General features: G+C 40.6%; 5 protein-coding genes across 10 annotated transcripts; 4 read left to right on the forward strand and 1 right to left on the reverse strand.

The window, feature by feature from the left end:
• The first annotated feature begins 24,189 nt into the window (after positions 1–24,189).
• gnl2 (guanine nucleotide binding protein-like 2 (nucleolar)) lies at positions 24,190–34,374 on the forward strand. Its single transcript, XM_038710865.1, has 16 exons — positions 24,190–24,411; positions 24,854–24,938; positions 25,062–25,156; positions 25,977–26,116; positions 27,190–27,374; positions 27,500–27,566; positions 27,673–27,831; positions 27,948–28,061; positions 30,242–30,370; positions 31,460–31,564; positions 31,756–31,914; positions 32,227–32,334; positions 32,457–32,941; positions 33,293–33,375; positions 33,635–33,714; positions 33,885–34,374. Exons 1-16 carry the CDS (start codon positions 24,348–24,350, stop codon positions 34,026–34,028), a joined length of 2,202 nt encoding a protein of 733 aa, XP_038566793.1. The 5' UTR covers positions 24,190–24,347; the 3' UTR covers positions 34,029–34,374.
• On the reverse strand, positions 34,085–36,807 carry dnali1 (dynein, axonemal, light intermediate chain 1). The gene is made up of 6 exons (XM_038710867.1): positions 36,619–36,807; positions 35,667–35,803; positions 35,420–35,589; positions 35,043–35,221; positions 34,617–34,781; positions 34,085–34,505 (listed from the first exon to the last, which is right to left on the reverse strand). The coding sequence occupies exons 1-6, from the start codon at positions 36,697–36,699 to the stop codon at positions 34,470–34,472; spliced, it is 768 nt and encodes a 255-aa protein (XP_038566795.1). The 5' UTR covers positions 36,700–36,807; the 3' UTR covers positions 34,085–34,469.
• Positions 36,808–37,157: 350 nt separating this feature from the next.
• Positions 37,158–40,152, forward strand: snip1 (Smad nuclear interacting protein). The gene is made up of 4 exons (XM_038710866.1): positions 37,158–37,471; positions 37,699–37,834; positions 38,626–39,167; positions 39,281–40,152. Exons 1-4 carry the CDS (start codon positions 37,311–37,313, stop codon positions 39,531–39,533), a joined length of 1,092 nt encoding a protein of 363 aa, XP_038566794.1. The 5' UTR covers positions 37,158–37,310; the 3' UTR covers positions 39,534–40,152.
• Positions 40,153–41,070: 918 nt separating this feature from the next.
• Positions 41,071–66,965, forward strand: si:ch211-1i11.3 (mitogen-activated protein kinase kinase kinase 5). Of its 2 annotated transcripts, XM_038710868.1 has the most exons (28): positions 41,071–41,407; positions 41,510–41,649; positions 41,993–42,180; positions 42,305–42,473; positions 42,946–43,052; positions 43,219–43,389; positions 44,234–44,346; positions 44,600–44,759; positions 44,974–45,124; positions 45,358–45,462; positions 45,776–45,825; positions 46,240–46,335; positions 47,914–47,998; positions 48,325–48,458; positions 49,112–49,239; positions 52,698–52,834; positions 55,272–55,377; positions 55,546–55,703; positions 58,332–58,533; positions 58,750–58,918; positions 59,246–59,411; positions 60,427–60,612; positions 60,742–60,847; positions 64,084–64,333; positions 64,570–64,682; positions 65,851–65,948; positions 66,052–66,128; positions 66,324–66,965. In XM_038710868.1, the coding sequence occupies exons 1-28, from the start codon at positions 41,071–41,073 to the stop codon at positions 66,418–66,420; spliced, it is 3,999 nt and encodes a 1,332-aa protein (XP_038566796.1). In that variant the 3' UTR covers positions 66,421–66,965. The 2 variants fall into 2 exon arrangements, with proteins under 2 accessions (XP_038566796.1, XP_038566797.1); XM_038710869.1 differs by lacking the exons at positions 64,570–64,682; positions 65,851–65,948; positions 66,052–66,128; positions 66,324–66,965 and having other exon boundaries at positions 64,035–64,263.
• Positions 66,966–77,826: 10,861 nt separating this feature from the next.
• map7d1a (MAP7 domain containing 1a) lies at positions 77,827–114,270 on the forward strand. 5 transcript variants are annotated; one of them, XM_038710870.1, is made up of 19 exons: positions 77,827–78,237; positions 91,443–91,649; positions 94,356–94,424; positions 95,215–95,235; positions 98,666–98,829; positions 99,124–99,235; positions 101,253–101,357; positions 102,568–102,690; positions 102,787–102,932; positions 103,211–103,341; positions 104,686–104,924; positions 105,645–105,927; positions 106,736–106,916; positions 107,857–107,961; positions 109,662–109,712; positions 109,797–109,857; positions 110,980–111,061; positions 111,449–111,687; positions 113,320–114,270. In XM_038710870.1, exons 1-19 carry the CDS (start codon positions 78,168–78,170, stop codon positions 113,328–113,330), a joined length of 2,400 nt encoding a protein of 799 aa, XP_038566798.1. In that variant the 5' UTR covers positions 77,827–78,167; the 3' UTR covers positions 113,331–114,270. The 5 variants fall into 5 exon arrangements, with proteins under 5 accessions (XP_038566798.1, XP_038566800.1, XP_038566802.1 ...); XM_038710872.1 differs by having other exon boundaries at positions 111,452–111,687; XM_038710874.1 differs by lacking the exon at positions 101,253–101,357.
• The last annotated feature ends 29,909 nt before the right edge of the window (positions 114,271–144,179 follow it).

Here is a 144,179-nt window from a genome sequence, read left to right on the forward strand (position 1 = left end):
ATACATAGGAGCCCTTTTTTGCTGCCATGAGGTTGCCATTATGTTCTAGTATTTGGACTGGGCATGTGGGCAACGCGTCTGCATACGCAGACCCTCAAATGCATATATAGCATGTGCATGTCCACTGTTCAGGTATAAGTCTGTGTGCGTCAAAGTATGGACAAACCTTTAGTCTTGTTCAACATGGCTTATACATACAGTATAACCACATTTATTCTTCATATAAAAGCCAAAAATTTAGGAAGTTTTCATGATCACTGTCCTGAAGCCTTTCCATGAAAAAAATGCAACTTTTATCATTTCTTTGTCAAGCTTCTAGATCCTCGAAAAGGCTTTGGGCAGAAGGAAAAAGTATAATATTTCTTCATTTGTAACTCAGTTGTTAATCATAGGAAACACTTTGTTGATAATGTAGTGATAAGGAATGAATAATAATGATGTGGAAATGGCTCTGCTCATGAAGCAAAGCGCTTTGCACTTTGTTGAGGGAAGTTTTGCCTCAAACTAAATATATTCTCAGTTACGGGGTGTAAACCTAAATTTGGGTTAAATCGCTCCTCTATTGTGAGGTAATTTTACCCTTCCTGCCTATTCCTTTGTTTTCTGTGCCCACTGATCATCATTGATAGATAACATGCTGATTTCTGGGTTCAAACATGCAAGATGAATAGCATGTGGCATTCCAGTATTTTTCAGTTTCACATTTTTTGAGTCGGTTTAGGACGATGATGTTATTTCATTAGTTCAGTGCTGCCGAACTTCAAACACACACAGTTACAATTATTTATACCAAATAGTACAAATGCCTATTAAACCAGTACAGCATTCTTTACACACCATGATATTATATTTAACCACAATATGTGGTTTATTAACAAAATGTAGTAAGTGCACTGTCACTCAGTTTCAGAATGGAAAACAGTTTCCAGTTCCCATGTTTTCTTTTTGTGGTGAAGCTATGCATTGTAGGACCTCTAATTTGCGATAAAAATACTTTAGTCTCAGTTTGCTATCCAAGTGAAAACATGTTTTTATTCTATGCTTGAAATAGCGATCATCATCATGTATTTGAACAGGTCTAAAGGCAGCGCTATGCAATTTACCTGCATGTTGCATATACTTGACAACTTGCTAGGACTGGAAAGACCATTGAAAACACACTCCAAAATAAACACATTTTTGTAAGTTAAGTCCTTTTTCTTGGTTGAGCCAGGAACAGATGTCCAATCTGGCTGATGAATCGGAACCATCTGAAACAACCCTTTTAGCCTTAGTTCAATAAATATACCTTTCAACACATTTACAGGAAAAACATGTGGAGTCACAACACAGGCTTTGCTTTTGTGGTAGCCTGTACCTGTAACCTGCAGAGTAGATTGCTTGCCTATTCATTAAATATTTCAAATAGTAATAATTGTGTAGCCCTATTTAACTAGCCCTATTGAAACAGTTTGTATTACATGTTCATACTAGTGAAAGACATTTGAAGATCTCCAATGACACCATTACAGAAAACATACTTGTAATAGCCCGCTTACAGGATTTTCTCTCCAACTTTTAAACAGGAACAGAATTTTGAGAGTGGTGGTGGTGTCCCCTTGGGCAATGGAAGGAGAAAAGAGTTATTTTCTTTCTTTTATTTGATGTGGTTCTCCCTCTTTAGAGCTGTTGACTCGTGCATTCTCTGGTGCTGAACAGGTGTCAGACAGGTCAGACATGTTTGTTCACAATGTATATTCAGTGTTGAGTATATGGTATAAAGACTGTGTTTTCAGAGCCAGTGCCATCAGACCATGCAGAGAAATGTTACTGCATGTTTGGAGCCTGACTGATTACTTTTCTTTTCTAATTACCAGTATACTGTATAAGAAGGCAGTCTTAATGAAGAGGATGCAAATGTGTTCCACTAGGACAGCATTAGTATGAATGTGTGTGTGTGTGTGTGCGTGTGTGTGTGTGTGTGTGTGTGTGTGTGTGTGTGTGTGTTTTGAGAAAAAAATAAATCATCCTTATGCAGCAGACTCACTCTTTGAACATGCTCTCACCACTCAAACTATCTTTGGTAGCAGAAGTCATTAATGGGACTTCTTTCCCATCTGTATAAGTATAACATAATGTTGGAACTCTGAATGTGCTAGTGATTTACTATGTCACTGTGCAGTAAACACCATAATACATACACCAGACATATGCACCCCCAATGGCCCTTTAATAAACATGCAACATTTGTCCTAGTAACTCTTAATTTACCCTTAAAGAATGACTTTGATTTGATTTGATTTATATGTGAGTTTGTTAGTACGGGGAAGAAAAGAAAAGAGGAAAATCTCTGAAAAGATTTGGTTTCCCCCAAAGGGCTTAAGGGTCTGTTAAACTGTCTACAAATTGCTCACAGCCCAATAATTGAGCTCAAGTGCTGCAGTAGGAGACAGACCTTATGGAGGATCAAATAACTGATTACTAAGGAAAAGAAAGTGAGGGTGCCAGTGAAGATTTCTTAAGGAACCAAAAGATCAGTTTGTGTAACAAAAGATATGGCACACACTGGAAATTCCTCTAAATCAAATCTTGTGTGTATGAGATTAAAGTTTGGGAGAAGGATGCAGGAAGGATGCCATTGCTGTGGTTGCAAATTCTGTTGCACAACTTCTGTAGAATGATTTAAAGTACAAACGAGTCTTGCTTCTTTAAACAAATACCTTATTGTCAGCTCTTATTTTCTGTCTTTTTCCATAGAAATAATGTGAATCGTGAGTAGGACACTCAAACTACTTCATCAGTTATTTGATGGGAATGTCAGCCATTGTAGACCCTCAGAGAGATGGTCATGACTACATGCAATCCTGCATGACATACTCAATAAGTGGTGTTAACATCTCAATACTGATGACACACTGATCTGCTCTATAGAATGGTTGAGGTGGTTACAGAATGGAACGGTGTTTATCCAAATATGGACTAAAAGTATTTTTGAAAAAGCAACAAGTACACTTTGGTGCGATAACTGGACAGATCAACAATTAACTGAGGAACACAAAGAGCCTTAGACATCAGTGAAATCCCAGACATGCACACAAAAGAACAACAACAAATAAGACACTGATCTGGGTTTCTCGTAAATTTATCCCAGCTGTCTCAAATGGAACAACAATTTTCTTGCTAAGACAACATTTAATATCCTGTACCAAGGGTTTGAAAGACTGCAAAAGCATTCTTACATCTCACATATGTTGCAGACCTTTGACCCTGTGCTTCCTTAAGCATACATGGGAACTGATGTTATCTGTTGGGTTGTCAGTCAGAATTCACTTTTTACTCTGGTCACTAAAATCTCTTCCTCTTTCATGAAAAAATGTCAGCTGTTAAGTTTGAGTTTGGACACCTTGTGATAACTAAATTTCCAATGTGGGGGAAAAAAACATCTGAAATAGCTGTGCTTGGTTAGGGAATTTAGGAACGCGGTGGAATGGATGTTCACTTTTTTCGGCTTCTTTACCTGCAAGTATGAACCCTGCAATACAGTAGGTGTGCGATTTTGATGTTGTGCAGCTTGCCATACTTATTTATATTTTTGTGCACCTTATGACTCCATAATATAATCCACAATGAATTGTAAAGAAAATGATTCTCACTCTCTAAGCTTCAAACTTACACCAAAGTCATATTTCATTCCATATTTCCTACCATGTTTTCCTTGCTTCAAAAATGCCATTATTTTGTTACTGCTATATGTTAAGCTAATTAGCTTCAGACACAGATAAACCTAAAAGTGTTAAATTATGGGAGGCATTGGCTTGTCCATCCCCAGATCATATCTTGTTGGATAGGATTTAGAAATTGTAACTTCATAGAAAAATAAAGGGGTGAGGTTTTGATATACACTGCTCCAAAAAATAAAGGGAACACTTAAACAACACAATGTAACTCCAAGTCAATCACACTCCTGTGAAATCAATCTGTCCACTTAGGAAGCAACACTGATTGACAATCAATTTCACATGCTGTTGTGCAAATGGAATAGACAACAGCTGGAAATTATAGGCAATTAGCAAGACACCCCCAATAAAGGAGTGGTTCTGCAGGTGGTGATCACAGACCACTTCTCAGTTCCTATTCTTCTTGGCTGATGTTTTGGTCACTTTTGAATGCTGGCGGTGCTTTCACTCTAGTGGTAGCATGAGACGGAGTCTACAACCCACACAAGTGGCTCAGGTAGTGCAGCTCATCCAGGATGGCACATCAATGCGAGCTGTGGCAAGAAGGTTTGCTGTGTCTGTCAGCGTAGTGTCCAGAGCATGGAGGCGCTACCAGGAGACAGGCCAGTACATCAGGAGACGTGGAGGAGGCCGTAGGAGGGCAACAGCGCAGCAGCAGGACCGCTACCTCCGCCTTTGTGCAAGGAGGAGCAGGAGGAGCACTGCCAGAGCCCTGCAAAATGACCTCCAGCAGGCCACAAATGTGCATGTGTCTGCTCAAACGGTCAGAAACAGACTCCCTGAGGGTGGTATGAGGGCCCGACGTCCACAGGTGGGAGTTGTGCTTACAGCCCAACACCGTGCAGGATGTTTGGCATTTGCCAGAGAAGACCAAGATTGGCAAATTCGCCACTGGCGGCCCTGTGCTCTTCACAGATGAAAGCAGGTTCACACTGAGCACATGTGACAGACGTGACAGAGTCTGGAGACGCCGTGGAGAACGTTCTGCTGCCTGCAACATCCTCCAGCATGACCAGTTTGGCGGTGTGTCAGTAATGGTGTGGGGTGGCATTTCTTTGGGGGGCCGCACAGCCCTCCATGAGCTCGCCAGAGGTAGCCTGACTGCCATTAGGTACCGAGATGAGATCCTCAGACCCCTTGTGAGACCATATGCTGGTGCAGTTGGCCCTGGGTTCCTCCTAATGCAAGACAATGCTAGACCTCATGTGGCTGGAGTGTGTCAGCAGTTCCTGCAAGAGGAAGGCATTGATGCTATGGACTGGCCCGCCCGTTCCCCAGACCTGAATCCAATTGAGCACATCTGGGACATCATGTCTCGCTCCATCCACCAACGCCACGTTGCACCACAGACTGTCCATGAGTTGGCGGATGCTTTAGTCCAGGTCTGGGAGGAGATCCCTCAGGAGACCATTACCCACCTCATCAGGAGCATGCCCAGGCGTTGTAGGGAGGTCATACAGGCACGTGGAGGCCACGCACACTACTGTGCCTCATTTTGACTTGTTTTAAGGACATTACATCAAAGTTGGTTCGGCCTGTAGTGTGGTTTTCCTCTTTGATTTTGAGTGTGACTCCAAATCCAGACCTCCATGGGTTGATAAATTTGATTTTCATTGATAATTGTTTTGTGATTTTGTTGTCAGCACATTCAACTATGTAAAGAAAGGAGTATTTAATGAGATTATTTCATTCATTCAGATCTAGGATGTGTTATTTTAGTGTTCCCTTTATTTTTTTGAGCAGTGTATATAAAAAATCATCTTTGACTATATTTGACACATAATAATAAAAGCCCCAGACTACACCAAGGGAAACAATATAAGCACATGTAAAAGGCATTTTTCATTTTATGGCACTTTTATCGAATATGTAATATTGTGACGGCATATTAGAACAAAACCGTACAGGAGTACAAGAGTGCGAGAGGAAATGAGGGATGCATGTTCCACAGATTCTCCAGTTCCACATTCCTGCAGTGCAAGGAGGTGTAGTTCACACATCCTATCTGCTCACTCAATTTAAATATTTTGCAGTGTTTTAAGTGCTTCTTAATTTTTCACGGCCTCCAGCCTTTCCAGCTGATCCCTTCCAGATGTGCTTCAAGTGGGAGGTGAGTGAGGAAGCAAAGACAAAGACTCTGCCGGATACACACATAAATGCACACAGTGGTGTAGCACAAAATTCTGGGCTCTATATACAAGCAGTCTCTGTGGGCCCCCTTACTCTCTTGGTCCCTGTCTGTCACACATCTTTCAAAAATGTTGACAAATAATTGAGCTAACAACTGGACACATTTATCTGTGGTGGTGATTAGGTTAGTCACTTATGAACTGATCTTACCACACTTAAACAAGTAATAATAATCTGGGATTTGTGCAATAGGTGTCATTTACACTGGGGACGCTGGGGACATGTCCCCACCACTTTTTGAAAACCTTTTTGAAATGTTCAGAAAAATTGCTTGCAACAACAAATGTTAAATAACAAATAAAAATGCTTTGACATTTATCTGCACAATAAGAAGCCATGCAATCCAATCCAAAAAAGTAAATTGAGCCAAAAAGAAAAAAACAAGCTACTGATTCCTGCATTTTATTATTATTCCATTATGTTTTATATTTTGAATTGTCACTTGTCACCTGAGTTTTGTTTTTCCCTTTACATAAAAAAGACATTTCCACCATAAATTGGTGCAGAAACTTTCTCCAGAATGCAAGACATGAAAGGGGCATTATATAGTTTTCATCGGCCACTAGCGCAGTTCATACAGAAATCCCACAATAAACGCAGGAACACCAGCATGCAGGCTGTGGCTTTTCAATCAAACATGTTCAAGTTCTGTTACATCTACATTCCTGGCTCTGAGGCAACTCAACACCAGCTCCATACCTTTCATTCAGCACAGCGAGACACCGGGGCATATTGGCACAGTAACTTATTCCTGAAAAAAAGGCAGAGTGACATCGGCAATACAGACATACAAACAGGGTGACATCTTCACACAATACGTTAGAAACTTCCACTGCAACATTACAAAAATGTTTTTATCAGCTTGAGGTTGAACTATTCCATGATCATTGTGTTACAGCATTAGCTCGCCTGTCTGCTTTTCAGTAACTATCTTTACTATCTGTGTATCTTTCACTGGAGGCTTAGCAATGTCAGCACAGCTAACTGTACTGGATGAAAAGGAAATGCTTAGTGAGCTGGACTGAATATTATAATGAGATTTTGTCACACTTTATAAGTTAGATCACAGTAAGTAACTTTACTGTAATGTTAGTGTTAGTGGATGGCTCTTCCTCTGCGTTGTTGTTTTCCCGTTTTGCTGCAGTATTGTATATTAAGGGTGTGTTAGTTGGTGAAGTAATGTGGAACGCGACACAACTTTTTACTGGATAACCTTAGCAACTGCTCATCATTAGCCGGCGAGCTAACATGACTCTGTGTTTCTCCAGCTTTTCTAATATTCAGTGGTCTGGTGAGCTTCAGCACTTAAACCTTTATTGTTATTTTGTATCCCTACGTGGAGCCTGTGTTTTGCTGGGAGCCGGTTGTTTTATGGTGTTAGTGGAATTCATGTCGTTAGCAGCCGTGCTGTCGCTGTAGTACGAGAGGCTCGGGAGCACACACAGGGCTGAATCCGACCCGACGTCCCCACATTAAAAGCAGAATCGTGGCTGATGCAAGCAACAAAGAAAACAGTGAGTTTTGAGCCCACTGACACTAAGGCAATGAAAATTTGATTTATTAATAATTAATTTCATAGAAAAACTACATATAGCCCCTTTAAGTATTTATTGCTCAAATCTTTCCCATATCACACTTAGCTACATAACCATTGAATATTCCTTCAAAATAGTGTTAAAATATCTTCTCATCTTACTTTTGTAAACCCACTATTTTGCATGTCACATCTCATCAGCAAAGTGTGTGGTCACACCCCTCATTTCAGCCCTTATGTCCCCACCACTTTTTAACACAAAGTGACGCCTGTGCATCTGCACAGTTTGAAATCTCACCATATTTCAACCCCCTTTTCTCAACACAACATATCCTACAATTACTTTACTATGGTTAAATGAGGTTATGCTTTTTGGCTTTTTCCCTCTCCTTTATTGAGTTATTCTTTTTTGTGCATGTAACAGGTTTGCAAAGTTAAAAAGCCCAAAGTCCAGCCCAAAGGGAGTTCCCATCTCCCACAGAAAGCAATTATCTGAACCGCTTGAAAACAGCTCGTTTGTAGTCCAGTCCTTCACTTCCTTTACTTGTGACGTCACAATGAAAACGTGTCATAAAGCTTGCCAAGCAGCTAGCGGGGTCAGGCACGCCCTCAAACCAAGCTAGTCTGAGCGGAGGCCCTTTGGCTCGACTCGCCTTTGTTTGGGTTTCCATTGTAGAAATGTTGTACCTGTACCTGCTTCCAGGTACTTTTTTTTGTATCACCTCACCTCTGTCGAGGTTCCAGCTGAGGGATACTAAAATGTAACGTGAAAACACGACAGACTGCTGATTGGTAAGAGAGAGTCACTATTCACTGCATCATCATTGCATGAACCAGACAGAGGCCAGCAACAGAAAGTTTTAGATTTTACAGTTTTCGTATTGGAATTTCATCACTAAATCCACTTCTGAGAAGTTTTGAGGTGAGAAATCAACTGTGTAGATTTCGAATATTAAGAGATGGCTGAACAAAAATGTGCTTGAATATTTTCGGAGTTGAGGAGCTCCGCAAGTGGCTGCGGGGGATGCCTGTGCCAACCCGCGGGAGGAGCGTGTGAAGCCGGCCAGCCACCCGCTCACAGAGCCCTCTGCTCCCGCCGTCACACAGACCACTGCAGCAACAACGGCAGAGGAAAACACAGCTGGAAGGTTTTCATACCGCTCATCTGTCTTTACATTCTGAGTAATGTTGAAACGTTTAACTTAAAAAAGAAAGCTGTGTGGATCCCTGGGGTGTGTGTCGCAGCAATGTGCAGTATGAAAAAAATAAGGTGTTTTTTGAAAATTAAACCATGTAAACCTGTTCTGGTACAACCCCTAATTAAGATTTTGAACCTGAAAATGAGCATAATACCACCTCTTTAAGTCTCCTGAACATTGGACCATGAGATCAGAGAAATAGCTCAAAGAAAACTCAGCTATGATTCCTGGGATCTCATGATTCTTCTCAGCCAGCCAGTTTTAACTGCCATTTTTGGTTAACGTTCTTTCTCAAACAGAGAATGGGGGTGTGGTCAATAGTCGGACGTAATACATTACCATGACAACCAAAAACTGACCGGCTGGAGTGTTCACTAACAATATGCTGTGTTAACATCACTACACTGTAAAGTTTAGTAACGTTACACTTTACTGTCTGGCAGGAGTAGCTATTACTTACCCATGTAGAAATTAATGTGTCAGCTGTTATCAATCATACAGTCGATGGTTCTTTTACGCACTGCACACAATAACTCCCACTACGTTTTATGGTGCACTTACTTTACGGCGGGGGTGTGGGGGGTGCCTCCGCCGATGCATTGGTAAAACGGGCGTCAGTAAAATGCATGTTGCAGATTGTATATAAGGCGGTGGCAGATGAAAGTGCGACGCTTTTTCTGTCATCTGTCATCCGCACGCACAAATGCCATAATGAAAATGAACAGCACACTAAACCAAGAGGAGGAAACTAAAAAATAAGACCCTCTGTTAGCTAACTTTCTGCAATAACTACGCTAGCTAACTACACCTGGCTAACTACAACTTAGTTAACTTAGCTAACTAAACTAGAAAGACAAACCGACCATCAGAGAAACATACCTACTGGAAGTTCTAAGTAAATGACATGATAAATTGGTTAGCTAGCTCACAACGATGTTTATCGGTTTGATGCTCTGACTTAACGAGGCATGACAATGCGCCTGTGCAAGCTTGGAGAATGACATATGACTTATGGAATTACTATAGTCATACGTAACAACTAAGCAATTTTTGCAACTTTGAGCACAAAATTAAGCTATTTGTCAAAAAATATTTGGCAAACTATGTGGGTAATCAACATTGTAAGGAAATGACTCAGAAAAATATGAAATATCATAGAAATTTCAAAATACACTGGAGGGGGGCTTTAAGTACATTTACTATGGAATACTTTTATACCTTTTACTTGAATAGAATTTTGACGACTTTAATTGTGGATATGGTATTTCTCCTCTTTTAAGTAAAAGAAAATTGTACTCTATTTATAGACAATCAGTCCTTCACTGTCAATTTTAGCTAGATGGCGCAACGGCAGTGTTGTTGCCCTTTGAACAGCAAGAGCGGGGTTCAAATCCAGCTCAAGAAAAGCCTCCAGCATGGTTCTCTAAGCATAGACAGCAATGTAATACAATCAAGCTCACGAACATCTCCCCAGAGAGCCCTACTGCTTTTTAGGAGCAATAAACAAGACATTAATGAACTCAAAAAGATACAATGATGAGATCTCATCATCAGACTTCCAATCTCCTATTGTAATCTCAATTCAGTTGTTGTGTGTATAATTTCAGTACAGTTCATCTATCTTTGTGTCTGAGCCCACAGTAAGTTGGTGGTTCAAAGGCATGTGGGCCTAAAAGCAAAATAATTAAAACTTTAGAAAGTTTAATTTATGATGCTGATCATAATTTATGTTATAGCCTACTAAGCAAATATGCCTCATTTCCTGCCTTCAATCTAAACTGCTGATATTATCTTAAACCATTCTTTAACTGCTAGTTGTGATTGTGCTCACCTTTCTTTTGAAAGAAGGCAGGTATACAAAGTTCAGTCTCTCAACCGATTTATTCAGCCAATTTTAATTTAGTTATCTGTTTCTACACTTATGTAAAATAGCTTCAGCCCTTTCCTTCACTCTCCATTCCAGGTCAGAAAGATATATTAAACACACAAAAGGACACACACACGAAGGCAAGGGTATGCGGGTCCAATGTCCAATGTTTTCCTCACATTTTGTGGGAATCACAGATTAACTTGTTTTTTAAAAATCACAAAGATGGAAAATGATTCCATCTTCGACCACAAACTCTGCCGCTGGTCCAATTACTGTCACAATGAATGCAGACATGCCATATCTTGATCAATCACAGAAAACCTCCAGGCTTATTCGCTGGAGGGTTCAAAAACATTTAGTTTGAAAAGGTCCTGGATCAAATGAGTTGTGGGATGATCAGCTCGATCAACTCCACAATGAGCTCACAGCCATATAGTCACAAACACAATATCCTTGTTCACAAGAAAAAAATGTTGCTGCCATTTTTGTTTGGATCAACAATCATAACCAGTTTCTTCTAATATTAATTATGTCTAAAATCATATTTTTGTGAGCTCCATAAGAGAAAAATATGATTAACTATCATTCATCCCAGTAAACATTTAGACAGCTTTAGGTTTTGTCCAATTTAATTTATTCTTTTGTCACACATCACACATAACATGTATGGCATGCTCTGAAAAAAATACCAGTCCTCGGTGATTAAGTGTCAAAAAGATTTAAGAGTCAAGTGCTAAGTATTTATCATGCAAGATTTTAGATTTTTCTTTTTATGAGGATTTTAATGGAGGGAATCAGGTAATCCCTGAACACAATAGCAAATGCATCATCGTGCAACTATAACAAGATTTTTACCCAAAAAAACCCCCAATAAAGTGACATATGTTCTGTGTAATTGTTCTGTTTTTTCACATTGCATTGACTGTACTGAACTAAAACCAGAGCCTGCCCGGAAGGTAGGAAATACATCAAATAAATTTTTTCAAAAATCAAGTGTTCGTCATTTGAATGGGATTAATTCCACACCAACAATATGGTCATCTAAATCCCCCTAGGCACTGTAATCATATCTCTAAAACCCTAAAGTTTGTGCTTAATTAAACACATCATTTAACAAGTAATCAACTGCGTAATGTTGACATCAAAGCATTTCTATTCAAGTTTTAGAATTTCCTTATGTTGAAAGATGGTAACATTTTGGGCAGAGTGATCTTTCATAAATTGCAGGAGAAGGCCTGATGTATGTACTGGCTGATTCTGGGGCTTCAGTGTTTGTCATGGCACATCAGTATTAATGTATTCTTTTAACGTATTTATTTATGTTTAATGTATTTAAAACATATAGGACCAGATTTACTAAAGATTTGTGTGAGTAAAAACGTGTGCAAATGTGATATCACCAGCAAATTAACATGTAAGCTGATCTACTAATTGTGTGCACGGAGACTGACGTCTTTCAGAAGTGCAAGATAGCACCTGTTGTTCATTTACTACTTTCGCCTTAATAAATATGCAATTTGGAGCGTTTCAGTTTTATTGTGAAAAGTAATGAGAGGGTAACACGCAAATACATTTATTTATTACATGCAATGTGATCTAACAAGCCTAAAAGCAATTTCATGTGAGTGCAACAGCATCTGTATTTAACAGGCTACTTTTGAAAGGAAGGTGCAAACCGCCAAGTGTTGCGCAGAGATGGCTGCTGTTGGCTCGTTGTGAGAAGGAGGTGTAATAAAAGAAGAGGTACAGAAAGAGTTTTTCCATTTGTGTCAATATTTTTGGCATGACTGAGGAACATCTTTGCAAGATGGAAGAATTTAGAAAGTTGCGTGGCGCTGCAGAGAGCCCCCAGCTGCAGCAGTGCATGGATCATGCGTAAAATTCATCCAACCAGAGGGAACGATCACCAAGTGTTCACAGCGCACCGGTCGTGATAGTGACACAACCCATTGTGGCTTGCTGCTGATTTTACGCATGTATAACGGGGTAGACCTGTATTGGCCTGATTTTGAGTGCAGTGATAGTGTGATGGGTGAGCACCTAGAGTGAGTGTGCAATTGGTGGGTGTGGTTTTCATATGGGTTGGGGGATGGGCTGATGGCAGAAAGGTGTGCTTGGGCGTGACCTCCAGTCTATAGTCATTTAACCAGCCACACACTAAACTCAGAGTTTTCTGCTTGTCTCCTGTGTGCAGGTTCAGAGTTGTGATACGATTGTCTTCTTTCCTGGCTATATATAATGTGTTATGTGGGCTGGTGGCAGTGTCTGTAGTGTGGAATGTTTGTAAATTGCTGTTGTGTAAGGGGTTTTTCTGCTTGTCTCCTGTGTGCAGTGTGTGGGTGTGCTAAGGCTGCTGCTGATATCCCAGATTGTGTGGCACACGGTTGGGTCGCAGTCTAGGGAGTCGCATGCTGCAGAGTCACAGCTACTTAGTGGAGTTACCAGAGGCCCCAAGCAGTGAGGAGGCCATAGCTGACCAGCCTGTGACCAACAGTAGCAGACCCGTCCCTGTCGTGTTGTTTGGCTTTGCCCCACGCAGGGAAACGAAGTTGAGCTCACCCAGCCACAAAGAGCCTGATTCCCTTTTATTTAACTGACCCTGAGGTTTCCCCCATTTGAACTGACTTTTTATCTTTCTTAGCTTCAGCCTTGTTTTAAACCTTTTTCTATTTATTCTATTTAGTCTATTTATTGAAATGCATGAATAAACTTGGAGGCTATATTTTGCACAGCTTGTTGGTGTTGTTGCCCACTTATTTTTAACCACAGGTTGGTCAATTCCGAACCAAATTTCACAAATCATGTTTTTAGGGCAGTTCATGTCTTATTCCCCCTGGCTCCAGTTCGCACCCTGTCCTTGCGTCTGGGTCATTCGAGCATACTGTAACTGTTTCTACTGGGGTTTCCCAAAGCAGTTTTTCAGGTGTGCTGTCCCAAGTACTTAGTGCAATCTTACAGAGGGTGGGCAGGTACATACGATTTCCACATATTCGGGATGCACTGAATGGTAGGGGACCAGGTTTTTACGCAGTGGCTGCTTTCCTTCCGCACTCTCCATGGCGGAAACCATTAAAACACGCAAAACCCTCATTTAAATACTGCCACCTCCATTGAGTTTGCAGCCATTGTCATCTATGCAATAATTCTTAGTTAATCATGCATAACAGGTACTACAATAACACCTGCAATAATTTAGAATGCACACGCACTTTTGTACTCTTTATTCGGGATGTTACTAAATCTGGCCCATTGTATTACCCTCCCATACATGAAAGTGTAGAGGGGTTTTAAAGCCTCTTCAAGAAAACTGACAGATACTTGGAAAGCATGATGTACTACAATGGGTAGAGTATGAGAAAAGTATGTGACTGACAGGCCTTTCAACTACATCCTGCCCTCTCCTGAAAATGCCATCATCTTTGTCCCGGTACTCCCCCAACATGTACTGTATATGCAGTAGATGGACAGCTATATTGACCAGATATGTTTGCCTGCTAACATTCTCTATGACCACAAAGAAGAAATGCAGTCACAAACGTGTCGAAATAGCATCCAGGATTGGGAGACTGGAAAGAGTGATCTAAGGAATCTCACATCCATCTACACCAAACTTAATGGTGCACAAATGATGGAATGTTTTTGAAAGCAGGTGAGGCATGAAAGAGCCCATAAATAGGCTACCAGGCCCAGGATTTGGGAGAGGTTCAATGCAACATTACCCCAGTGCAAAACAACACAGGAGCGAGCACAGTGTCTTCATCTCTCCCCATTCGCCAGACAGACAGATTGAGGGGAAAGGCAGATCGACCTCAGTAACACCAAAACTCAGTGCAAAATTTATGGGACCCTGCACAGCGAGACAGCCAGGGTGATGCCAAATCCCCCGTTTTTGTCTGCCCAGTTAGGAAACACCATTAGATTGCTTCAGTCAATTCATCAAAAAACAGGGGATTTGGGGGAGCTTGTCTAATTTACAGGTCTTCAGGCCCACCATGGAGAGAGTGTTGTGGTTGGCAGGGGATGCCTCAGCGCCAAAACTGCAGCCAATGGTAAATTATTCCTTTCTCTTTAGGTCAGGTCAAACTGAAACCATTAGAGAGGAAGGGCAAGGCAGTGAAAGAACTGAGGTCAAAAGTGTTATTGAGAAATATGGCACTAATGAGCATCTACAGGCCAACATCTTGGAAACTGTTCCCCCCCCCCCCTATCATACCGACACATCAAACCAACACTGCAAATGCTGAGTCATGTAGTTAGTTAGAATCTTTAAAGAGTAGGACCTAATTTTCTCAGCTCAATGGACCCAGGGAGTAGAGTCAGGCACAAAGACCAGAATGGAAAAGGAAAAGGGGGGTTAGAAAGCATAAGAACTACATGGGAACTAATAATCCCTTCACAATAGTCTGTGCGTCTGGGTTCTCATCTGCACCACAGAAACTCTCTATGGTCTGGAACATTCCTTCAGACTCAGGTTTAGTTCCTCCTGGAGACAGACGCAGGTTGGCTCTTTATCCTAACTCCCTTGTCGAAGCCAATATTTCAGATCTCATATCGCTCATGGCAGGGGGCCTTTAGTCTAACTGCTTATCATTTTTAGAACAATTTTATACCACTATTATAAGGAGTTCAACATGGTGACCAAGGCAGTTCATTAAAATTCAAATTAAGTTTTCTCGCCATATGTGAGGGAAACATTAATCCTTCTCCAAGGACCTTCTCTTGAAAGACTGCTTTGCTAATCGGCCTGGGTGCCAAAAAGTTCTTTCTGGCCTCAGGTAGGGAGGCCTTGGCTGAATAAATCATTGTTTTTGCATATTTGTGGATAATACTCTAACCTCCAGCCAAGCATGCCAAATTGTTAAATTGCATGTAATTCCTGACTTACTCTGTAAATAACGGTGGAGTTGTGGCCTCTGAAGAGTAGGAAAAAAACTTAAGCAAGCCCTGCAGTTCGAGTGTCACTTAGCATTTGTACATACAAATTCCCAATGTGACAAAATGTAAATTAAATTTACATTTGTAATTCTTTTGACAGCATTCATTGCTAGTGGATTCAGAAAGCAGGAGACTCTTACCTCTCTGCTCAGAAAACCTCGTGAGCATATCCGTACCCAACATGCAACACCATGAACTGTTGATAGTACTGAAAGGCAAACTCGTTTGTCTTTTCCTTTTGGACTAATTTAATAGAATGCACTTGAAACAGTGCTTATTGACAGGCCTCAGTGTCTTTAAATCTTTTGGACGTTTTATTCAGTCCGAAATTGGTCTTCTATTTGTATCCCAGCCTCTGATAAAGTGTTATGTGTCCAAGAGGACAAGGAGAAGGTCAAAGAGTACCATGCACTTTTGAGGTTGCTAGAGGGTGAAATAAGTCCCTCTTATCCCTAAATCTTGTTATTTGGTCAGCTGGAAGAAGAGCCACAAGAGAAAGGGGCACTTCAGTACAATCACATAAAAAAGGAAGTACTTTTCACAAAAACTGTGTAGGTTGAGTGGATGATTTTGTGTGTTTTTTTAATGATCACCTTTGAATCCAGAATAAATGCATCATGGTTGGCAGGACCATGACAGCACTTTGGTAAACATGCCTCAGAGCTATGTAAAAGGGTGCCAATAAAGCCTTGCTGCTTTTTCTTGTCTTGTCTGGTAGTTGCAGGTTAGATACTGGAATGGTAGGGTGGAAACTTACGCTGATGCTCATTCTAAGCTGCTCTCTCCTTTAAAGGTAACATTTGAACCATAGTGACACTGTATTGTTTGCCAAGGACACATGGTTAGGAAACAATCACCTAGAAATAATGTGGGATACAGATCATTAAAAACCTGAGCTGGTGGAAACAAACATCCCATGTCTGTTTCCTTTGGTAATTCGTGATGATATTAAGCATTTACGTCCGCTGTTATTCAGTAAGCTAAACCTAGTTCGCTATCTACCACAGTGTCATGGATGAATGCAGTGGAAACAGAACAGTCACTTTAGCTTTTACAGAGAGTTTGTGTTGACTGACTTGTTCCTGTAAACAAGTGTGTAACATCTATAGATTAATTAATTTGCCACTACTTTTATTGTAATACTGAAAATACTGAGCATAATAACCCTGCATGCATAGCAACAGACTAAGAAAGTATCAAACCACAATAAGATGCAATCAGTGTTTAACAGTTTGGTATAGCCTTAACAAAGCACACAAAATTTTTCATTGGTGCTGTAATAAAGAATATATATAGCCATGCCTTATGTACAATATATTGCCTGTATTCATGCAATATCAATGTATATGTAGACCACTAGGAACACTTTTTGTATCCAATTCCTTTCTCTCTCTTTTTTCCAATGTGCAACTTCTTTGTGGAGAGTTGAACTCATTCTCCATTTAGAGTCCCACCCTACGATTCAGCACCAAATGTATCCAGCCTTTTCTCTTGCACTGAGCACACATTTGGGTGTGTTTGTCATAGGGTAGAAAGATTGGTAATGTGTCCGCCAAACCACACTACTGGCCCATAGATAGGAATTTAGGAGCTAAATGGTCCAACATTTGACTTACTCTTGTTACGTCCCTCTGTGATTTGCAGTGTTTTTCTTTCACATATTATACTTTCTTCACTTTCACAGCATTAAATGCACTTAGGTGATTTTTTTTTTTTTACTGTTTAGTGCAGATATCTTGAAAATGCAATTATTCTTTCAGAAACGTGGTTAAATCATAGGCACATTTGTAATATTGTTATCTGTGTAATGACTATGTACTTAAATTATCATTGCCTAGCGTAGAAAAAAAAAATTAAACATGAGTTTAAAGCATGACATCATTTCTAATATAATTATACTTATTAGATTAGACATTTGTGAGCTTTGGGACAGTGGTTTCCCAATTTCTCTGACTTTCTTGTGCACTATCTGAGTAATTTATCCTAATTTCATGGGATGCAGGAAGACCTACCAGGATGCTAAGGCCAAAGAGACCAATTGTTTAACTATGGCGACCCACCCTGGAATACTTAGATTTGGTCTACTTATATTGTACCAGAGTAAAGCCAAGGCTATATTATATTTGACTGTGACACTGAATGCTTAGGAAAAAAATCCCATTGGAAGCAAAGGAGGTTCTTCCCTCAAAGAGCCTGTGTTCTCACGAAGATCAGGATGGGAACGAGAGGCATAGAGCTTCTAAGCCTTTTCCCAGAGCCCCTCATCCCTCTACAGGCCAAGTCTATTGCTAAGAGAAGTTCCAGGTGGTCTCCAGGCTGCCTTTGATCTTCACCAACCAAGGTCCCTTGGACAGATCAGTCAGTGTAATCACTTGTGTTTCAGAGTGCTCCGGGGAAACAGTAGTGCTCAATTTCCCTTTCATGGCATTACCTCAGCAGTGGCAACCATAGCCTTGAGGTGACACAGACCTCTGACCAACTATGCTTCTCTGTTGTGCCTATCTAATTAAAAGGGCAGCAGATAAATGTTAGAGACAAGCTGCCTTAGTGAGGCACAGAAAAACAAACAGGAGAGGAGAGAGGGGTGTTGGTGCCCACCTCCGGGGAACACTATTTTGATTCAAGTGGAGAAAATTGTTGGCAAGAAGCACTATGGCACACTGCCCACCTGAAACTTGCCATGCAACACTTACTTTTAGTTGACCCTTCAAGTGTAGATCATAGCGAACCACATCCCAGTTATTGACACTGAAATTGTAGTAAAGGTCCAAACCGTGTTTGCATGAACACCCTGAGTTGGCAAGGGGATGCTGGTGCTGCGGACCAGATGCACAGACATGGTGCAAAGAGGGGCCTGAACTCCATAGCAGCTCATCTTTGGACTTTGGAGTGATTGGAGTGTGTTTGTCTTGGATGAACTAAAGACAGACTTGCTGCCAGCTTCTTTGAGAAGTGCTTGAGCAACAACCAAATGGGTTTGGTACATCAAGATTGCTGGTGAGTGAGCATTCTTGCATTTCACTTAAGATTAGCATTAAGTTCCTGAGAAACTCTTACACATATTTTTCTTATCAGAAGGTCATTTTTGCATTTTGTTCGACATTTCAGGCCACAAGAAAAAGACAAGATTGTTTTAGGCACCAGGAAGAAACACAGGCTTCAACTTTTCTTGCGTCGGTCTTGAAGAGTGTGAGAGAGCTGTTCGTCGGATGCTCCGTTGCCATGGAAACTGTAAGACACAAGTCTGTCTCTGTTAGGTCAGTCATGTGCTGTGGTTTACTGTTTTAGAGGCCCTTAACGTTGTTCCATTAAAATCCCTTCAAATCATGGTTATTAAGACCTTTTAGGCCTACTTCCCTGTAATAGTTCCCACATGTTTCTCAAGAGATATCAATCTTATCAGGCAAAATGCTAACCAAAAGTGAATAAAATTGCTTCAGGTAACCAAACGACTTCTTGTAAAACCCTGTATCTCCATAAACAGCATCCAGTTATTACCTTCACCTGGAGGCCTGGCAGTATGATTGCCAAGCCCTTTTTTTGCAGTTTACTAACATCAGAGGTGGTTCAGAGTTGTGTGTCAGTGATTATGCATGAATTTCCACTTAGTAAGAAATGTCCACATAAAAATTGTGAATGTATTCTCATTTAATTATAGTGTTGAGGTTTCAGTGGCATCAAAAATAGTAAATATTTTGGCTTCACATTTATATTACAACTTAAACTGTAGGTCACTGATTATACAAGTGGAAACTGACCTGTGAGCCAAGTTCAGTGAGTGTACAGCCTGCACTGAATACACTTACAAATACATTTTCAACTTATTGTGGCTTATCGCAACCAAAAATGGTAGTTTACATGCCACAGATTAGCACTCATAACCATCATTCATTTAAGGGCTTAGAGAACGATTTATGTGGTGTGAAACTTGTGGCCATGACAAGCCATGAACTAAATAAGTAGAAGATTTAGGTTTGGTGAAAATAAACAGAATGGCTATTACACATTAGTGAAACTCATGAAAAACAACATAGTCTATCACTTCATCTCCAGCTGGGTTTTTCCAGGATTGTTTTTTCCATTTGTTTCATGATTGATGGTTCTCACTTCTCTTTATTCCCCCTTTTACCCTTATGTCATTTCAAATCTGTCTAATCCCCTCCTGAAACTGGCAATAGTACCTCTATATATAAATGAGGTGTGGGTACGATCTGGAGACAGGAGTTCCTGGCTGCAGTGCGTTGCTTTCTTCAGTGCTTTGATATGGGGAAAGTAGCGCTATGGACACAAGAGTCCAGAATTTGTCTTGATGATAATAATCAACTTTATTTATATAGCACTTAACAATAATACAAAGTGCTTAACAAAAGATATGGCAAAAGAGAGAGATGACATGAAATAAAATAAAAATAGAAATCACAATAAAATATAACAATTAACTGCGAAGGATTTAAGAGAAGATAAACTAGAATAAAAACCTTAACATAAACAGGCAGTTCAGATACAATCAGGATATGCCTTCTGATAAAAGTGGGTTTTTAAATGAAGACACAGAAACTGAAAGCCTAATTTCCGTAGGCAGGTCGATCCTGAGCCTTGGGGCCTTGACAACAAAAACTCTGTCCCCTTTAGTTCTTAACATGTACACAGGAAGAGACAAAAGACCACTGCCTGAAGATCTTAAACTGCGCAGAGGTTCACAAAGAGTTAATATTTGTAAAATATAAGATAGAGCCAGGCCATGGGGAGCCTTAAAAGTAATCAATAATCTTAAAATCAATCCTTAAACAAACAGGGAGCAAGTGCAAAGAAGCTAAAACAGGTGTGATGTGATCTTACCTGGTTCTGGTTAAAAGCCAAGCAGCTTATTAATAAATAACTTAATATTCCCAGATCTGGGTGATCAAGCGATTTAATAGATACTGCTTGCCATCATTTAATCTTTAGTCTCTAATAGTCTAATAATCTCTACATATGGCAGTGTGGGTCTGTTGGTCCATCCACCACTCCAGACTGCAATATTTCAACTAAATGGTTTGCCATGAAATTTTGTACAAACAGTCAGGGTCTCCAGAGGATGAATCCTGACTTTAGTGATTCCCTGGTGCTTCCCTTTAGCTCAAAGCACCATTGTGCTTACGTACTGCCTCACAAAGCTGCTAACATGGCTGTAAATTCTTGTTTCCACTTATAAAGATCTAATGTGTTATGCATTATGACACCCTTATTGTGGTAGTGATTCCCGTTTCGATACATTAAAACTTGAAATGGCTAATTACAAAGCAGTGAACATCTGCCTTCAGCACTTCAGTAGCCCTCGAGTTAAGCCACTTTCAACAGAAATGCTAGCTTTATATTATCATCACAGTGAGGCTATAAGGAGGAGTTTCCTTCAGGCCTTTATCAATTTTTCCTTTTTTGTTTAGTTATGCCAGCTGGGCGCTCTGCTCTGTCATTTAGCTGGTGTTCCAATTTTGACTCAAAGCAGAGGCTCGGCAAGTGAGCCAGGCTGAAATATTATCCATAAATGCACACATTCCTCATGAACAGTTATGGGGAGGTTCAATGCATGGCCGCTGACTTGTGAAGCAGCATCCGTCACATTAACTCCATTTTACTTATTCTTGTCTCACTGTGTATTGTAGATTTTTTAAAAACCTCAAGTGCCTTTACCCACCGAAATGTTCAGCATCTGGTGTTTCTCACCAAGTAAATGGGAAATGTGGGGGTGCAAACGTTTTTAAAGCAAATGTTTATAATTCCTGCCACAGTGTATTATAGTCTTTCCGAGCAACAGTGAGGAAGTAATAGCTTAAATAGCTTAATTGTATTGTTTATGATGAAACTGTGTACTTTTCTGATGCTGTGGTTTTACAACACACTGTAAATTTGTTACTGTTGTAAGCTGTTAGATTTTTACTGTTTTCCATTAAACAAATCTCTTTTAAAACACAGTTTATTGTTTTTTGTATTTTATTCTCTTCTCCTAATTCTTACAAAACTTGCAAGAATTGTTTTATTTCAACTAAAGATGATTAAAGTAATTCCCAAGAAAACATGTCAATAAACCCAAAATGCTTTTATTAAAATAACACCGTGTTCAAGCAGGTTTTATTGTAGGTCTCTTCACAGTTTTAAAGTTAAACATCCTTTATCCTTTTGATGCTTTTTATACCATTGATCAATATGAAAGAAGGTGTCACTTTTTTGTTTTATTTTGGAATGAATCTCTTTAGCTGAATACATAAAATCTGAGAGACACGTGCTGGGACTGAAGTATCAATCTGTGCAAGGTTATGTCATAACCTTATCAAACACAGGTGTTCTAGTGCTAACTGCTGACACCCCACTCCCTAACCCCTGAGCTGTCTGTCACAAACAGGGGAGACTGATTAGCTGAATGAATGTCTGCCTGAAAGATGGATGCTATGATTTCAGTGGTTGGCACTCCACACAGTCAGAAATAAACAAGTACCTACCTTGCTCAACTGCCAGAAGACCAAAGAGTAGAAGTAATGGGGGGAAATTTTCACAACATCTGTCAAGTGTACTCACCCTAGCACTCTGATGGGAGGCCAAAGAACATGAAGATCCTGTGTTTTCAAAGTTTATCCTATTATATGGGCCTATAAAATCTAGTGTGTTACAGAATTGTGGCTGTATTATAAATCTGCTATTTATTGTTGTGGTTTAGTTTAGAGCTGCTTTTTATGTATTTTTATGTCTTGATAAGAAAAGAACAGAGTAGCCAACTGCTGATGCCCTATGAAAAAACCTGCTTGAGTGGTACAGAAGTGATACTGTCCAAGCAGGCAGTATAATGTTGCTAAATTTGCTTTCTACTTACTGGCAAGCATTATAGTATTTGTTTTTTTAGTTTAACCTCTTAAAAGCACTAAACACAGTTTACAGTATGTAGTCTGAGTCATTCTGTCATCAGAATGAATGTAGGGTATATTTTGTCTGTCCTCAGGTCTGTATTCAGCGACTGTGCGTTTTACAGCTGCTGAACCAGGTTGGCTGAACTTCATGTGACCTTGATCTGCATGAAAACGTGTTGTTAGGCATGGCGCTGCCACCACATAAAAAGCCAACTGATTGGACAAGCATTAATCAGCATTTACATGCAGGAATGCAAAAGAACCATCCATCTACCATCTATACAGAGTGAATTTATTATTAATGCCCTCAGCAGTAGGAAAAACACTAGACTTAAGCAAAGATTACAAGCAATTTTACACCAATAAAACTCACAACAGGGTACATGTGCTGCTTAACTGGTGGTGCAGTTTTATGAGGGGAAACTAAATTTCCTCAGAGAAACAAAAAATCATTCTGCTACAAACTGATTAAACCAGTGCTGAGAATAAGGGTTTCATATGCTCTCATAATGTGCTGGATTTGAAGGCACTACATGCAAGGATATTTTTGATTGCTAAAGGCATTTAACAGGGTGCATCAGGTGCAAAAAGACATGGAAAGGCAACTACTGCATGCAGAAATGGCTGTGCATAACTACGTAACTACAGTTTGGGTTGAATTAATTTGGCATGAAATAAAAGGAACTTGACAGTGTTTGTTTATCTACTGTCTGCATAAATATGCTTTGTAAGATTGACTTTTATATTGTAAATGTAAATTTTAAAACAGAAGAAATAGTAAGATTGAACCTAAACAGTTTATTTTTGTTTCTTCGGCTTCAATTTCAGCTTAAAGAGGAAAGAAATTTTACTTTCTGATTTAAAAAATAACTTATTGCAGTGCAACTGCTGATGCAGTCAGTTCCAATTTCATCTGTATGAAAATGAACAGAGAACATTCCTTGGTCTCCCTGCTTTATAAACTGAAAACTGGATGGCGCCTCTCCAGACCGGAGTCTCTACAAACTTGCCTAGGTTGGCACTGAGCCACACTTGTGTAACATACCATACACACTCAACGTCATCACATCCAGACAAACTTGGCCTTTCATACATTATGGTGTTCTGTGTTAATGAAAATCATATTGTACTGGCAGGGGTTTTTTTTTTGTCTTGCAACTCGCCTCATAGTCAGGATGAATCCTTCATTTAAAATTAATATAGAGCAACAACATTACAGTTCATGTAGCTGTTTATTATTGCCAAAGTGTATTTGTAGGACACATCCTTCTTACTTTTAGGACAAGAAGAAGATTCAGAATTTCCCAACTAGAATTGTATTCCTTGAAGTGTGGGGGGGGGGGGGGGGGGGGCTTTGATTCGGCAGTAAGACCATAACAACAACATATGGCCTAAATCCTATGACCCTTATTATTAACTTAAAATTACAGAGAGCAGCCACTCAGGTAATGTTGGAAATTCAGCAGGGTGTGTTGGCATATGGCAATAGCCCTGCCATAAATAGAAACTGTGTTGCACCCTCTTCTGGGAAAAACAGAGTATAGCAATGCAACATTTTCATAGAGTCATAATTGAGCTCTAGATTCTGTTGATTTTTTTTTTGTCTGGGCTTAAATGTGACAGCTGCTTTACTTGATTTATGTGTTATGGAACTACTTTTAGACAACTTTTTGTAATCTATAAATGTATATCGATGTAGATACAGCTAATTTCAGAATGAATCCAAAGATAACCTCTCTAAATGTTAAATGCGTTTTACAGTTATGATTTTTACTGCCTCTCATGCAGCTAAAATTATTTCATCATACCGTCACTCTGGTGCACCGACGTCTGCTCTCTGATTGGTTCTTCTCGGTGTCGCTCCTTCGCTGACGTCCTTCCTGTTTCACCGTAACAGCACGTGTACGGTGTACAGTTTTGAGCTGAAGGGATAACTAGCAGCTAAACTTCAGCTCTTAGTAACCTTCTTGTGGTCTCTAATTTTGATTTGTCTGGGAAGGCTTTGTCGATTAAGCGGTCAAAATGGTGAAACCTCGGTTCAAGGGGAAAAGCTCGATAAACCCCTCGTCGTCCAGCAGCAACCCTGGTGAGCTAACCCCCCATTAGCCACAACGTTTGTTTACAGCTAATGCTAATAATTGCTAGCCTGGTGATATTATACGCAGGAAAAGACATTTGTTAAATGAAACTACTCAATAACAGTGTGTGAGCAGCATGACACAATGAAACACATAATTCGGGTGACTCAACTAAAACTTATCTTACTTCTAAGTGTATAACAAATGCAGTAACGGCAGCTTCAGGCCTTTTAAATTTGACACTGAAGTAATTAACTTTAAGGGAAGGAACTGTATTTAGTGGTGTTTAGAGTAATTGTCATATAGTCTGGAAACAGCTGCTATTATTAGTTGATCATTGTTTGCTGAAGCAGCTTTGGTATCTCTTGAAAAAGCTAATATGTTCTGATAATGGGTGCGTTGTTGCACCGATAAAGTTATATCTTTAAAGCAACTACACGTATTTCACAGATCGAGCGAATGGTGCTGGTGGGAACAATATGAGGGACCGATCCACTATCAAGCGTCTGAATATGTACAGACAAAAGCAGAGATGGTAATTACTGATGCAGATTTGAATTATTCTTGAGGCCCACAGATTGGCACATTTTCTTAAGTGGCAGTGAAATACAACAAAAAAAATGTGACGCATACACTGATGCTGATCTTCTGTTCCCAGTAATAACCGTGGAAAAGTCATCAAACCTTTACAGTACCAGTCCACAGTGGCTCCAGGGACTGTAGCCAGAGTTGAACCCAACATCAAATGGTTTGGTAAGTGTACTTTCTTTGTTAAAGCAGCACCTGCTGTGGTAGCTGTCAGTATATTGTATTTGCACTGAATGTCTTTATGGAGGGAAATTACATTACTAAATGTGACACTTAAGTGCTGCTTTGGCATACTTGCAAGAATAAGAATAACAACCTTGAGAGAGTGTACCACCCTGTTGGACAGTGCAGAGCTTTTGTGAAGTACTTGCCTCTTCATGGATTATAGATGAAAAATGTTTTGTGATATGGATGGATGTTGTTTTATTCATTTACATTACTTCTGCTGCTGCTTCCCAGAGTGATAGGCTTATGTTACTGTAAGGCAGTTTCATTTTGAAAGATTATCTGTTCAGCACACCTCACTAGTTATTGCCATTTTATGTTAGCAAAGTGAATAACACTAACCTAGTGTACTGAAATGGCAATAAGGCGTGCACTGGGCTGTACAGACTGTAGACTTTGCAACTGGGAACACCTCCAGCGAAAATAGACGCCTGAATAGAGGCCTGAACTTTGAATTTGAGGTCATTACAAATCAAATATTCATACTTTGACCGCAAATGAATGCAAAAATCAACTATTCAACTTGTTAACTAATGGCAATTGACTGAATGCATTGGTCATTTATTGTAGTGATGGCAGGTGTTGAAAGAAGGAAGGTCTTTTGATCTCATGTAATATTTATGAGGACCATTTAATCAACATATTTGAGTAGCCTTGCTATAACTCATCAGTGAGTGTGAGGGGAAATTGGCAGCTAATAAGAGAAGGGGTTATAAATGTGTTCAGAAATGGAAAATGCATCTACATTCTTCTATTTCAGCAAATACCCGTGTGATCAAGCAGTCTTCACTCCAGAAGTTCCAGGAAGAGATGGGAGCAGTACAGAAGGATCCATATCGTGTAGTGATGAAACAAAGCAAACTACCCATGTCCCTCTTGCATGATAGAGTGAAAGCCCATGTGAGTGTACAGTGTTTGCCACAGAATGATAGTGTAGCTGCCATTATGCAACCAGGTAAAAACTATTGATGTTTTTAACTGGCTTATATCATGCAACAGAGATGAGAATCATGCCTCTGTGTTCCTCAGTAGCTTGTTTTATGAGGTGGGATGAACATGACGGCTCACTTTAATCCTCATTCAATTCTCTGTCTATCCCATCGTGACCCTGAGTGTCCTGGCACTGTGCTTGACATGGGAGAGTTGCACTCTGCCAGGCTTTAACTTTTCCAACATTAACCAACATGATTAAGAAAAACATGCAGTTCGTCTTTTTCTCTTCCAACGTATCATTGGGTCAGTTTCAGTCTTTTTTATTTTTTAATCTAAATTCAATAGTCCCTCATAGTGAGATATTTCTCTGAGTTTGAATCAGCTAAAGATACTGAATTTTTTTCCCCATGTTAAATTTACATCTAATTATTGATTGACAAGTTTCCAAAAAAGCTCCCTCTTAAATTGCGATCACCATCTTATTCATTTATTATTCATTTCACTCAGGTGATAATATGTGAACAGCAGTATGTCAGGTCAGGGTGCCATTCATGCTTATGAAAAGCACAAGTTCCCCCTCTCGGTGAATACATCTTCATCTAGTATCGGGCTTAAAGCCAATTTATGATGTTTGAAAAATACTTCTGACCGTTGATTAACCAGTATTCCAGAAAGGCAGATCAATTAAACCATGGCAGTTTTGCTGTTATGCCTTGTAATTTAAGATCTTTGGGACACTTGATCAGTCCTGGCACAGGCTTGGCGGTTTCATTGGCTTAGGTGTTACATACTTGGGTGTTCTGTTTACTGTATGCAACCCTCCAGTCACAACAGATCCACCCTGACAATTTCCTCTACACAAATAGTTACCACACTAAAGTTCAGTAAAAAAACGGAATGAAATATCTTTAGAATTCACTTGTGTTTAATAGAAGAAAACATTTTGGACGTTAGACTTTGCTTTTTTATGTCTTACTGTTAATTTAAAAAAACTCAGAAGTGTAAGTCTAATCTTTTACTTTTTGTATCTTCGCCCACAGAACTCCAAGGTGCACATTCTAGACACAGAGGGTTTTGAGATTACATTTGGGCCCAAGGCTCAGAGGAAGAAGCCTAGTCTCATGGTGGAGGATGTGAAGGACCTCGTAGAACAAGCTGAGGCCTCAGCCTTGAGCTACAATGCAGACAATGACAAAGACCTGATGACAGAGGACACAGGGGTCCGGTAAGACCTTCAGAAGATACTTCATCAATCCAATCTACTGGCCACTCTAACTGGGCAGAAGCATGGTTGCTGGATTTTTAAAGGTAGCAAATATAGTCATCTTTTTAATTCTCATTTTGTAACAGAGAGGAAGCACGTGAGGAAATCTTCAAAAAGGGTCAGTCCAAGAGGATCTGGGGAGAACTTTACAAGGTATTGTTTCCATCCTCCTCTCAGTATTGTGCATCATGTTAATGTAGAGTTGGTACACTGAAGTGTTACAGGATCATTCCTATTCCTGACTGTATTCTTGTAATAGGTGATTGACTCATCTGATGTCGTCATCCAAGTGCTGGATGCCCGTGATCCCATGGGAACACGCTCTAAGAGCATAGAGACATACATGAAGAAGGAGAAACCCTGGAAACATCTGATCTTTGTTCTAAACAAGTGTGACCTCATTCCCACCTGGGTCACGGTAAGAAAATTTACAATATGTCCATTTTGGCTCCCCATTTGAGTGGATATGATTGTGTCTTTTCATAGTATTAAATTGTGTCGCTGTCTCTTTGTCTCCACTCAATATTGAACCAGAAACGGTGGGTAGCTGTTTTGTCCCAAGAATACCCCACTCTGGCTTTCCATGCCAGCCTCACCAACTCATTTGGTAAGGGATCCCTCATCCAGCTGCTCAGGCAGTTTGGCAAGGTAAGCACGTGCCTCAAAGTCAAAATATTGAATTATCTTTGATTTGTCGAGAGCCTAAACCATTTACTGATCCAATAACAATTGCAGATTCCACAGCTGTTTGCCTTTATGTGCCTTATCTTATTGTCCAGTCTGTGGAATCATTTTATCTGCAACAGAAATATTGCTTTGACTTTTAATTTAAGGCCTTGGTAGTGTGAGCCTGAGTGTACTGTTTACTCATGTAAAAGATTTATAGATTTACTTACGAAACTAAATCTACTACCTATAATTTAGGATATTAGTGCTTGGGGTTTACTTCTCTTCTGTCTCATACTGTGCAAAATTTGATCACAGTTCCCCAGTAAAGGACATGCTTGTATCAAAACTGAAATCAAATTATTAAAATAATACTCTATTATCAATTATTATATAATTATTATAACTATTCCATCATTTTTCGATGATTCCTCCTCCCCCACACAGAGTGAGACAGAGACAGTGAGAGCGCCCTCAAATGACTGTGACTTGCCTTACCTATGTTACCAGTTCCAGATTTTTGGCCTCGATCCATAGTTGGGCCACACTGGTTCCTCCAAAGTCCACTGAATACGCCTGTGTTGTGTAAGGCTGCACCGTGGTTGCCGGCGCTTATCACGGCCATTCTAGTCAGTGCTTGTCCACCAGATTCAACCGCAACGCGTCCCAGAAGAGTCCCAGATGTGGCTCTCCGCAGAGAATAGGAAGCTAGTCTGTTATTAATGGAAGCCACGTCAAGTAGCACAGAGCAGATCGAACTGGGCAGGAAGTCAGACACAGAATGGCAAGGAGAATCTGGTCAATTTTCAAAATAAAACACCCCCAATAAACACGTTTAAAACAGACAAAAAAAAAACAATTTTACTACGTAGCCCACTTAATCATAATAGAAGTACAAAAATCAGTAATGCGGGGCAGGCTTCAATCTCCGCTGCTGAAATGCTTCTGAGACGCTTCCAGTGGAAGTTGACACTGGACCGAGGACGGAACAAAATCGTGGCGTAGCAGTAAAGTGACGCAGCCAGACTCTGTGGACTTTTCGTGTTAGACTAATTTAGTCTGGCTCGTACCTGGCAACGTATAGCCAGGTCCATCTCCACACTTCGAGCAAGTTGTAAAGTCAAGAATCAAGCTGGTAACTAGCATCCTGGACCACTCTGTTGATGAAGGGTGGCAGCGAGACGCTGTTTTGTCGTATAAACTGTAAACAGGAACTTTATTTCCTCTGCAGCAGCCAACACAAAACACAACCTTAACACTATTAAGCTGTTACATGAGCATCTAGCCCATCACACAGCACTGTTGCCGTACTGAACGTGCCACACACACGTACAGATGCCTGGTAGTGACATGTTATTACCAGGCACTGGTAAAAACAAAGGAAAATAAATCATGACCCATCCCTGCAATTTATATTTATGGCTGTATTAAGCCATTGATAGCAATGCTGATCAGGACTGCTTAATGGTAACATCACAACCACTGTTATGATATATGCATCGATCTGATTATGATAATTCAGTGGAATAGTCAAAAGACATTCCGTTTAGACATTTTTGTCCAAAACTTTGACAACATTATAACATACATCACTAACCCGACATAAAATTACCTAAAAGATTTTGCCTAGATCACACACACCCCTAGACCTGAACATGCAAAGTTGCGTAGTGGCTGTGGAATGGAGTGTGTTTGTGAAAGCGTGGGACTTAAATGATCTGAAAGGCAAAAAATCAAAATGGTTTGATATTCAAATGGAATTTTCTTAAATTTAATATTGTGATTAAAGAGACATTTATGAGAAAGACACAGAAAACGTTCTATGTTTTTTTCCTTTTAAAAGTTTTTCTCTGTTGGACCACAGTCACCAAAGAGTCAGGAGATAACAAGGACAAATAAACTCTTCCAAAACATCCTTCAGAGTTTACCTCCTGGGTTAAAAATAAAAGATATTTATATGTCTTGTTTTAAAAAGTTTAAGATCTCAGCGTGTGTGTACTTTAGTATATGTTTTGAATAAACTTGTAGTTCTGGAGTGATGACAAATTCCCTTTATTTCTGATGGCAATAGATCCCCATCTAAAATTACCTTCATGGAGTGAGGACAGACTGAGGCTGTTGTTTAGGAAACACAACACTGACTTTATTTTTGCCTCCCACAGCTCCACACAGACAAGAAACAGATAAGTGTGGGTTTCATTGGCTACCCTAATGTGGGAAAGAGCTCAGTCATCAACACACTGAGGTCTAAGAAGGTCTGCAATGTGGCTCCCCTTGCCGGGGAAACGAAGGTAAGATTCAACAACAATACAAACTAAATTTAGACCCGTAATATGCAACAGAACAACGTGAGCAATGATTTAAGATTGATTTATTTTATAGAAAATTTTTAGTCTGAACTCTGATGGTTAACCTACATTGTACTTTTACATTGACACAGAAGACGGTGTAAAGGCCTAGAATATAGTGTATGAAAAGAAAAGATCCGACCAGTACTACATAAACACTACTTGGAAAAGAAAAGTAGGAGCAAATAAGGAAATTGTATTTTTTTTAAGTGTGTAGTGTAGAAATGAAAGAGGTGCCTTGAATCAGTAGGGAGGTGAGGTGAAAATATCAATGTTCCTCTTCTTAACTTGGTAATTGTTGATAGCTGCAACAACAAAAGTAGTCGGGTCCGTGTTCTTAACTATATAACTGAAAATCTAAGACAAGACTGGGCCAATAGAAAGAAGAACAACCATTTTTATCCTTAATTTCCTCTCGCTGGGGCTGTTTATCCTGTTTGGAAATGATCAAGAGTCGGAAAACCCAAATGTCCAAAACAGGGTCAAGAGGAAAGAAAGGAACAAATCTTCCCTTTTCCATGCTTGCCAAAGCTGTCAAGCTGGACCACAACAGAGGGGAGATTTGTTTTGCACACCTATCCAATAAATCTGGGCCTGTGGCCTCCGATATTTTTCACCTGGTTTTTGATTCTCACCACGTATTCAACACTACTTGATGACAGCCAGACAAGCTCAAGATCCACAACACTGCTGTGACCCTCATTCCCCCTTTTGTTAGAATGGATGGGTGTTTATATTTCTGTGAAAAGTTGCAGTCCCTCTGTCTCTTGAAGCAATCGTGGAAAGGAGAAGTTGTTGGAAGCATGAGGAGAAAAGAAAGGATGCTGTTGTCACAGTTGTTGACCAAAAGCAGTTTTTGATTTTCTCTTCCAAAAGATAGTTTTAAAAATATATATTTTGCTGCCCCACTCATCATAGTTGACGTGTCTTTTTATATCATTAAGTACAGACAAGGTAAAATATTACACACACCTCATGTGAAACTGAAATGATTTGACCATACAGACAGCATTAATCTCCTTACTTTTTTAGGTGTGGCAGTACATAACTTTGATGAGGCGCATCTTCCTCATTGACTGTCCTGGTGTCGTCTACCCTTCAGAAGACAGTGAATCTGATATTGTCTTGAAAGGAGTGGTAAGTCTTTCTTATTGTTTTTCTATTCTGTACCAAGGTTCTGCCTCGGATACACCTGCTGCCTTGATCAGCTCTGATTCTGATCCTCCAGATGCTAGGTTTCACATGTAGGCCATGCAGGCCCCGTAACTGAAAGGTTGCAGGTTCATATCTTAAACTGCACGCCTATTTCTTCCCCCTTCCTCACAAAGGTTCAAGTGGAGAAGATCAGGAATCCAGAGGAGCACATTGGGGCAGTACTGGAGCGCGCCAAGCCAGAATACATTCAGAAGACCTACCGCATCCCCACTTGGAACTCTGCTGAAGACTTTCTTGAGAAGCTGGCATTTCGCACTGGGAAACTTTTGAAGGTCTGAATGCTCTACAGGACCTTAACAGACTATACTTAAAACTGTTTTTATTCTTTTTATTTCGTCTGCCATAAAGAAGCAGAGAATATAGTTACCAAACAAAACTTCATTAATAGATTGGAGTATATTAACTGTCCATTGTATGTAGTGCTAGAGCAAACCCTACAGCAATAATCTATCTAATCTAATCTATTTTCTACTTGCATACATAATGTGCTGTACTCTTGGCGGCTTTCAATTAAATAGCAAAGTGTATGTGAACCTCTAGTTTTAAATCTTAAGCTTAAGCAATGTATTTTTGGTCTTGTACAGGGCGGTGAACCAGATCTTTCCACGGTCTCCAAAATGGTGCTGAATGATTGGCAGAGAGGACGTATCCCCTTCTTTGTGAAACCCCCTGGACCTGAGGGTGATCACGAGGTAAGAGTTTACTGAATATTCCACCTGTGTATTTTGTTTTTTTCAGTAAATTACTTTTTGTGTGTGTACACTAACCTGTGCCCTATGTGTCAACATGTGTTTTGTCTCTGTAATTGTTCTAGGACAAGGAGCAATTGGCAGTTGGAGGACCCTCAGAGGTTGTTGAGAATGTACAGGAGGAACAGCCAGACAAGCCGGACGCCATCTCAGAGGAACATGAGGAACAGCAGCAGCGTCAGCAGAGACAGAAGGAGCAGGTCCAGAAGATTCTGGCCAATGTGCGACAGAACTTTGGAAAGATCAACGTGGCACCTGAGTTCAGTGAGGAAGACTTGGTTGCTGTGGAGATGCCTGACCTGGATATAGCTGACTTCTCTGGCTCTGATGGCGAGGAAGGCAGTGAGGAAGAGGAGGGTGGAGAGGAAGACGGGACCAGTGTTGATGCAGCTGATGGAGAGACTAAGTCCTCAAAGTCCACAACCTCTCAGACTGGCAAGGCAAACGCTAACAAGAGTTCTCGTGAAGTGATTCGTGAGCTGGATGAGAAGATCTCAAAGTACAAGCAGTTCCTGGACAGAGCCAAATCCAAACGTTTCTCTGCAATCCGGTCTGTATGCTCTCACCCAAACCTCACTTACACATTTCCTTGTTTTGTGTATTTCACTTATTTCTTGCCATGCATTTTAGGTGGTCTGTGCTAAACAGCCTTTAAGCCCCTGTTGACTTAAAGGCTCCTGGGTTTGACTGTGATCAATGGCCTGTTGCCATAACTTTTGCATTGTGTTCTGTAATCAGCATCTCCTCTTGTTGAATTTCAGCCAACCCGTTGAAACCAAAGTCAAAAAGCAGTTGTATAGTTACTGTGTGTACTTTCTTTACTGTTCATGACATCAGAATCCAAAAGGAGTATACTGTTTGCTTTGTTGGGTAGTGATTTACTTTTTTCTTCTTTCGACAGGATACCTAAGGCACTTTCTGACAAAGCGTTCACAGACCTCAAGACTAAACAAGCGGCAGCAGCTAAGCAAGCAGAGGAGAAAGGTAGTGCATCAACAAGTTTGCCGTGACTTTGTATGGTGCTGAATGTAGAAATTATTATGGAAGAAAATCTTACATGGTTCCTCAGAACAAAATATATCTTACTGGTATGATGATGTGTTTTCCCAGGTTTGACACAAAAATACACAAAATCTGATTTGTACAGTATTTATCCGTAGCGATACAAATGATGTAGGTCAGGTTGACACGGAGATCCAGCCAGGTACTGACATCATATTTGTTAATCTTTGTTTGACTTCAGCTGCAAACCAGAGGAGCAAGAAGAGGAAAGTTCAGGGAGACGAGGAGTCCACCCAGCCGCGCAGACTGACATCTAAACAGGTATGCGGTGTTTGTTCTTTCTGACGTCAAACAGATCTGTCTGGGTAGACACGTTAGATTCATGTCTATTCCTCTAACTGATGAAACAGGAATGGAGAAGAAAAGCTCTGGTCTTTTTTAGCGGAAGATTTCATCATTTTTTCTCTGTTCCTCTTTATCCATCTCTACAGAGAAGAGCGATGGACCGTGCCAAGAAAGCTAAGAAAGTTGGTGTACGTTATTACGAAACACACAATGTGAAGAACAAGAACAAGAACAGAAAGGCCCCAGCATCAGCCACAGAAGGCCAAAAGGCCAAAAGATCAAAGCACTAGACTGGAGTCATAAAACAAAACATATGTAACAAATCCTTATTTAAATTAGCCAAAAAATGTCATGTTTTTATTGAAAATGTAAAGTTGACAGAAGGTGGAATGCTAACTACATGTTAAATGGTCTTAATCAAGTGGCCTTATCTTGACTTTCCTTCAGGGAAGTGACTGTTTGTATCTTGCCTTTCCAACTTTATTTTTCCTTCAACCTAGAATTGTTTTTGAATGATATTTCATTCATCATTTACAGGTGTAATGCTCTCTTGATGTTCAAGAGAAATGTACAGTAATTGTTAGAACTGTACTTGTCATGTCATGCTGTTTGGAAAAATAAAATGGTTGCTAATAACACTCTGTTAAGTTTACATTAATTGATATTATTTAGAAACAAATTCAGTAGCATTCTGTGCTGGGATACGGCAACTCAGTTCTTGTTTGTCGTAGTTACTTCTTTGGTGTAATGATTCCTTCCAGCTGGGTCTGATAAGAATTAAAAAAATAAAAGACAAACAACACAGCTATTATTGGTGCTAAATATATATAAAATATATATAAGAAATATTTATTTGGTATGTAATTAAGAAACATCACCTTGAGCTGCTGGTTGGTTCTCTTCAAGAACTGAATCTCTTCAGCGTGCTTCTTTTCCTCCACCAATCGCCTTTCATTTTCTCTTTTTTCAATTGCATCACATTTAGCTTTCTGTTCGTTCAGTTGCTTCTTCAGGTCTTGTTTCTCATTCTCCAGATCAGAAATCTAGATACGTAATAAGACAAGCTTACATTACAGATAATTATGTTCCAGATGCAGGATCAATTATGTTGAGAGCACTGTCGCCATCCTATACAGGGACTCTTAAAGTGAAATGATGCTCTCTGCTGGATACCTAGCTGAAGAACAGTCTGTAACTGTATTCCCATAGCTTTAGATGAGTAGCAAATTAAAGCCAATTGTTGCAAACATTTGGCCTCTGTATGCCAATGGTTGTAAGTCAAACAAATAACTAAATGTCCTTACTTCTTTCTCCATGTCAGCTTTGCCCTGCTCAGCCTGCAGTGCTTTCCTCATACCGAAAGCCACACTGCTTTCATACAGTGTCTGGTAGGCAGCAATAGTCATTTGAATCTCATCTCTAACCCGCAACAGCAGAAGACCCCTCTCGGCACAATTGATGGTCACCTGTCTTATCAGTTCATCTTGAAGAAATAGAAAATTTATATTAAGGTTATATTGATGTGGTTCCGTCAGAAGAAAGATATAAAAAATCCAGCTGTATCAAACACAAAACTAGCTATAGTGCATGTCCTTTCGCTCCTTTTATAAAGCAGTGTGTTCATCCATCACTGTAACACAATAAGTGGCCTCAGTGCAAACCAGCATCTCAGCCTACTTACCAAAGCACTGTGAATAGAGCTCCCTGCGGACAGGGCAGATTCCTGTTTCTCTGGCCTGCCTTTGCTGCAGCTTTGTGTCCAGCAGTTCCTCTAGGTGAATAACATCTGTTCTTGTACAAGGTGCACTGGACACTTGCTGCACCCACAGCTGATTTCCTTCCATCCATTCCCTGCATTGGCAGAAGTTCAGATAAATGACAGCATGGTTTGAACTTGTTGCACAACATATAGATGGGAAGAGCTATACCTGGGTGGAAGGATGGCGTTCAGGATCTCCTCATTTTCCTGCTTGGTGGACTCAGAAGAGGTGGATTTTGATTTAGGAGGTGGTGGAACAGGGGTAGAGATAGCAGGCTGCTGAGGGCTTACTTTCAACGGGCGTCCCTGTAGTAAAAAGTATTTTATGAAACACATTGTATATTGCATGTATTTAATCTTACCTATCCTAATTTAATTATATTTTTAAAATACCTGAAACCTTTCAACAAATATATATCATATCTTCACCTTATGGAACTGCCTTGTATCTCTCACTGGCAGACCTGTTCCACACCCAAGCTATTCCATGTATGAGAAACAACAGTAAGGACATCTGCAAGACTGGATCTGCAGATGTTTCCAAACACAAAGTAGCTACAGCAATTTTAGGTGCTTGCACCATCTGCAGGTAATGGATGCTACAACAAGTACCTGTTTGTATAGATCATTGTTTATTACTTAATATATGACAATATAAAGCTTTTATTGGCGCTGGTTATTCAGACAAGTCCAAGTGTCACTTTTCACATGTCCAGAACAAGTAGGCCTATACCAAATAAGAGCATACTTGTCAAGGGTTTCCATAACACACAAGTTTAGCAGGACATGTAGGTCGTTAGTGTGACTACTACAGAAATTATAGTCCAGAAAACTCTTTGGAGACTGCAAAGTTTTAACCTCATATTAATTTAACAAAACACAAACAGCAGCTAAATAAAGGGGAGGAAACTAGCGTTAAAGTTGTAACATTTTGAGGTCACAGATCAGCATGTGCACACCGGTTTGTAAACAATATATTATATTATTTTATGTATTTCCAGTGTTTGTCTTTACTGCCATGCACCACTTAAATCCTCCACCCAACGTTGCTACTTAATCCAGGTAATTTAACGTTAGTGTTAACTGTGGCGGTGACGTTAAGGCCTAATTTACTAACTCACCTTTGGTGATTTTCTGTCTGTGCTTTTGCTGACCAAAACTGGATTGTCGTATTTCAGGAGAGACTCGGCTGGTGGAATCATTGTGTTTTACTGTGAAAATAATAAGCTATGCACTTGGCTGGTGTGGGGCTTCAGCCACAAGATTATCGGCGTTGTTGACAAAAACTTCGTGCTCAGTTTGCGTTGTCATGGCAACAGTGTCCCGGCGTTCCATTTTATTTTGATCGAGTGCAATCAGAGGTTCGGTTCGTATATGTTGGTTTTTAGTGACCCTTGCATTAAATACATTTTAATCAATACAACAAAAGAAACACCTGAAGCACTGCTGTTTTTTCATTTGGTGTGATTTTAGTTTGCGTCATTTTTACGCATTTCAATGTGTCTTGAAGTTTTTAAGGTAATTGTTCATTAGAAAAAATGTCATTTTTATTAAGGATACCCTAATTGCGAAACCTTTCTTATATACAGTGCGAAACGTAGTCATGGTAGAACCAAAGTAAAAGGTGCGCCGCGACCCTGCGGACACACATTTTCGACGTACCACGGGAACCGGAAGTGCGTGTTCTGAGCTTAACAGTCGAAGTTTGTGATCACTACAGTTTTGAGTTGAGTCTTTGTTTGTTTATATGAGGTGTGCGGACGACGATGTTTGTTTAGTCACACAACGGTATAATTAGTTTATATATTTTAGAATGACCAAAGAAAAGCGACACAAGAGAAGGGAATCTCCGGAGCGGGAGTCCAAAGTTAAGGTAAAGCAGGAGACACTGAGCCCTGTTAGGCCACAGACATCACGCCGCTCCAAGTCGAGATCCAGCGGCAACTCAAGTCCACAGAGGAGAAGAACGAGCAGGTATTTTCGATGTCTTGTAATATCACTTCGCTTTTATTTTATTTTATTTTTTACCTTCATAGACGTTTGGCTAGTGAGTGCTTAGCGAAAAAACGTGTTTTGCCTGCTAGCCTTTAACAAACGCAGCTACAGCCCACGTTAGTTGCATTTAAACGGCAATATTTTGGAAGTTTGTAATGTCTTTTGAAAGTAATTTAAGAACCTGATTTTGTGTTTTCTACGTGTAGGTCACCCGCCAGGACGAGGGACCGCTCACCAGCTAGAAGAGAGTCATCTCCCGCCAGGCGAGGCAGCAGATCACCCAGAAACAGGAGGAGTCGCAGTCCCAATCCCATTCGTGGGGCTGATGCCAAAATAAAGCGGGTGATTAGGTTCTAAATAATTAACAAGATGCAATAACTTTACAGCGTTATAAGAAGCAACTGCAGTCCTTAGATCGAACAGTGGATATAGGGTAATTCAGTTTCAGTAACATGTCGTTTTACCACTTTTTCCTGGCACAACGTTAAACCACCGTTTATCAGACACCACTTTCCCACCCGTGCAGTGATTCTTACAGGCATATGACACTTTTTATCGTTTGTACCATACCATGCTGCTGCTGGACTGGCATATGGTACTTGTGTTCTATTGACAGTTCCCACTTCTTACTGGTACACACCAGTTGTACACTGGTATTATATTGCCTATTGACATCTAATGTTCAAACCAGTGGTGTGTTGTGCGTTAAAAATTGTTGGTACCATAACATGCCATTTAACACCTTTGTAAAACAAAATACATTTAGATGTAATGGTTGCTGGCGGAGCCCGACAGGCTGTACTTGCTATGTACAGAGCATAGACTGTATAAAAGGTACAGAAACATTATTTGGCCCAGATCGCCTAGCAATCTGCCACAAAGGTATCAGCATGTGACAGCTGCCTACAAGAGGTAATTATCTGCAAGTATAATACTTTGACAATTACCATGTTTTAAATGGTGTATGGTCATTAGTCATATGGTCATTAGTGTCATATGCCAGATAAGTACATATGCACAATATAACCTCTAGAATGGTAATGCTTGTACAAAACTGCAACTGTGCGAGTTTGTCCTGTGCAAATAAGCTTTTTTTTTTTTCTTTTACTGTCTTCTTACCAAATATCTCACAGGAGCGGGAGGAGCATCGGGCTAGTGGTGATGAGCGGAGGAGAAGAAATGAACATCCAGAGGAGAGGCGGAGCAGGTGGGAATCAGACAGGCCGCGGGAGAGGGACAGAGGCGAAAACAGGCACAGAGAACGAGGCGCGCTTGCCTCCCAACAAGCTGAGAGACAGCAGCACAATGAGCGGCGCAGGGAAAACCGTCAGCGGCGTGAAGAAAACCAAGAGCGGGATTTTGAACCATCTGAAGGAGACAGTGAAGACGCCAATGCCCCTCCTGTTGATAAAGAGAAGCCCAACTTTGAACTCTCAGGGGCACTAACAGAAGATACAAACACATTCCGGGGGGTGGTGATCAAGTACAACGAGCCACCCGAGGCTCGCATTCCCAAGCGCAGATGGCGATTGTACCCTTTCAAGAATGATGAACCCCTTCCAGTAATGTACATTCACAGACAGAGTGCCTATTTATTGGGGCGGCAGAGAAAAATTGCTGATATCCCCATTGACCACCCTTCCTGCTCCAAGCAACATGCAGTATTCCAGTATAGGTATGTAGCTATGTTGTGTATAGTTTAAACAACCTTGATTCCGTGTTGCATAACACCTGATTTTGTTGCTGTATGATTAAAGCCTGTCTACCTTTCTGACTGTATTTCTGTAGACTGGTGGAGTTTACACGTGCAGACGGCACCGCCGGCCGCAGGGTAAAGCCTTACATCATTGACCTGGGTTCCGGCAACGGCACCTACCTGAACAACCAGCGCATCGAACCCCAGCGCTATTACGAGCTCAAAGAAAAAGACGTTATCAAGTTTGGCTTCAGCAGCCGCGAGTATGTCCTCCTGCACGAGTTCTCAGACACAAGCGAAGTGGACGTCAGGGAGGAGGAGGAAGACGAGGGCCTAGACGAGTAAATCGTTCCCATAAACTGTATTGCCCAAGTTCATTCAGGTTAGATAACAGCATCATCATCAATGTTTATCAAAAAGCTGTTTCTGCAGGGAATGGAACAATTAATTGAACAGAACATTTGGGAATTTATTAAAATAATGGAACAATGCTGGGTTGTATATTCTGTAATAACTGAACTACTGCTTAAACCTGCCACAACTGTCTCAAAGAAGACTTCCTTTTCTCAGGTTGTTTGTGTAATGATGCATGACTGATCTCACATCTGACAGCGCTCCCAATAAAATGTGCTTGGTGCCAAGTACAATGGCTAATTATATATTTTTGGATCACAGCACTATGTCTGGGCTTTATATGTACATGATACGTGGAATGTGAACTCTACATTCACTTTTAATAAGCATAGCTTATCTTCAGAGTCAAACATTACAGACCTACAGTTTGTAATTATATTGCCTTTTTCGCTTTGTAGTGCAGGGATAATAGTTGATGCAGTTGTGTTTTCCTTGCACCAATGCTGTGTGTATTTAGAATTCCCCTTTTTCATTTTCATCTATTCTGAAGCCCACAGCATTCATAGTAAGTTTCCTTGTATGTACTGTAAATAAAGACAGAAAAAATGTGGATTGTCTCAAGAGTTTTAATGTAGATGCCTCATCAAAGCTGTGTACGTTACATTTACTCATTTGGCAGACGCATTTATCCAAAGTGACTTACATTTAAGGAACATATAATCATCAACAGCATCAAATATAGCACGAGATCTACAACTGACAATACATATTAATAAAAGCAGCAATAAGTACTAGTAAGCGCTAATGGCACATATCACATCAATGGGGTAAATACTTTTTTGGGGGAAGAAGTTGGTTAACAAAAAGTGCAATCAATACAAGATAATTGTAGGGGATAGAAGAAGAGCACATGAAGTGCATGTTAGGAGTTAGAGGTGTTATAAGAGGAAGCGTTCTAGGAAGAGATGAGTTTTCAAGAGCTTCTTGAAGTTAGAGAGGGACGCCCCTGCTCTGATGGCATGTGGCAGCTCACCATCGTGGTGTATTATGTGTGTGTGTGTGGTGATTTTAATTTTTTCTACTACAAATGATCAGACATTGAAATTAAAAAGCATGTGTGCATTGAAAGTAATCCTTTATTGTACTCTTTCCTTTAAACATGTTATTTTCTGTATGTCTACTTTTTGTTTCTTTGTCCTCCTCATGCAGGAAGACAGAATTCCACAGAACAAACAAAGGGGATTTACCACGTCAGTTTTTTCTGGAAATGTAATCGCTAAATAACAGTTTTCCACAGCAGAGGTCACGCGAGAGTCGAGGCTGTGTGGCAAGCAGTTTCACTCTGAAAATGTCAGCGGGCGGGGCAGTGGAGGGGAGGAGGGCGGGTGGACAGGAGTATCGGGAATGTTGGTGAATATGTGGTGTGGGCGGAGACGGCGACACACCTGGGGAATCGTAAGCAACCACGCGGTTGCTTCGAAGGACATGCATCGAGTTTCAGCAGCGGAATAAATAAAGCAGACAGAAAATGTACACGACAGAGCGCAGGCGAATGAGCCTGCACGGACTGAAGAGGAAAGACCCAGTTTGGGTGTCCGTTGAAAGTTTGTGGCAGGACTCTTTGCCAACAGACCTGAGCGCCAGCGGCTCCGGTAAACAGATCGTTTCTCCGCGGAGTCGGACCAGAGCGCTATCCGTGGCATACGTAGTCAACGGGGACGCATCAGTGCCACAGACTGAGGAGAACGTATCCCTGAAATGTCTGAACGAAGCCTGCGCGGACGCACACGCCGTTTTCAAAACCATTTCGTTTGAGAGAGTAGCCTTAGGCGCCACAGATATCCTGGATAGTTTCTACAACGCAGGCAAGTGCAGACATGCTGACCGAGGAGTAATTTCGATGGCACATAGGCTACACGCAGTTATAGTTACGCAAACTGACCCGCCCTGTTAAATTTCCCTTACAGATGTAGCAGTGGTGGAGATGAGTGATTCTTTCTGCCAGCCTTCACTTTTCTATCACCTTGGAGTGAGAGAAAGCTTCAGCATGACCAATAACATAATCCTATACTGTTACAAGCAAGACAGTGATCTACAGGCTGTCAAGGTAACACACACCCCTGCTTATTAGTATTAATGTGATAGTTAAATAAGGTCTTGGGTATATTTTCATTATCAATTAATCTACTGATTATTTTGTTGACTAATCAATTGGTCTAAATGCCCATCACTATTTCCCAGAACCAAAGGTATTATGCTAAAGGGAAGAGGTAATTTTAAATCTGGAGCAAACCAATTGTATTTTTCCAAGATTTTAACTGAAATTAAACATTAAGTTGTAAAAGCAAAACACTGCCAACTGGCAGGTGATGTCTCAGGTGCATTGAGGCCATTCAAGATCTCCCATTGTGAATTTGTCCCTGTATGCCTCATGCATTGTCTTCCTTCAGGAGCAGTGTGGAAGTTACACGTTCATCCCTTACGTGGTGTCACCTCAGGGCAAAGCGTTTGCCTGTGATGCTGCAATGATGGCTGGTATCAAGGAGCTGATGCAGCCTAGTTTCCAGCTGGAGCCCCTGTTGACTCTGCTAGTGGAGAGACTGGTGCATCTGCTGAACAATGTACACATTCAGTCCAGGTCAGGCATACGCTGCAGGGCTGTTTTCACCATCTCATCTTTTGCCAAAAACATTATCATCATCTCAGATTACAAGTGCATTTGCTAATGCTGTAACCCCCCCCCCTCTTTGTTATGCTAACAGTGAGTACTTCCGGGAGTCAATCAGGCATGAGATTCGTATGGCACGGGAGCGGTTCAGCGGCCAAGCCCTGAGTGAGGAGTTGGGCCGCATCCAGAAACGCCTGGACAGTGTAGAGCTGCTCACCCCTGACATAGTCATGAACCTGCTGTTGTCCTACAGGGACATTCAGGTTTGTGTTGATGCATTTGTGTGCAAGTGAGTAAATGCCTTTACAAGCAGTGTATAAAAGGTTATATGCTACAGCCAATGATAATTTTCTTTATTCATCTTTCAGTGATCTTTCATATTATGAAATTGATTGGTTGCAGAGCATAACATGTAATTTTCTGTTTGAGCAAAAAGAATAAAATAAAAGTTTATAGAAATAAACTTGCAAATCTTGACTTTGCCAGAACTTAAAAATGTTGCGTTTTTGTTTTGTTGTTATGTTTTATTTAAAAAAGGCCTTTGGATCTACATGAAAATGTTTCATTATGAAAGCAGACAAAGGTATTTCATGTGGTTGTAAATAGTAACAAAAACAACCATTATGGTTTAAATGAGTATTAGTTCTAAATGTTGTAAAAGAAAAAAGGGATTAAATGTCATCAGATGAGAGTATGGTAAATAATACGTTGTATTTCTGCATCCTCTTTTCTCAGGACTACGATGCCATAATCAAACTGGTGGAGACTCTGGACGACCTGCCCACGTGTTTGGTAGCAGGACATCACAATATCAAGTTTCATTATATATTTGCTCTAAACAGGTACCCAGATGTTTTTACACGTAAACGTAATTAAACTAATTTGCAATGTATTGTCTAGTTTCAGTTATTGTTTTTGTGCCATTCTCCACATGTGGCCATTTATTTGCCTTGTGTGTAGACAAAATATAAAGGGTTTTGTTAAAGCTCATCAATCTTCCCATATCAGGAGGAATAACCCTGGAGATCGCATTAGGGCCTTGGAGAAAATTCTACCTATGGTGGAGTCGGGGAGCGAGGTGGCGTCCGATGTCTACTGCCTGTGTGGACGGATCTACAAAGACATGTTCATGAGCTCTGGGTTCACTGATGAGCACAGCAGAGACCAGGCCTGCTATTGGTATGGGGGTAGGGGCTTGTGATGGCACCGTGGAGACAGAGACATGCACAGATCTTTCAGGAGAGGAAGAATGTCTCTGAATTATTTGACTACATGCACGTAGGCGGAGTTGGACAGCGCAGGCATAGTGTTTGTCAGCGAAATGGTGAGGGACGTCATCTGACTTTACGCAGCATTACGTTTTCAGCTAAATCGAAGGTTGTGGTGACGCTTTCCATTTTGGCCTGTCACAACCATCAATAAGCTGAATTGTCATGGAAAAAATTATGGCACTTACAGCTCCACACATTGTCACGCGTTTCATCAACTTCCCAACAAGTAATCCGACAGAAGCAAACACAATTCATTAAAAAAAACAGCTTCCCGGGAGTAGTAGGTGCAACTGATGACACTCATAAAGATCAACTTTTTTATCTTTCATTTCCAATGTTTCCATAACCTATGTACATAATGTATTCTCTTAAAAATTCTTAATTATCAAATTTGTGTTGAATGTAAACACCTCTTAGGAATTTCAGCATTCGATGTGAATTTATCTAAGAATATTCTTAAATAAGGAAATCTATTCAGTGATTGGTCCTTGCCTATCTGGTCATCCAAAATCTCGTTTGCGGCACAGCAAAGTGTCGTGAATCAGCACTAAGACTGACACTTAGGATATAGTCCTACACACTGAAATTAGGACTATGATGCTTGATAACTAACTTTTAAGCAGTTTAATAATTACCTTCTTTTTTGATTGTTGCTGCTTGTATGTGTTTGCTTGTACGTGTTTGCAGCATCATTATTATTCTGATTCTACTATTATAACTCATCAGTGTTGTTTTTCTATGTTATTTGAAAGGTATGGAAAAGCTTTTGAGACAGAGCCAACTCTTCACTCAGGCATCAACAACGTGGTCCTCCTGATGGCAGCTGGCCATGAATTTGAAACTTCTATTGAGCTGCGCAAAATTGGTGCTTAATGCTTTCTTTATCAGAGAGAATCAATTCCAAATACCTTCTTTGATCATTTGGATACAATATACAAGTTTATGATGTACCAGTGAGCTGCAGCACCCTGGAAGAATAATGAGCTTATAGCTATGCATAGGACCATCATATATCGATGCATCGATTAGCCTATTAGTTTGAAAATACAGCAGTGATTTTTTTTTATGTGAATTTGTTAATGAATTGTTTTGTTCTGTGTTATTATGTTGGTGTTTAGGTGTGACTCTAAGCACCCTACTAGGTAGAAAGGGAAGTTTGGAGAAGATGAAGGATTACTGGGATGTCGGCTTCTACCTTGGAGCAAACATCCTCGCTAACGAACATAGGAAAGTCATCGAGGCCTCTGACAAACTCTACAGGCTCAAGGCCCCTACCTGGTGAGGCTTAAGCCCCAGTTCTTGATTATTTGTAATATTGCAAATCAGAGTGTGTGATCATCAAGCTTCAGATTGTAGGGCTTATTAGTTTAATTTGATTGGTTTGTTAAAAAACATCTTAAACCCCTGTGGATTAGATAGCATTTAGAGGGTTTAAAGGCTTATTTCCATATTAATTTAATGTGGATTAATGATTTTAGTGTGTTTCTTTCAGGTTTATGTCGTCCATCATGGAGACGTACATCCTGTACCGTCAAGTTGCCAAGCCACCTGAGGTGAAATCTCCTAAACAGGACACAGTGGATTTCTGGATGGAGCTACTTTTGCAGAGCTGTAAACCCACTGACTGTACAAGCCGCTGCCCAGTAAGACGACACTGACAACATTAACACTAACAGTAACTCTGGACGTTAGTATCCATTAACTGGGACCAAGCTCTGTCCATTATAATTTTAAGGTTAACATGCAATATTGTAATACTGTTCAAATTTGGAGGGATATTGTCAGGAAATGATGAACAACCATTTTCACCCCTATGATAAATAAAAGTGGCTATTATAAAATATTAGTAATTGAATTTTGAATTGCTACTTTTCAGGTACTCATTCTGGAGCCCAGTAAAGTCCTCCAACCAGCCATTGTGAGTGTGAGCGAGGAGGACGAAAGTCGCACTGTCCAGTTGAAACACATTGTACCCTTAACGGTAAGAAGACCCTCAATCCCCCCCAACCCAGAGCTACCTTCTTATCTGAATACATGTTTCTGAGTAACTGTCATGCATACAGAATGCAGATTTGCGTAATACAAAGAAGAACCAACTTTTCTAACACTGATATATAATCTGGTGAATGTTTAATCAGGTGAGTGTGTGGGTGTGTTCTTTGAGTGTCATACCTCAGGTACTGACTTTCTCTCTCTTGCATTTATACACGCATGCAAATGAAAGCTTCTCTCCCGTGTGTAATGCACTGCGTATTAGTAATAATAGTGTTTTAACTTCATTCTTCATTCTACAGAAAGGCTTACACCAGTGGACTTTCCCAGCGTCTGAAATTCGGGGAGTGAGGTAAAGTGGAGTACAACATGTGCTAACATCTCTCAAATAGCTGCTCTCGCTTGCGGGCGTGATCAAGCCTGCAGAAAAGAGAGAGGGCCCAAAACATACAGTTTGCCTGGGAAACCTTGGCTGTCAGTCAGATTTTGTTTCTGTCAATATGGTTTCAGGCTTAGCTCGTTGGTTTGTCAGATATTTGTTGATTCCTCTTTGGCTACTGATCAGTGTTGCTGTCTACTTTAGCCTTGTCTGGCCTGTTGATTTGCCACTTGGGAAAATACCCACAACAGTCAGCAACTGGTCACTTAAAACAGCAAACAACTTTATCAGATTATACTATGTTTGGGGAAATTGAAAACAGCTTTTTTCAATTACTGAACTAATCAACCCACCTCCCACCCCACTTATTCTTTTTTCTCCCCAAAGTGTTTCAAAGATTGATGAGCGGGACTGCTTCCTGTATGTCCTCTACAACTCGGATGTCTTCCAGCTCTGCTTCCCTTCTGAGGCTCACTGTAAAGGGTGAGTGACTAAAAAATTAGCAAAGATACAGCGGGGCAGAGTGTGTGTGTGTGTGTGTGTGTGTGTGTGTGTGTGTGTGTGAGGAAGTACAAATTATTTGCTCACTGACTAACTGACTGGCTAGATAAAGATGAACACACCATCACAACAGGGTGCAAGAAGATAATTAGAGGTTGACAGACAAATAGGCAAACAAATAGCTTCACAGTCTAGTCAGTGGCCTGGAGAAAGTACTGTGATGTTTCACTGTATGAGTCATATTTTCTTTGTTGCCTTGTAGGTATTCCCCCTTTTCACTCTAATTAAAGGGTAACTTATGTATTTTTCAACCTGAACCTTATTTTCACATGTTTTTCTGTCAATGTGACTAATTAGGACAACATTTTTTTAAACATTGATCCAGTATTGAGTGAGCATGCTGCAGTCTGCAGCAGCAAAACCGGACTGCAGCGTAATCCTAGCGGGCAATTGCACCCCCTCAGAGTATATCCAAATTCCACTGAGAGGGAGGTTATGAGAAGTGTCTGACAACATTGTATAAATGATCCCTACACAGATAGACCTGTTTTAATGAGTAAGATCCTTCTTATTTAACCAGAAACAGCCACTATTTTGCTCTCGTCAAAGCCACCAGACTCCATTGATAAAAGCAGTAATTTTACCTTGCAGAACATGGGAGTCGGTTGCTGGTCTACTGCTGCTTCGGTAGCTTCGATTAGTTTGTTTGTGTTGTGTTACTTTGTTGTGTTTTTTTTTTTTTTTTTTTTTTTTTACAAACGAGACAGCAGTAGACTAGAGAGGTAACTATTTTTGTCAACGGAGTCTGTTGGCTTTGACGGGAGATATAAAGCAATTGTTTCTGGTTAAACACAAAGGATCTTACTCTTTTTTTTTTTTTTTTTTTAAAGACATTTGTGTAGGGATCCTTTACATAATGTTGTCAGACACACTAAGAATAACAATCTGAGCCCGTCGGTGGCAAAAAAAGCACTTTAGTTGACGTCCTTTGACGGTGCGCAGTTGCCCACAAGGATTACGTTGCAGCCCTCTCGCTGCTGTGCTTTCTCAATACTGGACCAATTTTAAAAAAGGTTGCCCCAATTAGTCACAGAGACACAAAAACATGGGAAAATAAGGTCCAGGTTGAAAAACACAGAAGCTACGTTCAAGTTTTGTTGCTAGTAGTCTTCTTTTTCACAGCCATTGTTGATGCAATGCTATGTTTATTTGTGCATTACCATGACAGGACTGTGTATCTTGTCTGCCACATGCTCACACCTGTGCATGTTTGTCTTCGTGTGCACTAGATAAACAAAATGGGGACCAACTATTAAAAAAAATTGTTCTGCACTTCTAGTAAAGAACGCCACAGTGAAGTCTCTTGATTCTATTAAGCAAGTTGAACGTACTGGGGTTTGCCTTTTATGGGTACATTCTTTGGCAATAGTCTGCAGGCACGTCTAATGTTGGTATTCACATTACTTGAACTGATATTCACTGAAACTTTATTTAACCACATGCTCTAATATCAGCATATTCTTAACTACATAACATCTTCTCACACTGTTCTCTCACTAGTTTCTGCGAGCTGGTAAACTCTCTGATTCAGCAGGAAGAAGACCCTGCTCAGGACCTGGACTGTCTAACTGAGGAAATACCAGAGGTCAGTCACAGTCCTTCATTCCCCTGACACAGTATGTGCTCTATTTTATGTCTCGCACAATATTCCCGTGACACAGTGCCACGTTTTCCATGTACTTGGGCATTGTGTGCAGTGTCTGTTTGTGTAAATTAAATAAATACATTCATATTCATATTCATATTTTACATTAATTTTAACTGTCTGAATTCCAGACTCGTCTCAGAAGAAGAATCATCTCTCACTCTACTGCAACTTGTGGTTGCTTGTGAAATTGCTTACAAGTCCTCTGATGCTACTAATTTCGGTCACTGCTTTCTCATTCATGCTGTCTTTGTTTCTTTCTACAGTTCATCTATGAGACCAATGAGAATGGCGACAAGGTGGTTCTTGGTAAAGGGACGTACGGTGTGGTGTATGCTGGGAGGGACCTGAGCAACCAAGTACGCATCGCTATCAAGGAAATCCCTGAGAAGGACAGCACGTATGAGAAACCAACACTCACCGTTTTTCTTTCAGTTTTCGAGAGACTCCGCTTCACTCTGTAGTACCTGATGGGAAAAGATTTGGCAGAGATAGATTTCGCTGACATGCTTTTGCTCTTTGGGGATCTTGGGGGAGATGGATGAATGTGTAGACTTCGCGTTGGATAAACACGTCAGCTAAATGAGTAAATGTAACACACACCCACAGCACAGTTTTTATCTCATGTCACTCTTCTTATTTGTGTCAAATTAGTCGGTGTGTAGTGATGATCCAAATGTAAAACTAGTAAACTGAAGCGAGACGGAGAGAGACAGGAAAAAACTGTGTGGGTTCAAGTTTGTAAAGTTTAAGTTTAGGCAATAGACTCATCTTGACTATGTAACTTAAAACAAACCTTATCATTGTTCAACCCTTCTACATTTTTCTACCCACTCATTAAGGTTTTGAAAATAAACATTATTTGACTGACACAATATTAATATATCCAGATTTTTTAGACATAGTGTTATATCCTGTGATTACAGTGTGTAGAGTTTCTTTGTGTGTGTATTTCTCCATCCAATATGATTACTACATGTTTTGATGTAATGAACTGTCATAGGGGTTGTATAATTGCCCAAAACCTCTAACTCTTTTATTCCTCTTCCTCAGATACTCACAGCCCCTCCATGAGGAGATCGCTCTGCACAAGAGGCTAAAACACAGAAATATTGTCCAGTATCTGGGCTCTGTCAGCCAGGATGGTTTCATCAAGATCTTCATGGAGGAAGTACCTGGAGGTATGAATCCTAAAATTTTAACTTAATAGTTTCAAAGAGCAGTTACTGGACAACCTTAGCCAAATCAACACACACACACTGTTGTAGCATTTCTACTTATATTTTAATAAACTTAAGAGAATTAATACACTTATGAATTTTAATATTCAGAGTATATTAATTCATAAATCTCGCGGGGCACCACCAGAGATTCCGTTCACTGTTCAGATTCCCTGGGTATGGTTAATAATTATACAATTATTCACTAGTGATCAGTTAGTTAACAATCACTTAATTATCTTAAATCAGTCACTCAGTCTCATATCGAGGGGTAAATTCTCATGACAGGGACTTGGAGTTAGGCAACACACACACAATTCCTTTGATTACAGTGAAATTTATTAACTAACTAAGGTGCCATAAATGCGGCTAAATACAAATCGAACAAATAAACAATGGCTAAACAATGAGAATGTGGGGTTCTATTGTGGGGAGAATTTGATTCACACGGGCAGCTAATGAACGCAAGCTATGAGTTTTAAGGACTAAAGATAATGGATTAACAGACTATTATATATACATCACTGACCAGAGTGGCTCGTGTCAGAGGTTTGTTCGTCCTTTGTTGCGGCTGGCGGGCCCACGTGGTACTGAAGTCAAGCCAGCCTCCACTTCGAAAACGACAGTCAAGCCAGCCCTCGCGCTGTTTTGCGATGCGTGTTTTTTCTAGGCATTACGGTAACATCGTGTCGCAGCACATTTCAAAATAAAAGTGAGCTTCTGCTGAACATAATGCAATTGATGTGGCAGAAACGATTGAATAAATAAATGAAAGTGTGTAATATTTTCGCTATTCGCCAAGATTCATTCACACTTTCAAGGGATGTAACTTTTAAAAAACTACATCAGATTGCTCTGATATTGACAAAGGATCACCCTGAGGTGTTCTGCTGTCACTGTGAAGTGAAATGAGTCAGTGGAAACAGGACGTTTTCTTTTAACATCAATTTGAAATCAGCAAAATCAGTGAAAATAGACATTTTCAAGGGCTGTAATTTCAAATAACTACATCAGATTGCTCTGATATTGACAAATTGTCACCCTGAGGTGTTCTGCTGTCACTTTGAAGTGAAATGAGTTAGTGGAAACAGGTTTTCTTTTTACATGAGTTCGAATCTTGGCTGAATGTTGTAAGCTTTCTGTGAGAATGTAATATTTTCTTTAGATACTTGTGGTGTCTTAAGCATTTATTTATTTATTCATTCGTGTCTGCCACATCAATTGCATTATGTTCAGCAGAAGCTCACTTTTATTTTGAAATGTGCTGCGACACGATGTTACCGTAATGCTTAGAAAAAACACGCATCGCAAAACAGCGCGAGGGCTGGCTTGACTGTCGTTTTCGAAGTGGGGGCTGGCTTGACTTCAGTCACGTGGTTGCCCCGGGCGTCGAGGATCGGTGTAAGTAAGCTCGACGAATAAAGCTTAAAAAGAAGTTGGTCGTTCTTGAATTAAACAAGTGTAACTTAACGGTCTGATTTAACAAACAAAATAAAAGCAAGCAAGTTGCTGGAAACGAGGGAAATATCGCGGTCACAGCGCTTTGCATGTGTGGCTTGAAAGCGAACAAAGGGCCTTCGCTGCTTTTGTCTGTTGGGGCGCGGTTCCCAGAGGGCAGTCCTTTGTTCCCCTGAGGGAGGGCTTGTTTCCAGTTTCCTGAGGGACCGTCTTGTCTTTAACTATTAATATGTCTAATCAAAAATCAATTTGTGCATATTGTAATCAAATATCCTCCCACAATCAAACCTTAATTGTCAAACGGGTATACCGTTGTTAGTTTTAAGCATTTGATAAAAAGGAAAACATTCAACCTTAAGGTTAGCCTTTCAGAAAATCCTCAGATGAGAGGAACTGGATATATTGGCTGTTACACGTTCTTAGAGAATATATGCAAGATACACGAATGGCATCAGATTATGGACAAGATAAATACAGAGTGACATTTATACATTATACGGCATTTCAGACGATGGCATGTAATACTTATTTTGTCCACTTGGGGGAGCTCGGGTTACATGACAATAGCTTTGATTAACCGTAAAACAACCTTCTGCTCAGGAGCTAGGGAATTTAGTCATTTAACCTTAAATTTCAGCTGGAGTATAGGATGACATTTCTTTATCATATCCTTTCTAAAGGAAGTGTCAGAAAGTGTTGGGAACAAAGCATTGGTTACAACATAAAATAAAGAAAGGTCCTTGCTGCAAAATTAACTTATTTAGATTCTTTTCAACAACAAATAACACCAACATGGTAACATAACTACTCAAATGGAGTGGAGAGACCTAGTCAAGTAACTAAAAAATTATTTAATTAAACAAGGTAATGCTTTGAGTTTAGAGGAGACAGTACTCTTTGTTTACACAAAGAGTTCAGGGCTGTCTTTCAGGTGTCCTGGAGTTCCTCACGAATTTACAACTGGTTGTGAAGAGGAGAATATCCTTTGTGAGGTAATTAAACAAAGAGGGTGGTTACGTGCATGGGGGGCAGTTTAGAGTTTCCTGCCCTCTTTCCAAAAGAGTTTTGATAGGCTATTTGTAATTTCTGGTTAGTGTTTCTTTGTCATTTTAACAGTCAGGCACCAAGGGTTATCTGGCTGAGGCATCAGAGGTGGCAAGTTTTATGATCAAACTGCCCAGAAACAGCACTTAGGAAAAGTAAGCCTTTCACCTCCTCCTTGGAGTCGGTTCAGCTGTCTGTTGAGGGTTGATATGTCAAACTCCCTCCACCTTCTCTCATAGAGAGAGAGAGAAGGAGGAGTCTCCAAATTATTTGATATAAAATGCACAAATCCACACTGTATGTTCACAACACTGTATTGTGTGTGTGTGTGTGTGTACTCTATCTATCTATCTATCTATCTATCTATCTATCTATCTATCTATCTATAAAATGTTGTAATAATTATACATACATAATATTCTTAGAAACTTTCACTTGGGAAAAAAAACACAAGTCATGCCTTGGTTCTTTGGAAGTGCCAACACAAGCTCTGCCTCTGCTTTCAATTCTGCAAATTACTGTGGCTTAGTTACAGGATGGTGCCTTTATTAAGCCGAAAGGAAGTCAGTGTCTGTCTTGTGTTCAGATTTGTAAGTGCAATTCTGTAACATCTGGCACTCAGTTTAAGAAAGTGGGTGGTTCCAAAGACGCCCGGTTCAATGGAGAAAAATCTCTTCAGACAATGCCGTGATTGTCAGAAAAAACATTTGAAGATATGTGAACGATTTCAATCTATATCTTGGTTTGATAGTGCCAGATTTAGCTGAGAAAATGTTGAGAAATTACTTATTTTCCAGTGTCATACTAACAGTAGACATTATGTTTCGTTCACATCTCTGCTTTCATAAACATTTCCACTGCAGAATTATGTTCTTAAAAATGAACTGGCTCATATCATTTTCCATTCCTGCTTGTAGGAAGTTTGTCATCTCTCCTGCGCTCCAAATGGGGTCCTCTGAAAGATAACGAAGCCACCATCATCTTCTACACCAAACAGATCCTTGAGGGGCTCAAATACCTTCATGACAATCAGATAGTCCACAGAGACATTAAGGTGAGTAGGGCACCCTAGGGACAAAGGGGCGGCAAATAATTATTAAGGGTCTGGTGCAACTATTGATCGGCCACCAATTGTTATTGGCCGATGTTCATTCCAAATAGTTTCATTGGTGGTCCCTGAGAAGGTCGATTAGATGACGCTGTTAATAAAGAAAGTGGACTCTCACCAGTTACTTTCAGAACCAACAGATCCACAGAGGATGCCATCTCCACTTCCCTCCACTCAGCTCTCACACACCTTGAGTAAAACAACACCTACATCAGAATGCTGTTTGTGGATTTCAGCTCCGCATTCAACACAATCGACCCCATGAAACTGGTTGGCAAACTCAGCACTCTGGGTTTAAATACAACACTCTGCAACTGTTTCCTCACAAACAGACCCCAGTTAGGGCTGGGCGATATGGACCAAAAAGTCATATCCCGGTACTGTATTTTCTGATAAGTGGGGCTGGAGGGGAGGGGGTCTGTTTTAGTGGCCATGTTTTTACTATTTGTAGTAACTTAACTTTTTTCTTATTTCTCCATTTTAATTTTACATTTAGATTTTCCATCTTAAGTGTCACTCACTTATTGAATCTGCCTCCTTCAGTTCTCTTCACACGCACAGACCTAACGTACCACTGCTGCAAACATATCAGCGTGCCCCGCTTCTTTCCATCCGTCTCTCCCTGTATATCTGCTCTGGTGACTTTCTCCATCAGTAGTAGTCTACGTTGTATAAAGTTGCTGTAAAAAACAGATCTGGTCTTCTGGACTCTTCCACCCACGACTCCGTTCACAGCAGCAGCTGAGCTGCATGTTGAGGAGGCGTGTTGATGACGTAGCCTATCAAAACAAAACCAACGTGGTAACTAACGAATGACATCTGACTGGTGTGTTCACTGTCGCTTTACCTGGTCCGCTCTTGTAAAATATCCACCGTGTCGCTACTTTTAACGTAATCACTCTGTGTTTCTCTGGTAAATGCTACAATGGGTGGCCTAACCTGGGCAGGCTGCCGAAGTAAAGTGAATGTGTGGGAAACACTGACGACTGTATCCCCAGAAATTGAGAGAACTCTTTTGTGAGGTTTGTGGATGACACCATCATCATCTGCCGGATTTCAAACAACGATGAGACTTCATATCAGGAGGAAACTGATAATCTTGCAGAGTGGTACACAGAGAACAACCTACTGCTCAACCTCAGCAAAACTAAGGAGCTCATCGTTAATTTTAGGAAAAAGGAGACAAAGACGCACACTTCTCTCTACATCAGTGGAGCAGAGGTGTAGCAGGTGAACAGTTTCAGGTTCCTGGGAATCAGCATCACAGAGAACCTGACATGGTCGTCTCACATCTCCACGCTGGTGAAGAAAGCTAAAAAACTACTGTATTTCTCTGGCATGGCATGTGCACAACCCAGGACCGGAGGGCTCTGCAGCATTGATTAAAACTGCTTAGAAGATCATCGGTCCATCTCCCCAGCATCAGTGATATCGGTGAGGTGAGGTGTCTGCGCAGAGCTTAAAGGATACTAAAACAGCCACAGCGTGTTCACCCTGCTGCCTTCTGGGAAGAGATGTAAAAGTTTCTGCTGCTGCACCACCAGACTGCAGAGCAGCTTTCCCCCCCATGCTTTCAGCCTTTTAAACTCAAATTCATCCTCAGCACTGCTCCATTGATTATAGTTGATTTCTGTTGACAATTTTTATAATTGCTTGTAGGCTAATAATACAGTATAATAATATAAATGTATATTGTCTGCTACACAGCAAAAGGGAGTTACACACTCACTTTCACTCTACAACCTGTTGTATTGTGTGAAATAAATCTACCTCATACCTTGTAACAGAGCAGACACATACAAGGAGAGGGAAGTAAGACGTGTGTTTGCAGTAAGAGACAGGTGTAGGTGTGAGGAAAGAGAACTGTTGGGAAAAGCAAGGTGAACAGATTAAAGTAGTTCGTGAGTAAACACTAAAATAAGGTGGATAATAGTAGAATAAATGTTACACTGTAATTTTGTGGCAAATAAATAATAAAAAAAAAAAATATTTGTTAAGCTATAAACTGCTTCCAATGACCAAGCACAGGCTGCATTGATTTAAATTGGGTCTCTAAGAGAAACGGTGAAATGCAATGAATATGTTGCATATGTTGTCTGCCAATAAATAACAGTTGTCAATTCATGATACTGTCTCATCTAATACTGAATATATAATGTTATTAAGAATAGATCAATAAATAAATAATGCAAGGCTTCAAATAGACCCCGTGAACTGCGATCTGTATCAGTTGATACTGCTTCTATTTAGCGGCTACAAAAATCCTGATCAGAGCACCCTTAATACTTATTTCACTTTCTAGAATAATTTCATACTAGTTTTATGGTAAAAGGCTGTAGTGTTTGTGAAACATCTCAGTGTAGGTCATTTGTCTTTGCTGCAGGGTGACAATGTACTGATTAACACTTATAGTGGAGTGTTGAAGATCTCTGACTTTGGAACCTCCAAACGATTAGCAGGGATCAACCCATGTACTGAGACATTTACTGGTAAGATGCTGTGAATTTCAAAACATTTATGACTCAGTATTGTTTCACACACTTTGATACAGTGTTCCCCATTTACATATTGCCCTGCATTATAAGAATATACTGTACTTTTTCTAGTAACTAATAACTATAGTTGCATTTTAATCACTTTTATGATTTTTTTAATAGGAACTCTCCAGTACATGGCCCCAGAGATTATAGACCAAGGACCTCGGGGTTATGGGAAGCCGGCTGATATCTGGTCCCTGGGGTGCACTATTATAGAAATGGCAACAGGCAAACCACCATTCCATGAGCTGGGAAGTCCTCAGGCAGCCATGTTCAAGGTAAATAAGGAAACTTGTATTTTATGTATGTTAATAATGTATATGCAGATAGTGGGGTTTTCATAAAAGGAAAGTTCTAAATAAAATATTATCAGTTGGGTTTTGAAAAATCAAAAGTCACTATGGGTTTGGAGTGAAATACCTTAATAACTATTGGATAGATTGCAATAAAATATTGTACAGTCGCCTCGGGATGAATTTTAATGACACTGTGGATCTAGTGCCATCATCAGATCCAAAAAAATTTTGTCTGTTAAAAAATATTTTTACCAAATATCTGTAACAGAAGCCCTAAGGTCAGCTAAAGCTGCAGTCCAATCCTTTGTTCTTATCGTGCTTGACCTATCAGCTGCCTTTGACAAAGTCAGTCACATGATCCTCCTATCCGCACTCTCAGCAATGGGCATCTCGGGTAAAGCACTACTGTGGTTCGAATTCTACCTCTCAGGGCGTTCCTACAATGTTTTGTAGCAAGGACAATTATCCTCCTCCCACTGCCTCTCCACATGGGGTACCCCAAGGCTCAGTGCTAGGGCCCCTTCTCTTCTCAATTTACACCACCTCACTGGTGGTTCGCTCAAACGGCTTCTCATTCGCTCAAACGGCTTCTCTTACCACTGCTATGCAGACGATACGCAACTCTTCCCCATCCTTCCCGCCAGACGACCCCGCTGTCTCTCGGCCAAATCTGCATGGATGAAGGCTTGCCAACTTCAGCTAAACCTCTCTAAGACTGAACTCTTGGTCATTCCAGCCAAGCAATGTATCCACCATAACATCAAACTACAAATTGGCTCCTAAACCATCACTCCAACCAGGGTGGTGAGAAATTTGGGTGTCATGATTGATGACCAGCTGTCCTTTTCAGTCCTTTTGCTGCTGTCTCTCGGTCATGCAGCTTTGCTCTATATAAGATCAGAAAAATCAGGCCCTACCTGACTCAATATGTCACCCAGCTTCTGGTACAGGCCATGGTTATCTCTCGGCTCGACTATTGCAATGCCCTCCTAGCGGTTCTTCCACCTTGTGTGGTGAAACCCTTACAAATGTTTCAGAATGCAGCAGCGCGTCTGGTTTTTGATCAGCCCACACGGATGCATGTCACTCCATTGCTGTGTGACCTCCACTGGCTCCCCATGGCCTCCAGAATCCGATTCAAGTCACTAATGCTTGCATACAGAGTGACTACTGGGTCTGCACCCATCTACCTAAAATCCATAATACAAGTTTCCGTTCCTTCTCGGCCACTACGCTCCTCCAACGAACGCCGCCTGGCTCTGCCATCCCTTCACACAAAGCATTCCCAGTCCCAGCTGTTCTCATCTGTGACACCACGATGGTGGAACGAGCTGCCACATGCCGTCAGAGCAGGGGCGTCCCTCTCTAACTTTAAGAAAATCTTGAAAACTCATCTCTTCCAAGAACACTCCCTCTTATAACACCTCTAACTCATAACATCTAACATGCACTTCCTGTGCTCTTTTTCTATCCCCTACAATTATTTTGTATTAATTGCACTTTTTGTTAACTCTAACTTCTTTCCCTAGTTATTGACCCCATATGTGCCATTAGCGCTTACTAGAATTTATTGCTGATGCTCTGTTGATGATTGTATGTTGTTCCTCAAATGTAAGTTGCTTTGGATAAAAGCATCTGCCAAATGAGTAAATGTAAGGTAAATGTAATCTGCAAAACTAATGACATTCCCAAACACATCAACTGTACTGTGTTTAGTGATAATTAGCAAATGTTAACACATCAAACTAAGAACGTTACCATGGTAAACATTAGCATGTTAGCATTGTTATTGTGAGTATGTTATCATGTTGATGTTAGCTTTAAAAGTTCAGTGTGTAATATTGAAGAGGATCTGTTGACAGAAATGCAATATAATATCCATGATTATGTTTTCAGTGGTGTGTAAAGACCTTACATAATGAACCGTTATGTTTTTATTACCTTAGAATGACACATTTCTATCTACATACACCGCGCATCCTCTTACATGGACGTCGCCATGTTGCGCTGCTATGTTTCTACAGTAGCCCAAACAGACAAACGGCACTAAACAGTGCATTTCATCACTACCTTAAATATTTACAAAGAGCTAGTAGTAGTAGTAGTAGTAGTAGACTGGTTTATTAGAAGTAAGAAAGAAGACAAATTTGGATAAATGGAGGCCCACACGTATTATTTAGCACAAGAGCTGACGGAGCGTGTCAGCCACTGTAGCTTCTCCTGGGCGCTTGTAAAGGGAGGGGTGACTCATGGTCATTGATTCATGTAGTGTCGCAATAATCAGAATATTTTTTTCCTCCTTAAATCTTTATTGCATAAAGAGAAATAATATGTACATGGGACATAAAGACATACAGAACAAAACACACGCAATTCGCAACCCTCACCACTAGACTAGATGCCACTAAAACTTACACACTAAAGCTTTAAGCTTAACGCGCTATTGTACCTAAATCTGTGTTCCATATTGTTAAGTGCTAACTTCCATCTTTTCTCTTTCATAACACACAATCCAAAGTTAAAGTTGTTTAAATTAACACTTTAAACACAGATTTAAATGATATAAACTTCTTCTAGCTCTGTTAGTAACCTTTAAACAATCCCATCAAGGTGGGCATGTTTAAGATCCACCCCAAGGTTCCAGAGTGCATGTCAGATGAGGCCAAGGGCTTCATAATTACCTGTTTCGTGCCAAACCCAGACGACAGAGCCACAGCCGCACAGCTGCTGAAGGACACCTTCCTCAGGTCATCCCCCAAGAAGAAGACCAAGGCCCTGCAGGAATCACAACCTAAAGACTTCATTTCTTCTGGTAAAGCTTCAGTACACTTAAGCCTATACTGACACATACTGTTCTTTTTTTCTCATATATGTTGTTGGTTTTCATCAACCAGTTTATATTAACTATTTACATTACAAAAGCCTCTGTTGTTACTGCACCTGTTACGAAAGGTGTTTTTATGAAACCTGGTAAATGTCAGAGATTTTTAACACTCATATCTAACCACAATCTCGCTGGGTTTTGCAGCTGACTATCAACGCAGCCTGTCTGTACCCATCTCCATCCTTGTGGAGGACACTGATTTGTACTCGGGTTCAGTCGACCTGTCCGGCTCCCTGGACCTCAGGAGGCCCCAGTCCACCCTCAGAGCAGATGAAAACTCAGAGAGCACACCCATCACTAGCAGTTTCCTGTCGTAAGTTAGATTATTACTCAACAGAAAACCTTATAATTTTTGCATGGTTTTACAGGATCTTATGTACGTGGCAAACCACACTGAGGTTTCAGTCAGATACTCTGGTGAGACTACATCCTGTGTAGGTATAAAAAGAGTAAACAGTCTACATTTAACCTTATAGTACTTATTAAATAACCTGTAAATCACAAATTAATTATTTCTATACATATCTTAATTTTATTTTTCGAGGTATTTTCATTTCAGAAGATAAATCACTTGGGTTTTTTTAAATCTATATCTGTTCATCTGGTGTGATTGATCTCTTTATTGCCCCCTACTGTCCAGAATACCAGACGACTCTACATCAGACATGAGCAGTCCAGCCTCAACAGAGGAGAATCTTGGTCTTTTTATGCTGAGAAAGGACAGTGAAAGGAGAGCCACACTGCACCGAGTCCTCACTGACTACATCAGTCTTGTCGTCTGTAATATACAGGAATCTGTGCCTCAGGTGGGTGAAGAAAACTAGAACATTGTGAAATCCATTGACTTCCTACATAACATATTCACCTCACAGTCAGGGATTTTCCTGGCTCAAATGAGGCGCAGATGGTGTCATCTCGATCATGTGCACTGTGCCAAGACACTTTTATACACAATTTTTTCTTATTTTGTTTATTTTACTTCCTAATTTGAATTATTTGGTTTTATCACTATACGTTGCAGTCATGTTCTCAGATGTAGATATTAATATTAAAGTCATGTTCTGTTTGGGCAGCATTCACAATTGCATTCACATTTTTAAATTAAACTATATTAAAACTTTTTTCTACTTAAGTCTTTTTCCATCTCTCTGGAATTTTTGGCAGCATCATTCCCAGGGCACTGTGCTAATTACAACACAGCATCACCACGTCTGTGTAATGCTGTAATCACAGTGACAGAAATGATACAAAGTGCAACACTTGCTGGAAAATAGTATTTAGCATGAAAACACTGTGTAAGGAGTGATCTGCATTTTGAGTGCTTTTTAATGACACCTACTACACTGACCTCCTTAAGAGACAGGCCAAAATAAATATCAGACACTCTGTTATTATCTCTGTCCTCCTCCTGCATTATCTGAACAAAGTTGCATGGCATATGCCTTGCAACTTTATCAGCTGACCTGAGACTAATGTTTCTAATAGAGATGTCCAGAAACGCCTTCTCAGAAACATCTGGCTGAATTAAACCTCTGTCTTTCTGACCCACGCTATTGGCATATTGGTATAATATGACATAAACATGTTTTAATAAATGCTGCAACACACAGAAAAGTCACCGCATTAACAGCGGGACAAAAGAAACACTTGTGGTCACTGTAGTGGGACAAAAGTGTTACTTTCGTCCCAACAGGAACTCCTGACATATAAACACGATTTATTTTTATACTGAAAAACTTTTGCCCCGGTTTACCCCTACTTGTGAGATAGTATAGAAATTACAGTATGCTTATTTTTCTAATCTTTTTTTTCTCTTAAAAGAATGGTGAGGGATCATCGCTAACTGCAGAGCACATCACCAAGCTCATTATCTGCTTGCGAGAAAACATCCGCTCTCCAGACAGGAAGCAGTTGACCAGTCGCCTGTTGGACCTTCGAGCCACACTGCTCTCTGCTGCAGTATCACCAAACAGCCTACAGGTGGTGCTGTTCAGCTTCCAAGATGCAGTAAGTCACTTCAGAGTCAACACACAGACTTTCCCGGTGCACACTGCTGTCAGCTATGGGCTTGGTGAGATTTTTGGGTGGAACATCACTCTTCTGTCTATTGTGTTAAACTTTATGCTTTGTATGTAGGTGAAGAAGGTGTTGAGGCAACAGCAAGTGAAACCTCACTGGATGTTTGCTCTGGACAATCTACTGAGACAGGCAGTCCAATACGCAATCACTGTGCTTCTACCAGGTAAAGCTTCATCTCATACTGTATAGGTTCAGTAGTCTGGGTTAAATCCTTGGAGATAGGGGCATGAGTTGTTGCGGAAGTAACATTGTCAACCGGCTTTCAGGTTATACAGTCCCCTCCAAAAGTATTGGAACGGTAAGGCAAATTCCTTTGTTTTTGTTCATTGAAGAAATTTCGCGGTATTCACATCTAGATGTGTTAAACAACTCAGGACATAACACCCTTTGTTTGAACCCACCTATTTTTCAAGTGAGAACTATTGGAACACGTGACTGACATGTTGCCTTTTAGGTTGATTGTCCAAACATTAAATAACTTTGCATGACTAGTCTAAGGCTGCATTCGAAAAGTCTTTTTTGCTTAGGAAGATTCCTAACTGAGTGAAGTAAACCGGAAGTATTTCCGTGGCAGCCATGATAAGAGCTGTTTGAATTCTCTAAAAGCTAAGGAAAGGTGCCTCAATGCTTCCTTTCATATCTCCTTTAGCATAGGGTACACCGGACCATCCTTTACAAAGGAAAGGAGAGAATGCCATCCCACAATTCCTTGCGGTGGCAACATTTAAAGCGGCGCACGTTCTCAGACTCAAACGATAAAATCCATCGACCACATTTAGCAACATCCTTGCAATATTATGAAGCACATTATGAAGACTCACAATTACCTTCTTACTTTTGGTTTGTTTTCTTTTGGCTTTTTTGTAATCTAATATTGTTTCGACACCGTTTTGTGTTTCAGGTTGTTGAAAAAAGCCATAAAGTGTTTTCTACAATAAAAAATAAATACTGTAAATCACCAACCATGATGGATAAAGGAGGTTGATCACCATGTAAGTTACCATTGGCTATTAAGACTTTTCTCTCTTATGCCATAACTTGCTATATGCATATCTTAAACTGTCACCAGTAACTGAGACCCATGCGAGCTGTCTTGTAAGGTGATCAAAGTGAGGATTTATGTTGCACCATGTAGCCTCACGTTATGTATTTCCAGCAATATCATTTATGGATTTTACTTCAGTCACAGATGCCGACACCCTCGCCTTTAATAAAGGCAAAGATCAAGCTGGATGACCTCTACAGTAGGAGTTTCCCACACACTGATTTATTAGTGGTGGCCTGCCACATTATCAACGCTGATTGCCACAGATTGATTTCCGATTGATTTTGTAACAATTTAAAATGGGTAAAATCGTATTTGATCACAGAGCTCCGCGCAGCGCATATATTCTCTCAGCGTCTCCTCTCGCCCCGTCGCGCGCTCTCTCGCTCTCTCGCCACAGTTACGCTGTTATTCAGTGGGAGACACTGTATTTACATACAATTGGGATTCATGTTGATAAATAGGCCTATAGGTGGGCAGGAGGGTGAGTGTGAGCATTCTCAATGTGACAACCCTGTCCATTATTTAGTGACTGGTAGGCTACCTTATCTGCCTTTTTGCTATCTTGGTTATGAAGTAATATTTTCCACCGTGTTGTCCATCTTTAGATGGCCTGCATTACAACAACACGGATGCAGTGTCAAAGATGCGCTTTTTGTAGTACATCTTCAGAACATTGTAGTTTCATCACGGCAGGCCACGTCAGTAACATCTGCCGCCGCATAATTACGTTGCTTAGAAAAGAGCAGTCGGATTCTCTGAGCCCCGCGGCCTTCTTTTCCCAAGTCCTTATGAATTCTCCTCCACATCTTTCTTTGACCTCATGCCATTTTCCATCGAGGTCAAGGAAAGGTGGTTAGGAAAGGAGGTTTTTTTTACTTTTCGGATGCAGCATAAGTTTTCATCTTTGGTTCAAACCCATAAAGACTGCATTTCCTGTTAAAGAGGATAAACCAACATGAAGACCAGAGAGCTGTCTATGGGAGAAAAGCAAGTCGTTGTCTAGCTAAGAAAAGAAGGAAAATTGACCAGAGCCATTGGACAAACATTGGGCATAGCAAGCACAACAATTTGGAATGTCCTGAAAAAGAAAGAAACTACTGGTGTACGGAGCAACAGACGTCCAACAGGTCGGCCAAGGAAAACAGCAGTAGTTGATGACAGAAATATCATGAGAGCTGTGAAGAAAATCCCCAAAACATAAATGTTCACCAACAACCTCCACAGTGCAGTGGTGAAGGTATCACAATCCACTGTTGGAAGAAGATTCAGAGAGCAGAAATATAAAGGCCACACCACAAGATCAAACCACTCATCAGCAGGAAGAATCAGAAGGCCAGGTTGAAATTTGCAAAGAAGTACAGAGATGAGCAGCAGAAGTTCTGTACCACAATCTTATGGACTGATGAGACCAAGATTAATCACTAGCAAAGTGATGGAAAGGCCAAAGTGTGGAGAAAGAAAGGAACTGCTTATGATCCGAAGCATACAAGCTCATCTGTGAAGCATGGTGGAAGTAATGCCATGGCTTGGGCGTGCATGGCTGCTTCTGGAACAGGCTGATGATGATGTAACTGATGATGGTAGCAGCAGAATGAATTCAGAAGTGTACAGAAACATTTTGTCTGCCAATTTTCGTAGAAATGCATTGAAACTAATTGGGAGGAAGTTCATCATGCAGCAGGACAATGAGCCAAAGCACACTGCCAACAAAACACAGGACTTCATCAGGGGAAAAAGTGGAAGGTTTTAGACTGGCCAAGTCAATCACCTGACCTTAACCCAGTAGAGCTGCTTAAGAGGAGACTGAAGGGAGAAACACCCCGAAACAAACAAGAACTGAAAGAAGCTGCGTTAAAAGCCTGGAATAGCATCACAAATGAAGAGTGCAACAGTTTGGTGATGTCGATGGGTCGCAGGCTGGAGGCAGTTATTGCAATCAAGGTTTATGCCACCAAATATTAAAGACTTTACTTTAAGATTATTTTTTTCATTACTTTTGCTCACCTAAGAATGCTGTGGTCTAATACAAACGATGATATGTCCTGAGTTTAACACATCTAGATGTGAATACCAGGAAATAAGAGCTGAAATTCTGAACTCTTGTCTCAGACTCATCTTTTGATCTTAAACCCAAATGTCTTCAGTGAACAACAAAAACAAAGGAATTTGTCTTACCGTTCCAATACTTTTGGAGGGGACTGTATGTTTCTCTCCTTGTGTATCCAGTTCATCTATTAATTTATTTAGTTACCTGTTTGTTTACTTTTGGGGAATTTATGTTGTTTATTTATTCATTGTGTAGGCCTATGCTTTCTTCATTCTTTCCCACCACTCCCCTCTCTGCCTCTCAGAGCTGAAACTCCAGATGCAGTCCTCATTTGAGATGGAGGACAGCACTCCTGAGGATCTGTGTGCTGACCCAGACACTCCTGTAGTTCTTGTCCCTGACCAGCTGGAGGCGCCAGCAGACACGCAGCAGATCCATCCAACCAAAAATGAGATTCAGCCTACAGCAAGCCCCAACTACCCCACAGACCTTGTCCTCAGCACCAACTGTCCCCTCAGTGAGAAACTGAGAGACCTACGACTACAGACCAGAGGGTAGAATTTAGTTGTTATCTTTATCATGAAGCTTTCATGTTCATGTTGTGCTTGAAATGGATTTAATATACTACTATTATTGTCATGTCTGTGAAGTATTTAGTTTTCAAGGCTACATAAAAGGAAATGTTTGTGCTGTGAAAAAGACCTAACACTGGCTTATAGACAGCACGCTGTGATTAATAAGAATTTTGAGTTGCACTGCTTTCTGCTGAGTGATGATGGCTGTGTTTCAGCCTGCTGAGTCAGCTGAATGAGAAGGAGAGAGAGTACCAGGAGCTACTGAGGAACTATGTCCAGAGGAAACAGGAACAGATAGATTCCCTGAGGAATTCAGCAGTCACTCATGGTAATGTTTTTTTTTTTTTTAACCACACAGTTCCATACATCCATGTAGATAGCACAAAAACATTGGTATGAGTGCCAGGTGGGTTTGAAAGTGTACGTAAGAATGTCTCTGTTTTGCAGCACAGTTCAGATACTGTGGTTTTAGATAAATTGTTAAAGAAAAAGTTTCAAGTCTATCTTAATACAATAATCACATCATGTATGTTGAGACATTCATGGGTCAAGCAGAGGAAGCAGTGCAAACAACAATTGTAGGAAACCTCCACAGTCCTCGTTCTCTGCAGAAATGGATTCTTAAGCTGGCCAAATCTAATGAGATTTTGAGCAGTCTCAATTAGCCAAATCAAGTCAACATCTTCGTTTTGATAGTTACGTGTAGGTTTATTGCCAGTGTTTTCTCCATACAGCGTAACTTAACAGGACGTACCCCTGCACTGTGGTTCAGTAAGGGAGCGCTGTCCATGGAAACTAAAAAGACAGTCACTTTTGAATATACCCTCTCAATATCTCATATATATTAAAATACCCTGGGAAAAACATAGTCTTCTCACGTAGCTTTGACTTTGGTATCTTGAAACCTACCCATTTAGTACTTCCAGCAGGTTAAAACAAACATTCATCATCAAACTGCTAAATCCAGTTAAAGTAAGTCTGTTTGTTACTCCCCCTCCTTGTAATATTTGGCAAAGAAAATATGCCAAGTTAAAATGGAGAATATGTAATATATAATAATAATTTTGCTAAAATTGCTTTTTCATTTACCTTAATTTGCGAGTGAGCCATCATCCAACAGATGGTAAGAGCTCAGCCTATAGTCTGATGATTAACCAGAGCAAGCTGCGGCATGACCAGTATTACATCAATGGACCAAGCCCTATGTGGATTATCAGTACACTGACTGGTTCTCATTAACTGTTTCTTAAGACTTGAACCAGTCAGGCTCTTCCACGCCTCAGCTTCAGGCTCCGGATTTCTGCCTGACTGGTTTGTGTCAGAGGTGTAGGCCATCGGATCATCAGCTAATGTGCTCAAACTTGACTCGTCTGTTTGAATAATGATTACACAGCATGCCTGCGGAAACACGATAAGTGTTATCAACACCATGAGATATAGCATGTCTGTAATTTGCACCAGGCTGCCTGAATGGTTGTAATCTCTGTACATTATAGATGGTGAATTGCCGTCACAGAAAAGCTCTCATCCAGAAGTGAAGGCTTTGGTGCGCTGGCTCAAGTCAATCCCTGTAGACCAAGACACAATTCATAAGGTAAACTCAACTCAAGATCAACTTTGTTTTGTTTTTTTCCTGGGGCTTTGGTATTACTCATCTACCCACTGTTAATCCACACCTATGTGATCTGGTTTTCTAGTTGCTCTCTCATAAGTTCACCTTGGACTGTCTACTCTACATGGCCTCCAGGGATGACTTGATGTACTGTGGAATAAGGTGAGCTGCCTCCGCACATCACCCTCACACCATCTGTCCATGCAGAAATGTAGGAAGGGACTGCCCTCAGAGATGGTGGTGTAGAAATGATGCAGTCTACCTCGTTAGTTTGAATTTCATCAGAAAGCCCCGGTGGTGTTTGGGATAGCTCATTTGTAACACTGTATTTAAATCTGTCCAAACTTGCTGTTCCAGAGGTGGCATGCTGTGTCGAATCTGGGCAGCCATCACAGCTCACAAGAAGACCCAGCTCAGCACACACAATGAGGACAGCAAGAACACTCTTCTTTAATTGCTGCTGATGTTGTACATCAAAGAACAGATTTATTGACAGGCTGGTCCTGTGTCCTCTGGAGGAAGTGAGGAAGCTGTGACCATATCTGACTTTGCAGGGAACTGATGTAAAGCAGGATAGATAACAGGTTGAACTGTGAATGTATTTTCTATTTTCTTTTCAAGATACTGACCCCTTCTTACAGTTTTTGTGCATATTAAGGCAGAATCTAACTGTATATTAACTTAGATCTTGCCAGCATTTATTTTACATTTTCTCAGAGCTTTGGCAAGTGAGATTATAATTATGCCTTAATAAGTAGTATCCTGTAGTAGTAGTACTGATTTGTCTGCCAGCAAACGTGTTTAAAGCTATTTTAATGGTGCTTTCTGATGATGCTGTTTTACTGTGTATTACAGAAAACATAGCAGGACCTAACTTATTAAGGGTATACTATATTTAAGATGAATGTCTCTCTCATTCGGGGTGGGGGGCACATTATTTGTACTGTATATCCTGTTAAAACTCATTCTGATAATAAACAGGAACCTTAAATCTTCTCAGACTGGCTTGTTGTTGGTTTTGTTTGTAACAGAGTAACAAAGAGGAACTTTTGTTTTGTTTTTTGAGTGGGTGACGTAGGTTGGAAGAAGTGATGAAGTGGTGAACAGTCTTAAAATTCCACACGTGTTTCCTCATCTGTTTTCACAATGTTGACATCTCCTTAGAAACAGCAACATTGGCTTTGTGTGTCTGTGTCTCTGTATGTGTCTGTGCTATGTGTGTGTTTTATTGTGTAGCCACACTTCTGTGCAGGTCTACGTTTTTTTTTGTTTTTTCAGACTACTTAGGTGAGTGACTTTTTCTGATTAATCATTTTGTCTAGTCCTCATTTGTTTAAGGTACAAGCGTTAAAAGGTACAAGTGTTAAAACTTGGGTTTAAGATTTAGAAGTTGGGCTTGAGTAATATTACGAACGGAAATAAACGGGGATCGGGATCAGAACGTTTTGCACATAAAGACATTTGTAAACGTCACATGTGATTTGTTTTTTCCAGTGTGTCATTATTGCCTAGTAATCTGTCAGTGGTCCTGAGGGTGTTTATTATTTTTTTAAGCTCATTATTTTTTATATTTTATAAGCTTGTTAAATGCCATATGAATGTCAGTTCCAGTGCTCTGTCAATAGATATACGACTTCATTGAGAGACTGGGGTTGGCTATAATAACTATGGCACTTACTAAAGATAGTAGTAATATTGTATTATAATATACAGTATTTAATGCCATAATTTTGTCTAGGACAACAAACGAGGCAAAAGAAGATGCAGCAAAAACCCAATGATAATTTCAAATATATTTACATTTTAAATGTTCAATATCCCTCATCTGACATGCGCTCAAGCTAATCAAAATAGGCTGCCGTGTGTTGCAGCCTAATACAAGAGCAACTCCCACTATGATTTAAAACTGGCATTTTGCTTTCCTGTGTTCATAAATGTATGACATAATTTATTCATTTAGCATCATAAGGTCCAAAAAACATTCCATCCACTTTGGCCAAAAGACTTATTAGACCTCTCACAGTGATTTACCTCTGCAATAATTCAGAATGCTGAACAAATCAGAAGGTAGGACGACAATAAATCAAGTCCAGCATTTCCTTCTATGTCCTCCTTCTATGGTATCAGAAAGGAAATGAATACTCAGATTTTATCAATGAAATTCAATTCCGACACAATCATGTATCCTCACTCCACTCCCGTCCTCCCATGCTTCCATGTTGTTTGTGTAATAAATTAATTGTGTGAAGTATTATCTTTATATAGGAAAAACATTTTCAATTGTGAGATTTCTATATGATAATGATTAGTATGTAAAAAAAAATTGATTCAGTATAGTGTTCTAATATTGATCCTGAATTTGAAAACCCTTCATGAATTAGAGGATTTCCCACCCAATATATGTATGTATGTCTGTGTGTCCAGCTATCTGTCACTGAGATATCTGTCAAACCTACAGCAGGTAATTTTACCCATTACTGCGTTCTCTGATTAAAATCTAAATTGATTGTGCTAATAAGTGAGATCCAGTAGTATACTCATAGGCTTAAATGAAAACCTGTATCCAAATGGCTCTCTATTTCACATGGTTGGAGCTGACTTATGTACTTTTTTGGCGTAATCTTTAAAAACGATATCTTTACTAAGAAATAAAGAAAAATTGTCACGTGGCTGTTGTCATGGTTGACATACTAATGCTAATGGTCATTGTAGCTGTTAGTTACAATGCTTTACAGCTACAATGTGGGCAGCAGCTGTCACCTCAAACTCATTTCCTATTAAAGATAATTGAATGTAATGTGAGCGCAACCCCCTGAGTCTTCCTTATTCATAAGCTTTATAGCATGATAGCATTAGGATTGTCCAGCTAATAGGATGCAAACTTAGCTTTGATCAGACATAATGGTGCAGCTAGTTGGTGTCAACTGGCTCATGTAGGAAAATGTATCTATTGACAGTGTGGAGAGTACATAGTCAAGGTTACAGTGTTTTCTCATTGATCACGCTGACAATGTAACTTTTGTCCCAAAACTTGGGACCTTTGTCATCATCATGATAGGTTTTTTTCATTTCTAGACACATTCTGTGGCTTTCTGCATTCAGTTTATCAGAAGAACCAAGGGATATAGGGAAATAAGGATAAGGAAATTGTGTTGCTATTGTCTCTTCCTTCTCAAATCCCTCTATCACTGTTCTGGCTGGGGGTGGAGCTAAGCCACTGATAGGCAAATAATCAGGACTGCTTTCAGGGGGATTTTGGCAGGGTCTTGGGGGATTGAGGACGCCACACTGGGAGGCCCAGAACCTTTGGGATTACTGAGCTCACCCTCTTCCTTGCCAGCTCCCACAGGACAGGTCACCCCGCTGTCCTGGACTCAACTTGTGCCAACATGCACACAGAAAGCTAAATGTGACCATTTCTTGTGGGATTTGATTAAAAATGCTTCTGCTCTGAAGAGTAAATTGTGTCTCTGGTCTTTAATGCACCACCACTTCAAGAGCTTGTTAATTACCAATTCATTATTTGTTTTACAACATATCATTAACAACTGAGCTGACTGCTGTGCTTCTATTACTGAGGTCTGTATAAAGTGTGGACTCAAATGCTTACATGCCTGCATGTACTCACTCATTTACAGAATGCACACATGGATCATGTCACAGCCATACTCCCCATTATTTCCTTGCTAAATTGGTACACGTCTCCCCGACCATACCGTTTTCTTTTACCTTGCAGTAGAAATGTCCAACATGATCACATGACAGCAGGTTATGAACACATTCTTTGCATTGCTGTCACTCCTCTGAGTGTTGATGACACCTAACAGTGTTGGAATGCTTTCTGGAATACTTGTATGTTATGTAAATAGTATTATGTAGTCTTGGATTACCTTGCAGAAGCCAGAGATGTGTCAGTATTTGTTTACATGCTGTCACTGTCAGATTTGATTTAGAAAATATTTTTGCCACTTCACTGCATGCAACTGTTACTTCCACAGGAGCATTTCATGGGAATTTTGTTATCTTCATGACCCTCAGCAGGAGGAAGGAATAATCTTACAGGCAATTAACTGGAAGCCAATCATGTCATGTTATCTCTTTTCTTCCACTCTGGCTCCTTTTGGAAAAGAATAGCCTATAAGTAGCAGCTAGAACTAGAGCAGGCCAGACACAACATGACACAGTTGATGGAGAGCCATGATGGTTACAGCTGGACAAAGAATTCCCTCGCCAGTTCTGAGGCATATAAAATTAATCCTGGCTGTAATCCAGGGAGATGAATTAAAACAACTAATCTTATGTGTGTGTGTTTGTGTGCATACGCATGTGTAATAGCATGTGTGTACATGTGTGTATCAAAGATTCACTGGGGCTTGACCTAAAGACCTTTCACCCTTTATTTATCTCTGTTGTGTTTGCATCACTCTGAAGGCCACCTATCTATTTCAAACTGAATCAATGTTTTGAGTTAACCTTTTAGTATTAATGAGGCCATTCCAAAGGTGATAAAGGATTTGGTGTATCTGCACCCAAGGTTTGAAAGTAGTAAGAACTGTTTATTCCTGCATGCAAATGAAATATAAAATAATTTGTAACCTTTTAGAAAATATTCTCTGTTTTAATATGTTATAAATCAAATCGATGCGCATCTTCTTTTCTCCTTGTTCGTAGCCACACTACTGACTAGAATGGGAATATATATATATATATAGTGCCCAGAGGATGAATCAATCTGACTTTGGTTATACCCTGACTTTTTATCTAGTGCCACCATCAGATTAAAAATTCCACTTATCCAGTGACAAGTAGGCCTATTGTGTGTATTTCCATGATTGATATCTATTTGGTACAGATATTCATGCCTCCCTGTGCGTTCATTGTGATGACTCTTCATTTTTCACCTAGCACCATTAGTAGGACAACAATTGAATTTGCTCAATACTATGGTTTGTGAGAATATACCTACAAAACTAATGACGTTCACATCAGCCTCACCAGATTTTTTGTGTTTAGTGCTGAACATGCTTAACTAATTGGGGTGAACATGGTTAGAATAGTCATTGTGAGCATGTTAGCATGCTGACACTAACATTTAGCTGCCTTAGTACATCACTCAGCTGCTAGAGTGGCTGTAGACTTCCTGTTATTTTCATTTGTGCCTCTTTTATTTTTTATTTGTCCTTTATTTCTCATGTTAAGCACATTGTAACTTATTTTTTAAAAAGCACTATACAAAATTATGTTTATGTGCTTGCTCAAGAGGCACCTTGCATAATGACTGTGCAGTGCTGCTGCTGGTGCTCTGTTGATTGACCAGTTTAACCTCACTGAAACTCAGGCTGTAGGGAAGGTTTCCCTCCTTACAAATGGAACCAGAGGTCAAGGGAAGACACTCCCACCCTCTCATTCACGTTTTCTCCTGCCTCTGCTATTTTTCTCCGTCTCTCTCTCTGTCTCTCTCTCTCTCTCTCTCTCTCTCTCTCTCTCTCCTCATTGTGGGTTGTCATGGAAATGAAAGCACAGGGAGGGGTGACTTCTATTATTGAAGCAGTTGTGGGATTGGTAGTGGACTGGGAGTTGGGTGTAGTGAAATGGAGCGATTCATGCACTCATAAACACAGAGTGCGTTGGAGCAGAAGGGAGGTGGAGGGGCTGGGGGGGTGGGGGTGGGGTTGGGGGGTTGAGAGAGAGATGAGGAAAAGGAGAATAGAGAGGGGCCCTGGGGGTGAGCGGAGAGAGGAGCCAACTCCACGTGTTTTGGCCCCTGCTTCTAACTGATAGCACGTTTTAGGCCATTACGTCATAGTCTGCCAGGCTCTCTGCTGTTTGAGACATACTGCTGTGGAATCACATTCCTCATGGAAGACAGAGAAATGAGCCCCTGGTAATGCCACCTGTTGTTGGAGAAGGAAAAACAGTTCAGAAAGATCAGTGCAAAAGGCATATATGAGCAGTGATGGGCTGTGTTAACTACTGTCTGTATTATATATGCCATATGGAGAACAGTTTAAAGTAATTTAACTTGAAAACAGACTTCCATGAACAAAGACTGTTATGTTTGTTATTGGTTCACCTTGAATACCTCAAATACTTGCTGCTGTTTAGTTGGCAGTTCTGGAGTGGATACACTGTGTCTGATGCCCAGGGTTGAGGAGTAATGAATTACATGTAACGGTGTTACATATTCAGGATACCAAAAAAACGTAACTGTATGCCGTTACAGTGTTTGCACAGCTAACTGAGCAAATAATAGCAGCTAGGTAGCTGTTAACTAACTTTAGCAACAAGTAAAGCTATCCGTCCGTCAGGAAACTGTGAATCACAGAGACATCAAAGAGAAAACTTGAATATATTTTCTCCATATTTCTGATATTTCTCTATCAAATATGATCCAGTTTCACCAAAATCAGCGAAAAGATATGTGTTTTGTGCAGTAATCAGTGAGGCCTAGTCCCAGAAACATTATGCTTCAGCAGCGTCATATTAAGAAATCTTTTCATTAAGTGCAGAATGAGAAATCAACATTTCATCAAGAATATCTAAACACTTTTTTTTTCATTGATGGGCCAGATACTGCTATAGTGCAAAGCATATCATATAAAAACTTTATTTTGATTTCATAGGAATGGAAGATTTTGTATATTTCTCTAAAAATACACTGAGCAGACAACGCATCATTGATACTTCTCTTGTCTTTAGTCAGGTTACATTACTTTTTGTAATGTTTATTTTGTGGTACTTGGATTATGTTACTGATTACATTTTTTAACAAGTAATTAGATTACATTTTCAAAGTAATCCTCCCAACCCTGCTGGTGCCAAAGTTTCATTTTGATAAACAGACAAAATACACAGGATCTTAATCTCTGATTTAGAACACTTCACCTTTTGGCAATCTAGTTTTTTACTTGTTTTAATGCTGATTCAAGCGGGAACTTCAGTTTTTACATACAATATTCTGTTTACGTGTCTCTAAACCTATGAAAACAGTCTCCTTTAGCTCTAAAAATCTGAAACTTAACCCTGATGACAGTTGTCATGGTAGCATTAGAGAAACTGTAGGATCCAATGTTTTTCGAGCTTGAGCCATACTAGGGATTAAAAGTCAGGATATCTTTTTTAAAATCTGTCTCTGAGTCCCCCAGCTTTTTGGGTGTACAGTACAGTAGTGGGCTGAGAAATTCCAAATTCAGATTCAAAGCCAGGAATTCACCAATGTATATCTAGCTGAGCGATAAAGTCTTATCATAATGTTTTTTCACGTAGAAATGTATCTAGCCTCAGCCTCAATGCAATGCATGCAATGCAGCCACAAGTCTCAACATTCAGTACGCTATCTACAGTAAAACACACAAATTACACACAAATTACAAGACTCTTGGATGTAACAACACATCAAGACCTCCCAACTGAAGTCAAAATCCCAGCCCACAATGAGATGCAGACTAAATTCAGATGATTCAGACCTAACACTGCTCTTTTCCTGGCTCCCTAGAGAGAAATACAAAGAAACAGGGAACTCTCCCACACTCTATCTCTCCCTACCTCTCTGTCTGTGCTAACACACACACATTTGTCCTGTGTGATGTAGTGCCTGATTAAATCACACTACAGGAAACAAAAGACAACATGGTTGTAAATTATTTGAATCTACAGGCCCCCTACAGGTGTAGGTGACCTTTGACACTGCTGAGTCGAGACAATGATGTAGACACGAAAATTAAGTTGCTTTCCCTAAACCTAGCAAACTGAACCCGCAAGTGTACAAGTAAACTAAACTCTACTGACAACATCAGTGAAATGTTATGTACAAAACTGTTAAGCAATTGCAAATTAACATATTTCAGCAGTAAATCCATCATAGTTAATAAACCTCATATCCACCCTTCCCTGATGCTACCCCAGCCTATTTGCTTACCATTCGCTAAAGGCAGAGATAGTGTATTCAGTAGTCTATAACATAGGCTGGGTCTATATTCTCTGGGGACATTCTGAACATTCCTGCTATTGTTGTTTCATTACCAGGCTGAGGGTTACCCTTGCCATTCAAAGTAACTGACCTCTAGACTCACTGGCGGTGCTGGTGGTGACCATGTTCCTTGGAATATAATGATAGAAGCTCTTTCTTTTGCAAAAGTGGCGATGCAATGTTTTAGTAGGCTGTACAAAGGAGAGATGATTTTTCAGTTCCACCTTTTGAAAGGAGGAGCTTTGAGTGTCTTTCCTCCCATATGGTAAAATTGAGAAATCAAAAAGATGGGTACCACTTTCAACAGCATCTCTGAGATGACAGAAGAAGAATGACTCACAAGAAATTGTGCCTCAGAGTAGACTCTAAAAGAGCTACCTTTATACTATTTACACTCCTGAACACCTAGGTTTCACACAGGTTTTTGTTTAGTTTATACTGTTGGACTGTGCATTCTTCCTAAACTTGATTCCTACTCAGACAGTACTATACTACTGTTGATTGGTCAACAGAATTGTCACTTCTTGTGCGACAAAGGACCCGCCATTTTTAAATGTCCCATTGATTGCGAAAGTTGACTCTAAACACTCCAAGTAACGAAAAAAGGGACGGAATTTAGTGATTTTACTGTTACCTTCCACAACTTTTGCCAATGGAAACACGAAAATAACCATTCTAATGTATGACAAACTAAACTGAAATGAACTGGACAAGACTGTTTGGTGGAAATGTGGCTTTTGGTACTGGTTTTCTGGTACTGGAGTTTATTTTCGTCTGCTTTCCTATTTCTCCAATTGGTTCCCCTTGTTTTTGGCATACTTACTGATGCAATCACGTCCTCTCAGTAGTAATGATTTTTGTTTACTCTCTTATTCCCAGTGTTCTCTGTTAACTGCCTTTTTTCAAGGCATGAACTGCTTACAGCATTCAGAGGCAGCTTAATGAGATGTATGTATTGGGGGGGGGGGGCTTCTCAGTGTGTTAAATGAGGAGTGCAGCTGCAGCTCCAAAATCAAGACCTTTCTTGAACACTGGGGGATGGATAAAGAAGGAGGGGGTCTTCTACTTCCTGTGTACAACGTGGTCACACGTGTGGTTCACAAATGGAGATGACACAGGTTCACAGGTTGCTTACAGAACTTTGTATGAATTCAAACAACCAAATGGAGAGAGGGGTGCGAGAGTAGAAAGACAGGTAAAGGCACTAGAATGCACTGTATCTTCATCAGTCACTGTTTCTGTCTGCAGAACATACATGCAACATTTCAGCACCTCTAAAATGCAGCTAATGGAAACCAACTGTGTTATTTTCTCCTATCTACATCCACCTTACTTTGAATGGCTCATTAGCACAGCATGGTACAGTGATGTGTGATAAATGGACACACGCCTCCTGACTTTGTGGTATGCTTTTATCCTGAGCCATTTAATTTTCCTATCAGACTGCTGGCTAAAGGACTACTGTCTGGGGTGCAGGGTATAGTAATGGTTTATTTGTAACACTGTCACGTATTCTTAAAAAAGGCACGTTTACCTTGTTGTTGATAGAAATCCATTTAAATTATAGATGTTATAAGTTTTCAGATGTTACATAGAAATTGTGCCATGTTTGGTGTTTGTCATTTCCCCACTCAATATTAAATCCATTCAACTTCAATATGACATATGCTGTGTACTAAAAATGTGTCAGAAATGTGTTTTTGGTGAAATGTGCAAGTCTGTGCACACGTACATGGGTATAGAGCTGAGGTTGAAACGATTGTTGGATTTCAATATGTTGGCTAAAGAGGTTGCACAAAAGATCTAGAAATGTGCATAGGCAGAGTATTTGAAAAGTAGAGTTAATGTTTAGGACTTTTGAAGCATTTTGTCTACTTTCCTGTAGTATTTAAAGTGCAAAATGTACTTACAGGAAGTAATACAAATTTTTTTAAATCTCCAAATTTTTTCAGCATTTATTTCAGCATTTTAACTCACTTATTATCAGATCCATCCTCTTTGTTTCTTCTGTCTTTTAAAATTTTTTTTTACTATAGATAAATCAAGCATGATAGAGAGTATATACAAGTTCAATACCAGTATATAATATTCCAGTGTCTTCCGTTGTTTTTATTTTATTATGCACATTGTTGAATTGTTGCATTAGCTGAGTTTGTTCTATAACAAGAGTTTATCAACGGCTTAATAATCTGTCTAGATTATAAGGCTATTGGTAACTAAAAGCAAAGGTGGTTTAAGAAAGAAATTTGCCTTCTTTTGTCTTTAAATCTTGAGTTTTGGCTGAGGTATGCAGCCATTAATCTTTCATTAGCACTCAAAGACATTCCCTGTTCTCCTTCAATCTTTCCTTGACTTGAAAAGGAGTGGCAGCTTAACTCTTAATTGCTCCTTTATTCAGTAAATGAAATAACATTCTTATCTGTGATTCAATATTACAGAATTATTGAATCATCATACTGTAATGACTTTAGGGGGACGGGGATCTTTGACAAAACCATTTATTTGGGTCATGGTGTGAATTCATCAAGGACAATTAAGAAGCATGATGACAAGTACAACTAGACTTTGAGACAAGCACATTCAACAATTACTCTTTTGGTTCTAATTCTGCAAAACCTATCAACCACGCACTCTACAGCCCTCCCAACCCCCACCTCCTTCAACATCCCCCACTTTCCAGTTGCAGTGACAGGTGGCTCTTTGGGGGTTTGGGTGAACACAACTCAACAGCTGCACAAAAGAGCCCCACTGGGGTCCTTTTGACGGGGTGTCCCCTCTCAAGCGTGCCGATCAGCCCCTGGCCCAGCCCCCACCTTGGCAGATGCTTTGGGAGATCCACAGGTGGTGGACAAGAAGACACTCTGCAGTGCTTAAAGCTGTTAGATCATTTTCAACTTTTGTGTTTTGAATTGGGTTGTATTGTCTCTGACTGAAAAATTGCAATATACAGTAGCTATCTTGGGTGGAGTAACCTGTTTAACACATCCATCATCCAAAACAAACACCAGACTGACAGGAAAATCTGGTGTTCTTTTTACACCTAAATTAAATACATTTACTTTACAACCAATTAATTTCTGGTTGAGTCTCGGTTGTAGACATTGAGGTGGCTGCCCTAACTTGATCTTTATTTCAAAGCATGTTGACATACACCCTTAAAATGCAACCATGCATGTTGCTGATGGTACCTTTATCTTCTTCTCTTCTCTTGACTGCATCCACTTTTAATTTCCATAGCAGTCTCCCTTTTTATGCTGCTTTTGTCCTGCACACAAATGCTCTTTTAGTTGGATGTGCAGTTACAAACATAAATGTACATTTGAAATATTAGTAATTATGCAGCCCACGTGAAATGTTTTGCTACATTATTTCTCCAACAAAAACATGGGAAATCCTGGTCTTGTATGTTGGTGTATTTTGTGGACTGCAGTGAAAGGTTGTCCTCAATCTCAGGTTATTTGAATACAATAGTTTGTCATATTGACAGACCTACCAATCTTCACGTGTAGGCCTACTGCATTTAGTTGGCTACTTTTATCACTAAGCAATGGCAAAACATAGCACAAAATATAGCAAGCATGGTGGGAAAACGTTTTCCAAGGAAAAGGTTTATTGAATATGAACTGTGCTCTGGCTGGCTGCGTGAGTGGAGGAACCAATAACAACCAAGGGGTAGTCTACAACTATATTCTTCACAATAATTAATTGTTATCACTAAAGTTTGCCTTAAGATAATAATATAGGCCTATTTATGTTTTGCAGTTACTGTATTTTTTTTCCATAAGGTGACATCTGGCTAATATTTAACGAACAATACTATAAGTAGCAGCCATACACCCCTCTTGTTGATGGTACAGTCCGGTCTGTAGGCCATTGAGGTACCATACGCACAAGCGGAGCATCAGCTGCGGTGTGTCGGAGAGTGAGAAACTTCCCTCACTTCTTCTCCCGTGCTTTCTCTCTCCCAAATTCCCTCAGACACCCTTTCATTTAAGTTTTTCCCGGAGCGCCACCGCTACCGGTGCCTCTATCAACAGGCGGGTACTTGCTGGGTTGGGTTTTTATTTTGGTGTCGTGTCTTTGCTCTATTTGGACTCTCTCAGGAGGGGTTACTACCCGGTTCGTTAAGGACTTCGGGTGGAGTGACTCGACCAAGTTACCCCCCCCCCGCCAATTCTGCCTGAGGAATGAGAGGACAGCCGGAGAGGAAAAGACGAAACTCGCATGTTTGAATGAACAAAAGAACAGAAAGTGAGGGTACTGCCGCCGAAATGGAGGAAACTACTCTACCAGGAGCAACATGTAAGTCCTAATTAATGGTTAGTCCAGTCTGCCTTAGAGCTGAATCTGTCTGGTTTAAAAAATACACGAGTGCTTTGTCATTCATCCTCTTCGTCACGTTATAACAAAATTACTTAAAACGCTGTCTCGCTAGTGTTAACTTCATAGTTGCCTGACTCATTTAGGGGTACAGAAACAATGTTGCAATCAAGGTAAAGCAATAGTCAGTGCGGTTGTCTGATGAATTATGAACAATCCATTAGGAGGTTCGGATAAAGGCTGTCCACAAATCATAAAGCTAACGCAACCTTGTGGATGTCCAGAAGCTTAACACCTAAACCAGATTTTAATCTGCGAGACAATAACAGATTTACCAAATTGCAGACCTTTCGATGGCTACAACAAAACGCCGGTTTGATCATCAGCTGACTGCTGATCTGTCTGTCTCTTAAAACATGTATTGCCATTTGTTTCGCACAGAGCTCAGCCATCAGGGTTATAGTAGGCTAACACAATTTGCGTTAGATGAGGTAATGTGACTAGTACCATCCCATCCCCCTCCGTATGTTATGTTTAGCTCACTACTAACATGATGCAGTTATAGGAGGTCTGGCATCCTTTCTATCTCCTTTTTGATACTGCTCAAACAGAGGATATATTCCAAATACAGTGAATAGTTGCTGAATGCACAGGTGCAGTCATGCTCATTTTCTGCATTTGCAGAGATGCATCAACAAACTCCAGAAATCAAGAAATTGTTAAAGAGCAGCTGAGCTTGGGCCTAAGTGCAGGATAAAGAGTGCACCTCACACTCCAGATGGCAATTATAAACTATGTGATCCTTTCCAAATGTCTCAGTTTGAGACCCATGTTGGAAACCTGCCAGTGTGAAGTTGTTCTTGCAGGACACCCAGCATTGGTCTAATGTTTGCATCTCCATGCCAAAGCATTGTGCACTGACATGTTTTCTGCTTCTGGAAATAGAAGGGGACACACAATGTGACCACCTCCTTCTGACAACAGAAAACTTCCTTCCTGCTGACAGGGGGCTTCATAGAGGGAAGTCAGCTTGTTTTGGCCCTGCATCAAGCAGGAGGAGAGATGTGCTCCACCCTGATCATGGAAATCTTGACCAGTAGACTGGAGTCTTTTTAAACCACCATGTTCTAAATAACATAATGTGTAATATATAACCATGAAGCTGGAAGGGACTGTCATGATATGTGATGTGACTCATGGCAGAAGCACTGACATCAGGCCTCTTGTTTCATGTGATGTACAGTGTGTCAGCTAGACCGTTATGCTTTCCATACATTATCAAGAGTTATTTTTCCAGCTATCTGATAAGTAATCAGTGGTACACTGGTCATCAGAGCTTCAACACTCTCCTTGCATAACTCAAAGTGGCACATTTCCCCAGCTTGATGTCACTTTGGGATCATACGTTTCTCTTTTTGTGCAGCTGTATCAGATAAGAATGAAGTTCTGAATATCACTTAATCTCATGTTGCTCTTGAAGTAGATTTTACCTTTATGATACAGGCCTATGTAACAGAGGCACATCCATCACTAAACATCTCTGAGAGATGTTTAGTGATGGATGTGCTGCCCATGTAAAACATCCTCAAGCAACATATTTAAACAAAAGAAACACTAAAGAATGCTCACTTGATCTGTCCTGCCTGAAAACTGGATTGGAGCTGTTACTAGTCTGGCCCAGCAGTGTAAAAAAAATAGATTCATGGAGAAGATCTGCTAATCCTTCTTTTCTGTATGCCACTGGCATAAAGAAAGGCTCTGTTTGGTCATCCTTTCTAATCTCCGTACCTGAACAGCTAAACTGAAACCGGCTGAGATGAATAGAAACTTTTATTTTCCTTTTTAAGATTTGCCTTTTATAGCATGACTGCTCATATCTTTAAAATTCTTACTGGAAGTACACGTAGTATGAGATACTGAGGTGTATTTATTATGCATGTGATTATGCAAACTTCATTTTAAGCAACAAAAAAAAACACTGAGCTGCTTCACCCGCAGCCGTGTTTAAGATGAGGAGCCTCAGCAGACTGACAGGGAGACCAATCACAGTGTATCGCTTGTCTATCCTGTAATACAGGAGAATCAACTGGCTTTAGCTGTCAAGTCATACTGAACCGCTTCACATCTTCAGCCGCAGGAGTTATGTGATCAGGGGCATACGTGCGACAGCGTCCCATTTTTGAAGAGAGGGCTGGTTTAGTAAATTAAGTCCTCCAAGATTCACTGCTTAATAAAGCAACCCACATTGTTTTTGTGTGGGATTAATTGTGAGCAATGCAGTGGTGAAGTGTGTGCCATGATGTGATGTTTTCACGTTCTGCAGGAGATATGTTTAACTCAAACAAAATTGCCACATGTGAAACCACTCATGTTTAAAATGTGCTTGATGATGATGTCATCCACATCCTCCGTCGTGTAGTATTCTCTTGAATTGTGGTGTCCTATAGGTGAGAAAATTTGAAGGTTAAAGTCATTTATGCAGTGAAATTAAATATCTAAATATTTGTGTATCAGAAGGACAAAATAATGACATGCCATTCTATTTATCCCACCATTCCTGCTGTTTTTAATCTCATTTATAGTACTGGGTGCTGTATGCAAATGAGACCAACCTATGTGTGGGCTCCATCCTGCATAATCCATTTAATTCAGTGTATGTGGCTTCAATCACCGATTACTTTGTCAATCAACTGACATTTTCCATGCATGGCTAAAAGGATTAAAAAGCAGACTGAGAATTATTATACGTTACCTCGCTCTTTTGCAAGATATAATCTTTCTTTTGCTGTATAGATTATTTGATTATTCCTCTACAGCTATTTCAGGCCATGTTGTTTCTGTAAGAGAGTGGGGGCTTCCCAATTCCCATGTTTTCAGATATGTTCAAAGCCTGCATTCAGCATATTTTATAGAAGGCACTCGGCCCTGTCCCTGTGAAGTTCGGAGGGAGAAGGGAAAATAAAACATCTGAGTCACAAAGAACCGACTTAAGTCATGCCAGCACTATGGCGTGGAGGTCTGCTGATTTAGAATCTACAGTGCAGTTCATTTCCAGTTGTTTTGGCTCCTCTGTACTTAGCATGTTGGATTTAAAATGAAACACTGACTGGGGTTAAAGAGCTGAGTTACAGTTTTAAGGCTGTTTGAGGGTGTTCACATCATACTGGTTTATAACAGTGTTCTCAGCATGACTGTGATGGTGACTGGCAATTTCTATTATTGTTTGCCCAGTATGAATGTTAACGTCTTCAGTTTCAAGCTGAAAGTTGGCACTTTGCAAACTGCATAGTCACTGTTTCATACAGAGACACAATCTGTGTCACTGTCCAATTACTCAAGGGGTGCACTTATACAAGTATGCTCATATTACCCCTGTTCTAACAAGGAGAGGGAGCTGCTTTTCTATTATATAGGAGCTTTTAATGAATTATCCATATAGTTCCTATGTGTTGTCTTTGTACAAGAATCGGGATATGAAGCATTTCTTAAAGTATGATCCTTTCTTTCTGTTGGTGCTAGATAGTCCAGTCCCAAGAAATAAGAAATCCAAATGAGAGAGGGGACTTAAGCTGTGACGTGTAGACAGACCGAGACCAGAGGAAGGCAAAACATGCAGTAGCTTAATGTGAAAAAGGTGGAAAAAAACAGCCCATCTCCAGATCTCAACTCCTTACATAGAGGAGGCATCACGTCAGTGCTGGTCCACTCTGTAGCACCCAGATGGTGTAAATCACACCATCCAGACACTGACCCAGAACCCTTGTAAGGCAAATAATGTAGACAGCCTTCCCATTAACCAGCACTCAGTATTCGACCAGGAAATGGCTACTGAAAGCGGTCAATACGCACAGGCACAGTTCATGATTGTTTTTGTGAACGTGGTGAATGACAGACACAACCTAGTTCAGTTTTTGTATGTATGTGAGGTCTTTTAATTGGACCTCCTGTTTTTTAATTATTAGGATACAAACTGTCATATACAGTGTTTATTCTGAAAACATGGATTACGCCGATAGAATTAGAGTTGAACTTGCCTACCCTTGAACCACCTCTAACCAACTGAAACCACAGAGTAGCTCCACTACAACAAAGAATGTTTGTGTGGTCTCACCTTGTAAATAATTAGTCCAGTTGCCTTATGTTCTAGCTAGTGTCACTCAAATGCTGATGTATGACAACTGATTGATGCAAACTCATGTTTTCTATCTATGCATTGTGATGATGACTAGAGTAATTCACTCATTTTCTAAAGCCCCATTACATTTGTGATTAGTCACACTTAAAATGACTGGGGGCTGTGGTCTTGCTATATTAGCCTCTAAAATGGGCCAAAGATATTTCACATATTGCCCCAAGAACATGTCGGGCTTTTAGAGAATGCGTTTGAAGGATGACTTTGCAATGTATAAACTGTCTTCACCTCTTCAGCTCCTTTAGGCGTTTTCCTCATACAAGACCCTTTGATATAGAATACAGTTGATCTAGCTATGGCTTGTCAAGGACCACCTGGCAGAGCTCAGAGTTTGGTGATTAGTAACGGTGTTACGAAGTTTGTGTTGAATTACTTGGTGCAATCTAACATAGTAACTCCCCAGTTTAGTAAAACTGCGTATGGGTGATTGAAGGAATAGTGTGAAATTTTGAAACACTTCCAATTTTTTGTGCAGATATGAGATTAACAATGTTAGTGAGCTTTACAGATGCTGGTTGGTGAATTTTGTTTCCTTTAGACAGCTGAGCTTGCTGTTACAATCTGTTTACAATCTTTATGCCTCTTTAATAATACAATTTGATCATGGACCTAAATGTATTATCAGTCAGCTGTACTTCCCTTCTCACTGGGACACTAGATGAAAGACAAGGGGAGGGAAGTTGGACAGTGTTGCTTGTTCCTACCACCTCCACCAAGTCTGAAAATATCCCAGACGGGCTGCTCTGCGCTCTCTGGTCGCCTGAAAGTTCCAGTCATCAGACCTGTCCGGCTAATATTAGACCAGTCCACGTTCAGCTAAAGGGCATGCTTCTTAAACTGTAAACGCATCTTGGTATCCCTACACAGTTGTACCATATGTCATCTGGAGCCATTTGTTAAGTCTATTTTCACAATTCATTTAGTTCTTGTGCCTGCTTTCTAGCAAATGATAAGATCATTGCAGTGTATTTTTTTTGTTGTTGATTGATTTGAACTGTCACTGAGGGAGTGGGAGTGAATATTTGTCCTTGTTGTTGTTACATGTGATTAGGAAACCCATGATTGGACCCCTTTGCCAGCAGAAAGGTTCTGGGTTTTGTGTGGGGAGACAAAAATCCAGTTAATGATAACTGTTGGGTGTAATTGTACGTTGAACAGACACAAGATTACTTCCCGGGCCTGAGTTTTGTTATTGGTAGTGTTTACGAAAATAACCACATTGGAAAAAAATGACTAACAACAGCTCTCTGCGCTACACAGACAAGGACACACACTGTCACAGCTCTTTCAGAGTGCGGTCCTGATCCCACTGATGCTTCAAGAGTAGTGAAGCTCTCCACTCTATTTGCCCTGAGTCATTTTCCCACATAGTGGTAAATTCTGTAGTTCTTTACAAAGAGGGAAATTAGACTCCCACACAGATAAAAAATTCATATAGGGGATTACAGGTACCTAAGATCTTTGCAGTTGTATTAATGACCAGTTAGACAAAGCTTTTAAAGACCATTTTATGTATTTCTAACCTAATATAAATATTCAAGTCTAAGCTTTCTGTTAATCACAGTCTGAATCACGTAGCATCAGTTATAAATCTTGACCCTGTTGCTCTTAAAGGCTGTGAAGCATTCTTCCTCTGGTCAATAAGATTTCAGCATATGGGGGCATTGCAAACTATTTGTAAAAGATTACACTCTTCCAAAACTAGCACAAATGGTTTACATCCTGTTTGGACTAAAATTGGTTCTTGACTGTGACGGGGGAGCAGAAAACCCCATAATTGAGACCAGTGAGAATTAGATCACGCTGTCACTTCCCAACCCCCAAAAGGGGACGTGGAGCATGTTGCCAGATGCGACACGCTGGCGTGCCGATATACAGATTCCAGTTATGAATGGCAGCTTGTGCGGCCCCGAAATCCCTCCTCGTCCTGTGATGTCATTGAGAAAAGCTTGAGTTTGGCGGTTCTTCCCTGCTTCCCCCACCACTGGTCAGAATGTCTAGGTTACTTATCCATTTTTGTTGGAGCGTGTTGGTGGCGGTAGTGGAGGCAGGATCCCCAAGGAGCCTCTGCTAGTTCAGATAAGTGGAACCTTTCATCTGCGTGGTGGCTTTGTCTTATACACCAATGCAGAAAAGAGTAGCAGCAGCTAAATGCCAGGCATTGTCCTCAGACTGGGCCAGGTGATGGGATGAAAGCTGTTTCAGTCACTGACAGAGACATCAGTAGTCACCGACCAATTGACATGCCATGAAGGAATACTGACTTCTGTCTTCAACCCTCTTGATTGGTATGCAGAATCACTTTTGTCTTTATTAAGCAGATATTAGTTGTAGCCTGATTCATCACTCGGCATCAGAAATATTTGATCTGTCCTTTTTATTGCGTCAGTTTAGAACAGAATTAACTGATTGTCATCTTCCAAGCAAAAATGCCAAATATTCTCTGGTTCAAGCCTCTCAGTTGTGATCATTTGTTGCTATTATTTCACTCATGAGATGGTAAATACTAGGTCTTGGACTGTTGCTCAAATAAAAAGACATTTGATGATATCGTCTTAAGCTCTGGGAAAACATTATTTAATATTTTCTGGTATTTGTTATAGGCTAAATGATTACTGATCAATCAAGGTAATACGTCGGCAGATGGATTGATAATAAAAATGGTTGTTAGTTGCAGGTTTAACTCTGTCCTTGTTTTCTCAGTTTTGTCGTTATCGTATTTGACATCAAATCAATTGACAAGAAGTACGATTAGCGATTTTATATATATATATGTTGTTTTTTCAGGCAAAAGTACCAAAATTATTTGGTTGTAACGTCATTTTCATATCATTGTTAATTTATTATCTTTGGGGTTTGCACTGTTGATTAACTAACAAGCAATCTCACCTGGGGCTCTGGAAATTTTGATGAGCATTTTTGTTTTTACAATTTGTACACTAAAAGCTTGATTTTAAACATAATCAATAGAATAATTGATCATGCAGCCCTAGCTAGAAGTAACCAAGTATCAAGTTTGTGTGCATAATTGAATGATGTTTATCTCAGTTCCTATTTAAAATCATGGTCCCCAGCGTCTAATGAAAACTTTGGTTTCTAAACACACACGCAGAGCCTGGTTTGGCATGAAGTCAGTGCTTGTTGTTTACACTGCGCTTCCTGTGTGTCTGGGCCCCCTTGCCCTCTTACATCACCCTATTCGTGCAGGAGGGACACAACAGGGTGAAGGGGCGACGGGTTAGGGGAGTAAGCGATGAGGTAGTTCATTAGTCCCCTGGCCCATCCCAAATGAGATGCTGATCCATTCTCTGTGTGTTTCCCGTGTTCCTCTTTTCTTTGTGTGGGTTGCCGCCCTTTTCCCTTTCCAGTCTTTTGATTTCACACTCAGGGACTCAATACTCATTTCTCGCCTCTTGTTTGCCTGACTTCCAGTTTTCAAGAGCATATGCTGCATTTCCACAAAGTTTACCAAGTACTTTTTCAGCGCGATTACGCAGATTTAGATTTTGCAACTATTCCATATCATTGTATTATATAAATCTTGGGCTATTCCTGTTGGTGGTCTTACAGTGAGGTCACTCCTTTTCTTATGTGTTTGGCAGGGGACAGAGAAGGTTGTGTTTTAAGAGTGAAGCTTCTGGCTTTATAAATATTCCATGTCTTGCCCTATATTTTCCCTCTGCATTAGGAATGAGCAGCAGCTGGAAGTTATATTAATTATGACTGGTCACTATCATGTAACCACGATCATTTTAAAAATTACCATTACTTCTTTGGATTTGCTTCAAACTGGGGATGTCTGTTTGTTTTTGTATCCGGCAGTTTCACATTGCTTTTTAGAGCTCCTCTCAGCTGAAAGTATCCCTCTCCAAACAGAATGAGCAAACCCTGTCTCAAGAATGTGCTGTCATAGTTTGCTGATTCTGTCATACAGTGAGTCATGTGTTTTGTTGTGCTGAGGAGGACACAGGTCTTTCTTACCTTTATTCACAGGTCTCCCGTGAGCTTGATGAAAAAGTAGAAAAACAGCAGTGTGGTATATTGTCTGAACCCTATGCTTAGTACAGTTGGCTGTCTGAGCCTTTAGAGCCTATAAAAAGCTTCCATTATAATGTGGTCACATGCTGTTGCAAGGACTCGCTTCCTTATGTGTTTTTTATTATTATTATGGCATTCTTATTGCTTGGGCTTAAATATTCATACTCTCTTGTTAATAAAATAATGAAACTGGAAGGGCTCTTGTGCCCTGTAGTTTTGGAGGTGACCAAGTCTATTAAAGTGGCACTGGGGCAGGATTACATGAAGAATCCGGCTGTGTGGGTATTTATAACCTGCTCTAACAAAATAATATGCTGTGAAATTGGATTTCTACATTTTTTGAGGCAGTATTACCAGTTGTCCCAGTTTTAACTTGGCTCTTTACTCACAATGTCATCAGCCAAACTATAAAGTACTAAATTTCATTGTGATTGAACTTCGGGAGTGAATGTACAATGGGCTTTTTCCAAACCAACATTTCTAGTTGCACATATATTTGGTCCAACCTAACATGCCTTTAACTGGCAAATGGCACTGAGTTTGTGCTAATTACCTGCTGATTCTCAACCTGCCGTTCTGGTCCCACACTGTGCTCGTGCATGCATGCATACACCCACTTCTGCAGGGGTTCCTTTACTAGTTCTGCTGTCTTTTACATATATCTTTTCCATCCATTCTATCCATTGTATGATTTTTGCATCTAAATTGGTTCAGTTGAGTGCCTCAGGCTTTGTTTGACACCTGCAGCTAGAGAGACCCCATAGGGAGACAAGATGATGCCAATTGAGCTATGGTGCAAGGTTACGGTGTGATGTTCAACCAGTGATCACGCTCAGCATACCACAAATTCCTGAACCTCCTCTGACCAACTTTGAATGGTCTCATACCCATTTGATACTCAATAGAAGCATAAAACAAAGCAATCATGTCATGACATCACTGCATTTATATGCTCTAAATGGTGATCTATTTACTGCTACCAGATTATTAAGAGATAATAATGCAAATAGGATGCTAATTATAGTGGCAGTAAAAAAAGTAAAAAAGTGTTAATATAAAGAGTAGTTTGTATTATCATGCCTTTTCTTAAAAGCTTCAAGGGATGGTTTCATTTAATTTGATAGTGGCATATCCTTGTCATCATAAGCATACAATAAGCAAACAGCTAGCATCAGATTCTGATTATTATTATCTAAAGCTAAGACTGGAACGTGGATTCCTGCCAACTACAAACCAGTTTGAAGAGCACAAACAAAACACAAATGCAGAAATCTTGCACGTGAAATAAACATGTCGACACCTTATTGCTTATAGTAAGAAGCTGAGCTTTTCAGGACCTCTAAAGAAGGGTGGCTGGTGCACACCAAAGCCTTCAACATGCTTGAGATGTTATCAAGCCTGTGAAATGCAGTCCTGTGTATTTTTCTCCCTTGCCATCCAATAATACCCTCCACCAAAGTGTTTTTCAGTGTTCAGGCTTGATGGAGACTCGAGCATCTCAGGGGAAGTTGGTATGCATTGATTTATGATAATTAATAATGTAAGTGATGTCACAAGAGGGTGGTCTAATGGCTTTTGGCTGGAGTCGTCCCCTGGGTGCAGTGTCTCTGGGAAGCTAGAGTGTAAATATGGTAAGTGTTCCATAGACCCCCTCTGTTGTATGGGTTGTAAAAATATTGTAATTTGATTGAGCTGATATTCTTGTTTCTACAGTGATTTCATAAATTAATACAGCTAATGAGAACATTCTGTTACAAAAAACTGGATAATCTGATTTAGTCTGGTTCAAGTCATATTTTTTTTCTTTGACAACAGCCAGAATGGATTGCTGAACAGATTGTGTTATTACATTCAGTACATCTGTGCAGATATTACCTAAGCATTCTCCTCAAAGTCCCGCATGAGTGTGTCCCAACCTTGTTTGCTGTTAGGGGTCCCTGTGTAAACAGTTTTCCCAATACAATTGTACTCATCACTGTGTCAGGCCAGGACAGGCAAAAGTCCCAGAATCAGTCAATAAACTTAGCAGACTTCATTCACTTACATTCAGTGTTAAGTGTCACCTAAATGCATTGTGTGTATCTTCTTTTAAAGCTACTTTTAAATATATATCCAGCTGTGACTGGATGGGGACCCACTCGTAGAAACGCATCTCATTCTGCTACTAGTCGTAGTGATTTTCCTCAAAGTATGAAGTTGAAATTAATTTCAGTTCAACCATTTATGAAATCATTCACTGATTTATTGATTATTTGACCAAAAGCTATACTAAACTACTTTGATAATCAATTAACATATAAGTAATTTATCAAGAAAAAATGCCATCAGAAATTACATTTCTTTAGGTGCTGGACTGGACATTTGAAGAAGTCAACTCGGGCTCTTGAAACTTAAGATGTGCATTTTTCATCAAGATAAATGCAGCTGTTGGTGAAACTTTAATTTATCCGTTTTTTCCCTCATTAACTTTTATTCATCTATCGTGCACTCTGTCCTCCCAGATGTCTGATAGCCCGGACAGTCAGTGTGCTGCATCAATCAGCCCTTGTTTCAGTCCCTTGCTAAGCAGCACCAATCCTCTCCCTCAGCTCCCATCCCATTTTCATCCAGAGAGCTTCAGGTTTCATTGGTATTCATTGTCAGTGCCACCAACATACCAGAGTGTGTTACATTCTCATTCTCTTCATCAATGACCGTATAGATCCCAGTGATTGTCTGACCAGTTGCCCACAGCCAGCCAATTCTTTGTGGCTCCAGTTCTCAGGTGTATGGGGAACTTTCACAGGATATGAGGCAACACAATAGCTGTCTGTCAGAGATACACTTGCTCTTATCACCACTGTAGCCTAGTTGCCACATCTGCCCTTAGGGATCTGTGAGAAAATGGTGTAAGATGAAATATTCAATGACGAGGGTTGTAGGATTGATCACCTGCGCAGTCACTGTGGAACACCTGAGGATGTGTGTATCATTTGTTAGCAAAAATGTTGTAGGGAACTGGTTGATTGCAGATATTAAATCACAAAGTCTTCAATAAAGTAACTGAGGAGGAAAGTGAAGAGCAGGCAGTTATACTGGATTTAGACAGGTTTAAATGATGTTGATAGCAAGCCCCTAGTTCGGTGTTGTTCTACGGCATTGCATTTTTGCAGTTTCATTTTATGCCTACTGGTTTTTGTTCTCAGCCCTTTTTACCTCACAAAATTGCGTTTGTTACGAAATTATAAATTTATGAAATTGCACTGAATCGATTCCAGTGTTCATCTTCTAATTTCAGTTTATCTCACTACCCTTCTCCGTCCTTCCATCGTCCTCTCACTGTCATTGCAGTGTTTTGGCTGCTGTCCTGTTGCCATGCAGAGACAACAATGGGCCCTCTCTGTCTGAGCACATCACTGCCCGAGGAATACTTATTTAATAGTGGCATGCTTCAAGAGGGAAACACAATGTCTTGTCTCCCAGCTGAACTCTTTCATGGACTCATACTGCTGTTGTCTCTGTCCAAAAGGCTTCTCAGGTTCATCGGTAACTGCCTCCATTTCCCAGACTGATGGCTGAGCCTTTCCATGTGCCTAGCTGGGCTCAGACAATGTTTGCCATGAGGCCTGATATCTCACTGGATGCTACTAAGCGTCTGTAGTTGTAGTAGTGAGAAGACGTTCATTTGTCTGACAGCTATTCATGCAGACCTTTATCCAGCTTTGCGTGTCTTAGGTTTAATAATAATCAGAGTTTTACTCCCAAGGGAGTAGTGTGTTTGGAAATAAAGTTATATGACGTGAGATGTTATTATTTAGCAAGCACAGTGTACAGTTGTATACTCCATAGAAAACTACAATCAGTTCTCTTTGTGGTTGCACAGCATTGGTCTCGCTGCTCTTTGGTGCTCTTGTAAGCAAACTGTTGAATTGCACAGCATTTGCAGAGTAAATCTTCAGTGCATTCACTGTCTTAGTTTGACAGCCCCCTACTGTCTGTGCTGTTTTTAGCCAAAGTCTGAATAATTTAGAGCATGTTGCCCCAGTGTTTACCTTCAGAGACTATGCAGAAAAAAACTGTTCTCCAACATGCTTCCACAGGGAGCGCAGGGGTACAGTGCTGAGTGGACAAAGCCAAGTGTCCCTCCCATGAGGGTCTTTGTTTGGCCGTCAAAGCCTGGGCAAACTAATGTTTGAGTAGGAGATTCAAGTTCTGCAGCTTGCCAAATGTGAGTCATGGTGCTGTGAGTGAAGCTGCTGCCCCAGCAAACTGGCCCAGCTATTCTTTTATCAAAAAACATTTCAAAGAGTCTGAAAGAGCGCAGTGACTTACAGGCCTAAACTGGCTCCTATCGAGTATGTTTCATCAAAAAGAAGTTTGACTCCTTCTGGGAAGCTGATCACTCTGATTCTATTTTTCTAAGCAATTAATTTCACCTCAATAGAATCATCAGGACGCCAAAAAGCAATTACTGTGTTTTGTTTTGCCTGGGAGTTTGGCCATTTGCTTAGGCCAGTCTGTCAATAAATCAGTCACGCAGCGCAAAAATGGCAGTAGGCGTTGAAGTAGAGGAACAAGCAGAAGAACTATTATCTTTTTTTGCTTCTGAGCAAGTGTTGCAATCTCTGCAGCAGATAATGTTCCTCAAGAACTCAGAAAACAGAAACAGTGGAGTGTTACAGTGTAACTGTACCTGTAAGGTGTTCTCTTTAATTATGTTATTACGGTGCTGATATGAGTTATCCAAGTGAACAGTTTCTCAAAGAAAACAGTCATCTTCTTCTAGCCAGGGACTCCACCCCTCACACTTGATACATGCGACTCCTGAGGAAGTTTACGTCATTCAAACCAAAGTGCTTCATAGGCCCAGCAGTGAAAAGAATGAAGACCAACTGGTCGAGTTCCGTCTCTGTGCTTGTCTTACCTTTTACCATGTACCATTTACACACTCGTTCCTATTCTGTTAATTTCTCTTCAGCTCCCGACTCGGATCTGAACACAAACCCCACAAGGCCTGACCCGGAGGGGGAGAGCAGCCCCCCGAAGACAGACAACACCCAGAGAATGGAGTCTCCAGCCAAGAAAGATATTGACCGGAGATTGACTACCCCCACAAAATCTGACGTCATCCCTCGATCACCTGGGTCACCTGCATCACCCATCCCCAGGTCGAAAAGGAAGGAAGGTAAAGAAAAAAAAATGTCACCGCTAAAGTATACCTGCAAATTTGGCCTGACATGTAGCAGCTCTTATAGGCAAAGGTAATGCTTCATTATCTGAGTAAAAGTGACCACATGCTTTCAGACTAGAAGCTAAATCCAATAGAGCTGCTGCAGATTATCTTTAAGTGTTGGAACAAGCATGGAACAGATGCTGCTGTGTGAGAACATCTCAGCTTTGGGCTCAAAGATTTTAGGCATAATTGAATTAGTAAAGATAATATTCAGGTAAAATATAGACAAATGAGCTTTCTTGTCGTTAGCTAATGCTGATGCTAATCACTACCATGCACTGTTCACTAATGAAAGGAGGGCAAAAGGAACCTGAACAGAAATCCCATTTCAGTGATGCCAAGAAGGCATTTAGTTTGACCTCCTTGCAACATTTCCACAATGCCACCACTTGAAACGCCTTGCAGCCACTGGCGAACAGCACATGCAAACTCTAAGGAACATGTTTGAAGGATTTTGGAGTGTAAGCCTCTTTTCTCTCTCCCCTTTATTCTTTATCCATTAATCCATTCACTGTGGTCATGGTTTTTATTCCCTTTGGGCGAGGTGAAGGGGATAAACCCCCCAAAGTCCAAAATTGCTCCCAATACTCTCGATACCTTGTAATGACCTCCAAGTCAATATCAAGACATTTATGGTATTCTTTGCTTATTTGCCAAATTGTGGTCTATTTTAGAGAAACATGTAGTTGAGCCCTTAGTCTCCGGATTCCAAAAATGTCCCACACTTCCCCTTTGTCCTTCAAGTTCCATTTTTGCACCACCCAGAGGGGTATGATGAAGATGAAAAGCACTCTGTGGCTCCTTAATTAGTGAAATGAAATGTTGAGGCTTGTAGTTCAGTCTTGGAGCTGCAGCTTCTGGTAATGGTCTGCACAGTTTGCACCGTGAGGGTTGCAAGTCACACACTATACAGTATACTCAGCACTGCTCCTTTTGTACCCCAATTTAGAGGTGGACAAAATGACACAGGGCTGACATTTTAAGAAGGGGTGTGTGTGTGTGTGTGTGTGTGTGTGTGTGTGTACACACGTATAGTCTGGAGCCCAAACACTGCACCTAGCAGTTTTTTCTAGGCCGGCCTGTTCTTGTCTCAGATGCTTTGTGCATGTGACGTTATGATTAACATGGTGGTGAGTTGCAAACAACAGCAGCACATCACACTGACCAAGACCATGCACATGGGCCATAGTCCTATAAATATCAAAGTGGGTCAGAGGTTGTTCTTAGGGAAGGCTGCATGGCAGATTGTTTTCGTGTTTATGATTCACGCCTCTCCCTATTAGACATTGCTGAAGGATGAGCTTCTGTGTGTTTGATGATGAACATCTGTTCTGTGAAGATCAGGGGGGATGATGTAGCATGAAGACTAAAGAATGATCAAGACTGCAGTCTGTGTCAGTGTTTCCCAGCAGTGGACACATTATTTGTGGTAGTGCACACTTCAAATGGACATGAATGATTTCACATTGTAGCTGTTTTGATCAATACACAATTCAAGCTAATTTATTTGGGTGGGCTGCAAAGATAAGTTGTATGTAAGGATGTTGTCTATCTGCAATTCTGTATTATAAAATAAGCTGTAACTCAGTAATTAGAAAGCATGAATAAATTAGCTATAATCATGTTTGTGGTGTTAATTGGGCTGCAACTGACTTCATTTGGTCTATAGAATGTCAGTAAAAAGCAAAACATTTTCATCACAAGTTACCAGACCCACAGTGAAATCTTTAAATGTCTTGTTTGGTTCAATCATCAGTTCAAAACCCAAATATATTCTGTTTACAGCAAATATTGACATTTGAAAAGCTGTAACTTGTAAGTTCTTGCTTAATATATGCTTTAAAAATGAAAAAAAATGAATAGATTATTAAAATAGTTGCCAATAAATGTTCTACCTATTGAAAAATTGATGAATCAAATAATCGTTTCAGCTCTATTTGTAAAATATTTTTCTAGGGATATTTCTTGGAGGACATATTAAGGATGCCTTTGGCAAGTCAGAATAACAGTATTTGTTTCCCAGGATGTAGGACCAGTTATCATGAAAGGATGCAGTTTGAATTCTTGAAATGGTTCAGCTCAGTGTTTGCTTGCATTGCTGTTTTTTCACTGAGTGTTTCTGAAGTATTTGGAAGGTATGTTGTGTGTGAGTAGATATCAGAGATGTCACAGAGGGAAGAGATATATGTAAGTGCTCCCCTGTAGTCATAACAGCACAATCAAACATACACCCAAATCTAGATGGTACAGGAGATTTAGTGAGCCTGCCACATGCTGCAGCTTTTATTTAGAGAAGATTGGTTTCATGAAAAAAAAACGTTTTTTTCTTATGTTTTTTTCTTAATCCAGAAAATGTAGCACACCTCGGCTTCAGCCATTTATTGAAGATTAGCATTCAAATGTTGACGTTGCCAGTTTCCTGTCATTGTCTGGTGGTATGCATTTCCTTGTGGTGGCATTTAAAAGTTAAAAGCCTCTGCTGCTGTGTTTGCAGAGCTTGATTAACCAGCTATAATTGACCTGCAAGAAACATGAAGACCTATGAACCTTTTTAAATAAATGCTGTGTGACAGAGGTCTAGTGGAGCAATATGCCACCTCTCGCTTACACATCCTCTCTATAATTTCTCCTTTCTCCCCCCTCCATTCTCATCCCCAGACATCATCAAGTCAGAGGAGAGGCAGAAGCTTGCCAAGGAGCGGAGAGAGGAAAAGGCCAAATATCTTGGTAAGTGGAAACAAGGTGTGGGAGCAAAGCCTATTTCATAGAAGAGAGCTCCCCCTAGCGTTGGGGGCAAAGAGATCACAGAGAGCTTTACATTGTGTCAAGTGCGTGGGTTTGCTGTAGGCTGCAGATGGTATGCACATGTGGCACAGGGAGGATAAAAAGGTAGTTTGGCCTTTTGCACAAAAGTGACTGAAATCAGCAAAAGCCAAGCCACCATTTTATCAAAGACGAGCGAGCATTCATTTTCTACGTGCATGTTGAAATGAGCAGCGTCAAAATGTTTGCTTTTTGTATGCTTGTTTGACTCTTTAGCAGTTTACCTCACCTACCACTCTAAGATGTATGCCTGTACAATTTGAATTAAATGGAGATATTCCTCACATTGACAAGAAATGTTGGATAAGTGACAAATGTAAATTTTTCCCCCCATTTATTAATAAAAAAATATTTTGGCAAGAGTTCAGCTTTTTGCAGTGTGATGAATATCTCTAATGACTTAATGTTATTAGAAATTTGAGTCAACAAAGCATGAAAACCTGCTTCTACATTATCCTAACTTCAATCGATATAGTTTGATCAATTGGTGCACAATGTCCTCGGCGCCATTCACCTGGGTGTCATAACAAAAAAAATTTTTTTTTTCAATTGATATTGCATCTCTTTGCCTAAGTCCTTACTTTTTGTTTAACACGCGGCTGTCACAATGTCACCTGGCTACACGCTCGTCGTGCACTGCTTTGCATGACTGACAAGTTGCCTCTGTCTTCTCTCTCACTCCTTCCCCCTGCAGAAGAGCTCAGCATGTTACAAGGTAAGCCACTCACCTATGTGTATGTGGTGGTGGTGGTGATGACCCTTTTCGTCCATTCTCTTAGATATTGATACCACATTCAGTAGTTTTAACTAGAGTTGGGCAATAAACCAGAAACTTACCAAGATATAGACATTAGGAGTAACAACCTTGCTCATGTTGGTATGATAAAGCTATTCCCATATGACTTTAAGAACTATCCTCTAAAAAAACAGTCACATGCTTCAGGCCAATCTCTCCTTCATTCCACATCCTTACTTTATAACAAAGCAGCATATATTATATATAATCATCCTTCTGTGGTTAAGCCTGCTTAAAATATTTAATAAATGAGCTTGTAGACACACACACACACACACACACACACACACACACACACACACACACACACACACACACACACACACACACACACACACACACACACACACTTCTTCGTTATCAGGGAGCCCTGATGGAAGGTAATAAAATATTAATGTTTAACCTTGTTATGAAGGTAAAGACAAACATAAAACACATACAGTAAGAGTTACAATATTGAGTTTTGGTCATATTGCCCAGACCTAGAGCTGTTTCATTCATTTAATCCCCCTGGTGTTCCTGTTTTTAAAATCATGGTTGATTTTATTTTTTCTTTATCACATAAATTTCAACTAATTGTAACCTTTTGTCTCTCTGAACATCATTAATGTGTCTTTCGCAAAATTCATGTAGGCATAGTCTGATCACTTAACCAATCATTTATCTGTTGTGATAAGTGTTAATATTGGTTGTTTTTCACATATAAGAAGTTGTAGCATGACCTGAGTTTGAACTTTGTTCATCCACATGCTCCAACTGTGGAAGCGACAGAGCTCCATGGATTTTGTACTTTAAAGATAACATGTTTGAACCACATGCCGCAAAACTGCTATGATTACCATCTTACTGGAGAAATTGGAGGTTTTAGAGACGCCTGCAGCCAGATTCATCTTGGCTGCAAATATTCCAACAATTTTACAAACAACTTTATATTGCCAAACATAAAATCACCAAATTGAAAATGTTCTGAAATAGGAAAATATGTTAATTATGCTGAATGGTAGTGTATTCAAAGTAGCCAGCAATACAGGGTATTGTGAGCGTGGTACTAGACCAAAATATATGGACTAGAATCATCCAGTTTGTGTTCTTCATTACCTTACAGTTAGTGAGAAATTGGTAAAATAGAGTCTAAATATGCTCTTAGCCCCAGTTTTATTAGGTTTTCTCAAAACTATATTAACATTTTAGTAAACACTTCAGGCTAGGGTAGGTAACGTTGGAGATACTAGCAAGAGATGGCTAGATTTTGAAGTATCCAACCGATAAAAAATCCCACCATCTCCCTTTAGGCCTTTCTCCAAAGCTACTCCCCCAGAACACATTTTCATGCGCAATGAGTACACGGGCAGAGGGTGCCCAGGTAGGTAGGCCATGATTGGTTGGGCTCATTACATACCTGCAACAACCACAGATAGCAGATTTAAAAAATGATTAGTATTTGATGTATTGATTGCTATTGGGATATGGAGAATTACTGAAATACATTACATACCATAGCTTTATGGCTATATTATATTTTTCACATTGACATTTCAAGCATGATGTATATCATCACATTACACTGATTTCTTTAAACTATCAAACTCGTACTTTCAGTAATGCCATGTTGTCTAAGCCAACTGTGTGTTCGACAGCAGTAAGATGAGTTTGACATGCGTCAGAAGGTGGATCAGTCTAATTGGGCGATCACCGGGGCATGCCAGATGGTACGGGTCTAATCTAATACTCTCAGTCAGACCTGGATAAAGGATGAGATCCTACAAAAGCTTGTGTTTACAATATCAGCTTAAAAGAGATCTTGCCTATCAACCATCACCAGTAGTATAACTGGTTTAGTAGTACACGGGCCACAGGTAGAAAATCCTTACACATCCTAGCTTGTATTTTATTGGTTCCTTGTTACGTTTAAGTGAAGCTTTGAAACCCATGCATCAGGGAAGTGGCTGCTACTGCACAGATGTTACTCTGCTGCCTTGTCTGTCTTTGGTGGGATGCAGCTGTATGTACCAGGGTTAGAGCAGCACTGTGTTTATGATTATTTAATGATCGTACTATAGTAAGTCCCGATATTACTTGTCAGTGCAGATCACTGTCAGGAGAGTTGGGGAAGGCATTTTAAAGCAATGTCAGAAATTCAGAATTGAACATCTGTTTATAACTTAAACTCTGGTACAGATGCATAAATTATTTGATGATGAATAGCACTCTGAACGGCCAGTTTCCAGCTCATTTTCCTTCTTGTAACCAACACCTATAGTCTGGAAAACCATTACCAAATGTTTCTGTTGAATGAAATGTTATGGATGTGGAAAACTGTAATCTATCTCTCAGCAAGCCTTAAACATTGCATTTGTGGGCAGTTGAAGCAGCATCTGCCTCCCTCTATTCTCATCACAGCACAAGTGAATTATGAAGCAGTTTCCACTGCACTACTTACAGTACCATCTCTACAGATTTGAAGGTAAAACATGTGGCTTCTCTCAAATCGAGGCCGTTGAGCTGTGATGAGCTGAGAGACGCACTGCAGCAGATATTTTCTTTGCCGCAAGGTGCTGGCAAGCAGTGCCTCGTTATAACTCAGCCTTTTGTTCCCTTTTCAGATAAAAGCCAAAGTGTGTGCCTCCCAATAAATTTTAACCCCTTTAGCCTCCAGCATCTCTGGAATGAACGTCAACATAATCTGAAATCCACAACCAGTTGCTTTTGTTGTATCAAGTGGTTTAGAGAACTAAGCCTCACCTCCTTGCAGAGGCTGATTCTTCCTGGAGGTTTTACTTTGTAGTTTAAAGAAATATGGTGCGTTGTGTACACAGAGAGGCAGCTGCAAAAGGCTTCTTTACGGCCTCTTTGAATGGCTCAGGGACAAGGAGATGATTTCCATATCAAAGTGTGTGGTTTATTGAAGCTGACATGGAGGCTTGATGCAATTAGTGTGGGATAAAAGTGTCACTTCAGAAGTACTGTATCTGTCTAACTTAGCATTATGCAGTATTCTGTGGAAAAGGCAAGAAAATTGAATTTATTTTATCGAACACAAAGCACAATTGAGGTGAAGGGCAACATCTTTTTTCCAAAGACTGCTATAGATGTAAAGTAAACATCAGAGACTTGACTTTTTAGGTATTTTCTTCAAGTTTCAAACTGGATTTTTCTTGAAAATCCCCAACCTATCAAATAGGTTTTAAATTTTAACAGTAATCTTCTAAGTCAAAACTGATACAAACCTTTCAAAGAGAATGCACACTATACCTACAGTATAATGAAAGGCCAGGGAAGAAGGGCTCCTTGTCCAGTGCTCTTTTGGTAAAATACGTCTCTCCTGACCATACTTTCTGTCCAATCTTAGCTGCTAAAAAGAACCAGTGGTTGGAGAAGGAAGAGAAGGCACGGCAGCTGAGGGAGCAGCAGCTGGAGGAGCGCCGCAGGAAGCTCGAGGAACAGCGGATCAAGGCGGAAAAGCGACGAGCTGCTCTGGAGGAGAGACAGAAACAGAAACTGGAGAAGAATAAAGTATGTTTGGACAAGAACACTGGCTATGTTAACAATAATCCATTCAGTGAGTGAAGGTGTTTTATGTTTGCGTTGATACCCAGAGGTGAAATATCAATGCCCACCCACACTGAAATGGCAGGTGTACAGCTGCAGATCATGGGATTTTGAATTTTCCTCAAGGACACCTAAGCCATGCTGGGTGCTTAGATCCAGGCTTTTCAGCTGAAGGACGCATTACACCACCCAGTTCTTCACATTGCCTTTGATGTTAGACATTTAAACAACTGATAGATGTTCCTGTATCCTTTCCAGGAACGTTATGAGGCAGCCATCCATAGGTCAACCAAGAAGACGTGGGCAGAAATCCGCCAGCAAAGATGGTCCTGGGCCGGCGCATTAAGCCACAACTCAAGCCAGAAAGAAAGTGAGTACCCAATTCCAACCTGGATACACATCTTTAAACTATCCGAAGGACTCCCTTTTAATCATTAGGAATCATATCATCATCATCAAGCCAATATGAGACAGTTTGTCAAGATATTAATAATGTCATGTTATGGCCTTTTACATCTGAACCATTTAGGTAGCCTGAAATGAGTGCATCACCTCGTTCATGTGAATTTTACCAAAATGTGTTTTGTTGTCTGCTTTGCAATCCCAACAGCACAATAGATGGCTTAGTTTAGGTGTACAGTGTTTTATGCTCACTGCTGGGGATGGCATATGATGTTGGCAGGTGTAGTCAGAAATGCTGCCCAAACAGATTTTGACGGCACTGGAGGTTTTGTTTTGTTTTATTTTAATCCAATATGTCTTGGCAGCATCAGTCAAAGTCCTCCATCTTAACACACCGTTTCCCCTGATGTGTTCGCTACTTCAGCACTGTCCTGCCTGTCCGGATTGCCTCTTAAACCTTACTTCAGGGTCATTAGCCCTTGATCATGACCAGACCGTATTGATCGCAGAAAGTGAAAATGTTTTCAGTTGCTGAGCAGGGTGAAAATTCGCTGCAACTAGCAGCAAATTGAATATATTGTCTAATAATGCTTCATTTGAATGATAAATGTCCCGACAGTCCAACAGCTGATGAGATCAGAGTCTGCAGTGACTGCAGATCCTAGGTAATACTGTAGAAATTGTGTTTTAACAGTGCAGCTTGATGGATGCTTCTGTGCCTTTGTGCCTTCCTCACGACATGAAGCTCTAAATCTGAAGAGTTGTACCTTATGTCATGTAATCATCTCTGCCATATGCCAGGGGAATTATTGATACTGTAATCAATCTCTCCCTTAGTTCCTGCTGTCTGTCAGATGATGAAAGTAAACAAGCGTAAACGGGCTGCAGTGGAAGTGGAGTTTGAGATGCTATTTAGGAAATGCTCCCAAGTACCCATCTTTGCTTCTGTCAGAAGAGCATACTGCCTCATCCACTAGACAAGACTTTAATACTGTTCCTCCATTACTGTAATGTTCTCTGAACCATGCCTCACAACATTCCGAGAAAGTGTTCATTTGATTGCAGTTTATTAAAAGGGATATAGAATTGGGATAGATGCAAGTATTGCACATTGATCTTAAGGTTTCAAGCTTGCCCTTTTCTGAAATGCCAGTTCACGTCATCAACCTTGAAATGAGTAAGTGTTTCCAAGCAGCTTCTTTCCATCACTTGTTTGGTTGTTATTTTGCCATGTCTTTTCATGTTCATTGCTTGTGTTGGTAGGCATTTAAAATGTTCTTCCTTAGTGTGTTTGGGATACTTTTGGGAATTGGTATTGCTGTGAAGTAGGCATAACCTTAATTATTGTTCGTGTGGAATTTTGAGAATTTTTTTCATTAAAGGGTCATTTTCAAACTTATTTTCTCACTTACCTCAATGGACTTGAGTGGAATTTAGTTTGGTGCACTCAGCATTAAAAATGAAAAGGGCCTTAAAAATAAAAGTCTACAATTTATTAAAGTATATTTCAAAACCTGGCGAATTGAAACCAAAACTATCTGCAATGCTAAATACCACAAGAGGTAAGTGAGGGGGGAAAAAAAGTGTTTATATAACTTAGTTGAACTGACCCTTTAAAAACTTTAAAACTTTTGAGTCAGAAGCATTATAATTTCTGACACACACAGGCTTTCTACCAAACATGACTGCCAACCCACCTAAAAGCTAGCTGAAGTGAACATATGGTGTACAGTGTGCGTGTATGTACCGTAAAGCAGTGAATGATTATTATTATTTACATGGTCGCCACACAGGAACTTGCTTTAATAGGGTGGGGGTTGCCCACGTTACAAATATATGTTACAGTATTGACCTTTACAGTGTCTGGGTGTATGATTGTAGAGGCATCATTCGAGCGTGACACATGACACCACAGAAGCTCCTCCTCTTCCTCTCAACCATGTGACCTGTGTGAACATCTGTGTGGCGCTCTCTTGGCTTCTTAGGCAGATGCTCTGTGTCAACGGTCAACCTGCCCAAACATGTGGATTCTGTTATAAACAAGCGACTGTCCAAGTCCTCCGCCACGCTCTGGAACTCCCCCAGCAGAAGTAAGGCAACATCTGGAATGCCCCCCTTCCTCTCCTCCCGTTTAACTGTGCTCATCACTCTGCCACCGCCAGTACCTCCGAACCTGTTCATCATTGTCCTGTATTTATTTCAGTTCTTCCCCTTTGTGATTTCAGTCCCTCTCCTGTGCTTGATGGTTGACAGCTGACCCATTTCCATCTTCCAAAACCACAAGTTGTTTTTTTTACTCTCCAGAATTTGGGTCGAGGTTTTGTTTTACATGGTTTGCATGCTCGTATTTTAATATGGGTTATGTACAGTGTTCATATTTTGTTGTTTTTACTATCCTCTTGGTTGAATCATTGTGTGGTAATGGCCATTTCATGTTTGCACAGTCAAATGGATCCTTTTGTGCTCATTTTCATCACAACACACGGGATATAGGATTTCTTTTCTACTGTCTTAAATGCTTTATTGATAAATGGAGGTAGATGTCCTTTATAAATGACACTTTTCTTTGAATCAGCTTTGTGCCTCTGAGTCAACCTTTCTTGATGCTTCGGATGAGTGCAGCTCTTTATTTTTATTTAATAGGTCTAAAGTTAAGCAGGTCACGGTGTACTCCTGCAAAGGAGGAGAAACTTCTGAGTTTGGAAAAAGTAAAGTTAGTGAGTGAGTCAGTGAGTCAGCGCTTTTCAAGAGATAATGTATTCTGAAAACTCCCCGAAGCAGGTAATGTTCCTCCGTGCTGCTGGAAAAAATAGATTGGTAACTCTTGTCTCACTCCTCTCCCAACACAATTACACACCCTGTCTGTGAACATTCACGGTAACATCTTTCTCGTCCTACACCTTAAAGCCAAAGAAGAAGGCATCTTCGCAAAATAAATACTGATCAGTGTCCACTCTTCTTCATCTTAGCTTGTAAGCTTAAAGCTGTGGTTATATATAACTGACTCACTGTCTAGACAATTTCACATAACTCTCTCTCTCGGGTGGGACCACTACTGCCCAATGCTATTGTAGACACATTTAATGACCTCAGTTTCTTTCTCTTATAATCTCTTTGGGTGGCACTGAGGTGTTTTATTGGGTTTTTGTGTATTTCATCTGGGTTTTATGGTTTGTAGACCTATTGCTACATGATCGTAACATGAATAACCATTTCTTATACTTACAGCAAAATTCTGGTTCAACAGAGGATATCTAATAGAAAAACATACATTTATCAATCTGTTTCTCCTACCTGCAGACCGTAGTCTTGCACTGAGTCCATGGGAGAGCAGTATAGTCGACCGGCTGATGACGCCAACACTGTCTTTCCTTGCTAGGAGCCGCAGTGCTGCCAGTGTCCTCAGCAATGGCAAAGATGGCCGTAAGTTTACAAAAAAAGATGAATATTAGTTTAAAATCTGCCTCACAGTAAATACATTACGCTGCTGTATGAATGTTGTGTCCCTTTTCTCCTCAGACTCTGCTCTCTGCCCCCGTTCGGCCTCAGCCAGTCCCCTCACCTTGTGTGCTCACCAGCCCCACCACCGCTGCGCCGACCGCTGGAGGGTGACGTCCAGCACACCAGACATCACCCAGCGCCAACAAAGAAGGAGCTCCACACCTGTAAGTCTGCCTAATTAGCTTTTGCCCTCTGACAGTTAAGTGTACTCACAGTCTAAAGAAAGACTCTATCTAAAGAGTTACAATAAGTACCTATGCCATTTTCCAGAATAAGAGGGTAGCTTATCACACCCAGTTTACCATTTACCTGAACCTGATGGATAATTTAACATTAAAATTGTTGATTTTTTAATTGAGAAATATGGTCCCTAATTCCTGAGTACTGTATAGAAACCTGTTTTTATTATAATTGAATGTTATTTTGGAAATTTGTCATACAGATGGATAAAAACAAGAAAGAAAAGAAAGACAAGGAACGGGAGAATGAGAAGGAAAAAAGTGCCCTCACTAAAGAGAAGGTGCTTAAGAAGAGACAGTCTCTACCCAGCATGAGACACAGACCTGATCCAAGGTGAAACATATGGCTGATTTCTACTTTTTATTTTTCTTAATTTTTAGTACTAATTCAGTTCAGTTCAGTTCTCTTTTCCATACTTAACTATCACCAACCCGGTTACTGATTTCATCTAACAGACTTCTAATTGTGATATAATAATATAATAAATTGTCTGTCTACACTTTTAACAAAGCCTTTGATCAATTACCACTTCTGATGTTAGGCTTCCGTCAGTCAACTATCAACAATCAGTTTATCAAGCAATTCTATGAACTAATTAAGTAAAATTTCCAAATCTTCTCTGGTTACAGTTTCTCATATCTGAGGACTTTTGGCTTTTCTCTGTTTTGTTAATTGAATATCTTCTCTTCTATTTTGGACTGTTTGTTACACAAAAAAGGACACTTCAAGATGCCATCTTGGATTCTAGGAACTTATTTTATACATATACATTTTCCACATTTTATATACAGAACATAGCGATCAGATGCAAATAAAATGGGCAGATTAATCAGTCACAAAAATAATCATTAGTTGTGACCTTTAATCAAAGGGCCTCGGGTGAACATTAACAACTGAACACAGTGAATATATGCAAGGCAAGCGTTAAACCTTGCGAAAGCTCCAACGGAAAAGCACACTATAAGAACAATGTAAGGTATGAAATTAAAAGCTACAAAATAATTTTAGATACTATAAAAAACAATTTGAATAATCTGACATATGATAATCTGCTGTTTTGATATTTATACAGACATGGAGACTAAGTCCATTTTGTAAACTAGGTTAACCTTACATCCCTTTGACACACAGCTTGTTTCTGGTCAACAGCTGGGTTAGACAAAAAGACCATCTTTACCTCTGCATTGTAATTACTGCTTATTTCACGCACTGTTTGATCTGAGACTTTGAGTGAAAGATCCCGGGATGAGTGGTCATTTCCTCTCTTATCCCCAGGCCACTGAAATAAATGACATCCATGACAGAAGGGATGGATGAGGAGAAAAAAGTTCTTTTGACTCAACAAAAAGGCTATACCAAGCTTGCCAGAGCTGTCAGTGCCAAAGGCATAGAGGGGAAAAAAACGTCTTCTTCAGCATAATGGATGTTTCCCCTCCAAGTGTTGCATTGCTTATAGCTGAGATGCTGACTGATAATGCATTATACTGGTGATGCAATGTTTGAGTGCTTTATTTGCTGTGAACCTATTTGCTGAAGTCAGGTTTCTTCAGGACGTGTGTGTTATATTAAAACAAACATTGCAGCCCAGGTCTAAAAGAATAATGTGTCCACTGTGGTGTAAATGCATTCATTTTCTACCAGTCTCATATTTCACCCCTGTATTTTCCTTTCCTCTAGTCCCAGTCCTTTATCAAGACAACGGCCATCATCCCCAGCCACGCCTAAGGGCAGAACTGCCTCTCCAAGCCCAGCTGCCTCACCCAAGCCTCCATCAGCACGTGGAAGCCCGTCAACTCCTAAAAGTCGGCCCAAAAGAGCCAGGACCCCTGCCAGGATAGACCACCGCACCTCCTCCCCCGCCCCCCTTGAAAGAGTGAAGGAGCCTCGGAGGCCCGCCACTCCAGAGGAAAGAAAGAGTGAGTACAACAGTTCTGATGGTGATTATTTCTGACTAGACGGGATTAAAAAGCTCGATGAGCATCAGTCAAGACATGCTGTTCATAGTTTTGTAAGCCTTTTCTATGTCTAATGTCTCATCTCCGCAGTGATCAACCTATTTGCGCAGTCCAACAATACAGTATATGTAGATTATGGGTAGCTTCCCTCCATGGTTGAGTCATTCGGTATTTACTTATAATTTTTTTTTTATATATACCCAAAGAGTTCTTCACTGTTTGGCTTGGTGTCTTTCCGTGACTGGCCAGAACAATGGTTCTAATGGAAAAAGTGAACAAGCCTCAGGAAAATCGTTCTTTTCTTTCAAGACGCAAAAAGCAAAGATTACCGTCAGGCTTAATTAGCCAGAAACAAAGGGAATGTATTTAGTGAGCCACACACAGCACTAAGAGGCTGCACTAATTATCTAATTACAAAGTTCTCAGGCTGAAGCTATGGCTGTTTATAATTTCCACTTTCAGGGGACAGAATGTTTTACTGCATGTGAAGAGAAAAGTCTGCAGTTGAACCTGTTATTAATCATGATGATTATCAGTGGGCACCACTTTTAAAGTCATTACTTTTAAAGAAGCATAAATAATCACTAAATTAAAAGTTGTTTTCAATAAAAGTTAAGTTACACAGCACAAGATCTGTGTGTTATTGTCTTGTCTGTAACACTTTTTTTTTTGTTGTTTTAGGTTCCCCTGTGCTTCCTGCCATCGTAGTCTCCTCAGCCGCTGCCTCACCCCACACATCAAGCACGCCAGTTACGACCACTGCAGCCTCCCACTCACCTGAACCAGCCAATTCAGCTACTTCTGTCCCTGCAGTATCACCTGCACCATCTCCATCAGCCAAGCCCATGGCGGGTACAAACAACCCAGAGGAGGCAGCTCGCATCCTGGCAGAGAAACGCCGACAGGCCCGAGAGCAGAGGGAGAGGGATGAGCAGGAACGTCGTGAACAGGAGGAGAAAGAGAGGTCAGAGGGTTTTAATATGCCTCAGAACACAACCAGAGAGGGTCAGCGCAGTGTTGACCTTGCAATGAAAGATCTTTCACATTGCGAAAAGAAAAAAATTATTTTAAACATGTCTGTGTCCAAGTTGTGTTCCCACTTGGGGGCTGGTCTTTGATCTACACATTACTTTCTTTTTCCCTGTCAGACGTCTCAACAATTGTACAGAAGGTCATAAAAGGAATTACAGGAACTATTTTTAAATTTGCAATGTGACCCTCAGTCAAACAGTTTATGACATTTGAACTAAAATGGAAGTACAGTATATTATTATTTATGTAATGTCATTGTGAAATGGTTTGTGTAGAATACTCTGCTGTAGCTTTTTATATGCTGTAAAACAAACCTTACTGAGGACATTTAGCTATTTCCCGTAGCAAAAAATTAAAAAGACATCAATAAAACTTAACAGGAAGGCTGCATGCAGTATCACGGCCCATGCATGTCTGAATAAGACATCACTGGCACTGTTGGCCGTGATGTGTGTAAGCATTAAGAATTTGATAGCCTGTTGGCTGATTCTAACCACAGTTACTATTTTCAGCGTAGGAATTTATTTGATCTTGTTGGCATTGTTTAGATTTTCCTAAATAGTTTGGTTTCCTTTTGCTTGTGCCTCAATGTTAACTCGGCAGAGATAGTGTAAACTTAAAGAGGAAAATGTCCAGTCAGTAGAGTCATTTACATTTTAGATTGTTTACCGCATTTTAAGTGTTTGGCACATGATTTTGTGGAAAATACTTATGCTCAGCCTTATGCTCAAACTCTTTAGGATCCTGAGAGAGGAGCGAATAGCGAGGGAGGCAGAGGAGAGGCAACGCAGGGAGGAGGAGGCCCGTGCCATGGCCGAGGAGCAGCGGAGGAGGGACAAAGCCCAGCGCCTGCAGGAGGAGCAGGAAGCTCAGGAGAGAGCCAAAGCTGAGCAGGAGGAGAACCTACGCCTGCAAAAACAGGTATGCTGAGTGTCAACGCCCAGATGCAGAGAAAGCACCTAAAATGGTAGTTGTTTGTGAGGTTGGGTGTTAATGCAGTAGACAGGTCTGGTTAGTCAGATAAAGGTCAAAGGAACTTGCAAGTACTTGGCAGTGCCAATAACCATCAAGCACCACTGTGACAGTTATTACTGCCCTTCGATTAAAGTTCATTCACACAGCAAACTTACACGCTCTCCTATCTTCAGCAAACAATCTGTTTGTGGTGTTTTTCATTGTCACTTGTTTACTGTCTCAGCTCAGCTGCTCACCTCACGCTGACCTTGTTCGATAACAGGCTCATTCAAAAGCACAGTCCAGTATTTTCTACGTCAGTGGGATGTTGTCCTCAAAAGCAAATATTAATCCAAAGTGGTGAGCCGGAAGCTACTATGAATGTGCCCTTTTTACTTTTCAGTTTGTCAAATAACCATTACCAGCAATATTGACTTTTCCTGTGTTTGTGGATGTTGCTGGGGAGAAGCAGAAGAGAATCATGCTTGATTAGCAGAAACCAATTTCCAATAAGAAATGTGGCTATTATTACAGTTTGTTTATTCTGTAGACCTGTATTATGATCTGCTCTGGCACAGTCTTATCTGTTATCCAGCGCTTACGCTTTGTCACCCCCTTGTGGTCTTTCACAGAAATGGCTTGTGGTTAAACATGATCCAATATAATTATGCAAAGGGTTAAGTATTGTATTTCAGTTTGAATAGTCCTCGTGAAGCTGTAAATGTTGAAAATAGATCTTTTTGGCTCAAAGGTACAGGAAAATATCCCTTTTGTGGTTGTAAACAATAATTGCAGGGAGCAACCACACCCTTGTTACGTACAAGGCATGTTATTTTGGCTGCGTGCCCCCCCCCCCTTCTGCCAGCATTAAAACTGTGGTTGGATTCTCGCCTCTGTGTGTTTTCAGAAAGAAGAGGCTGAGGCTAAGGCCCGGGAGGAGGCAGAGAAGCAGCGTCTGGAGAGGGAGAAACACTTCCAGAAGGAGGAGCAGGAGAGGCTGGAGAGGAAAAGGGTATACATCTGTCCTCCAATCATTGTTCTTTCAGCCAGGTTTTAAAGTCACCCATTTCAAAATGGAAATGCATATTTTTTAAAATAATTTCATTCTCAGTCCTTTGCTACTGGACTATAAAGAAGGTTTTCTGAAAATCCATTAATTGAAAAGTCCCAGGTCTGCTCTCAACTGAAAACATTAACACAAAATTAATTCTTTATTAATTCTTAAACAATGTTTTAACGGATTTATAATTTGTCCATGCTGTAATTTCATTATGTTAGTCTGTTCTGTACACACAACATCCACTGCATGTTGTCTGTCCTGGGAGAGGGATCCCTCATCTGTTGCTCTTCCTGAGGTTTCTTCCTTTAAATAAAATTGACACGACTCCTTCAGTGAGGGTATGTACACTCTGTGGTCTGCCTTTTGACATGACAAAAGCAGGCTTGAAAGTTGATTCTGTGAAACCAACATGAATGATGTTTTTGGCTTATCCTGGATTGGTTGTCTGCATACCATGATTTAATAGGGCTTAGAATGTGTGTGAGCATGAAGCTATATATAAACAGTAATAATGGAGACCTCCCCTTGTCAATCATCTGTGTGTGGATGTGTGTGTGTTCTACTCAAGTATACCACCCACATCTACAGTAAGCTCACGCCTCTGAATGCTAGCTAAGCCTTTCTTTTCCTCTCCTCATCTTCTGTCCATGTGAGAAAGGCTCTTATCTAGGCGTGCCAAGCCTGGCTCCTTGCTGGAATTAGCCCGCAAGAACAGCATGTCCTCTGCCCTAAAGGCTCGCTGCTTAGTCATACTGTACAACACACATTTACTGACTGACTTCTACCAATAATGACTGGCCCATTCTTGTTATCGCCTCAACAAAGAGGAGTTTGTGCTCAGCAAGCTCAGGTGGTTAAAACTATCCTGTGGGGAAACACAGCAACTTACGAGACAAACAAGAACCTTTATTCTTGAGGCAGAAGGTTTGCAGCCAAACTAGATGCCAAAGCCATGAGTGTGTTATGAGTGTGTGAGCTGTTCATGAATAATCTTGGATCTTTAAATGCTTCACTTTTATGAGTGGCAGCTGCAGTATGGTCGTGCTGTCTCAGGCTATCTGTGTCCAGAGATGAAGGTTGCATCATCTTCTGCCCATACAAATTAGCCATCCAGAGTGGTTTATACTTTAGCACAGTACAAGCTTATCCGCTCTCCTTGATTCTAATGTTCACTGTTGGACCATCCTACGCCTGGTGTTCCAGCTAAGTACACAAGTGCTGCTTGGTCATATTGACACAGCCTTCCACCTGGAAGCTATGGCTGTAGAGCTCCGGTTTGACTTGGTGCATTCACTTCAAGCATAATGGCCTTAGACACAAGAGACAGGAAAACATTTTTCACTGCAAAGGGAAGCAATGAACAGCACAATATGGAACCTAGCAAAGCAGTCTGACAAGGTGTGTGGGCTCCATCAATCCCACTAAACCAAACCCGATGTTTAACAAAGATAAATAATGCTATTTTGTTGTGGATGCTATATTAATAACTTCCACATATGATTGGTGTTATGAGAAATAAAACGTTTATTTCTTAACTAAGCAATCAGGGCAGATATGTTTATAATGAAAATCTGAATTTGAAAATCTACAAACACTAACTAGGTTCTGTTATTGGCATTTTCCTTGGTCTTATTCCTTTCTTTCTTTCTCAGCGTCTGGACGAGATCATGAAGAGGACACGCAAGACAGATGGAGGCGACAAGGTACATTTGCTGTTCAGTGTTAACCAAAACAACAAGCCAACACTTTCCAGTAAAGATGATTGAAATGATCTCCTATCTTCACAGAAAGAGACAAAGTCCTCCCCTCTCACACACGTCAATGACAAAGAGGCAGAGGGCAGCAAAGGTAAGCAGAACATTGGTCTGAACTAGTCTGCCTTTTACAAAACATCCTCAATTGATGGAAGAAAACCATTACCCACCACAAGCCTTTAATCTGCAGGAATCATTAGGGTAGTTGTTGTAATTGATCTCCCATTAACATTTCAATGTTATCCCTGGAGGGATTTTACACAAAGTGCATGCCTTGTAACCAGAATCCACCTTAAAGTGGATTTCTAACTCTTCAATTTCAACTCCTTCAATTTGAAAATCCACATGAATCCATCCACATACATAGTAAATTTTAGACTGACTCATGTTATTGTAGATGAACTAATTTTACTTATCCCACCTTTAGGCTGAGATTTGATGACACATAACTGCACAATCTCCCTGCTGCTTCTTTTACATCGTCCATATGTTAGAATAAACAAAGTCACAGGTATTTGTTGTGCTTTTGTTCTCATTTGCCGTGTGATTCAGCTTCACATTGCAGCATTTTGTATTAAGGGTTATTAGATTAAATCTCTGCCTCATATCCTGTACAGCTGCAGTTTTAGGTCTTCTCTGTACAATAGGGCCCATGTGTGCTTGCTTGCTGTCCAAGCCGTGGGACTGAGGGAGTAAGAGAGGAAGAGTGGGTTCATGTCAACAGCCTGCAGCAGTTATAAGACATTTACTGTTGACTCAGTAATATGCATGTGTTGTTGCAAAAGCTTTACTCAAATCTACTCTTCCTACATTTTCTAATTGTGGAAAAATGTTGTTCATAACCCAACTGTTATTAAGCAAGTATACAGCTTGCACTCTTTCCTTGTCTATGCTTCCATGTCATGTACAATAGATGAGGAAGATGAAGGGGATCAATGTGGTCTGAGGAGATATGCTGTTTGTGGCAAAGTTACCCAATGCAGGAAGACATTAGGCAGCCACTGATGTGGTGGGAGGCCTGGCAGGCGTTTCCTCCATTCTAGTCAGGGGTGTGGAGATCTGTCTCAACCACAGTCATGTCCTCATTCTCAGATCGGAGTTTGGGGGGGGGGGTTGGAATACAATGGGAAGGATGCTTATAACTGGAGTTGGATGTTTAATGTTGATGTGCGTGGTTTACACTGGATAAATGGCTGTTTTACTTTGTTTCCTCTAGCATCTGCTGAATATCAGCCAAAGCCAGAGGTCAACCTGCCCAATAACAAGACAGAAAATGGACAGACCAACGTGAATGAAAGGTAAAACCATTTCTTTGACCGATTTCAAAGTTTCTTTGTGCTCATGGTGATGCAAGACCACCGTGAACAGTTTAAAACTTGTATGCCAGAAAAGTAAGCCAGGAGTTGACTACCAAATCAAGTTTGCAGGGTATTTGCATTGTAAACCTCAACGGAAAACACAGGAAGCCACACGATTCAGGCGCACAGTAAACAACTGTAATACTTTGAGAATGATTTGGTTTCTTGAAACGCTTACTCTTTGTATTTGGGCACACTTCTTGGGATAGATTTGAAAAGAAACCTGTAATTGGACGGCGGTGGAATGATTCATTCATTTGGTCACTATGAGTCACACTGACCTATCATAACTATATCCATATTGTGCTTTGTGTCTCCCCTCTGCAGCAGCCCCTCAGTCCAAGTGGTCAATGGGGTCCAGCCTACGAGACATGAAAATGGTCTATCCTCTAAAGGAGACACTTCCCACTTTGGAGATATCATCCATCTCACGAATCATGGCAACACCACCAACGGAGCACGCAATAAGTCTGACACCAGCATGGCCACCGAGCCGATCCTCACATTTGAAAGTGAGGAGTCATTCATGAAGAAGGCAGGCCCCATAAAGGCCCAGCATGTTGCAGGTACAATGCACAAAAATTAATACAAACCTTGTAAGGAAAACAAACATGATACAGTGAATTTCACAGCTGGTGAGCCTGTGCAGAAAAGGTCAGGTCACTCCTTGTAATGATGTGAGTTTGTGGAATGACCAGGAGACTACTGCCCAAGGATGTGCTAGAAGTATTTCTTGCCCGGGCCGGACTTTAGGAACTCACTGCTTTAGTTTTCTGTTCTGTTAAAAAAAATAAGCTATAGCATGTTTATTTTTATTTTTTTTTAATCTCTGGGTAGAGCCAGGCTAGCCGTTTCTCACTGTTGTGGCTGTAGCCTCACATTTGAGAATGGTATTGATCTTTTCACCTTACTTTCATCAAAAAGGCAAATTTCCCAAAATAACTAAATGCCTATTTTTTTATATATTTATATTTATTTTTAAATCTTAACTATATAATATCAAAAAAACAAAAAACAAACTCAAAGCCAACCAGTGCAGAGAAGCAAGAATAGGTGTAATATGCCCATGTCGCTTGTTTTTCAAAGGTCGGTATAGCTTAGAAAGGGCCTAATTTTGGCTTTAGGGTTTGAAGAAATGTCAGATAAGGCTTTGTTGATCCCAAGAGGGGTACATTCACAAAAACGTGTTTATTTGCCTAGAAAAGAACGATCAGAGAGAACTCCCGATTACAGACAGTATCCTAAATATTAGTAGCCAAACTGCAACATTTTGAGTTAAAAGATCTGGTTAAGCCAAGAGCACCAGTGTACTCAGTTTGTTTTTTGTCTGTCCCTAATAAAAAAGTAGCAGCTTTGAGCTTGTGTGCTTATTTGCATTGAATGGGTTTTACAGTTGGCCAAGTTCACAATACCCAAGAAAGACTAGAGTACACAGTACCATAGTTAGTGTTGTCCTTGGCACAAAGCGACCATAAACTGAAACTTGTACTTCATCTAATGTGCAGGTCGTCACCTCTGTGAGAGTGAGTACCCCCCTGAGGAGAGGATGGTGTGGCGTGGCGACTCCGGTTACACTCACAAAAGGGGTGGAGATGGGATATAGAAGAAATAGTTTAGGGCAGGGTATCTTTATACTGATGACAGCTTGTATTCAGCAGCCTTACTGACTTGGGCCTGCACCCAATGAGGAATTCCTAGAATGGCCAAGGCAATGAGGAGACCCTATCTACAAGTGCTTCACTGCCCGAGGTTAGAAACAGGATCTAGAGTAATTAAGCACAGATCACCCCAACGTCAGCAGCACCCTACTTTACCCTTCTTGCTAGAACTTAACCATCACCTGTTAGTCTGAAGACAAGCCAGTGGTCATAAATACTATGTAAAGCTAACAGACAACAACTAACTTTGCTAGCCCTCTGACACCTCTTGCCTTTTAACCCAGTCATTTAAAAAGTGAACATTCTCAGTATTCATATTCACTCTTTGCAGGACATTTATGATGAGGCAATATTGATATGCGAGACTGATTTAATGTTACAATGCAATTCCTTCGGAGGTCATGAGGCATACCTGCAGGGCTTATTTGAAAAAGGGTGACCCTTTTTTGGCTTTAAACGGGACTCTGTTTGGTCTATTAGCATTTGTTCAGTCTCACTATCTGCTGCCACTTAACCTCTTGCTCTCTGCCTCCCTCGCAGAAGTCCTGTGACATGTTCCAGTGTTGAATTGCTCGTGGCCATGGGCCTCTGACTCTTTCCCTGCCTGCCAACGCTCGCTTGGGGGAGCCCTGTGACCTGTGTCAATCAACATCCCTTTTCTAAGCCCCTAAAAGCAAACACACTTCTCTCTGAAGTTGAAGTGGGCCACAGAAGATGACGACCAAGCATCAGGACACAAGCAAAAGACAAACCAGGATTAGGTGTTGCTCCATGCAACACAGGTGCGTCAGTGTTAACATCTTTGTGGAGCCGAGTCCATGCACCTTAATACTCGTATCATCCTTTGTACATTACAGTACAGCTGAGTAATTATTACAATAAGCTGAAGTGTTTGTTTTCTTTGTTCTTTAGTTATTTAACTGAAAGAGAAATATAAAAAGACTGGGTACATTTTTGTGAATAATGTAAATTAAGTTTGTGTGATGGACGAAGGAGGGATGGGTCTATGGATTAAAGTTGTATGAAAGGGAGTCATTTTATGCTGCTCTGCTATGAGTAGACCTGAAGTGAAGCCCAGGTATTATACATCCTGGTCTGTATAAAGCTACCTGTAACAGTTTCTGTAAAATTAAACCGAGAATTCTGGAAAGACATTTGAAATGGAAGTTCACATGCAACAGCTTCTTACTGTGTGCAAACATACTGTCTGCCTCTACTGGATATAATGAGTTTGCAACCTTGATGATTAAGAAGCCAGAAGTCATCTAAGGTCAAATCCCTATAAACAGGGATTTACTCCACTATTTAACAGTTAAAGCTGTTTTTTTTTTCCACATGTGCAAGCATGACTCAGTTTTCTCTCATTTACAGCGAGATTCCATGGAGTCTTATGTATTTGAAATGCTGGTGCGTGTACATGCCATTATTTTGATGTGCGTTACAAGGTCAGTGAGATTATCTTAAATCGTATTAAAGACAAGCTGTCCAGTCTATGGTCTTTTCATCTATTTGTCTTGAATAACAGTGACTTTGATGAATTCAGGGATTTTGGAGAAGAAACTGATGCAGTGTTCTGAATTCAGCTTTCTTGAACATTCTCAGGTTCATTCATCTAAAACAGGCATAGAAATTGATCATTTGTTATTAATTTAACAGTTTGGGAATGTTTTGTACTTTGATTTGACTTGTTTACTCCTGAGGCTCAATAGTATTTTGACATTTAAGGGGAAATACCCATTCCCACTGAAAGTTGTAAAAGACAGAGTACACACTAACCACAGGAAAACAGATTTAGAGATGGTACCAGAGGACCTTACAGATGATATGCAAGGCAGGCGAGTTGGCTCAGCTGTACATTTCAGTTTGGGTCTCCTTTTACAAAATCCCTACAGGGGGTACATGCCACTCTATCTGATGCCCCCCTTTCACTGTATTCTGGTGGCCAGTGGAAGGCCTGGCACACTGTGGTTCCAGCTTTCTAGGCAGCTGAAGTGCATTACTAACAGGATTTATGTCCCCTTCTATCAAACACTAAGACATGTCACACTGATCATCATGTAGAACTTATGTGATTTAAATGACTTATAGCCGCTTGTGAAATATAACTGTGGTGGAGCCCAGTAGAAAAAGTTAGTTACAGTTTGTTAACTTGAACCTGTGCACAGATTGCCTTCTTACCTCCCAGTGGACTACATAAGATTTGATCAGCATACAGTGGAAAGCTCTGAGCAATGCATGCAAATAGTTTTATTTAAACTAACTAGCTTTTAGAGGGAAATTTTGTTTACCAAAATGAAATGGAAACCCGGAGAAGGAAAGGGGCAAGATTCATCTTTAAGGAGCCCCAACATGCATATGACGAAGATTTAAAGTAAGTGTGAATTGAATTTTTAAAGTTAACATCATGAAACATGGCAGTTTTCAATGGAAACATGATTCTTATAATGCTATTATTCCTGCCAATTATACCCCAATCAGCCAAATGCTGGCAACTTTAAGCTTTTGGTAAAGCACAAGACTTATTTTCCAGTTACAACTGCATAATTTCTTTGACATGTGAAATAATAATTATTATATAATAATTGAATCTGCTTTCTTGAGATGTTTTGACATTATTATCTCACTGGTTCATGCTACTGCAGTTGTCCACATGAGTCTGCTGTTAAAAGCTGTATTCATCAACCCCACCAGAGGGTGCAGAGCTGCAACATGGAGGTGATTGCCAACAAATTACATTTCTCTGCATTCATAACTACTCTTATACTTGATACAGCAGTGTCAACATGGAAATAACATACATAATAGTATACATAATAAAATAGAGCAGAAGTTCATTTAAAATGTCTATACTCTACTTTTGGACGAAGTTGATCTGCTAGTCAATCCCTGGTAATGTGTAGTACTTCTCAGAGGGGACTTGAGGATTAGTGGGCACTATTTTTAGGGAGGTGTCAGGGAGGCAGTACACAGTTACGTGCTGAGTAGTGCCAAGTCTCTGAATAAATTCAAACAGAATGAGGATTGGGGGGAAAAAAATAAAGCAGTAGAATTTGTGGATTGGGAGAGTGATCCAAAAGCCACCAATGGTCAGTGAATAAAGGAGCTTCGTGACTGTTAAGGTTAGTGACAGTGAGTCGGGTAGACCTGGAATAACCCGGCTAGTCAACATGACAGAGACGCACGCCCCCCCCCGCCCCCCCAGTGCTCATGCCACTTTGATTGATAGGTGTATTCTTTCCCCACACTGCAAGTGTGTTGATGGGTGAATTGGAGGTGTCACTATCCATGACTCTATTATTATTCTCCCCTGTATTGGGTGAGGATGGCCATATAAAAAAACAAAAAAAAACAAAAAACGAACACAACCTCACTGTTGTTTCAGAAATAAATCTCTGCACTCGAAGACTGTGAGGAATCTTGCAAATGTTTCAGAATGGCAAGTGTGCTTGCTCAGCCTCCGTTTTTAAGGTGAGAAGGGCCAGCACTGGGTCACACGACGGAGTCCCGCACTCCAGATAAGCCACACCACTGCTATGCGTACATCACAACCATCAAAGCCCATGGCAAACCTCTGTTCAGTGTTTATGCTCACACCCCCCTCCCCCTCTCACTGAACTCTCTTTATCTGCTCGGCAACAGGCTCTCTTCACACAGCTGCTCTCAGATGGCAGTACATTAATGAAAGGCCACAGAACGGCTGGCACTCAGCAAGCCTGTTTGTTGATCCCTGTCGGAACTGTCAGAGCAGGGCAACCTTTTAGCTGTTGCAATGGGAAATGGCAAGATTCAAGAGTGACCCCAATCAGACCCCTACAGGGCCTCTATACCTCAGAGCTGTCCTCTGAGATTGCACAGAGAACCCATCCTATCAGGGGTGGTCGCTGGGGGCAGGGAGCAGTTGAGTCTAAATAGGCAGCTGCTGGATCATTGTCACAACCATGTCGGATCTGGACACTCTTTGATGAAGTCCCTCCTGAGTGTAGGATGTTCCACCAAATCTCATTTAAGGAGTCTGACTTCAGTGGTACACCCTGTTTTCACATTATTGTGAGCTGAGGGCATGCAATGTTTCTTTTGGGTACATGTGAATAAAAGCACGCTCAGATAAAGTGGGAACAGATTTATTGGACATGTTGGCATTTACTTTATGGGCGCATCTGCTTGGTTGTTGATTGGTATTAAGATTCCTTTGTTAACAGCAATAGCATGAAGGCTTAAATAACTGGGTTGCTAACAAAGCCTGGATCTGCACCAGGACAACACTTTGTGAACACATAAACTAAGAAGATTTATGTACCATGGTCTGTTAAATTGCCTACCTCTTGTTACTAAACTTTTTCAGAAGATCAGAAAAACCGTGATACAAACACAAACACACATAGAAAGAAAAGACTAGGAGTCTACAGTCATGCTAGAGGCTTTATGAACCTGTACTTAAACAGAGCAGTGCTTCGAGCTAAATACTAATGTCAGTATGGTAACAAGCTCACAATGGTAACGCTACCATGTTAGTGTTTATCATCTTCACCGTCTAAGTGTGTTAGCCTGCTAACATTTGCTAATTAGCACTAAACAGCTTATGGGAATGTCATTAGTTTTGCAGGTATTTAGTCATAAAACAAATCTCCTGGTGGATTCATTCATTCTTTGTTCATCTTCTGCACACCATGCATGTACAACATTTCTATCCATCCAATAGTTGTTGAGACATTTCACTAAAAAACAAAATGTCCACCTCATGATGGTGCTAAAGTAAATGTCAGGGGATCACCAATGTCAGTATGCTTCACCCTCTGGGGACCATGTTTGTCTGTACAAAATGTCGGGACAATCCATCTAGTATACATGGGGATATTTCAGTCTGGACCAAACTGGTGGACCACCCGACCAACATTGCCATTTCTACAGACATGGTTAAGACTACTGTAGCTAGTGGCAAAAATGAGGCATAACAAACTTCACCCCAGAGGTTTCACATTTAGACAGCGACACGGTTTTAATGTCAAAGATCTGTTGTCTCTTCCTCTTGGAGCTGACAGTTTTACAGCTTCACCGCCAATCAGCACACAGAGCACAAGTGGCTTCAATTTTGCCAGCTTGCAAGCTTGGTTATTTTCAGTTCATGGGATAACTGAGAATTAATCCCTGTTGCGCACTTGCTGCCAGCTACAGCAAGGGCCTTTGGATCGCTCAGTTTTCTTTTTGTTCCATTTGGAAGGAAAACTCTAAAAACGGGGGCTCATGAGGAGTAACGGAAGCCAAATGTGTAAAGAAGAAAGGGGATCCTTCCTGGTCTCGGCCTGTTAGTATTGGCTCAGTAAAGTAGAACCCCTATAGATGATTTCTCTCACTGTTGGAATGGCACCACCTGCAGTGTCTAGTGTCTCTGAAGTAAATCTTCACCCAGCTAATATGTTGTGTCTTGGTTGCTGTGACACTGTGAAACATTACAACGACAGGAGCATTCAGACGAAGCCGCACTGACTCCCTTTTTTCCATTGGGAATTTCTGTCAGTCTGATTTAATGTTGGGAGATTTTCTCAAATTCAAAGTAGCTTTGGATTTAGACAGTGTTTTCTCACATTTTCTGCTCTACAAAAGTTACAACCCCCATAAAAAAACAAAAAAACATGAAATATTGTTTGAAAATAATCATTCAAAAGTTTTCCAAGTTTTTGTCAATTTAGTTAATGTGGCTAAAGTACTAAATCTGATTGTTCTTTATTTATCTTGCTGGGGAAAAACTACATGGAGGAATTAGCTGTTTTTTGCATACATCTATTGTCAAAGGGTTAATAAGGTGTTGCATGCGGGTGTCTGGATGTCTGTGTGTGTGTGTGTCTGTGTCTGTGTGTGAAAAAAACAAAGACAGAATGTGGGTTTATTTGTGTTTGCATTCCCACAATTTCGTATATATGTAAATGTATGTGTACGTGCACATACTGAATGTGTTATTTTAAGTGTTTGAGTGAGTGTGTGTATGTGTTAGTGTAGTAAGTGAGTGTGTTGCATGATACATGAGAGCAGTCGTCTGGGACCTTGGAGAGCAAAGAGTGATTAGAGAAAAGGGGGGCTGAAAGCAACGTCAACCCAGCGACAGTGGCCATGAGATGTCAACGCTGTCAGAGTGAAAGCATTCAGGTAGTGTCAGGAATGTTAAAAAAAAAACACAGTAACACATTTCTGTTTCACACCACACTGGGCCAGAGATAAACCTTGCTTGGACAAAGCAATGGGTGTGTGAAAAAGAGACTGAAAAAAAAAAGACCTTTACATAAACTGCCAAAAAAAAAAAAACACCGGGTGAGCAGTCACTGATGTTGAGGGGGATACACACCTGCATTTGACTTGGCTCTTGAACAGAGAAAACACTGTTTAATTAGCTAATACAACCAAATTCTTTCCATGCATTTTTCTTCCTCTTTGAAGCTCTGTTAATATTGTGTGACTGTTGGCTTTTCACCAGTTTGTTTTTGGAGTTTGTTCTCACAAGGACACAAAAATATTTAGGATGAGAAGCATGGAATGTGATTGTATGCAGGGTTTGAAATATGTCGGGGCTATGGGGAGCTCGGCTCCCCCGAAAGAGACATGAGCTCCCCAGAAAGCCTCATTGAAAAATTACAGTGGAGCTCTAAAATATTGTAATTTTTGATGCAATTGTCTGTTTGTTTTCTGTATAAATTTACATGTTCCTGTATATTTAGGTTCCTGAGATAAATAATACGCTAATAGTAAAAACACTTGTTGAAGTGTGTGTTTAATCGAGCACAACATTTTCAATGTTTTTTTTCTGATAAAACACAATGCATTGGGTGTTGTGTTTTGAGTATCTGTTGGAAAATGTATCTTATTGCTTTTCTCAAATACAGGCCATAAAAGGAAAATGAGTACATGAAACAATCAAAACAAACAAAAAACACATACATTCAATTCTAAACTCAGTTTTAAGTAATAGTCACTTCTAAGGTTTGCTGTATGAACTCTACTGGGAGAGAAGATTAAGATCTTGGAGGTGTAAAGGAGTTTATTGATATTTTCCTTCATTCTTCAAACTAAGCTCTTTGCAAAGCACAGGAAACAGTTGCCAGCTGTGTTGCAGTGAGACTGCTATATATATATATAATGTGTACCTGTATGTATAATTCCACTGCAGCCACTGAATAGTAACATGACAAGTTTGATCCAGCTTATATGCACACAAATTTCTAGCAAACACTAAATTATTTTCTCATCATGTGTATTATGGTGCTAGCAAGATACTGAGACTAACTTAGCATCAATGTTGTCAATAATCTTATTATTCCACCGATCTGTGAAGAAACCAATCATTGTCCTGATTTACTGGATGTTTTACCAATTCCCAGTGGGGACATCAGGCACAGCTGTTTCTCACTCTGAGAAGTGGAAAGTCCCCTTTTGAGCATCATTGTTTGCATCCCTTTTTTCAGTTTCTTTCTCTCTCCTTCCCACATGTGAGAGGAAACAAGCTCGCCAGCAGTGTCAACTGTCTGGGTCTTTGGTTTGGTGGTGCTGGGCGTAACGTGGCTGGGCCTTTCTCTGCAAATTTGTCTCTGTGCACATAACTGAAGCTGGCTGATGGCTTCTGGAGGTGTCGGCCACTGACCCACTTTAGTTAGGGGCTACTCTCAGATGGAAAGAAAATCGGGAAATGGTTTAAATATACAGCATCATATTTATGTACCCTTACCATTATTTTATTTTACACAGATGCAATATGCATTCCCCATGCCCTGTCCCCCATCACTCTGCAAGTCCCCTCTCAGCATGTCTTTGGGTTTTGGAATCGGGGGGAAATAGTAGGAAATCCAGATACACATAAGATACACTGTGTGAAGCCTGAACTAGGAACAGCTTTTATCTCAGAAACATCAGCAATATTAAAACTCTGGCTGTCCCACATAACATATAGTGAACATACAGGACAGATATAAACGATATATATAAAATTACCATAACCACATGGTCCTAGTGGCATGCCTGAAACATATACACTGTAATGTTGTCCCCCATGTATTTTTTACTATCACAGCTGCATGTACTCTCCACTTAGACCTCTGATGTATTTATCAGCATCAGCATGCTAACCCGCTTACAGTGACAATGCTAACATGCTAATGTCTATAGCAGGTATAATGTTTATCATGCTCACTATGTTAGATTAGAGCTTCAGCATGACAAGATTAGCTAATTAGTAATAAACAAAAGTACTACGACGGTGTAGCAATTAGGGCCATGGTGGCTTAAAAAATAATAATATTCTGAGATTATAAAGTTATACATTTGTGAGAAAAAAACTGAAATTCTCTGAGACTGAAATAAAAAAACACCCCACATAGAACACACTATTTTTCAGATGTGCTTGTGTTATTAAAGGCTGTACAATCACATACAAGCTACTTGTTGACACAAGTACTTTACCAACAAGTATAACAAATTGGGCTCGAACTGCTTATATTTATGAACGACTAAGATGCGACACATGCTTTCAAGTGGCTTTGTTGCAGTCCCTCATATCTGCCTAGCTGTCCAAAAGCTCCAACATTTCTCATGAGTCTGCACTGTTTTGTATTGTTATTGACTAAAAAAAGGAATTTTCTTGTAAATTTACCCCTCTCTCCAGACTCTGTAATTTATTTATTTTTAATCTATAATGGCTCTATTATGACGTCGTAAAATACAGCTGAGGCTGATGGAAATGTCATTAGTTTTGCAGGTATTTGTCATAAACCAAAGAATTAGACAAATGAAATGCATGACTTTATTATGATGCTACATAAAAAGCCAGGAGATCACCAAAGTTAGAACAATTTATCCTTAGAAATTCCATCGTAGTTGTGATTTGTGATATCTGGCTACATAAATTTAATTGACTATAAAAAAAAACTCTTGGCAGCGGTCGAGAAAAAGTCAGTATATTACCAAACTAAACATCATGGCAATTGATCTGATAGTTGTTGAGATATTTCAGTATGGAATCAAGTGGTGGACCAACCGACCTAACTATTGACAGAACCCCACAAAATATGCCACAGACAGCCAGTTAGAACAGTTAGGGCTCTTCAGTTCAGACAAAGCTCCCTCTCGGTGAAACCTGAGGTAACCAGTCTCCTCCATCCTCAGACCAGAACTAATTAAAAATAAACAGCAGCTGTCTGCAGGACACCCACCAGGCTCATGGGTCTTCTTGGGGCCACAAGATCAGTTTCTACCATCATGAAGGAAACAAAATGCCTGCCCTGCACCCTCATTTTCAACACATTCTCACTCCCAACTCGTCACATATGGACGCTTGGTCAAGACCCTTGACGTCACTTTTTAATACCCTCTGTACCGTTTTTTGATGTGTAGGGCTCCTTGGTCATGTTAACGACAAAAACAATGCAATGTCTGAAGTTAGCAATAATAAATATGCAACGCCCGGTTAAACTTTAAAAATAAAACTAGTAGTTAATGTTGTGAAACGGCACATCGCAATTTGGTTAGGTTTAGGCAACAAATCTACTTGGTTAGGGTTAGAAAAATGTCATGGTTTGGGTTAAAATAACAAAGTTACTTAACTTATGTAAGTCAAGTAAAATTACTTGCATAACTTTCAAAACTTAAATAAAAACATTCAATGTTGACTTTTTGTTTCACACAGTCTCCTGACTGAAAGTCTAGTTTCTGGCCCACCCATCCACCCCAACCATCTCCTTACTCAGACTTTTTGTTAAATATCCTACAGATATCTATAACGTTAAAAAATTAGGTAAAGCGGTCTTGACAATACTTCCATATGTAATGACTTGGGAGTGAGAACGGGTTGTCATTTGTATTTGAAAGTAAACTAGTAGAGGCCTTTATTTTCACAGAAACATCACAAATAGCCCCACAGCTGGGTTATGACCAGGAGGCCTCCATTTGCTCACTGCCTCTTTCAGCACCATGCCCATCTGTACTGTGTTATCTGATTCTGATTTCTGAGGTGTTTGGCCAGCAATATTGCAGCTGACCCAAAGTCTACAGAAGTATACCTCTCCTGCTTCACCACAATTAAGCTATCAGACTCCATTTTGTGTAGTAAAGTAGTGTCAGTTTGCATATTACCTAATCCAGCGATTCCCAAAGTGTAGCACCTTGGGGTGCATGTGCTGCCTCTAGGGGGTGTACGACAGGAAAAATTTATTGGTAGTAGTGTAATAAGTACAACAATAATTTTTTGTGGAATTGTGTGAACATTCCTTTGTAAATTTAATTTAAAATTAAAAATCTCTCTCTCTCTCCACTCCACCCCACAAATACTCATATGGATCCCCTTTTTGTCCATGTTATGTGTGACAACTTTTTATTTTGTTGTTGTTGTTTTTTTTTTTTTAAAACCCCACCTCCGTCCGCACGGTTGAACACGCAGGTGAACTGTGGATTGATTGCAAAGTTTATCCATCACAGTATGAGAAAAAGTTTAACAGTGAAAAGAAGAAAGATGCATGCTGATATAGATATAAATAGACACACACACACACAGAGATAGGGGGTTTGGGGGTGCAGCAAACCAGTCAAGATGTAGAAGGGGGCGCGTTGCCTAAAACGTTTGGGTACTGCTGACCTAATCACTTCAAGTGACTCCAGACCAGAGTCCTGTAGAAGGTTTTGCCCTTCTGCTCATATTGCCAAACAAGGAAATAGTTGCTGATGGTTGGCATCAATAAAACTGTAGGGTTGGCATGGAGGAGGGTAAGCTGGTCCTGGTTATTTTAAAATTGCTTTGGACTTGATTTAATTCATGAACTTGCATAACTCAGATCAAAAAACAATTGGTGCAGCCAAGATAGGCTGCAGTGAGCCAAAGCTGGTGCCTGTAGACATTGTCACACACATACATACACACACAATATTCTCATGTAGTTTTTTGACACTGGGTATTACTCAAGACAGGGCTGCAAGAGAAGCTTGTCAGAACATCAGGCTTTATGTTTAGATATGCGTTTTTTGCTTTATTAAGAAGAACTAAAGGGTGTGAAAAATGTTTGTCAACATGTTTGTGTTGATGATGTACTTTGCAGTGGGTCACAAGGAGCACAGTGTGTTCCCATGTGTATCTGATTCTGCTTAAACAACCAACACCAAATGACTTACAGTAGAAGAAGCAGCTGATTATAGGTTATGTGAGCTTGAAGCAGAGTTTGTGTTTAGAGAAGAGATAAAAAACGTGAAGATATGAAGAATTCTCTCTCTCTCTCTCTCTCTCTCTCTCTCTCTCTCTCTCCTGACCCAATCACATGGCAGCAAACATCAAAGTCAGAAAGACTTTGACAAGTACATGACGCAGGCATTTTATTTGGCACCCTGTTGTGTTTCTTAGGAAGTAGTCCAAAAAACTTTATTGGTGTTTATTTATTCCTCATTCAAAATGGATGATGAAGTTATTGCACCCTTTTGCACAAAAGAGAATTGTCCTCTTTTCTTCCCTTTTCCATAAAAAAAACCCATGGAAAGAGGAACACCAGAACCAAAAGTCCTCTACATGTGTTCTTCATCTGGTGTGAAAGGGCACTAAATCAACTTTCTGTAAAAACGACAATCTAAGATGCTGTGGGAGATGAGGCAGGATGAAAAAACTCCATGAGAACAGTTAAATGGGAATTGAGATCTGGAGGTCCAATGCCAGGGTACTTCCTTATTAGAGTATTCCCCTGCAAAGCCAAGACTCTTGCACACAATGATCATAAAAAGCCATCTCCCAAAGACTGGTCATGCATAATGCTTGTACCGATGCCGAGAAGATGTTCAACTTATGCAACATCTTGGGTTTCATTGGGACCGAGGGAACTACGTACATGTTTTAGAACTGGAGGAAGATCTGCATCTTTTACAAAGCCAGATCTCACAACATACTTTCACAGTGATAGATTTAAAGTACGGTCAAGTTGCACAGGCGAGATGGCCGTTGCATGTTTCGGCTGCTCTTGGCCAAATGTGAATTCCCGCACACTGCTACACAATACAATAAAATTCAAAAGGTTTGATGACTTTTGCTATAGAACTATTGCACAAATGCCTTACTAATAGTGCCTATGAACAGTCGAGCAACAGTTGACCGTAAGTATGTGTTGCTTTGAGGTCCAAGAAAAAAAGTATTTAATAGGTGCAGGGGTGAGACAATTTAAGAGGAGGTAAAGGTTGTGCCCTACCCATGAACTTGATATGATTTCATAATTTAAAGGTTGAAGTTGTTTATGAGAGGAACAATTTTAGAGTGCCTTGCGAGTTTACAAAGGTGCAGTATGTCACCACTGCTATTCCTGAAAGCCAAAAGCTTTCTGAGCCCTACAGCCTTGGATGTAATGCTGACAGACAGCTCACTCTTTCTCCCTCTGCTACCTAACAGCCACTCCTCTCAGCTGAAGCAACTGTGAATGCCCCTGTTATGTGAAAGAAAACGTGTTTGTGAACTTGGAGATATTGTATGTGTCAACATGAGTGAGAGAGTGACGGAACATGTGTGACAACGTGGCTGCTCTTTATATTATGTGTAAAAGTGAGTGTACGTACAGACTGTGCATGTGTCTGCAGCACAGAGCAGACAGAGAAGGGGAAAAGGGGGAAATACCGCTTAACTGAACCTTGGAGCGGAACCAAAAGCCACAAAAGTAGCTCTGGATCCAGCATCCCTGAGCCCTGTGGAGACGTCTAGCAGAACAGAACAGAGCAGAACAGTGGGTCTATTCAAGCCTTTCCCTGGCACCAGTTTAAATGGGTAAAAAATGAGATCACTCTTTTTTTTGCCATCACAGAAATATCAGAAAAAATAAAGAGAACATGGAAAAGAAAGCATTTTCCATCTTCCAAAACAGCAGCTGAGCCGTGTCTTGTTGTGTCTTGTAGTCAAATGCAATTAAGTTTTATTGTATACCTATGAAGGTATAAGACAAGACACAAATATATGTTTGGGTTAAAGCTCATGGGGTCTCATTTTTTCTTTTCGGAAGTGGAGCTGGGCTGGAAATGTTTCCCTCACCAGAGGGAGAGCGGAAGAATAAATTCATATTATATTCTCTTTACTTCTCTTTACTTTTATTCTCTTTCTGTCACTACTGTATTTTAAATTTCTTTCCAGCTAGAGGACTGTCAGATCAAATTCTGACTCTCTGAGAAAATTTGCTTGAACTCATACGAAGGCAAAAAACCAGCCCCTGAGGAAGTAGGCTCATTTTCCTTACCCCATGAGAGAAAACAGGTGGGCTGGCTCATCACAACCCATCACATACTCAGTGAGCTTAGTCACAAGCTGGATTGCCTTCCAGGTGTTCAAGGTAATTCCAGTGTGTTTAAAAAGCCAGAACGAAATGTAAAGTATTTTATTTTGATCAAGAAGAAAACAAATATGGCCCACAAATGTTTGCAATAAATATGAAACATAGATAAGTGGGTGGATGGATGAACCACATTTACAGTACATATCGTAAATTCAGTCACAATAGTACTGTAGTACAATAGGTACTTGAGATGGCACATTATGGTTTACAATGTTAAGTTATTGGCTACAACCTAAATAACGTTCTTGACAAAATCCATGGCATGGGGCCAAAGTCATATTTCAGTTGGTGCCATTAAAAAAGGTATTGCTTATACTACCCATTCAGAATATGTTTTATGCTGCTCACACTGCAAGAGTTATTTTTCACACTAGCGTTATTAAAGAGACATGGTTGAGAGAAAAGTTTTTGGGATCTTTTTTGGCTTCAGTGATGAGGAATGGACTAACATAAATTAAATAAATACAATAAAATGTCATCAGCATTATGAGAGATGTATAGTTCCCCCTGTAGGAAGTGTTCACAAATAGTCACAATCCACAACGACAAAAGCGTTTGCTACAGTCAGCGAGGACCACACGGAGAATCGGTCACACACAATCTGCAGATATTATCAAATGCCTAACAGCACTTAATCAAAACAGCACAAACAGGCTTGGCAAAATAGGAGCAGTAAAAGCTGTGTAGATGAGCTGTTGCATTTTTAAAAAAACAACGTGTATGTGTGTGGTGTTTTCCAACAGATTGTAGTATTTTTGAGACTTGCAAGACTGTGGGAAAATAATGATATTTAGATAACCACAACAATATGCAACAAAAGCCTCAGACAAAATCATGCAAACAATACAGAAATACAGAGTGCTGTCAGCACCACAATTACAACAGATGCTCCAGCATGCACATGGAAGAACATATGTCCTATTTTGTGTAAACACATCTCTACTTGTCTTCTTCAAATTTGGGGAAAAGTTAGGACATTCACAGTAAACATTTCAGCCACATTATAACCTTTCGTTCTATAATGTCATAAGAGCACTGGCTATTGAGAGAAGAGGTAAATGTGAACACTTGGGAATTCTAGTAAAAGTTGGTATAGAGCTGTCTGTTCTGACATTTTGTCCTGAAATAAATCCATCAGGTAATGTTTACTCCCCGGCTGGTTACTGCTTGAAAAAGCTCCATAAATAATGAGTTAGTTTGAGGTTACTTGGTTGATAAAAGGCACATAATAAGGTTAGGTCAGTTTGCTGGGATTTCTTCTTGGAATTACATTCATATGGTATGATGCTGCATTTTGTTCTGTCATTGCATAGACCCTAACCCCTAACCCAATACATATTATTAGGGCCCGAGCACGAACCACATGCCAATATTCACTCAAAGTCATAGCACCACCTGCTTGCAACAGGAAATGATGTATGCTGTAATGTACCACCCCTAGCAGGTTGGACGCATCAACTTCAAAACTGTCCCAGAAAACCCATAATGCATTGATGAAGCCATGTTGTAAAACTCGTGATTTTGCAGTTGACAGTTTGGCGGTGGCGTGGTTAAACTCTTCGCCATGACACAGGAAGTTGTTGTAACTTCAGTGTACATACTCACATCTGTACCACATTTTACACGTTTGAAAAGAGTCCTGCCCTAAATACATGTACAAGATAACATTCACTCATAGTCATAGCGCCACCTACTGGCAACAGGAAGTGATATTTAACAAAGCAGCACTGCGCACACTTTACCTACATGTATGAAATTTTTGTGCCACATGTGTCATGTCCAGATGTACAAAAAGGCCTCTTGGAGCGATGTCCTAAACGCAACAGGAAGTCTGCGATTTTGAATTTTATGGTTATTTTTGGATAAAAAAAAAAAAACTAAATTATTTTTATTATTATTATTATTTTTTTTACACACTGCATACTTTAACAAACTCCTCCTGGAGAATTAGTACGACCGGCGTCCCTGTCTACTCTAAAGCCTTTGATGATTAAAAGTTGTACAAACGGTTTCACGAGTTTTGGTGAAACGGCGTGCCCGTGGCCTGGCGTCCAAAATCAATAATTCACCATGAAAGAAGAAGTTGTTTCAACTTCAGTGTACATGCTCACATCTGCACCAAACGTGCTTGATAACAGTCCTGCCCCAAACACATTTACATGTTCATTTATAGTCACAGTGCAAAGTGCTATGTAGCGCCATAAAGGGGACACAGGAAGTGATGATTAACATATTTGTTCAGCGTCCGAAGCGCGTTGGAAATTCACAGCCACTCTGGCAGAGCTCCAGAATCTGCAACGCGGCCACCTCACACCTTGACGCGCTACATGTGTGAAGGCCCGCCCAACGCTGCTTTCAGCTTTAATTTTTAAAATGTCTTATTAAGTTATAGTTTAATATTTATAGATGTTTCTCTGTTTAGTACAACACACACAGTGTGATCTTTCATGATTCCCTGATATAGGCTTTTAGTTTTTTTTACTTTGAACTTGAATTTGATGAATAAAAATGTATATCTATTTCTTAATAGTGTTTACATCCCCAATGGCACTACAATGGCATAATTTTGCTGGCAAGTTCCATGTTTAAATCAGATTCTTTGAGCATCGTGCCTCTCTAATTCTAACTTCTACCCTTATATCTTTCTTTTAGACATGTTCCATCAAGGTCAAAAGTTACCTTTCAAAACTGACCTTTTGCATCCACAAAAGCTACACTGAGGTCATTTTCCACATGGTCTTTGTCCAAACTGAAATGTGAAAACAAAAAAGAAAACTGATAAATCTATGCTTTCTGTTAGCAAACAAACAAACAACTATGTGATACAGCCACCAGATCCATTTCTAAAAATTATTTTCCATTGCAGCTTTTCTATGTCCTGAAAATCCAAGCAAACCATGTCACATCTAAACATCCACATTTGATTGAGATTCAGAAAGAAACATACTAAACAACCTGACTGCACGCTCATCATCGAGCTGCCAAACTATGTGTTAATTAGCCTCAAAGCAATTTATTACATCCCAGGAAAAATAAATGTCCTTTAAAAGGTTTTGTAATTACACTACATCTGACATAAATTAATAATTTTCTTTGTCATTTGCTTTAAATGAAGGCTGTGGCTCTCTGGGAAACAATTATTTTCAGTTAAGTAACACAGTGTGAGAAGAAATCAAACCCAGATGGGATTCTTGCACATCCCAGTGGATGGGAGCAACTCCAGGAAAAGAACTGATCACCAAACTAAATACTTGGATTCTTCTGTTCGTCTCCAAGATACCCTACCTGCTCACAATTAAAAAGAGCTTCCCAGTGCAGTTTATCAGGTTAATGGTTTGACTGTTTGCTTGTTTGACTGTCATAACCATTTGGGATGTGAACATGTAAAGGCTGGACACAAATGGAGCTCCTGTTACTCTACTTATGTTAATTTACTCTGCTGTTTAATGCTTTTTTGTCGTCAACAGTTTTTGATGTTTTAGAAAATGTTTCCACTTCATAATGTCAAAAGAATTTTACCCAGAAATACAACTTTAAAGAACACAAGTCATATCTAAAAAATGCGCTTCTGAAAACACCATGTCTGGGCTCTAACGTACGGATAGATTCGATATGACTGCTATGTTTGATATTCAGTTATTTTTAGAATCTCCTCCAGTGAATAATGCATGATTTGATGTTTTTCCTTAGGGAGAAGTAAGCAAGGTATTTGGTGATACCAGTCTAGCAAAAGCATGGATCCCTTTCCCACTTATCATTAGCCATAGCATTGATGTTCTGTATGTCTATAAGTAATGATGAAAGCTTAATAATGACAATAACAAGACAACTGGCCAGAAGACAGGTGTGTGTTTGTGTGTTTGTGTGTGTGTGTGTGTGTGTGTGTGTGTGTGTATGTGTGTGTCACATTTGCAGATATGATGATTTCCCCACAGACTTCACTCATTAAATGTTAGTCATGAGATCCTCTGGGGTTAAACACACTGAAAAACAATTACAAGTCTGTCTTATTTTGGTAACATGTCTGATACTTAGAGACTCCCCTCAACTGATGTTTGTGAACAGTGATGTCAATGTTGCATTTTAAAAACAAGGAAATTATTTCAACTCCTTCTCGTAACTGTTAACACAGTTCGTTTTGCATCTCTACAACTTGAAGTTATCCAACTGATAAATACTGTTCCTTAGAGAGCTTGTTGGTCCAGGCTCATCATAATCTTAAATCCTATATATTATCATTTGCTACATACACATTCAGACATAGACACACACTCCCAGATTTTCCTCCATAACACTAAGCCACTGGACATTAATTAAAGTCATTGTCCCAACAAACCACAGCTAGTGCCTTGTTAGCAATTTCTCATCAGCAGCCGACAAAAGGTCATGAGGCAGAGAGGAGCTAGAGTGCCACAGTTACTCTAGGAAACAAATAAATCCCAGTTCCATACAGAGCCAAAATAAACTTGAATTGACAACAGACTTAATGGCTAATTAACACACACATTCTTTACAAAGTAGGAGCTGTATTGAAGCACCTCGCCCAAGGAGATTATTCATACCATATTTTCTTTTCCTTGCTGACTAAATGGATTCTTCGTAGATCATTGGTTTTTGTTTACTTGTGCCAGTCTCCATCTACAGTTACTTCCAGTGTTGACAGTCATGAAGACACTTGCCTTGTATAATAGGTGTTTTTATACTATAATACCCAGTATTATAATTCACTCAAACTGAAGAGATTATTAGAGATGACTTAACTTAAAATTACATAATTCTTCCAGTGACAACCACAAAATCACAAAGAAATCATTAAGGGCAATTTGTACATTATGTAGCTTTAAAGGGACAAATCACTAGTAGTCACTCACTATTAGGGCCTCAGAGTTTGATAAGTGGGCTTATGTCTTGGCTTGACTGGTTTTAATCTTTAAACTGGCTATAAATGTCTGGGCAGAAATGTGAATAAGTAACATTTTCCGCTTGTTCCACCAGCTACTGTTGACATGCCTTTAAGAAAGGAGCTTTACTGCACCGGCAGAGCTGGTCAAAAGGAAACAGCCACTGTGTATTTAAAGGAAGACATGACTTCAAAGGAGCACGTGTGCAGAGCAAACTTGTTCTCACATGAACAGATGTAGCAGATGTATGTAAAATCTGTGAAGCTCATCTCCTCCAAAGGAGTAGAAGGACAGACACATCATTTACAATATGAGAGTTACAGGCTAAGCTTGGCATATGACTTCTTATTCATTCCACTTTATTTTAGTTGTGAAATGCTGAGGTCTAAACTTCTGAAGCAAACCTCAGTTATATCTTCAGGTCACACTGTGTTCTTACTGAGCGGCCACTTGCAACATTTGCATCGCCAAAGTAAATGGAACAGCAACACCAAAGACTATTAATGAGGGTGGAAAAAGTCTAAATTAGTTTGAGCTTAAATACATGTTCCAATACACACACTGCCCAGAAAGAGACACATTCTAGAGAGCCTCTGATTTCAGATTTGCTGACAGTGTAATATTAAAGTTGAAAGTTTGAAGAAAACCACAAGGATTAAAATGTATATTACTTTTTCCATGAAAACAGTGCATTTTGTGCATTGTACAGAGTTAAGGCCACAAATACAGTAAATGTGAAAGAAATTGGTCTTGAAATTGTTGCATCAAAATGATCTACCCCAACAATTAAAGGCAGTTCGAGCGGTTATTTCAATAAGGTTTTGCACCACAAAAACACCAGTTGATGGCGAAACAGTTTGAATATACATGTTGGAGTTGTCAATGCTATGAGGACCGCAAGCAACATTTCATTCACTTCCTTTGTATTGGTGTGGCAGCAGAAATCTCAGAGAAGATATCTCCAAGCCTAAGCACATAAAACAAACTGTCTGCATGGCTAGATACTGCTAGAGGTAAGTAAGAAAATATATTTGTTGTTATTTGGTTGAAAGTTTCCTATAAGCACACATTCTCCTTCGTAGCTGTTGACGGATTAGCTGTTCAGTCTTGTCTATAACAAAGTACTTGCTAGCTGAGTAATTTAAAGACTTCTGGAAGCAAGACCTGGCTTAACTGAAGCTGTCACAACCACGAATGAGTGAATGCTGAGGCTTTCAGTCTGACCTTCTTTCATCTACCCATTTTATGTTGAGTGGAAAAATGTAGCCCCTGTCAGCAACTGTAGGGTTGTATAGGCCTACAGTTCACCACTCCTATAGCCGCGGGGCCAATGAGAGGCAACTTGTGTCCAGACAGTGGAGGGGAAACACAGTCAGTCAGAGCTTTCAAAAAGTCATCCATTTCTGCCCACAAGTATTATGACCATTTCTGGCACAAGCTAAATGGATCCACACAGTTTGACAATAGCAGCTCAGGACAACAGCCAGTGAACTAGAGTCTTTCTGGTGCCAACATGCCAAATATCCACCAAAATGTTTTGAACACTTATAAAAAAGTTCAAACTTTTTTAGTCTTCTTTTTTAATCTTATGTCTGCAAAGTTAAAACTTTTTAGCATGTGCCAGAGGAAGAGATGTATGCCATACTGACATTTTCTCTTTCTACACAAGTGGTATTGGCGGGATGCTTTTCTTTTTACCAAAAGTGACTCACTGTGGTCTTCCAAAAGCATTCCTCTGTTGCCCTCCACTTCCCAAATGCCTTTTTTGGACACAGTTAAATGCAGCTGAATTTCTTTGTATTTATTTAATTATGTGGAATTTATCGTTTTTGTTCGCTTGTAAGAGTTTTTATTTTCATTGAGTTGTTTGTTTCTGTTTTCCTTCTACTGTTTGTAGTGCAAGTTGATATGAAATCCTGCAGTAGGCATCTGCCTCCACTTAATGAACCGAAGTTACATATTACTCACTCCAAGAAGGCTGTTATTCTGTTATAACAGTATTGTATAATATTCAAAACAGAGAGGGTAAGGAACTTCAGCTTTGAATTATATGATGTCTTTCCAAGTGCAGAAGAACTGACCAGAATAGTAGATGTATTACTTCATAAATGGATCAAAAACCCAAGATACTGGGGACTGTAATAACTTGTGCTCATTAATAATCAAAATGATATCAATGGTAATAAAACATTTCACATTTTGTATCTTGTCTGAAAATTTATTTTTCATAAAATGAGTCCATATGTGCGGTTGGATGTGTTTATCTCTGGACACTTGGAAGGCAGTAGTGATTCAACTCTTTGGATTTGAACTGTGGTGTCCTGACTCACTATGTTAAGTAAAAGTGACCTCAAGAGTCTGGCAAAACATCCTCAGCCTCTACCTCTAGGACATAAAATATCCCATCCATTCATTACTGTGATTAAGTTACAGCTAAAGAGATGACCTTTAAAAATGCAGCCCCATAAATGCCAGGAGGAAAAGATCAACAAATATATATAATTTATATGATGTCAACTACCCCATATATGTTTCACAGTTGTAAAAACAATATCCTAGCGCTAGAAATGGCCTACCAAGCTGAATTGATATAATAAGCCTGCGATGTGCTTATTTGAACTTTATTTGAACCATCTGATTGTATGAGACCTACCACATGGGGAAAATAAGGTAAAGGGAAAAAGTTGAGCAGCCTCTCAGGTATCAGGATGTCATATGCACGTTTTATGATGAAATCTGTAGCCTCTTTCAATGCTGCCTCTCTCCTGATTATGCTCTCAGGTTACCAGTGATCCTTTGGACCGCTAACTGTAAGTGAAACCGATGACAGCCTGTAATAGTGAGTGACAGCTCCGGAAGACAGAACACCAAAAGGTTGGGTGGATTTTCACATTCACTAATTTTATCCATGGAAGACCACAGATAGATGGTGCGCAGCACGAGAGCGCACCTGTGTTAGCATCTTTGTCAAAAAAAATCAATATAGGGTGTGCATGAGTGTGAAAGCAGGTCAGCTCTTCGTCTTCTCACTTCTCGCACAAACAACTATGTTGACTGTAGCTGGGGAGAGGTGAGCTTGTAATGTTTTTTATTGATGTAGCAGATCACAAACTGCCCTCCATGGGACTGAGCCAAGCCCCGGATTACTCGGTGGAGAGTGGCAGCCTCAGCTGCTCTCCATCATAAAGACAATCCTCTGGGTGGCTAGTTTCCTTTGGGGATGCCTCCTTTGGGTTTTAGAAAGTGCAGCTGTGATGGAAGATAAAGTGTTGGGGTTTTTTTTTGCACCATACTTGAAACTCCCATGTGCATTTCACATACACAAACAAATGCGTGTGGTGGCGAGGGCTGCACAATGTACACTTAACCAAGAACTGTTACCTTGCCAGCTGAAGAACTCTGCAATTATACCTCATTCACAGATCTGTGCCTTGTATGTTGCCAGAGGTATAGAAAGCAACTGAATGATAAGGCTAATGCAGAAAGAGTTCACCAATTATTAGAGGACACTTTCACTTTTATCTTGAAGTTGTAATCCTTGAGTTTTCAGTCCTGGTTGACACATGTAGTTACTGGTGCTAACAGAAAATGCAGTTTAATCCTACAGGTCACAGAATTCTGGAAGCAGCAAAGCAACTATTGTTGTTTTAAATCAACAAGTCAGTCTGTTCATGAATGATAGCAGTAAGTGCTAAGCTCACTGACCGACACATTGCATTTCCTGTGACTACTTCATAATAAAAGTCAACAGGTGTTTCGCCAGTTAAATGCTTTTAATGTGAACTCGCAGCAATAGGAAATGTTCAGTTTGGATTAGCAGCAACTTCATACAGCATTTTTTCCAGATCTGTCACCACAAACACACAGTTTGTAATACTGAAAATATATAAATATTACAATACTTTCATCAGTGGGCCAACATTAAGCAAGATAGTGACTTAGACATCTATTTAAATGAAAATCTTTGAGATTGTTACTTTGATTAAGATCATCTGGAACTACCAGTCAAAGTGTGATGCACAGCAGAATGTCTTGTCTCAGCACAGCGTGGATGGAAATTTCATGTGTCAGCTGCTACAAAGGCTGAATCACACCACAACATCTGCTTTATAGTATCTCTCGGGCTAAATGTTCACAGACTTGCCAACGTGTTGCCATAGTCACCCACACCTAGAGCATAATAAGCAACTCGAAACAGCCAGGCTCACTGCGCTATCTCTTAGTAGGCTGATAGAATATCTTACCTGAGAAGCTGTAAAGCAGCAGAGGGCAATCGACAAACAGTATCCAGTAGCTTAGTTAGGGAAGTATTTGGGGACATGCCACAAGAGGTGTCGTGTGGCCTTAGACCCCATCTTAGTTCACTGTCGGGTTATTTAGTAGCCATCACTGGCTGTTTCTACGGCCTTACTACCTGCTGTCCCTTCATCCCCCGGCTCATCCAGTCTGCATGTCACAGTGTGGTTGTGCCTTCGGTGTGTGAATGTTAATTTCTGTTTCTGACGAGCAGTTGGCACCTTAGCCTCTGCCATCAATGTATGAATGTGTGTGAATCGTTGAATGTATCGAAGTGTAAAAATGCTTTGAATAGTCAGAAGACTAGAAAGGAACTATACAAGTATAGACCATTTACCTGCTGAGTTGAGTTACAAATGAAGCAATCACAAATCTAATTGCACTAGATAGAAAAATACCACCACTCACTCCACTTGCTCTAACACTGCTTGGCAGTTCATACAGGTCATGTATTTGGCCTGCTCTTTAAGTACAACATTTTCTATGTCCCCCACGTACTGATTCATCAGAACCTCATACATGGAAACCTTGAGCCCCCCCACCAACAATCCCCCACCTGACGCAGACTGACTCTTAGCTGTAACTCCAACTGACCCAGCTGCTGGGCTGCGTGTGTGAGCAACATGCACAGGGAAAGTTCCTCTTTTATGAGACTGCTGTGCTGCATCATATGGGTATTCTATTTAGGTCTAGCCTGCTGGCATGGGCTCTAAGTAGGGACTTAAGAACAAATCTTAGTTGAAGCTGGGGAAACTGATCACTAGAGAAAGAAGAAGCCCTGCTGGGGAAACTAATCACTAGAGAAAGGAGTGAGAGCAGTCCATTTGTGTTTTGGTGTTTTTTTATTCTGTGTTGAGACAGTGGGAATCTAGGCAAGAGACAGCGAGGACACAGGAGAGAATGTTCTGGTGGGATCTGACTCGAGGCCAGAAGACGTTCGGTTCCAGAAACCAAAGCAACTATCTCTTGAAACCCAGAGAAAATAGTTACTGAGATCTATGCTGTATATTAAGTTACTGAAACTGAAATATGGGTATGCACAACATGTTTAGAAGTTGTCTTACAATGTGGTTTTCAATATTCTTTGATAGGGAGCTTGAATGAGTGATTTCAAGTTGAAAAAATCCCAACTTTCTTCAGCTCATCTCTGTTGATATGGTAATTGCATATGTTTAATAATTCACAATGACTGTAGTCATGATGCTTAAGGTACAAACAGCAAGTACTTTAGTGTGGTGAAAACATTTGTGTGCAAAATAAATCCCAGTAAGAGTGGCTGTTTTTTCCTTTGGGTTCTGTACCTGACATGTGCTTTCAATGCAAGAAGTATCTTTGAAACACACTGGCCCTCTTTGTTCCAAAACATATTTTTTTCATAATCTGGTGTTTATTTGAGATCTAGTAGCTTGATTATGACCTCATAATATAAAACAGAAGCATAATTACTAACTTGACTTGGTTTTCCATCTAGGTTAATAACATTAAATGCTACTGTATTTCAGCTCTTTCAAAGCCCACAGCATGTTTTATTCTCCTTCTATATCTTAAGGATTAGTATAAGGATAAGTGTGGTCTTTGTAAGTACAATCTAGTGATGAGCGATGATAAATGACCTATAGATAAATGAAATTAAGTAAACTGTGATATACAAAAAGTCTCCATTCTAATTTGACAATGTTAAACAAGAATTTAGAGGCTTGCCCGCAGAAAATTTCTCATGCACCCAAATGATAAAACTTTTGTGGAGGGAAAACAAAACAAAATTGGCTAATGACTTGCAGGATCAGATGGTTCTTTACTTTAGATAGACCTACTTTTATAATAAATTAAACAACATAAGAAACAGACATTTTAACTGGGCTCATTGCTCTCCCTGTGGCAACTTTTAAAGTCATAACTATAATTATAGTATATCGGAACAGGAGGGCTGGTCACTACCAAAAAAAAAGTACAAATAATTAGCCATTACTTTCACAGTCAATGCTCTATAGAAAGATGATAGAACATTTAAACAGGGTAGGAAAAATTAAAACATGTGCACACTGTAATGCACCCAATGAAACAGTCCTGAAATAAACAGAACCTTTGTGATCATATGGTCATAATGATGGATTGTTTTGAGCCAGAGAGGTGATGATTTATGGTAATTCTTAGATTTGATTGTAAGGTGTGTTTGATATTTTGTCCCTAATCTACAATGCTTTTTTTATTTACTTATTAGTGTCCACATCCTTTTGTAAAACAGTTATTACAGCAAATAGGTTTATCATATAAGTCTTAGTAACAAGCACCGGAAATGTTACGCCAGTCTGGACATTTTTTAAAACATATGTTGGCCACAGGGAATTGTTACAGTTGTTAACTGTCCTCGCTATTTAGTTTCAAACAACTGCACACTTGTAAAGCTGTGCACCATGTTTGACTTTTTGGCTCCCCTTTACTTGTCTACTAATCACATCAGGGTCTTGCTCATAATCAGAGTTTCTATTAAACCCTTTTGAGAAAGCAGCTCCATCTTGAGTTCCCACCTTTCTCTCCTATTGCTGACATGGGGTCTGATGGGTACGGGTGGGATTCAAGCCCCACAGAAACCTCTAGAAGGTGATAATAGGCCCTGGACTGGGGTCATGGAACCCTCTGGAGGCACGGGCAGCTGTCTTGCTTACGTGTTCATCTTCTCAGACTCAGTTGGGTTGGCTGTGTTGACAACAAAGAAGGCAAGAGAGACATCCCATCTTGTGTAGAGGTGTCGGATAACCTGACGTTTGTGGTGACGGTAAAGGACAGTGCAGATGGTGGTGACATAGCAAGTCTCTTTTCACTTTCTGGCCAAATATGATCATTTATAGGGTGGGAAAGCTGGATCTAAATGGATGTACTAAAACGAACTGGACATTAAACCCCAAAATATAATGATCGTAAACACTAGCTGTGTTTGACAGTGATACAAGTGTTGAAGGATTGACAGCTGTTGAAAAACAACCTTATATTCAATGAATGTGTATCACATTATTATATTCAACAGGTTGCCAATGGAAGATCTGGTTAGTCTAAAATAGTGGTGCAATGTAAGAGTAATTTTACTCAAGTATTGTACTTAAGTACAATTTTGAGGTAGTTGTACTTTACTCGAGTATTTCCATTTTATGCTCATTTGTACTTCTACTGCACTACATAAAAGTGTCAGCTACTGTATAGTCACTAGTAACATTTCAAATTAAGATTTTACATTAAAAAAATGTATGTGTAAATACAATGCATCAAACTACCTAACAGTATACAAAGTAGTTATCATTAGCTCCACCTCGACCAGCTCCAAACTTAAAACATTATGCGAATCATCAGTAGTAACAATCTAATGATGTAATATATGATAATATAAGTTACAGGACCCATTTATGTGAAGGACAAGTACTTTTTGCTGGTAACACACTGTATGTTTACCTAAGTAGGATATTTTTGTATTGGCACTTTTACTATTTTAGCAAAGGATCTAAATACTTTTCCCGCCACTGTCTATAATCTGAACAGAAGAACCATAGCTTATGCAATTGGCTTTTGATTGCCAGAAACACTGGTAAGTATTATTTCCTCAAATCATCAAATTGAAAGAAAGAATTTTTCTTTTAAAATTGATCTCAGTGGACCAGGGAAAAGCAGTAAAAATAACCAGAGATTTAATTTCAGTGGTTTGTAGGTGGAACAAGGAGAATTTGCCAGGGTTGTATATTGTATAAAGTACATTGACACTGAACTTGGAACCAATATGACATTTGACACAGACTCACAGTGTTGAGTCATACTGATTCTAGCCATGTGCTTTCACAAGCAGTGATGTTTTACCAACATGGACTGGAACGGATTTGATTATTTGAATATGGCTTTTGTGACAGACAAAACAAGTTTTTGTCTTTGGAACAGTCAAACCTTTATTTTGAAGTAATTAATTCCTGAAATTGCCACCACAGTGCCACGAAAGATGGATTACACTATGATCAGCCAGCAACAGCATTATTAAGAAAAACAAGAGGTAACCACAACCACATGGACTATATGAAAGTAATGTTAAGCAAAAGGTCTGGCAAGGAATGGCTTAACAACCAGTTATTTGCTTCTGGCAATATGTCTTTGTTTGCCTAAAACCATTTTTACTACATCTCTATACAATATAAAATTAGTATTAGAAGATTTACTTTGGTTAATATGTTTTAAAAAAGCTCCAATACAGCTAAACATCCTGTGAAATCAACTTATTTATGTGCAAAACAACTATCTTCCATGATTACACAGTTGGATATGAATATTGGACAGGTTATTTCAGTGAAGTTAAGTAACAAACAAAATGTCAATACAGCAAAACATCCTTCATATGTGCAGCAGTTTCTATAAAGGCAGCCCTAACATGTGGCTCATGATCCTCCACAGTCCATCACCCCTTGGGGATTTTAGGTGCAGTAATTAGAAGTACTGTTGAAGGTCTGTGTGTTCAGGCATGTCAGCAAGGAGACAGACAGCTCCAACAGGTGGGGAGGATATAAAGTAGGGGGAGTATAAACTCTTTTATCCCAGCACAGAGGGAGAAAGTGGTGTCAGAGGGATTGCCCAAAATAACCTGCCTGGTGTCTGTACAGTGGCGATATGATGCAGGGTTAACAGGCGATACAGATGGATGGGAAGAGGCCACTGGGAAAACTGTAGGTGCTAAAGCAGTTCCATACCAGGACTGACTTTCAGCAGAGACAGTGTCAAGGTTATAAACTAGCACGCAATAGTTTTTGGTGTAGGTGTAACTAAGGAGATGTCATAATTTATGTCAGTTTCTCTGATATGATTACAAAATGATTAACAGATTTACATGTATTTTATATCTTATACTGAATGGGATTGTTTAAAACAAACAACCCCAGACAAATGCAAGCTGCATGTCAGTCTCATTTGCTGTAGAGCATTGCTTGGTTATTGGATTTTAGATTCATGGCTTGTTCAAACTAAGCACAGTGAGAGACTCAGTGACATAATACAAAAACGCCACTTCCTGCCTAATCTGACTTCTGATCTCCACCTTGCCCACATTAGCAATGTTGTGTATTTTACTTTGTCGATTTCCTGGTAGTCATATTCTGAAATAATCAAATGAGCACTTCAAAAGGCACATCCCAGGATGTTTCAGTGGCATGTGCAGACAAGTGAATTTCCAATGCAAATATACAAAGCTGTGGTTAGACGAATTGTGCCTGGACAGCCAGGGAGATAAATGAAGAGATATACACTAACTGGCCACTTTATTAGGTACACCTGTTCAGTTGCTAGAATGGGCAGACTAGTTCGAGGTGACAGAAAGGCAACAGTAATTCAAATAACCACTTGTTACAAATAAGGTATGCAGAATACCATCTCTGAATGCACAACACGTCGAACCTTGAAGCAGATGGGCTACAGCAAGAGAAGACCACACCAGGTGCCACTCCTGTCAGCTAAGAACAGGAAAGTGAGGCTACAATTTGCACAGGCTCACCAAGATTGGACAATAGAAGACTGGATAAACGTTGCCTGGTCTGATAAGTCTCGATTTTAGTTGCGACATTCAGACTACAACAAACAACATGAAAGTATGAATACATCCTTCCTTGTATCAACAGTTCCCCTTCGAGGGGACTCGAACTGCGTCGGTGACGACACTATAGGAACGCCTCTGGGCGTGGCAGGGCTGAAGTCATGAATGAAACTACTCCAATCTTATTGGCGTTGAGAGAACGGTGGCGTGTGACGGCTTAACTGGACGCATATATAAGCACGCCGGCACACCGGACACATTAGCTTTTTTCTATTCAGCAGGCACTCTGGCATGTTCGAGACTACTCACAAAAAGCTGATGAAGTTTTCTTACCTGGAGGGAGATGCAGTGGAGATGGCTGGTGAGCATTTCATGCAGTATGTTTTTCCATACCCGCGCCAAATCACAGCTGGGGACACTCATGTGTTTCCTGTCTGGGGATGCCGCATGCCCAGGCAGCTCTCGAGGGGGCTGCTTGCAGCCATTGCGAGGCCCTGCCCCTGAGGGTGCTGAGGTCCCATGTGGCTCTCTTTCCGAAGACGGCCGGATGCGCTTTCCCCGTGGCTCGGGCCCGGCAGTCGCTGAAGCGGCGTGGCGGCTTTGGTCATCCGAGGCTTTTTCCCGTTCCTCGTCTGCTGGCTCCGCCTCCCCTCTTCCCCGTTCGGGAGCCCGTTTTTCGGCTTTTCCCGCTCGAGGTGTGAGGCTGCGGCTGTCCGGTTCTGAGGAGCTGGATGTGCTCAGCATTATGGAGGAGGAAGACTTCCGGGAGCCGGATCAATGTCATCAGTCAGCACTCAGCTATGACGAGCTCTTAGAGGTGGTGACCCAGGCAGTGGGCAAGCTCCAGCTCGATTGGCCGCAGGCTGTGCCGGACACACAGGCTGCCAGTAAGCTGAATGAGCACTTCCTGCAGCGCCGCGTGCTGCCTTCGCGTTGGTCTCTGCCTTTTTTCCCGGATTTGCATGACGAGTTGTGCAAATCCTGGGGCAAGCCCTTCTCGGCACTACTCCCCCGCTCCGGGTTTACAGCGACGTCGCGGGGGTTAAGGGCTTCGGCTATGGAACAATGCCCCGGGTTGAGGATGCTTTGGCAAGCTATCTCTCGCCCGGTCTTGCATCGTCCCTTAAAGAGCTGGTGCTGCCTACCAAGCCATGTCGCCAGGCCGACCTGCTGAAGGACATGGACTCGGGAGGGGGCCCCTCTGAGGAAGATATCACTGAGCTCCGCAGAGCTACAGATTTGTCACTCCGAGTCACAAAGGAGACGGCCCACGCCATTGGCCGCTCCATGTCGGCGCTGGTGGCCACGGAGCGGCACCTGTGGCTCAACCTGTCGGGCATCCAGGAGAGGGAGAAGACCTTCCTGCTCAACGCACCGGTCGCGACCTCTGGCCTGTTTGGCGAGGCGGTGGACACCGTCGTCAGCAGGTTTCAGCATGGCAGGACGCAAGGGGAGGCGTTCCAGCAGTATCTCCCGCGCCGGTCTGGGTCCAGGATGGCAACGGCTGCAGAGAGTCGGTCCCAGCCGTCGTCCAGCTCCTACCGCCAGAGCCAGAGGCAGAGTGTGGCTTCTTGTGGTCCCCCTCAGCACACCCACGACTCGAGGCGGCGCTCTCGCCCACAGCCCCCCGAGACAACGGATCTGAGGACCGTTGTTCAGTCTCGCCGGGGTCGGGGGAAGAGGTCCTGAGCCGCCCCCCTGGTTCCCTTGGCGGATTTCGCAGGAGCGTGGCGGCCTTGCGAACATTTTCCCGTGGGTCCTGCGCACTGTAGTGGATGGCTACAGGCTGCAGTTCCGTGTCGGCCCCCCCAGATTCAACGGGGGTGGTCTGCAGAGCCAGGTGTTGGGACAAGAAGTTTGCTCTCTGCTGGAGATTTCCCCGCCAGTCAGGGAGTCCGGGTTCTACAGCCGGTACTTCATAGTTCCCAAAAAGGACGGAGGATTGCGTCTGATTTTAGATCTGCGGTCCCTGAACCAATCTCTGAGGAGATTCAGGTTCAAGATGCTCACCATCCCCGCCATCATCAGCCACATCCAATCCGAGGATTGGTTTGTCACGATAGATCTGCGAGATGCATATTTCCACATCTCCATCCGTCCCTCTCACAGGAAGTTCCTGAGGTTCGCCTTCGGGGGCATGGCTTACCAGTATCGCGTTCTTCCATTCCGGCCTAGCACTCTCCCCTCGCACGTTCACCAAATACATGGATGCAGCTCTGGCCCCGATGAGGCCCCAAGGCGTCCGCATACTGAAGTACATCGACGACTGGCTCATTTTGGCTCAGTCTCGGGAGTTAGCGGTTTGGCATCGAGACGTCGTCCTCGCCCACCTTCAGCGTTTGGGGCTGTGGCTTAACGAGAAGAAGAGCGTGCCGATGCCCGCCCAACGGACTACGTTCCTAGGGGTGGTGTGGGACTTGACGACGACGCGGGCCCACCTGTCGCCTGCATGCATCGGGTCCATTTTGTCCACAGTGACCAGAGTGAAGCTAGGCCGCACCATCACTGTGAGACACTTGGGTCTCATGGCGGTAGCGTCCAGCATAATCCCTGGTCTCCCTCTCGCCCCCAGCCCCGCTAGGGCTGGATGCCATGGTGCAGACGTGGCCAAGGCGCCGTCTGTATGCTTTCCCCCCAGTCACTCTGCTCCCGGGGGTTCTGGAGCGGGTCCGTCAGGATGGTGTCAGCCTACTGCTAGTAGCCCCGTTTTGGCCGGCCCAATTGTGGTTCTCGGACATAATATCGCTCCTGGAGGGCCTGCCATGGCACGTCCCTCTGCCACCTGGTGTAGAGAACGGGCGGTGGACCCAGTTACCTGCGGTGGTGGACCCAGTTACCTGCCCGGTGACTATGGTTTCTCTGCTGGCCTTTCCCCATCCACACTCAAGGTGTATGTGGCTGCCATGGCAGCGTTCCATGCCCCCTCTGAGGGATAACTATTTCCTGTCAGGTGCACGGGTTACCTTCACCTATGGCCGTAAGGGCGCACTCTAGTCGAGGCATGGCGGCCTCTAGGGCCCTCCTCGCAGGGGCTTCGCTCCAGGATTTGTGTGAGGCAGCTGGCTGGGCCACTTCTCACACTTTCATCTGGTTTTACAGTCTGGACCTTCCTTCTGCACCCGGCACCCGTGCGCTCTCCTCTTAGTTGTGCCTACAGGTTACTGCACGCTGGGGGGCAGGCGGAGGCTTCGGCGTGGCATAGTGGGTATTCTCGTTCCCATAGTGTCGTCACCGACGCAGTTCGAGTTCTCTCGAAGGGGAACGTCTCGGGTTACGTATGTAACCCTTGTTCCTCGAGAAGAGGAACGAGACACTGCGTTGGTCCGCCAC

The sequence above is a fragment of the Micropterus salmoides genome, unplaced genomic scaffold (assembly GCF_014851395.1).
Source record: "Micropterus salmoides isolate LMB-PRFRI ecotype aquatic unplaced genomic scaffold, ASM1485139v1 Ms_hic_scaffold_11, whole genome shotgun sequence".
Classification (NCBI taxonomy): Eukaryota; Metazoa; Chordata; class Actinopteri; order Centrarchiformes; family Centrarchidae; genus Micropterus; species Micropterus salmoides.

Bases quoted from the DNA above. Each gene is read 5' to 3' on its own strand.
- gnl2 (XM_038710865.1), top strand. From the start codon at position 24,348: ATGGTGAAACCTCGGTTCAAGGGGAAAAGCTCGATAAACCCCTCGTCG. The intron at 24,939-25,061 runs GTAATTACTGAT...TTCTGTTCCCAG, and splicing joins TACAGACAAAAGCAGAGATG to TAATAACCGTGGAAAAGTCA. The intron at 26,117-27,189 runs GTGAGTGTACAG...CTTCGCCCACAG, and splicing joins ATGATAGAGTGAAAGCCCAT to AACTCCAAGGTGCACATTCT.
- dnali1 (XM_038710867.1), bottom strand. From the start codon at position 36,699: ATGATTCCACCAGCCGAGTCTCTCCTGAAATACGACAATCCAGTTTTG. The intron at 34,782-35,042 runs GTAAGGACATTT...TTACGTATCTAG, and splicing joins AAGCTGACATGGAGAAAGAA to ATTTCTGATCTGGAGAATGA. The intron at 34,506-34,616 runs GTGATGTTTCTT...AATTCTTATCAG, and splicing joins GAACCAACCAGCAGCTCAAG to ACCCAGCTGGAAGGAATCAT.
- snip1 (XM_038710866.1), top strand. From the start codon at position 37,311: ATGACCAAAGAAAAGCGACACAAGAGAAGGGAATCTCCGGAGCGGGAG. The intron at 37,472-37,698 runs GTATTTTCGATG...TTCTACGTGTAG, and splicing joins CAGAGGAGAAGAACGAGCAG to GTCACCCGCCAGGACGAGGG. The intron at 37,835-38,625 runs GTGATTAGGTTC...AATATCTCACAG, and splicing joins CTGATGCCAAAATAAAGCGG to GAGCGGGAGGAGCATCGGGC.
- si:ch211-1i11.3 (XM_038710868.1), top strand. From the start codon at position 41,071: ATGTACACGACAGAGCGCAGGCGAATGAGCCTGCACGGACTGAAGAGG. The intron at 43,053-43,218 runs GTACCCAGATGT...TTCCCATATCAG, and splicing joins TATATATTTGCTCTAAACAG to GAGGAATAACCCTGGAGATC. The intron at 58,919-59,245 runs GTAAGTTAGATT...CCTACTGTCCAG, and splicing joins ATCACTAGCAGTTTCCTGTC to AATACCAGACGACTCTACAT.
- map7d1a (XM_038710870.1), top strand. From the start codon at position 78,168: ATGAACAAAAGAACAGAAAGTGAGGGTACTGCCGCCGAAATGGAGGAA. The intron at 99,236-101,252 runs GTGAGTACCCAA...TTGGCTTCTTAG, and splicing joins CAACTCAAGCCAGAAAGAAA to GCAGATGCTCTGTGTCAACG. The intron at 103,342-104,685 runs GTGAAACATATG...CCTTTCCTCTAG, and splicing joins AGACACAGACCTGATCCAAG to TCCCAGTCCTTTATCAAGAC.